The 144179-nt window shown below is 37.7% G+C and overlaps 1 protein-coding gene across 1 annotated transcript; it reads left to right on the top strand.

Annotated features, from left to right (window-relative positions):
- Window positions 1–41494: 41494 nt before the first annotated feature.
- Window positions 41495–140431, top strand: GAP43 (growth associated protein 43). Its single transcript, XM_054572298.1, has 3 exons — window positions 41495–41624; window positions 95905–96514; window positions 139774–140431. Exons 1-3 carry the CDS (start codon window positions 41595–41597, stop codon window positions 139857–139859), a joined length of 726 nt encoding a protein of 241 aa, XP_054428273.1. The 5' UTR covers window positions 41495–41594; the 3' UTR covers window positions 139860–140431.
- Window positions 140432–144179: the final 3748 nt, after the last annotated feature.

Raw genomic sequence — 144179 nt, 5'->3', positions numbered from 1 at the left:
TATGGGCTCTGGAACCAGATGGCTTGGACTCAAATACCAGCTCTGCCATTTAACAGCTGCATGATCTTTGACAAATTACTTAAGAACTTTGTACCTCAATTACCTCATTTATAAAATGGGAAAAATAATTGTACATATCTCATAAGAGTGTCTTCAGTTTTGGATGAGTTTATAACATAACTACTTAGAACAGTACCTGACACCTAGCACAATATAATCAGTTGTTATTATTATCATTGTCACCCCTACTGAAGTGTTGCTGCATTGAGACCTGAAAGCAGGATTTTACTTTGGTAGGTAGGAAGTCACATTTCCTTTATAGCAAGTAACTCTTCACACTGGCAATCATGCTGGTAAGTCACTGACCTTTGAATAAGTAATAGATTTTAGAAAGTAGAATTTAACATCTCACTAATATCCAGCTTCTTCTTCCCACTGCGCCTATGGCTGTTGGCATCAGAATTCTAGGACTGCAGATTTGAGCGAGTTCCTGGTGATGGAGTTATGTCAATCCCTGCCTCAAAGAATGGCTTGGAAGGAATCAGGAAGCCATACAGCTAGTCAGGGAACAATGTAAGGAACTTGTGACAGTGCACCTGACCCTTGAGCTCTGAGAGCAGCCTCATCTGGAAGCAGTCACAGGTAACTTCACTGACTGTGATTTACTTTTGCCAGCTAGGAATTTCAGCAAAGTCCTATCAGAAGATACAACCTGGACTCAACTAGGTTGTGGGGATTGAAGAAAAGGGTGCACTCCATATTTCCAATAGAGGAGGACAGCCTCTGACTCCATCTCCATTGGAGTTGGTCTCAAGGCTAGTGGAATGATTACAAATTCAGTGGAGAGACCAGAAGTCTCAGAATCAGAGGAGGAAATCAGCAGAGGTGCAATCAGCGGTCATTAGGTGCAGTGGAGATCAGTAAATCCAGAACAGAAATATCACAGAAAAAGGCAAAAGCCCAGACTGATACAGGAGCCCTGACAGTCCATCGAGAGGGCCAGATGAGGTAGGTGATGGACTGATGTCTTACTACAATGGCAGGTGTGGTTTAGAACCATTAAATTGGGGTGCTTGGGTTATTGTAATTTCACACATCCATGCTTATGAAGTCTAATATTTATGACATGTGAGATAGTCAAATTCTAAAACTCAGGAGTTGGATCAAGGCAAAGGCTTCCAAAATTAGCCCCACATCATTTTCCATGAGAAGAAAAATTCTTGTACCTCTCAGGGTTCTGTCTACCCACCCAACTTTCTGTATTTACCTTCACCGCTGTTTTATTTACACTATTTTATGACTGTTTACTTGTCGTTCTCAAACATGAGGTTATAGCCTTTTGAGGACAAAGAGTGGGATTTAATTATTTTTTTTCCATCTTGTTTAGTACTCTCTGGGTCACCATTGCTTAGCTGAGTTCCTTGTTTACTTTAAGCACTTAGGAACTGCTTTCTGAGAGAATGAATCACCGGTTGAGGACAATTTATATGTGAGAATTTTATTAGTCAGATTGCAATCAGCCTTTGGTGGTGAGATGGCATCCAGACACATTTCTTCTGTTCCTTTTCTTCCCAAGAAATCTGCCGAGCTGCACACTTTGATGCTTTCGTGCAGGTCAGCCCCTTCCTTTTCTGATCCATTTTATCTCCCCATTCTCTGCTCCTTTGTGCCCCCAAAAACTCCTGCTATGCTACCAAGAACTTTTCAGCTATGCTCAGAACTCATCAAAAAAACTCCCTCCACATCTTTGCTTAACTAATTATGGACTTTTTACCTCTGAGGTTGCTCTGACTAAACCCATTGCTTGGCTACTCTTTTTTTCAACTGACATTAAAATGTTGATGGTTCTAGAACTGGATCACTTTTTTTCTTTTTGATTTTATATCTGCTCTTCTTAGGTGACCTGGGGCCATTAAGAGTAGAGTGAATGTCAGGGAGCCAAAGTGGTTAAGCTGGGAAAGAGATTGGGAAAGAATATTAATGCCATACTACAGAGCCTGAATTTATTTATTTTTTCCAAGAGATGGTGATGGATTTAAGTTTTTTAAGCAAAGAAGCCACACAATAAATGCTCAAATTTTGAAAAATAATTTGTGGTGTGTTTTAAATGGGCTGGTGCTGACAGAATTTATCAAGGAGATCAGATGATGCAAACTGACCGTGGGAAATGGCAGTGGGTGTAGGGTGGGAGGGAAACATTTAAGACATTTCCAAGGAAGAATATATAAGATTTAGCGAGCTATTAGATATGGGAGAGAAGAGAAAAGAAGTCAAAAATGACTGGAGTTTCTGATTTTGGTAATGAACAAATGGTGATAATGTACTAGCAAGTGGGTAATAGAAGAGGACAGAATAATTAGCCATGATCTGGCTAGGTGGCATTACAGAAATAAATAATGTCTCTAGGTCTCTTGTGGTCAGTGTCTCACATGGATGGGTGGCAGCTAATCAGTTTAATTGGCACAGGTGTAGGCAGGGCCTCAGGTGACAGATGACAGAAATATACCAACTGACAACATTTTCACCAAGGCTTCATAGCTTTTTCCATATTAATCAGGATTACCACAAAGACATAGCATAATAGAAGTAACATAAAAATCAAAATCTTTTAGTGTATGTTCAAGTTACACCACTTATCATCTCTGGAATATTGAGTATTTCATTTTATTTAGCTGTATTTTTCTAATCTAATCCATAAAATGAAAAAATAATACCACAGAAGGTGGTAATAATGACTACATAAAAACATATGAGACATTGTTGAATGAACAAATTTATTCAAAATCTGGTGGTATACTTTTAGGCAAGAATATTTATTATACCCCCTACTACTTCCCCCACAAACACACACCGATCTTCATCCCTTTGCGTGCTGCTCTTCCTAATAAGGAGTTTTATTTCTTTTTCTAAAAGTTCTAATGCCTATGAAACTATGGATGTTCCAAAGACTAATAATAATAATTAACAATAATTTTTAAACTTTAATGAATGCTTATTATGGACCCAGGCTGTGCTAAGCATTTTGTATGCCTTCCTTAATTACTCATTCAGGGAAACACTATTATTAACTCCATTATATAGCTGAGGAACCTGAGGCTCAGAGAGGTCATACAAGTTGTCCAAGATTGAATAGCTCATAAGAGGAAGAGCAGGATTCAAATGAAGACCTATAGATCCCAAAACCTCACTTGTTACACCACATCAAGAACTTCCCAGTTCTCTTCAAAGTGGTCATATATACTTTAGAAAAAAAATTTAAAAATTATTTAGAGGGTGAAGAAAACTTACTTCTTCAGAGTTGAGGATACTGATGTTCAATTCAGACCAAAGAAGCAATTAGCAAGAAAGTATTTGCAGAGCTGAAAGAAAAAGGAGAAACTGGAGCCCAGTCAAATACCGATGTTCTTCACAGTTTTACTGTGAACCAGTCTTGTAGGTTGAGATTATGTAGACTAGGATTCTTAAGGATTTTTTTTTTTACTGCCTCTCTCCAGAGATTTAGGATACCTGACATGACTTTGATATGGCCATCATTAAAGTATTTCTCTCATCAGAGAGAGCAAACAAAACCCTTAGAGTTTCCTTTAGAAATTTTTTTTAATCCTCACCTGAGGACATTTTTTCATTGCTTTCATAGAGACAAGGAAGCAGGGAGTGGGGAGCGGGGAGAGAAACATCAATTTGTTGCCTCCCATAATCTCTGGAACGGGGGTCGAACCCACCAAATATGTGCCCTGACTGGAAATCAAACCTGCAACCTTTCAATTATCGGATGACGTTCCAACCAACTGAGCCACACTGGCCAGGGCTAGAAATGGTTTTCACATAAGCATCATGTAATATTGGAAGTTGAATGTAATAGATGGAATTAAAAGAAATAAAGGCAAATTTTTGAAATGTGCACTTATTTAAGTATGTATATCTTATATATGTAATTTTATATAATTATACATAATATATAATATCTATTTAATAGGTACTTATATTACCTGTAATTTCCAGTACTCCCAGGTAGGCCCCTTAGCAACAGAATAATTTGAACACACCAAAGAATCCATAGGCTTGACTCTGGAGATGAATAAACTTACACAACCACATATGGAAAGAAAGCAATTATTGCTACAAGTAGGGAGATGAAATTGTACCCTGAGTATTTTTGCTAAAGGAAGTGTGAACAAGAGAACAAAAGATTTGGAGATAGGAGCCAGAAGTGAATAAGCATAGACAGGAGCACAAGGAGCACAAGGTTCAGTGGCTCAAATTGAACAGGGTGATGGGATAGGCAGGCGAGAAGATTCACCTCACCCTTGTCTGTACCTTCTGCACATTCCTTCCTCATTACAGTGGTTCTGAGCAGCATCATTAACTGGAGACCTTTTGAAAATTTCAGATTCTTGGGCCATACCCATGGCTTGGTGAAACTGAAGAGGTCATGTTGTTTCTTATTTGTGTATCACTGAGTACTCAGAACATATAGAAGTTGAGAAGGCCATTGCAGTTTCTGAATATGAAAAAAATGCTCTTATTATATTGTGCAGGTGGCGAGTTTACTTGGTAGAGACCTGAAACTGCTATCAACTTGGTATGAAATGTGTGGTAGATTTCAGTTATAGTTTTTAATTTCTTCTCTATCTCTAAAATCAAGACACATAATGCTCATTCCTATGACCAAGGAAAGGAAAGTAAAAGTTATTTGGCCATTTTGGTAGGAATAAACAATACAGATACAACATATTATTTAGGTAAATCAAACATATAGGCCATGTTTTGCCTACTCTTATTGGTTTCCAGACTGTGTGTCTGAGAGGGCATCATATAGACTTAGGTGTGATACCTTTTTCATAGTGTTTCTTAAAGTATCCACAGGGTTCATGCATCAGTCAGACAACAGATTATGGTCAATAAACTGGTAGCTAGAAAGGACAAGGCAGCCATACATCAAGGGTCGCTGATTTGATTCTCTGAAAGGGGTAGGGATGCTTATTAAAAATGCAGGCTCTCAGGCCCCATTCTACAACTATTAAATCATATTTTCTGAGTTATGGGGCTTGGGTATCTGGTTGTTCACAAGCTCCCCAGGAGATTGTTATGCCCAATGAAGTTTAAGAACTATTTCTCTAGACTGTAAGTTCTCTGAGACAGTCATCGTTGTAGCCTTTTTGTGTAGTGAATAGGTGGTCAGATAATATCTGTTGAATAAATGAAGGCATAAAGAAAATTATTTGATCCTTCTAGTAGCATTCTTCATAATTAGAGGGCTTGATAGGCTATACATAGGATGGGTAAGGCAAGATTTAAACTATTCCTCCTGATGAGGAGGGAGCTTTATATGCAGAAAATGCTCTTTATAAAATGATCCACAAAGACATCCTGGCTGGTGTGGCTCAGTGGATTGAATGCCAGCTTGTGAAGGGGTTGCCAGTTTGATTCCAGTCAAGACACATGCCTGGGTTGCAGGCCAGGTGCTTGGTTGGGGGTGTGTGAGAGGCAATCACACATTGATGTTTCTCTCCTTCTCTTTCTCCCTCCATTCCCCTCTGTCTAAAAATAAATAAATAAAATCTTTTTAAAAAATGATCCAGAAGACTTTTAAGAAAAGCCTCTAGGGAGCTAAATAAAGAGCCAGAGGCAGATGTGCAGCTGAATTAGGTCATTGGTAAGTCTCTGAACTCAAGGATAAAAATGGTAGACCAGGAATAGCCATGATAAACCCCAGGACTGGGGAGATATTACTGATAGCAAATGGTTAGACAACAGAGTATGGTCAATAAACTGGTAGCTAGAAAGGACAAGGCAGCCATACATCAGGCTACTAGAAAGCATTAAGTTTCTCTCCAGAGCAAGAGAGAAAACTTGAGACACTTCTGAGCCTACCTTTAGGTAGAGGAATGGCGGAGGGTGTTAATGGGGGTTAATAACAAGCCAGCTCAAGATGTGTCTCTGGTATGCAGATTGTTTTGAGCTAAAGGCAACTTTACCAGCAGGCTCAAGAGAAACTTCTACTCCTCCCCTAGCTAACTAGAATTAGGGGCCTTGCCCATTATAAGAGATTGTCAGATATAACTTCTTTTGACATTAACAGGGCAGAACAAACCTCCATTCAATAAGCATCTGCTCCTCTTATCATCCTGCAATGACCTTTTGAAGCCCTCAAGGTACCTTACCTCATCTCTAGCTCAGAATGTCTTATAAAGTGGTGGCGGAAAAATGGAGACAAATGTATTTGAACAATAACAAAAAATTAAAAACCAAAACAAAACAAAAACAAACAAACAAAAAGAATGTCTTATATACCCATTTCTCTTCCTATCTCTGAACCTCTCCTACATGTGGAGTCTCTGACTCTCCCAAGTATGTGGGGTTGCCATACATATGCATGTATTAAATTTAGTTATATTCTTTTATTAATCTTTCTCATGTCTACTTGATTGTTAGACAAGTCAGAAGAATCTTGAGGAAAGAAAAAGTTTGTTCCTCCCCCACAATGTTAATGGAATGGAAAAACTGTAAAATTCAACACTGTTGGCTTCCTAGCTTTTAAAAAAGGACTTTCACAGTTTGTGGGTTTGTTCCCTTTGCACAAACACCAGAGGCTTCTACAGGGAAAGGTGAAAACAGGCCTTCTTGAAAAGTTAATTGTTGCAAATTACTTCTTATAATGATCATATAATTACATTTTCTGTTCAAATCTTATTTGTTTAAGCCACATTGTAGTGTAACTCCTAGTCAGCTATGTTCCATGCTGTTATCCCACATGCCCCCACATGCTTTCATATGCATATTTGCCAAATAAAGAATTACTTTCTTTTCCAGCTTTAAGTTGGGTAGAGCCTTCAGACAAACCAATTTAGCAAGAATTTAGGAGATTTTCCCAAGAGTTAGCAGTATAGATGCTAAAACTTCACAGGGCAAGAATGGTGCAAATGGCAGGGGACCTGTGACAGTTTCATGGGGCATATTGCTTCATCCATGGCTTCACACAACATCACAGGAACCTAGCCAGGGGGAGTGATATAATTACTCTTAAATAGGCACTGGAGTCCCAGCTTCCTTCCTCTGTGAGCTAATGGACCATCCTTGACCTCAGTTCTCTAAATACCCTCAAATAGTAGGAAAGAAACCCTAGAAAAGGGTAGGGCTTCCCCAGAATTCCTTTAAGCTGCAAACAGTCTGCCCTGATCCTGCAGACACCACACAGATCACAGCCATTCACTGCCAAATAAAGCAGCTAATCCCTCTAATTAGAAAGACCAATTAAAGAATTCAAAGGGAAATGGTGAGTCCCTTATTTATGGAAGATAAAGGGTGCCTTCTTTCTTTAAAACATTAATCATCTGTGTGGTATTGTTCCAGGATGAGTACTCTCAGGACCACTTGTGACCAGCACTGTGACAGAACGTGAACCATAGAGGGGCTGACACAACCTGAGTCAGAGGGCTAGCCGGATCTGCTAGGGGTGGGCTCTTTTCTCCTCTTCTCTGCTTATTTAGGGCTCAGACATTTTTGCTGGGTCTTTTGAACCAATAGCTCACACGACTCATGGTTTTCCTATAGAAGGAAGGATAGTAGATGTGAAAAAGGAGAATGAGTTAAGCAAACTATTACCTCTGGCAGTGAGTCATATAAAGAGCTGGATAACTAAGGCAACATAGGTAAGTGGATGTATCAACTCATGGTGGAGCTTCTTAATTAACATTCCTGAATTAGAACTTAAGAAAGCCCTTCTTATCAAATGCATTTAGGTTCTTAAGTAGGGAAAAAAATACTAAATTATCTTATAAGGGATATCAAAGCAAATATATTTGAGATACTAAAATGATGCTGACCTCTGTCTTTGATTTAATAATATTTTTTATTAGCTAACATTGATTGAGCAGTTTACTGGGTACCAAGCATTGGTCTATGCACTTTCCCTGAATTCTCTCATTTTATCCTCACAATTACTTCTTTGAGGTAGGTACTACTCTTATCCCCCTTTGAAAAATTAGAAAACTGAGGCATAGAGAGGTTAAGTAATTTTCCAAAGGGTACAAATCCAGTAAGGAACAGAGATAAGACATGTACCCTGGCAGTCAGATCCCCAGCAGTCCTCCCACTTAGTTAAAACACTATGCTATCCTTGATGAGATTGCCTTTGCAAAGTGGTTATTAACTGTAAAGGCATCCATACATAAAATACTCTTGTTATTATTAAATTCCATTCAGTCCTTTGATTCATTGAGATGATGTAATGGGCCTATTAAAATTAAATCTGTGGCCCTGGCTGATGTGGCTCAGTGGATTGAATACTGGCCTACAAACCAAAGGGTTGCAGGTTTATTCCCAATCAGGGCACATTACTGGGTTGTAGACCAGGTCCTCAGTGGGGGGTGTGAGAGTGGCAACCACACATTCATGTTTCTCTCCCTCTCTTTCTCCTTCCCTTCCCCTCTCTCTAAAAATAAAATCTTTAAAAAAATAAAAATTAAATTAAACATGTGAGAAAATGTGGAACAGAATTGATGAGCTTCTGGCCAAGAGGGAGGCAGAGGTAAATATGCTTCACTTCTTTGCACGAAATAAAAGGATAACAACAAATTTCAATACAAAAACCAACCAAAACTGTCAGAAAATCAATCTGTGTGGAAATCCAACAAAGAGTTAAAAAAATCCTTCATTCAGACTAGAAGGAAGGTTGGAGGCAGGAAGCTGGGGCAGTGAGGACATGTGTCAAGGTAAAAGCTGGCAGAGGGGCAGCCAAGGTGTGGCTGGCAGACCAGAGCAGGTGAGGTGGCAGCTGGCAGACTGGGAGATCCCACATTTATGTGTGGATCATCCAGGAGGAACAACTGGGAAGTAAGATAGACCGCACAACCCAGGATTCCAGCGTGGAAAACTAAAGCCTCAAAACCTCTGGATGTAAAAATCTGTGGGGGTTGCAGCAGTGGGAGAAACTGCCAGTCTCACAGAAGAGTCTGTTGGAGGAGCCCACATGATCCTAGAACATACACAAGCCCACTCACCTGGGAATCAGCCCCAGAAGGGCACACTCTACTTGTGGGAAGCCAAGGAAGTGACTAAAAGCAGGGCGAGAGCCCAGCAAGCAGCATTGTTCCCCTGACCCTTACCCCACATACAGCACCACAACACAGAGAAGTGGGTTGCTCCGTCCTGGAGAATACCTAAAGCTCCAACCCTTACAATGTAACAAGTGTGCCAAGACAAAGAAATATGGTCCAAATAAAAGAACAGATCAAAACTTCAGAAAAAGAACTAAGCAACAGGAAATAGCCAATCTATCAGATGCGCAGTTCAAAACTCTGGTAATAATCAGGATGCTCACAGAAATTATTGAGTATGGTGGCAAAATAGAGGAAGAAATGAAGGCCATGCAAAGTGATATAAAGAAAAATATACAGGGAACCAGCAGTGAAAGTAAGGAAATGGGGACTCAAATCAAAGATTTGAAACAAAAGGAAGAAATAAACATCCAACTGGAACAGAATGAAGAAACAAGAATTCACAAAAATGAGGAGAGGCCTAGGAATCTCTTGGACAACTTTAAACATTCCAATATCTTAATAATAGGGGTGCCAGAAGGAGAAGAGGAAGAGCAAGAAATTGAAAACTTCTTTGAAAAAATAATGAAGGAAAATTTCCCTAATCTGGTGAAGGAATTAGACACACAAGTCCAGGAAGCTCAGAGGATCCCAAAGAAGTTGGATCCAAGGAGAAACACACCAAGACACATCATAATTAAATTACCAAAGATTAAAGATAAGGAGATAATCCTAAAAGCAGCAAGAGAAAAGGAGACGGTTACCTACAAAGGAGTGGCCATAAGAGTATCAGCTGATTTCTCAAAAGAAACCTTGCAGGCAAGAAGAAGGTGGGAAGAAGTATTCGAAGTCATGAAAAGCAAGGACCTACAACCCAGATTATCCTGTCCAGCAAAGCTATCATTTAGAATGGAAGGGCAGAGAAAGTGCTTCCCAGATAAGGTCAAGTTAAATGAGTTCATCATCACCAAGCCCTTATTATATGAAATGTTAAAGGGATTTATCTAAGACAAAAAGAAGATCAAAACTATGAACAATAAAATGACAAGAAACTCACAACTATCAACAGTGAACCTAAAAAAAAAAAAAAAAAAAGCAAACCAAAAAACAAAAAAAAACCTAGGCAAAAACTAGAATAGAAACAGAATCACAGAATGGAGATCACATGGAGGGTTATCAGAGAGGAGGAGGTAGGGGGTAGAATGGGGGTAATGGTACAGAGAATAGGAAGCATAATTGGTAGGCACAAAATAGACAAGGGGAGGTTAAGAATAGTATAGGAAATTGAGAAACCGAAGAACTTATATGTATTGCCCATGGACATGAACTAAGGGGGGAATGCTGGAGAGAGGTGTGGTGCAGGGCAGAGAGGGGTAAAGGGGAGACAAAAAATGGGACACCTGTAATAGTATAATCAATAAAATACACTTAAAAAAGAAAAAGTGGAACAAATCAACATATTTCTAGGGATAATATATCTTTTTAAAGCTCAATCTTTGAAGAATAGAAGATCTGGCTATGACTTTTTTTCTCAATTTTCATGTATCTATAAGAAACAAAATACACTAACTTGACCTTATCCACTATACTTTGATTGCAAACTAGTAAAAATAAAAGGATGTATAGTTAGGGATAGCGAGAGAGAAGAAACAAAGCAATTAATAACATTATTTAATATTTCTCTAAATCATTTGAATGATTCTACATGAAGCCATAATGATAGGCTCTTTTTTTGAAACAAATTGCTTGTTTTCCTAATTTAAGATGCACATTTTTCACATCTGAATGTTTTTACAATTAGTAGATGTCTTATAATCAATGTGAACATTTAATGCAGAATTCTTTACCCACCTTCCAGCCTCCAAAAAGCCAGTATTAACGCAATGGTTCATCTTGAAACCTTAAAATAGAAGAAATATATAGTACTTTCCATTCTTGTTTAGATTTATAACAATAAGTCAGCCAATATAGATTGTCCACTATTTTGCTTTATGAATGAAGGTAGCTTTGCATAAACTGTCACTTTAGATATGACAGAACAAACACTAAATGTCTTTTAAAATCTAATTGTATGCCCATGTTTGGGATTCTAAGTACTATTCTTCCACTAAAAGGAATACTGTTGGTTCCAGTACTGGAAGAGAGAAAATCCAAGATGAGTTTAGAACATCTTGCTTTGCTACAAAATAAAGAAATTATCAAAAATCATGAGGACATTTGACCAAATCTGTGACAACTTGTACTTTGAAATGGATAATTACGGTAATTTATTATAACCCATTGACTAAAATAAGAACCCATGAGTCCATATTGATAATAAATAAATAATAAAGGGAAGGAGAAGCTCTTCTTCTTTCAAAAGAACAGAATAGAATACAATTTATTCAATGATAAATGTAAAGAAAAGGATAGAATTTCAAAATCACCATTTTGCAGTCATCTGTAGTAATCAGATAAGAATCATCTTGGGATGCTATAAAAATTGGTGAAAGCTTAATAAGAAAAAGTACATTTATATAATCTCAAAGTATCTCTCCACAGATTTCAATACAAAGGGGAAAATGATAACCTTATAATGGAGAAACCTGACACAGAGCACCTCAACCAATCGATCAAAATTAATATCATCAACAACTGGACAGCTTGACATCAGTTACCTCCTGATGGGATGCACATGGAAGGACACAGCACTTCTTACATACCAAACCTGCTTCAAATGGGGAACCTGCATCGAAACATAAGGAACATCAAACTCTAAACAGTTGAGATATAGTCTTTTTTTATTATAAAAATATAGTTGGCATACAATGTATTATTAGTTTCAGGTGTACAATATGGTGTTTTGACATTTATATATCTTACAATGTGATCACCACACTAAGTCTAGTAATCATCTGTCACCTTGTAAAGCCATCACAATATTATTGACTATATTCCTCTTCATCTTTCTCACCCATCCCCTCACTCCCCTCATTCTGGTAATCATCAGTTTGTTCTTTGTTTCTATGAGCCTGCTTTTATTTTATTTTTTATTTTTATTTTTTAAATTACACATATGAGTGAAATGCAGTATTTCTCTTTCTCTGTCTCGCTTATTACACTTAGCACAATACCCTTTAAGTCCTACCATGTTGTTGCAAATGGCTAGATTTTATATTTTTTATTGCTGAGTAATATTCCATTGTGTGTATATATACCACATCTTCTTTACCTATTCATCTATCAATGGACACCTAGGTTGCTTTTATATCTTAGCTATTATATTTGATGCTACAGTGAACAGAGAGTGCATATAAGATCTGTACTCTTCTTAAAATGTCAATGTCATAAAAAACTAATGAAAGCTTAAAAAACTGTTCCAGATTAAAGAAAACTAAAGGAAGATGAAAACTAAATAAAATGTGTTATCTAGATTTCAAAATACATTTTTATGTAAAGGAAAGTTGTTAGATGAAAGTTGTTAAAAATAAGTAATAACCATTTTGAAATGTAAAGTATTTTTAAAGTGAACAGAACAACTGAAATAGTAGATCATATAATTGCTAAGCAAATGGGGTAAAGTTCCTTGTGAAGGCATTTGATGACAAGCCAATACACTGAAAAGAGGAATGTGAATCCTGGAATGTATGTGTCTCTGGTAAAGAGTTGTGGATGAATTGTTTTACAGTCTTTTCGAGCAAGAACAAGAATTAAATTAAGCATGTATCTTGAACAATTAAGAGTTATAAATTGGTATCTTATTATATCATGAATTTATATTTCTTTAACATAGATGCACTTGTATTCCTCCAAGTAGTCAATCATTTTTTTAATGTTATTATCTTCTGGTTAACTTTTTGTACACTGTCATTTTGTTGTATAGTTTCTCTTGGTTAGTTTATTGTTCAGTTCTGCTCTTATGATAAAGTTTAATTTTAAAGGAGAGGAAAAGTTGGCTTAGCATGTACTAGACCCTCAATTATTCATGATCATAGTCCACGCAGCCATATAAAAATAACATCATTATCTAAGAGAAAGTTACCTGATTTGTAATAAAGTTGGAGAATGGTTTGCTTTGGAATCAAACTCTCCAAATGGGGGTGGGAAGGGAAGATTGGGGGATGATGCCATTGATGTCTAGTATATGTCTAGTCTATATGTTTAGTACATGTCTTTCCCTTTAGAGTACATATCTCAGGGTCACATCTACTTTTAACTAAGATCTTGAAAGACCAATACTGATATATAAGGAAGACTTTCCTTTTGGCTCTTCTTGATAGCTAATGATTATGATCTCTGGGAACTTTAAAGCAACTGGCTTTATTTAAAATAAAAATATGTAGGATTATAGAAATGTGTTCCCCTCCTACCCTCTTGAGAAAAACCATTTAAAGCTGCAGTTTTCTTATTGAATTTCTAGATGCATAAGAATATTAAAATACTTGATAGGATATTGAGACTGACCTTGACACAGACATTAATTAAGCCTGAATTAGAGAATCCAAAATTACAAAATCATCAATTCACAAATAGTTATTGAGTACTGAGTATGTAGGAAGTATTGTGCTAGCTGTACTATGGAAAATACAATTTTAATAGTTCCTCACCATTTCTGGAGCTCAGTTCAACTTGGAGGATAGTGTGTTTACAAAAGCAGCTATGATGCAGGAAATATTCTAAGGATCATGGGAGAGGTAGAGGGTGAGGACCAGCGAGCAGTGGGGCCATCTCTCCTTGCTGCATTTCTCTGAATCCAGCCCATTGTTAAGGGAAAGCCAGAGATCACAGATCAGTAGCCTTGGCAGGAGCCCTCTAATACCACAGGTGCAATAAACAGACTCAGAAAAGTTGTTATTTGATAGGAAGCATATGTTATAATTCAAGTCTTCTGCTTTTTCTGATGCAAATAGAAAAATTTTTTAGTCTGGTTTCTTAAAGCAGCTGGGGATGTTGGAAAGGGGACAAGCTGCCAGTATGGGTTCTCATTAATTATAACTATGACACTTAATCATTTACAAACTCAGTTTTCTAATTGTAAAAATGAGGATAATAGCGCAAGCTTTGCATCTTATACCTGTTGGGTTAGTTAGGAGAATCAAGTGAAACTATGTAAAAATACTTTTAAAATAATTAAGTTCTATAAAAATGCAAAGAATTATTAATAGCATCTGACATTTATTAAGTACTCATTATGTGCTAGGCATTGTGCTGGCACTTTACATTCATTACCTCAATTAACCCTTCCCCAACACTCTGAGACAGACAGACCATCAACATTTCACTGAGGAAGAAACTGCAGTTTACAGTCATTAACTGCATGAGTAAGTGCTCCAGAAAGATTTCAGGCTCAGGTGACCTGATTCAAGAGATCCCCCCGTAATCGCTCTTCTTATGGGCTCTCAGATAAGGGAGAGGCCAAAATGAACGCATGATCATGGTCTACAGCTGGGCAGGAGCAAATCCTGCTCACTCTCCTAATAAAGCCCAGATTTAGGCTCGGGGTCAGCATAGGGGTAAGTTGTGCATCTTCTTGGGGGAACACCAGGAGAGTGTGAGAAGGCCCAAGTCTTGGGGAAAGGAGCATTTCTCAGGAGACTCACAAAATCCTTTTGTCTCACTTATGCACAGACATGCACACTCCAGCCCTGGGTATTTGACTAAGCTAATTTCAAACTAATATGCAAGGCTTGCAACAAAGACACTGATTAATCTATTAGCTGCTCTTGGTAATAAGCTGAGGAATTATTGCTTCAACTGCTCTCTTTCTGCTCAGAAGCCTAACGAGGCTGACACAACAGTCTCTTCATAGCTCTGGCTTTAATGGTAGACCTCAAGTCAGTGAACAAGGCCACTCCGGGACACAGTTGAGACCCACGCAAGGAAATACGGGAAGATGGCAGCTGATTCTAAGGGCCTTAGCTTCTATTTATAAAGATGAATTTGAAGGCTGCTTTTGTTCTCCACTACTTCTTGGCAAAATCCTGCAGCTGAGAGCAAAAAATGAGATGAGAATTGCAAATAGAACCCCAGAGGAAATGTGCGTGTGCCTATGTATTGTGTTGAGGTTGGAAGGCCAGAATAGACCGCCAGGGTGGGGGCTTTCTATCTGTTTCTGGCTCTGATGGAGCCTGGCTGGCACCAGGAAAGCTTCTCCTACACAATGCTCCCTCATCCTCATCTGTAACATCCCCTCCTATTCCCAAGAGAAACTGACAATCATGTGGAATTGAATGCTGGTTGGAGAAGCAGTAACTCGAGATGAAAGTCACTGTGCAATGAGATAAATACCATAATGCCACCCATTCTGGAAGAGAAATCTCTGCAGTTTCTGGCCAGGCTAGCATGACCAGCATCACTTATGATACCCTGTCTTACCGATACCCCACTCCTTAATCCCCTCCAGAAGAATAAGACAGTGGAGTGATTAAAGTGACTTTGGATTCTCTGACTTCCCTTGTAAACGTTGGAAGTACTTCCAAATCTATCATGAAGCTCACTGTCTTTTGATTTGTTACATGTCAGGTACTGTGTTAATCACTCAACACACATCATCTTATATAATCCTCACAACACTCTTAACAAATAGGTATTATTATTCACCCCCTTCCTTTTTTTACATATAAGAAAGTTAAGGCTCAGAGAGATTTACTAACTTGCAGGGAGTCAAAAAGATACACAGAAATGAAGCTGGGGTTAGAAACCATTTTGATCAACTCCAGGGCTTGAACACTTACCCTTTAACTCACCACTGAATGCCATACCCTGAGGATGTCCCAAGCAAGAGAGGGAATGAGAAGTTTAGCTTTGATGATCCCAGGTTATGTGTAAGTACATGTGCATGTGCATGCCTCTGTGTCTGGTAGGGGTAGGCGCGCATGCTCACTTTTATTCCCTTTTTCTTTCTCTTTCTTCCAGTCCCCACCCCTAAACCCCATATACACCTTTTACCTACTTGGCAGTTTTCTTATTCTTAGTTTTCTTGCCACTTACCTGAGAAATTAATTCATACATATATGTCAGGAGCTAAGTAATTTAATGCCCCCTTGAATATTTGCATTTAAGGGGAAATAAAGAGTGAGACAGACACTGATAAAAATGTACTGGTCTTTCCATAAGAGTGGATCCAGATGTTTTCTGGAAGGAAGGAAAATGTATTTCAGAGGCCATAAATCCCATTCCTGGCTAGTGTTAGTAGTGTTAGCAGGGTAAGTAAGAAGCCCAGAATATCTTTAACTGTATAGTATGGATGGAAGGGGATTATGTCTATTCTGATGGAATTCCTTGCGAGTTATTAGATCCTGTCTCATGGAGAAATAATAAATACTATTATTATGACTGAGATAATAAACAGAAGGAGAAAGTGAAAGGTGAAGTGTTGGTGTAAGAGTGGCTTTGTTGACTGAGGAGCCCCTTCAGATCCATTTTGTGTGGTTGGTTCCAATATAAGGAATAGCTGAGAGTAGATTGGTAATGACTGTTGCCCTTCAGAAAGATATCTGTCCTCCTGGTAATACATAGCCTATATATGGTGCTGCTGTTATGGCAAATAATAAAATTATATCAATACTTTAGTGCAGAATGGGAAAACACTAAAACTCACAAACCCTTAGACTAACATCAGAGGCACATGTATTGGAGGAGGAAGGAGAGTCTAGCCTGACACTGTTTGAGGTTGCCCAAATAAGCACACTTAGGGTCTCAGAAATGGGAATCCTCCTAGGCCCTATGGAACAAGAATCTCCCTGTGTCATTGTGGCCCAGGCCAGTCAGGGCTGGGCCAGGAGAATGAGCAGGATGAATCACAGGGTCCTCTCTGGCAATGCCACTGCATACTGACCACCAACCCAAGGTAGGCAGGAGCAGCCTCTCTCTCTGCCTATCTCACTCATTCTGTGGCAGCCCCAATGGAAGCTCAGGATCCCTGTGGCATCCAAAGCAGCAGAACCTGCACTAGAAGCATCATAGTGAACCAGAAACATCCTTTCTGCTCTCCCATTTTTAATGTTGGAATGCAGGCTCCAAAAACGTAAGGAGATGGGCAGAAAGAAGGAGGTCGTGATGGTGGTGGGGAACCAGAGTATCACTATGGCAACATCCTTCCTGCCATCACTTCCCTTCCCCCATTCTTAATGCAGCTCTTCTTAAAGATATAGCCCTGTGCAGAGAAGACCATGTACAGTGCAACTTTCTCATGTTGGACTCATTTGGTCTCTCTTCCCTCCTCCAATTCATATGCCTTTGATATTGGTCTGAGTGTTTTTTGCATGTTCTATTCTGTTAAATTGATCTAGTCATGGTCTTTGTTTCCTTTTCACCAATAATCCTTCCTCTTAAACAGAATATTGTGAACTGTATAAGGACTAGAACATTTGCTGATTTTTGTCAACAGCTGTATCCCCATTGCCTAGAACTGTATCTGTACATAGTAGCTGCTCAAATAAATATTTGTTTAATGAGATAAAGAATTCATATATAGGCTTATTGGAAAGTACATAGCTTTGCTTTAATATCAACAGACACCCATCAGCTTTTGGCCAAATATTCCTAGTGAAACACTTGAAACTCCCATTTCTGGGACACTGCTATAGCTGTGTTGCTTTCTCAGGGGAAGGTATAGGACAGGGGTTGACCTATCTAGAAGATCAACTTTCCCTTCTGGAAATTATAACCCAGATCTTAGCTTTCCCCACTTATGAGTTTCTAATGAAAGCCATAACATTAAAATGCAGTTGGTTCATTCATTTATTCAGTGAACATTTAGGGACTACTGGTATACCAGGCACTCTTCTAGGTGTTGGAGCCCAAACAGTAACAAAAACTTAGACATGGAGCATATACTCTAGTGGAATTATTTATGAAGAAGAAAGAGCTTCTGCAGTAAGACCTCTGCTACTCATTTTTTTTTTCTGGGAAGTAACGGCTAGTTGTATAATCACAAGGGCTTTATTTCATCTAATAACAAACATTCATTCCAGAGGTGGCTAAGGTAGAAAGGTCATTCACCGGCCATCAGCCTTTTATTCTTTAGTGGAAAGAATTGGTAGAAATAGCCTCAAAAAGGAAAGTGGAGAGTTAATTAAACAGGAAAGAGAAAGGTACTTCTGGAAGGTGCTGGCATTGAAGGTTCTGAAAAGAGGGGATAGGCAGAGGCAGGTGCAGAGACTCAAGTATCTGAAACCCAACATTCCCAGCACCCATAATGTGAATTAGTTTCTCTGAAAAGTGGCTAGAGATGTGAGCTCAAATTCTAACTACTTTTTCTTAGCTTCTGGTATGGACAAATTCCATAACCTCAATAAATCTCAGTATCCTTATTTACAAAATGAGAGGACAATGCTGTTACTTACACAATAAGAATTTTTTTGTGAGGCTCAATGCCTGGCTCATAGTGTCACCTGAAAAAATGACAATTAATGTTGAATTATTGAAGAATGCTAGGAAGCAGAGATGAAAAGGAGATGAGCAGGTCTCCAAAGACAAACATCAGTTCTGAATTTTGCCTAAACCAGATCTTGTCCCTTCTCTTGGAGACCAGACATAAATATTACCTAACTCAAGCTGGGTCTCACTTTCTGGTTTTATCTACCCTTTTACAGCAGTGATTCTTGAACTTTAGAGTCCATGAAGCAAACATGGACACTTGTCAAAAATATGGATTCCTGAATTCAAACCTGAGAAATTCTTAATAAATATCTAAATGAATCCAGGACACAGAAGCAACAGCACATCTAAATAGAATGTGTAAGCAGTGGTTCATGTACAGAGTGTTGTAGTAATTATATTCAAGAGAGGCCTGATTCAGGATGACATCTGGAATGAGTGGTCTGATGGGCGGAAGTCCTGCTATTTTTCAACCACCTAATAAAACAATTACCAGCTTGGCTTTCTTTATTTCAGTTAAAAGCCCACAGATATTTCCTAATATAGACATATTTGGTAGTTATATAGTAGCCTGAATATTCTCCTTTATCTTAATGATTCAGACGTGTATATGACCTTAATTGTCTAAGTTTTTACAGCAATTCTAGCCTTAAGTTATTTCTGTAATCAAGTAACTATTCACAAATAACTAATTTCATAAAATAGCCAAACAGAAAACAAGCAAGAACAGACTATTTCCATGTGAATAATTGCTGAGGATTATCTCTTCCCAGAATGCCAATGTAACCAAAGAAATCTATGTAGAAAAAAGGAACAGAAACAATGACAGCAATAAAAAAATTTTTTTTAAGTAGAAAGAAAATCTCATAGTCCCAAAAAGAATTAGCCACAGTAGCCCTCTTCAATAATGGCATTACTGGCAGTGTAATGCCATTTAATCCTAAATTAAGACATGTTCTAAGAAAATGAAAGTTTGTGTCTCTAGAATACCAACATGGCTAGTTAGGTAGTGAAAAATCAAATCCATCAAGGTTGTGTTGTCTGTATCTGTGTTTCGTAGACCTTTGTCTCCAGCACATCACAACATGCATACATTTTCTGCTATACTCCATGGGCTCTGCCCCAAAGTATAAAGAAACTTGCACTGGCATTATCATAATGATGTGGAAGACTGTTACACTGGTGGCCCAGAGAGCCCTTTCCTCTTGGTATTCAGCTCTTGGCTAATACCCTCCTGAACTGAGTATGGTTTGGCCACTGAGAGATCAGCAAGCATGACTCAAACAGAGGCTTGATAAATATTTGCACACTGGAGATTGTCTTTTGGAATGTTCACTTTTAGAAGCCAGCTGCTATGTTCTAAAGAAGTTCAGTCTTGACTACTGAACAATGAGAAGACAAGTAGAGAGAGGCCCTGGAGGAAATTATTAAACATTCCCCCCGCAGCTGAGCCCCCAGTTAATGCAGCTACTTGAGTGATCTCAGCTCCACCACATTAAGCAGAATAATGTTCTGTTGAGCCAGTCAACCCCCATGATTATAAAAAGTGAAGATTATTGATGTTTTAAGCCACTAGGTTTAGGGGTAACTGTTATGTAGCAACAAATAATTAACATAGAAATTGATACTTAGAAGTAGGGTGCTGCTGTAACAAAAACCTAAAGCATGTGACAATGGATTCCTTTATAATACATGTAGGATTTTGTTTTTATTCAGGTCTGGTGAGGCCTACAGGTCAGAAGATGATTGCCATTGAAAAGGTAGTTTTTTTCCTCACAACCTCTAGAAGAAGAGGCATGCTACAGTATGTAGGACCACATGGGAAAGCACCAGGGGCTGTCAAGAAACAAGAGTGAGGGAAAAACATGGACAAGAGCCTTTATTGTGGTTTTGATGGGAAGGAAGGGGGCAGGACAGGTAATCAGGACAATCAGGTTTAGGATTGCTTAATAATTTCAGCAGGCTTTGGAATATAGAGACTGTCTTGAGTTGTGTGATACCTGGGGTGATTAAGGCAGTGAGTGATATGTAAGAGCTTGTTAAACATAATTGGGGGTATGAGTTCTGGATTGGTTGTTTTGGATATGAAAGGTGCATGGCTATTTCTAGGAATTAGCTAACCCTAGGAAGGGCAATCTCTCTTGAGTCAGGGAGGTCCTAAGGTATCAAATCATCATAAAATTCAGAAAAGAGAAAACATGACTAGTGCAGAATCTGCCTTGAGGAACACTAAAATTTCCATTAAAGGCTGGGAAAAAGGGGGTGTGTGTTATGTATTGGTAGAAGAACGAAGGAAATCATCACTTGTGGCAGCTTAGAAGACAGAGCAATTAGATACCCGAGGAATCACACCCAAGGAACCTCATCTATACCAGAAACTGATTTATATGACAAGATGTTAGACACCAAGCCTAAACCTGATGCTGAAATAGCATATTACTGCATGGGTCTTGGGAAGGAGGTATATTTTGAATGTAGGAGAGAAATGAATCACTGAGGGCCAGAAGACAGGCCTCGGTGTTTTCTTACATTAGTGGGAACACTCTCCTATGATCCATACCTCTGAGTATTCACATCCCTGTGTAGCCCTCTCCCACATTGACTCTGGGATTGGCCATGTGACTTGTGTTGGCCAATGAGATTTTAGCAAAATGGTGCAAGCAAAGGCTTGATAAGCACTTGCATTCTGGAGCTTGACCTCTTGGTACACGTTCTCTTGGGAGCCATATTCCAAGCTGTAAAAGAACTTAGACTAGACTACTGAATAATGAGAAGCTATGTGGAGAGCGGCCCTAGAGTATGAGAAGGCATTTTGGATGTTTCATCTTCAGTTGAACTAGCAGCTAAATACAGCCACAAGAATGATGTCACCTACACTGTGAGGAACAGCAAAACTGCCCTGGTGAGTCAATCAACTCATAGAATTATGAGAAATGATAAATCATTGCTGTATAAAGCCAAAGAATGACAAATACGGCCTGTAGACAAAATTTGGCCCATAACTTACTTGTAAATAAAGTTTACTGAGACAGTCATGCCCAGTTGCTTACATATCATGTATGGCTGCTTTAGCATCACAATGGCAGAGCCGATGTGGCCCATAGAGCTAAAATGTTTACCATACAACCTTTATGGAAAATGTTTGTTGTCTTCTGTTTTAAGCCACTAACTCCATCAGTGATCTGTTATGCAGAAGTAGATTAATGAAATGGTGTTTTGCCTAATGAAACTAGAGAAAAGTGTAAATTTGTACTAAAAATAAATATTGTTACAATAAGAGAAGAGAATGGAGAGGACAGGAGAGAAAACAAGTCAAAAATGCCTAGAAAGTGTGAGGTGATATAGGGAGGAGATTCAATTTAGAAAAAGAAAGAAGAATAGAGAAAAGGAATAGGTTTTCTGAGGAGTGGATATTCCTCAGAGTAATGTTTGAACCTTGATATTTTTTTGGTTAATAGCTACAAAGTCATGTTTTTGTTTTGTAGGTAGTCACTATCTATATTACAATTAGTGAAAGCATCGGTGCTAGTTGTCAACACAGCATTCATTTTTCCCTTAATCTGTGCCTGAAAACTATGATTTCTATTAAGTGTACAATATGCTCAGCTAAACTACTTATGGCTACAGACCTTCAGCAAGAAGTGGTCAGGTCACAGTCAGTCTCTCAGGCTGCTATACCAAAATACCATAAGGGTGGCTTATAAATAACAAGAATTTATTTCTCACAGTTCTGGGGGCTGGGAAGCCCCAAATCCAGGCTCCAGCAGATTCAGTGTCTGGTGGAATCCTGTTTTCTGCTTCGTATGGGAGTCTTCCGCTAGCTGTAACCTCACATGGAAGAAGGGCAAAGGACCTTTCTCTGGCCTCTTTTATAAGGACACTAATTCCATTTATGAGAGCTCCATCATCATGACCTAATAATCACCACCCAAAGGCTCCATCCACCTTCTCATACCATCACGCTGCCATTAGCTTTTCAATATGCAAATTTTGAGGGGACATATTCAAACTATACCATCATATGATTCAGTCTGACCAATGAAATGTAATTATAAATCGTTGGTAGGGTCTTCATGAAAAGACATCTAACTTTTTGCTTCTTTTTGCCCTTTTCTTTTGTCATTTTACTCATTCTCCTTACTGGAACATAGGTGTGATTTGTGTAATTGTAACTATCATCTTATAACCAGAAAGATAGAAGCCCTGAGTAAGAGATGATAAGGCAGGAAGAGAGAATGAGCCTAGGTCTTGAAGAGCACCTCTGAATGGCCAAATCAGCCTTGCACTACTACTTGCATACTTTTGGTGATGTGAGAAAAATGAATCCCTTCTCTGTTTATGCCATTATTTGGGAGGTGTCTGTTACTTATGGTATCACTAAACCATAACTAATACCGATTGTGTCCTTGTCTTTTCATAGGAATCCAGCCCTATCTTTAAAAAGCTGGCAGATTAAAAGATAAAGAGTTGGGCTATTATATAAGAGCTTCTCTCTCTTTCTCTCTCTCTTTTACTTTGAGTGATAATTTAGGATCAGTCAAGCAGCCCAAACTTTTTTTCATTTTGTAAATGATAAAGAACAATTATTTTGGTGTTTTGGCTTGTTGGAAATAATAAAGAGAAATTAAAATTAATTACTGGCAAAATTCTATTAGACTATTTAAACTAAAGTGTCATAAATGTCCCTGAAATTACACATTTCCTTTAATTTACTAGAAAGGTAGATATAAGATTTTTAAAGTTTTAGTATGAAAAGATCCATGATGCCATTAGAAAAAAACTCTGTACCTGCTTTACTTGTTTTTCTTTTTTAACTTATGACATGATTGATTGAATTCTACAGTAATCTTCAAAGTAACCTTCCCCTCTGAGGTGTTTTTTTTCTGACACCATCCAATTGTCCATTTTTCTGACACCAACTTGGTATCCAACAATTCAATTCAATAGGACTAGCTATCAGGAGTTGGCCCAGACTTTAGAGGTTAAAGACTCACTCTCACTTCAGACACCAGTCCTGGACCACTGGTACTACTGACTAGCCAGCAATAAATGGGGTTCCCATGACTCCCTCCTTGGGTTCAATAATTTGTTAGAAGGACTGACAGAACTCAGGAAAACACTTCACTTATATTTACAAATTTATTATAAAGGACAATACTCAGAAGAGCCTATGGGAGAGATGCATAGAGAAAGGTGTGGGGAGCCACGGGCACAGGGTACCCCACCCCTCCAGCAAGAGGATGTGCTCACCAACTCAGAAGCTCTCCAAACCTTATTGCTCAAGAGTTTTTATAACCCAATCTCCAGTCCTACCTTTACTCCCTAAGTTTTGGGGGGTGGGACTAAGAGCTCCTACCCTTTCATCAAAGTTTCCTTTTCCTTGATGACCAGTCTCCATCCTGAGGCTGTGTAAGAGCTGCACCTAAGCCACCACTTTAGCATTAACTCAGGTGTGATGTGATCAAAAGGAGCTTCTTATGAATAATAAAATACACTCCTATCACTTGGGGAATCCCAAGGGTTTTATGAGTTCTGTGCCAGAAACTGGGTACAAAGACCAAATATATTTCTTATTATACTATACCCTCATTCCTTTTTCTTCTTTCAACTTTCCATAACAATGACATATACACAAATTCTATATTTTTCAAAGTGATTAATGAATATAAACTTCATAAAAGCTTCAACTCTTATACCTGTTAGAGGAAGCAATAGTAGCCAATTTTTAAACTGCAGATAATCCTTGAGTACCATTTGATCAAAGTCACATTGGTTCTGTCTGCTATTTCCACCACAGGGTCTCCATAAAGTAGATTTTCAAGGTAGATGAAAAACATTTTGTATGGAGAAAAGTGTAAAGGCCCTTAACCTGGGTCAATCTACTTGGAGAGATGGATTCCCCAAAAGATGGATCACCTCTTTATAAGGAATAAAATTTTCCCCTTCCTCAGCTTGTCAAACCTTTCAGAGACTTTGACATCTCTGAATAACCCTGTTCAGGGTAGAAAAAATGGTATTACATTTTCCCCCCCTGTTATAAAATGATTTTATTGAATTGATTTGGACATACTTTAGGTCAAATAATACTTTCCAAAGATAACAATTATGGATTTTATAGCTCAATATAAAATTAGTAGCTTTAAAAGTATTAGTCATATTCCCCTGCAACAGCATGATAAAAATTCAACTGTGTAGAAATATAGAACTCTAGGACTAGCTGGAAACTCAGAAATCGTTTCGCCTAATATCATTTTGTGAGAAACTAGACTCAAGGTTATGTGATTTTCTGCAGCTTACATACCTAATAGTAGTAAAGCTAGAAATCAAACCATTTTTCCCTAACACTAAAATTTTATTAATGATAAAATCAAGTGGCTCTCTATCAACTAAAAATCTAGGCTTTTCTAATGCTTTACACTACTGCAACATGAGCGAAAGGACCCAACAGTACAAACTGAACTAACAAAGAAAATGGGGACAGACTCATGGATGGATAGCAGGATGACAGCTAGCTGGGCGGAGGTTAGTGGGTGGAGGGATTGAGAAAAAAATAAAAAGGGCTCATGCACATGGACAACAGTATGATGATTGCTAGGGGGAGGGGATATAAGGGGACTAAATAGTAATAGGAAAAATATACAATAAAGATTTTTTAAAAAGACACAACAGTAAATTGCAGTTGAGGAATTCAGGCCTGGAAGGGGCTTTGTCCTGTAACTGAGCTAGCCCTCTCATCAAGAAGGAGAGAGAACGTGTGATAAGTGACTCCCCAAAGGCTTGTTCATGATGTCTGGAGTAAAATCCAGACAGTGACCAATTAACCCCCAGTCCCATCTCATTTCATGGGACTCGCCCACGAAATTATGTGCTCTGTTTAAATCTCTTATGCATTGTGGTTTTAGTTATTCAAAACCCCCTTCCAGTCAAAGAGGAAAATTCAAAATAAGAGAAAAATCAAGCTTTGTTTTAGTATTTCAATGACAGCTGACAGACACCATGAACATGATGACCCATTTCAGAGCTTCAGAGATCCCTAATTCCCCCTAAAGACTTCCTGAGCAAAAGGACTGTGTGGGAAATCAATGAAAACAGGAAAGAGAGGAGAAACAAAGTTAAAAATTAGTCACTTTTTCTTCTTGTCATTGGGGACTTTTGGTTTTCTAAACATTCCTTGAGTTCCTCCACATGGGTTTTCAATATCAATGTAGCAAGAAAAAAAAAGCCCATATAGTTCAGATACTGAGCAGCTCAGTATCTCCCTGCTTGCTGCTCACTGCACTGCAGTGCCCACTGCCTGATGTTTCTGTATGACCTGGAGATAGACAGCTCTTTTGATTATGGAGTTGTTTATTTGGATTCATATACACTAAAGATGAGACAAAATCTATAAATGGAACAAAGATTTGAGTCAGCTATGCTCACTAACGTTCTCCTGTCTAAAAGAGACAACCTTCGGAGTCTGAGATCTCGAATATAAAAGACCTTTCTGGACTGTTAAGTTTGTTAAGCCATGTCAGGGGAGGTGCCCAAACCATGGATAGTTTCCATATGAAGTACTGTCTTCCTCACATATCCAGAGCCCACTCATCTACCTGAATGCCTTGCCTGGAACTTTGTCTCTCTGACTTCAAGTACTCCCAACAGTCGCTGCCTACCTGACCCCTGTCACGCCCTCACCTGCCCACCATTAATCCTTATAATCAATTCCCTGCTTCAATTGGTTGGACCTGACCTTACCTGACCTCAACTACCATCTGTTCCTATAGTGGAGTCTGAGGCACAAGCACACTGCCTCTCTAATCTAGTTATTGCAGTGAGTCCCCAACCACTACCATTTAACTTGATAATTGTCAAGAAAAAGTAACACATCCACAAACCTGGGCTCAGGTGCACATGCACACAAAACATACACACATGCATAAATACGCTCAACATTTATTGACTGTTGAAAAGAGAAATCCTGGAAAACTAAGATGATTCTTATTCTTCCCCTTCCCTCACCTCCCGCCTTTTAAAGCTGTATTTTCAATGTAAAACTTTCTCTTCAGTAAAAATGTTTTTTTTTTCCAGGAAATAAGGTTTTACAAATTTATTTGCAGTTCCTGATGTACTAAGACATTTGGTCGATTCTGATAATTTTATTAAAGAGATCAATAAAGAAAAAAATTAGTCTGTTTTTTCCCAAATGCACACACATACACACATAAAACAACTATTAGGTTACCAAATATTTAAATTCTGTTTGATGAAGTGTTGAGTAAACCCAGTCTACAAAAGCTAAGGATTATAAAACATTGCTAAAATTTAGTAGAATCTGATGAGTATAGAAAGATAGGAAAATTAAAGCTGGATATACAGTTAAGTATAATTATAGTGGAAAAAATAGATCAATCCACTTGCAAGATATGAACATGATGTGTCTAGAATGCATCATCTAAGTATTTGAATATGGATTATAGCTAATCTCAAAATACACAGGCAGTGATATATATAAGCTAAATATGTATATAGTTAAATGTTAAAAATACATGTATCTATTATATTTTTGTTTATGTAAAATGTAATTTATACTAGTGTTCTGTTTGAGTTAATGTTTTCAAAGAAAAGTAAGACAAATTGGAAGACTAATATCAATACAGCAGAAAAAGTAAAATAGAGAAAAATAGGTTTTCTAATAAGGCATAATAAATAAGTAGGAGTATAAAATAAATGAAAACTAAAAACAATAAAATACCAATTGCTGTAAAAATCTGTCACTAACAAGACAAATTGAAGAAAGTAAAACAGACAATGCAATGATGAGGAGTAAGCTAGAGCTAATCACTTGGGGAGTTGAGTATTCCTAAGTAATGAGAGTGAAGGAAATGCATTTGGACTACAAAAGGCACATAAACTAGGGGCCAGAATGTGCCTGGCAATCTTCTCTGGGTAGCTTTACTGAACTGACCAAAATACTGCCAATTTGTTTTTGTTTTGTGCCATTGTAATGGATAGTTACTGAGCAGTTGATTGTATCATTGTGCAGTTGGTTAGATTTGGTCATTAAGATGGATGAATGATTGGACCAAGTGTTTCATGGTCTGGTGATCTTGGTCACCTTAATGACCCAGTTGTATTGACTGTGCAGAAACCTGACTGCCATGCATTCTCTACATCTCCAGTTGGTATGTTCTTTTAATCCATATACTGTCCTTAAAGCTGTTTCCATGCTTTCTTTTTCTTAAGTCTCAAAGAACTAAGGTGCTGCTAAAGATCTAAAATTAACACAAGCCAACAACATAACTATATTAAGACATACAAATGTGTAAACATATTGTAGATAATGAATTCATGAATACCACCTACTACTGATGTGCTTTTATAAAAAAAAGTAAGATAAGTTTTTTCCTATGAAATTTATCAAATTAAGGTTTTTAGATCCTGAGATGCCTTCCATCCCCATCCCGATGTATTTTTAGGTCAAACATTAAGTGTAAATTGGATTCTAGCAACTGCAGGATGTGATGCCCTGAGCTCCTGCCTGCATTCACTAAGGCGGCAGACACTAGAGGCAAAGCCTCTCCCATCCTGAGCCAGTGCTGACTGAGGCTGGTAAGACCTTGAATTAAATCCTGACTCCTAGAACTGAGGCCCCAAAATTGAACTGCGGTTGTTGGGATTCGTTCATGCCTGAAAAAGTATCATTTGCTGCCCCTCAGATTCAAGCACTGGAATTCCAGAGTGAGCCCCGGCTTCCTGGGAAGCTTATGCCATAGAACTACCCCTAATATTGCTTGTGGCCACATTATCTCACATCTGCCTAACTTCCTCCTTCTTGGTTTGCAAACAGTCATACAGAGGCAGTCATCCCCTCCTGGTAACCAGGGCCCCACTCTGAACTGAAATACATCTGGCCAGGGCCTGGATGCCCCTGGAAACTGTCAGCCCTCCACTCCAGGAACTGGAGTCTTGCCCAAAGACAGCCTTCTGGCAGGGATTCTGCAACATATGGGTACAACTCCCAGAATCATGAGTGCCACCTGCCTGGCTCCCAAGGGCTTACCCACTGCTGTGCCCTGTCCTACCAGATTGGACCTTGTGCCCAAGATTGCTTGAACCATGCCTGAGCTTCCTCCATGGTTCTCAGCTAGGCTTTTTCTTTGCCCTTTCTGGGACTAACGCTGTAGCCTACCTCCTTGACTCTTGCTCTACTAGCCTAATGTTTCTGATATCTAACATGTTTCTCATGTAAACTCCACTCAAACCTCAACCTAGTGAAGGAAACATCAAACTGGAGGCCAGACAACCAGAGTTTCTAACATTGTCACAAATATTAGTCATTTTGGCTTTCTCGGTCTCGGTTAAATGCACCAATGAAGGATATTTAAGGCACTTAATGCTGGAAAATCATTTAAGTTCTGATCTTCTTTAACTCTATGAAAAGGCTTAGGATTTGGTTTAGAAATGTAAGAAATTATGATATAAGCATGTATACAGTTGGTGACGACTCAAAGGTCAATATACATTCTGATTTGGTTCTGTTTAGTATTATATTCATGATCTAGAAAAGGGAGTTAGCAGAACACAGGTATAATTTGCAAGTTATATTAAATTATATTAACTATTTTTTAGCATTGGTAAAGACAAAATAATATAAATGAGCCTAAAGAGGTTAGAAGATAATTAGAAAATATAAGATTTTTACCTACAAAAATGCCAACAAATATATCAGGGGAGAAAAATAACTCAAATCAGATGCTCTGCAGGTGGGAAAGGCAGCACAAACGTAGTCCAAATTATCCAAACACATGGCTGGTAAAATTTTTGAGCTAAGAGAGCAATAGACTAATGCAAGATAAAAATCAGTGTGGATTAGGAAACAGAACAGCAATCAGAAATCTAATCTTATTCCCTAAGGCAGACAGGAGATTGTGTTCAACCCCTTTCTCTCTTACTTTTTTTCTCACTATGGAGCTATTCCTTTGTTAAAGCAAGATACTTACTTTTTCCGATCTCTCTACTGTCCAGGTATGATCATTCAACTCAGTTCTGTCCAATATGACATAGGACAAAATCTGCCCAGATGATTTTGGTAAAGTTATGTTGTTGTAAACGGGACAGATATCAGTGCTGCTTCTTCCGCCTCAAAACTGCCTACAAATATCTATAATATCAGGAGCTGCAGCACCTCTTTTACCACCAGAGGCAACACGCATAGGATTAAATACACACACACACACATACACACACACAGTTAAAGATAGCAGAGAAAAGTGAAAAACCTGAGTCTCTTTTAATTTTCTCCATGAGATGAATTAATGCCATGATCTACCACCATTTCTTGTTATAGAATACAAAATGATTTGTTTTGTAATTCCTCATTAAATGAGTTTAGTTAATTACTTACAGGCTCTAAAACCATCTTGATACATCCCTTTTTGCCCCTGGTTTTGTATCAGCACACATATATATACACTCCAAAAGCTTTTACCCAACGGTGATAACTCTATATAAGTGACCGAATTGTATCTGTAGTAACATCTCAGGGACAGGAGAGTTGGACTTGAAAAAAATGGCTTATGTTTCAAAATTAAAATTATGAGAAAAAAGTTTATCCAAAAATTAATGAATTTAATATTGATATATTTGTCTAGAGTTGAATGTTGAAATTCCGGTTTGAGAATCTAGATGAAAAAGTACTGATGCCAAGAAGCCAGCATCAATTCACTGAAGATAAATAATGCTAATTTATACATTTCTTTCTTTGATTAAAGTATAAAATATTAAATAAGGGAAAGTTACTCAGTCAGTGAAGGTATACTGATTAACTAAGTTGTGCTAGGTCATGTGCTAAGAACTGCAGAGGCAAAGATAAATAAAATTCAATTCCTTCCTTTAAAAAATTTGTAAGTTTCTTAGTTTCCATATAATGATGGAAATAGGTATGTGACTGGAGCTGGTAAGAAAAGAATGTTAACATAAGAAATTGCATGAAGAGTATGATCATGATTACAGAAGGGAGCGTACGTGCATTTTAGCTGTTAGACCAATGAGAATTTCATCACTAAACACTGGGGGAAAATATTCTATGTATTGAAGTCAGTATGTGTACAGAAATAGAGATAATTAAGGCATAGATCTCTTTGGAGAATGCAGTGAATTCAGTGTTTAGTGATGTCATTGGAGAAAAAGGTAGGCCGACTGCGTGATGGCAAGGCATTTGGACTTTCCCTACAGTTAACTGGGAGTTACTGTATGTTAAGTAGAGGAGGTCTATGTTCTGAGAGAAACATGTTAGAAAGATGACTCTGGCTGTGAGTAAAAGATAGATTAAGGAAATAAGAGACTACAGAAAGGGAAGTAATTAGAAACTTATCACAAAAATAAATCAGAGAAGAAATGAAAACCTAAAGTATTGACATCTAAAGGGTTTCATGACTTACTGACAGTGAGTAAAGAGGAAGAAAGGTTTCCAGCACATTTCTGACCAGTACAAGTGAATGCGTGGCATTCCTCTAAAGCAAAATAGAGATTACAGGAAGAGGTACATATTTTGGTGAGAAGATGCAGGGGGAAGATAAGAGTTCATTTTGGGAGACTGAATCAAGCATATGGAGATCTGTGCATATGGAGATTTGAAACAAGATTCCAACAAGCTATGGGTTAAAAAATACAGAATTGAGAGTCATATAGATTGATGTGGTGGTGGTAGAAGCTGTGGGCAGTGCTGAGATTGCCCAGACAAGTGGTGCCTGAGGAAGAGAAATCTGACAGTAAGAAAGAGAAGGCATCCAGAGACAGAGAAGGAAAATTAGGAGAATAAAGTACCACTGAAACAAAGATAAATGGAAATTAAAAAAAAAAACAACAATCTAGAAGTGGTTAGTCATGAAGCTGCACAGAAGTCTTCTAAGGTAAAAATTAAAAAGGTGTGTGTGTGGGGGTGTGTGTGTGTGTGTATGTGTTTCAGAAAGAGAAGAGATAATGAGAGAGGGTGTTCATGCTGACAACTATGAGGTTTCTGGTGATCTAATTAAAGCCAATGGATTGGTGAACACAGAAGGCAAATTACCAATAACTAAGAATTAAAGAGGAGGTGAAGACAGTGGGCAGAGAGACACAATAAGATGCAGAGCTAGGGTTGAAGAATATTTTATTTATGAAGAACTGAAAGAAGCTAGAGACTTTTAAAAGATGAGGCTGAAGATTCAGTTGAGAGGAAGGTAGTGATGATAAAAGAGAAGGAATAGGAAGAACAAGGCCTCTGAGGAATTACAAAAATACATTATTCCAAATATGCAGGGGAAATTTCCACCTCTGCTTTGCCAGGTTCAAGTGCAGGTAAGTTTTAAGGTAGCAAAGTGGCAAATTAGTGAAACCTCTGCCTGAATGCATCTACTTTCTAAGGGAGAACAAGGTCATGGTACTGGCCACACTGAGAATAAGAGAAAAGATAGAATGGGTAAACCCAAAGAAAGTGGAAAAATTCAAATATGCAATATTTCAAATGGGAAAAATGAAGAGTGGAGAAACAAATCTTTTAAAGCACTGTTTTAATGCAGTGTATATTCTAGGAGGGTGGAGGTAGTAGAAGAAGAGGTGGATTAAAAAGACAAAAGAGAGGAATTATAATTGATGAATCCTGGAGGAAGGGATCAGCTTTGCATAGGGGAAATGTAATCTTTTTTTCTGACGTTAGAAGGAAGAAAGTGGGGGTTTCCAGACTTCAGTCATGCACTTCATAAATAATCTCGCAAGAGTCTTATGGACAAGGTGGAGAAATTAGGACTGGAAGCAAAGGCAGTTCAGTAGACAGATATCTCATTGAATCAAGGCTGATTAATGGTTTGATGCTTGAGTGCAGGAAGGATTCTATTTGCATGGCTAAAGAGTATGTCCTTGGACCTGTCCTGTCAGGCATGTTTTAAAAATTTGATGCCTTAGATAGAGATATATAAGGCTTGCTCATCAAATGTGTGGATGACATGAAGCTAGAAAGGATAAAGATGACAGAAATGTGGGGTGACAGAATTAGGATCTATAGAGTTATTGACAGAGTGAAATGAATGGTTGAATTTAACAAGGTGAAACTAAATAAGAACACATGTACAATATTTTATCCAGATGAGAAAATAAAACAAAAGTTAATAATAGAATTAGATGACTTTAGAGGTGTGGAACGTACTTAGTTTAGCAGGATCACACATAAACAAATGTTTCAAAATTTTAGTTGGGGTAAATAAGTGGTGTGCTAGACATGGCTACATGAGCTTTTGCAAAATAATTGTTAAATTTTCAGGAATTTTGCAAGCCATTTGCTAAAAAGAGCCATTATTTAAAAACTATGTAAATTTAAAATTAAATAAATTACATTTAAAAAAGCTAATAAATACTCAAAATGAATCTTCTTACTTGTTAATCTGCTGTTATTATCTATACTCTTGGAAAGAATATCTTAACAGTGGTCAAAAGTTAAAAATTGAAAGCTTTAGAAGTAAATACACGTTCCCTCAAGCACAAGATAATTTAACACTTGGTAACATCAAGTGTGGAGTTGGGCCAGATGACCTAATAGATATCATCCAGCCTCCTGTTTTCTTTGAAGTTCAAGAGTATGCAATGCTAATGACTGAACGCATGCAAGCCAAATTTCTGTGAGGCTGATTATTTGAAGACTTATTAAGAAGAAACTCATATCCCATTGTCCTTCAGACCGTAAACACATCCACTCTGATGAAGACCCAGAAGATGATAATCTGCTAATGTGAGAGACTCCTAATATATCAGATATTAGAAATGAGGATGACAAAACCTTAATGAGTGTTTCACCCAACTTAAAAAAAGTAAACAAAACTTTAGAGTCATTAGTCAGTATGGGGAGATAGGCAAGATGGTATTTTCAATAATTCTGTATAGTCTAAAGTAATAGATTAAAAATATATAAACTAATATAATATCATCTTCTAGTACTCAACATTTACATATGGATTAGAGAGACTACTGTATGAACTGATGTATAGTAGAATTATTGCACTCTAATTTTGTCTGGGAAATTCAGAGAGTGGTATTTTATTCAACAAAGAATCTTGAGAAGTCTGAATGGTGGACTTTGTCATTGAATTTTAAAGAAGTTTTACATTTTAAAATGAATAAAAGAAAAGAGAGCTTGGAAATAGATAATTAAATAACCAGAAAAGGAATTCAGAAGGATCTTACAGGTACCTGAGGGATTTAAAGGAAGATTTGGTGTTTATTGGGAATATGGGTATATATCCCAGAGCCTTAAGGACAGAGAATGGGAAAGTCTGTTGAAGAAAATTCTGTAGACAGAGTACATTGGACACCTGATGTGTGTTTTGATGGCTACACTGTGAAGAATTTTAACGTACTTGAATTTCAGACATTAAAAGGCCATGGCTGTTAAGCACAAAAGCTCAATTCTAGTCTTAACAAAATCATAGTGGAGTGGGAAAAGGGAACAAGGAGAAAATAACCTAAAGGACTGAATGACAGTATGAGCTGACCTATTAAAATGAGGGCTGAAATCAATAATGTTTAAATAAAATCTATCAATGCTTCAAGCCAATGTGAGCAAATTAAATAATATGAAACCATATATCTAAAATTTCTTTTATTACCCAACTACAAATTATATAGTATATAAAACCTCCCAACACTGTTTGGTTTACAGAAAATAGTAAAAGCATTTTCATAAGACATGGGAAAAGATAAAATATTATGAGTTTAGGGAAATCGTCCTTGGAGAAAGACATCTCTCTAATTCTCCCACATGATGACAGTTAGCCTTTAATGGAACCCAAAGGAGAGCCTCATGTTTGAAGCCTACCAGGAGGCTATGTTTTATCAGTTCAAACCATGTGCATTCCAGAAAGAAGGTTACAATGGGACAAATTGAGTATATGAATGGGAATGGTGAGAAACAGCAATGTCTATGTAGAAGAAAATAACAATTACACATTGAAACAATTGTTGAATGGCTGTAGGCAGCTTGAGGAACCAGGTAAGAGAGTTTGTATTGGTGTTATATTTAGACTGGTTTTATGAGATATATCTATGTTGTTTCTAGGGGCTTTAATGTAGAGGTAAGTTATTGCTAGCCATCCATGACTTCAAGGAATACAATGGGCCAACTCACTAGGCTTGGCAACCTGAAGTACAGGACCAAAAGTTAAATTACAATATAAACATCACCTGGTCTACATAATGTGACACCTATGTCATGTGGTGAGAGTCAAAAGCAAGGCTTGAAATGTATGAAGCCAGAAGCTAGCCTGAAATTTTTCTAATCATCAGCTGTGTAAAATTTTAAGTGGGAGATTCAGTTCTCATCAATGCCTGACCCAAACCAAAGTTCTTTCCTGTCAGGAACAAATTTTTAAAATGCCACATATTTCAATTATAAACATATAATACATATTTTCTCTTTCCAAAACAATTGTTTGAAGTAGAATTTCTCAGAATTCCTGTGCTTTGTATTACTGAAGGTCCTACACCAAAAATATATCAGTACATAAAGTCTCATATTTTAAGCCTCCCAACTACAAATACTAAAACCAAATCCATTCACTTGTGTTAGAGGAAATCCTAGATTATTTTTCCATTCTCCTTCAGCATATTATGTTACACAGGTATTGCCATATGAAAAGAGGATCAAAGAACATGTAGCCAAAAAAATATTTAGAAATTATAGAGATGTGTTAGAGAGTTATTTTAAAATATTACATTTATTTTTCTGAATTTTGTAATATATATTAATTTGTGATATATATCATTTAAAAATATATGACATGACTTCTTATTTCAAATAAATATTCACATTCATACTTCACTTGTATTCTTTTTCTTAAAGAGTCTCCCCAAAATCATATAAGCTTTAGCTTCCATGAAACCCATACATGCCTCTTATATTTTACCAGGAACTGTAAAACATAAGATATGGTGCTTGCCATTTAGATATATGTGTTCTGGGTGGAGATAGGCCGGTAAACATACTGTTACAATACTTCCAGATGAATAGAAAAAAGGGGAGTGGAAAGTTCTGTGGTTCCTTCAGTGACCAAATTTTAAAAAGCTCTAATTTCAGGCTCTGATTGTATGTTGATGGTGGTTTGTATAATATGATGGAATTTTTCACATCAGCTGCTTTGACGTGAGCCACTGAGATCTCTTCACTCAGGCAATCACAACTTTCTTGAGTGCTGGTGGCAAGCTGAGTCTTAGTTTGTAAGGTGCATGCTTTTCATCTTCTCTTCCTGTGCCACCAGCATCTGCTTACCTTCCTGAGATTTCCTTGTTCTGACATATTGGCTACACAGAGTTTCTTATTTTTTAATTTATTTTTTATTTTTATTTTTAAATTTTCGTTCAAGTATAGTTATCTCTCTTTTCCTGTCACCTCTTTCCACCTCCCCACCCACCTCTACTGCCCACCCTCAGTCCTACCCGTCTTTGGCTTTGTCCTTGGTTCTTTATACTAGTTCCTTGCCATCCCTTTCCCTTTCTTTCCCCATTATCCTCCTCCTCCCTCTCCTCTGATTACTGTCAGTTTGTTCTTTATTTCAATGTCTTTAGGTATATTTTCCTCATTTGTTTGTTTGTTTGTTTTGTTGATTATGTTCCACTTATAGGTGAGACCATATAGCATTTGTCTTTCACTGCCTACCTTATTTCACTTAGCATAATGCTCTCCAGTTCCATCCATGCTGTCGTAAAGGGTAGGAGCTCCCTTTTTTTTTTTTTTGCTGCATAGTATTCCATTGTATAAATGTACCATTGTTTTTTGATTCAGATGGCCTCCAGGGTGTGCTGGAGGGAGAAATTCTAAGAGGATTTGAGGCAAGTCTGGAAAGATGGACGGAGATTTAGAGAGTCCTAATAATCATCCAGGTCTTGGCTTTAGATTCCTGTCTGCCTGTGAGAAGCAGTATAAATTCTGGCAGGAAGGCCGTACTGAAATGCTATCAGCCTACTTAATATGGTGACATCACTCCAGAGAGGCTCCCATTTCCCTGGAACCCGAGGCAGCCATGTCTGCCTGGAAGACTTTGGCAGGCTCAGACAGCTTCTGAGTCTTCTCTCATAAATCTGATATTGTGTTGCACTCGAACATTTCAACGCTTCCATAAAATGAAAACTATCAAAACTGACTCATCACATTTCTCACAACACCAGGTCCCTTTCTGGACCTCCTCACATCTGAATTTTGTAATCTCATTCTCCAATCTTCCCAAGTGCAATTTTCAATGTTTTTTCTCTCTCCCCCTGAATATTCTTCTGTGAGGTAAATGAGAAGGAATATAGAAAGCATGAAATATGTCATATCTCAAACATGCTAGGCACTCAGCAAGTGACAGTTCACTTTCTCTTCCACTTTCTCTTCCTGATCTAGGCATTACAATGTCCTTGTTCCTCTTACTGGACCCCATTATGCCTTTCTCTCCATTCCATACTATACAACTTCACACAGGCATTCTCTGAAATGTCTATCTTCACAAACCTATGTCTAATCCCCTGTAGAGGGTTGACCTGTGTGCTTCAAAAAGCTGTATCCAAGTCCTAACGCTCAGAGCCTGTATATGTAATCTTTCCTGGGGGAAGGGTCATTGAAGATACAATTAAATTAAGGATCTGGAGATAAGATCATCCTCATCCTGGATTTAGACTGGGCCCTAGATTCGATGACAGGTGTCCTTATAAAAAGAGGTGAATACCATCTGAGAGGAGACAGATTAAAGAAATGCATCTTCAGACCAAGTAATGGCAACAGTCACTAGAAGCTACAAGAAAGGCATGGAGTGAATTCTCCTTCAGAGCCTCCAAAAGGAACTAATCCTACCTACACTCTGAATTTGGACTTAGAGAAGTATGAAAAAATAAATTCCTGCTGTTCTAAGCCCTTGAGTTTGTGGAAATTTCTTAGGGCAGGCCTAGGATATTAATATACCCCATTATCCTGACCCTTCTGGTTCTTCTTAATCTGAGTGTATCGCCTACCCTTCTGAGGTTCTCTCTTAATTGCTCTCCTTTACATCTTCCCTTCTTCTGAATATTAACAGTCCCTTAATCATGCAGTGATTATTTGTGCATTTTGCCTTTTCTAATGTGAAACCTTTCCCTTCTCTAAAACTCAGTGAGCTTTCTCCACTTGTTCAAATCCTAATCATGAAATGAAAGACCTACCCTGGTCCACAGTGATTTCCTTCCTGTTCTGAATTCTTGTAACACACATTTGGCATTGAATCCTGTTTAATTAAAACAGGATTTGTTTTGCTTTCCATATATGTGTATCTCCTTGAGAGCAGGTTGTTTTTACAACATAGAAGATGTTGAATATATGAATAAAGTCAGAAAAAACTGATAGAAAATGCAGGTTTTATGGGCTGAATTGTGTTTCTCCCTCCCCCCCAAAAGTCATATGTTGAAGAACTAAATCTACTACCTTAGAATGTGACTGACTACATTTAGAGATAGGGCCTTTTAAGAGATAATCAAGGTTAAATGAGGTCAAATGAGTGGGTTATAATCCAGTCAGACTGATGTCCTTTAATAAGAGGCAATTTGGACAGAGAGACCCCAGGAGTGCCCATGCACAGAGGGACTACCATGTGACGAGGTAGTGACAACCCTCACTGAGCCAAGAAGAGCCATCTATAATAAGTTTCTCCCTCATGGCCCTCAGGGGAAACCAACCCTGCCAGCACCTTAACCTCAGTCTTCCAACCTCCAGAACTGTGGGGAAAAAAGTTTCTGCTGTTTAAGCCCCACAGTCTGTGGTATTTTGCTATGGCAGACCTAGCAAAGTAATACAGCAGGAAAAGGTTAAGGCTCAAAGTTAAAAAAACAAACTCCTGGAAGGGGGAATAAAAAGACAAATATAACCCTTAGTAAAGCCCAATGCCTTTTGGGTTTATTAGGAAAACAGTATCAATTTGGTGTGAACTTCAAAGAGATATGAGAGTAGAACTGTGACCTGGCCTCTACTACTCTTCACCTTCTTTTAGGATCATGTTATTGCCTAACCTATAGGCAGGAAATTACCTGATAGTCTCATGAGTTAATCTAAAATTACATAAGGTCCAATCATGGAGTTGAAGCCTAAACATTTTCTAAGATTGGCTATAAGGTTATACAGATTAATAGATTTATTGGTGGGGATCAAAACAACACTGATTATTTTATTTATGTATTTATTCTTTTGCCAAGATCACATCAGAGTATGCTTTTCTCTTCCTCATTCCTTTACTATCCCATAACTTCTATTGCTTAAAAGAAAAAAAGTATTGAAATTGATTCCATATTATTCTAATTAAATTTGGAATCTTGAGTTCCTTTCTAGGAAGTGATTTTCAGAGGCTTATGATAGAATGTAGTACATCCAGAGGGAGGCATCCAAAATGGGTGGGGCTCTAAAGACTGAGGATCCTGAGGGTGGTTGAAATAGCTGATGTTTGGTCAGAAATATATGGAGGGCTCGCTACTGGGTGAAGGTATCATCTTGCTCTCCATGGCCCTTGAGATAAGGGCTGGGCCTAAAAGGTGAACCTTTCAGAATGCTAATTTCATCTCAACACAAAAATTTTCACTGCATTATCTAATTTTTTAAATACGAGAAGTGATGAGGTACAGAGGCCCATTGAATGGCAATGTATTTTAGTAGATAACAGGGTATTGGAGTTGTACCTTTACCTCTTATTATCTGTGTGATCTAGTCTAGACACTGAATTTACTTAGTTTTAGTATCTCCATCAAAGTAGGATTAATGATTGCAATGACCTCATTTAAAGTATTAGATAAAATAATGCATGTGAACTGCTGAAAAAACTGATGCAAAGAAGGGTGGCTTAACATATTTTAGTCATAAAGTTCATCCAGGTTCATACCTAGTTTTGAGCTCTTGACTCTGTTTTACTTCATTATGCCACATTGGGTCCAAGTTCTTTTCCAATAAATAAAAAAGAAAAGAAGTTATAAATGAGACGGCTCAGGGGAGTGCATTGAAAGGGAAAGGAGTTGGCTTCTTTTTATGGCCTACTATGTGGGCTTATGTTAGCTGCCTATGTTGGACCACTTAGCTGACAAAGTGATTGTAGCTATAAGTCTGTTTAAACACCAGAAAAAGCAATTCTTCTCGTTTGCCTTTGATTCTCACCTCCTCTGCTTCTTTCCTTTATCACTCTCCAGCTCCTCGCAGGCTCGCAGGCTCGGTAGGGTGATCCTAATCCACAACCAGAATGTTTCTGGTGAAGCTATTTCTTCTTATTCTTTACCCTCTTCTATCACCTAAGTCCACAGAATGCTGATTTTGGAAGATTGGCTCTGATTAGGCTTATTACCACATTAAAAAATACTAAACTCAGAACCTACCTCCATATTTTAATCATAATATATGAAAACTAAGAAGCAAATTGAGAGAAATGGAAGACCAAATAAAGCTAGATCTGAAGCAGATCAGGCCCAGGAAGACCTCTGGGGGTAATTTATAGCTATCATTCCCTGGGGATCTATCTCTCTGAGATAGTCCATTCTGATATGAGCGTGCCTTGAATTTTGTTAAAATGTATTTAGCACATATTCAGCTCAGTGATACTGATAATATATATGATAATAAGCTGTCTGGTTGACACCTATTAACTAGGTTCATGTCTAGGAGGTACTAGAAAAAATATGAGCTATTTAATTGGGAATGCTTAGTATCACTAATAAACAAAAAGAAATCATTTGAAAAGTTTTTTGAGATGGTCATTTGAAAATGTCACCAGAATTTCAGAAAAGTACAGCCTCTGAGGTAAACCTACTATGTATTGAGAACAGCTTTGTTGTGCTCTGCATACATTTTATCATTTGGTTTCCACCAATAATAAGTTGGCATTGTTACCCCTATTTTAGAAATTAGAAAATTAAGTGCAGAGAGGTTTGGTAACATTTCCAAGATCACACAGTACTATATATCTAAAAATTGTACTATTTACTCTTTTTTAAAAGTCAGCTTTTTCTTTACCTGAATTGCAAGACCATAGAAGGAGTTGAAGAACTAGTCTTCATGATACATCTTTTTTTTTTTTTCTTATAACAGATGAGTTTACTATTCTTCTTGCCTAAACTGTAACATATCATTTGGGTTACCATTAATATTGCACAGACTTGGTGTTCAAATGTGTTCAGTTTTTTTTCAGTAAAATTCAAAGAAATCCCAATTTTCAAACAGGTGCATGTGCATTAAGAAAAAAACTAAACATGAGATTTTAGATGGCTGCTAATTTCTAAACATTAGTTATTATTTCTGAACTCACATGCTTAGAATGTTAAAAATGCAATATAATTATGTAGATTTTTTGAGGATATTAGAGCATATATGAGATACATTTGTGCAATCTCACCTTATACGTATTATTTGTTTTAGGTTATATGATCACTGAGTACAGTATATATACAATGTATCGTACGTGTGATGAACAATTTACATGTTATTTCATTTTTTTGAGAGAATTTAACCATCACAATTATTAACTGTGCATAAAACCTAAATAGCAGATATAATATGTTGTATAGGTCTGACTACTCATTCAGTGTAGCTGTTCTTTGCGTTTATGGTATTAGGAAAAGAAAAGAGTAAAGAAATACAAGCATTCCCAGGCCCCTCTTCCATAAAACACATTCCACTCAGTCTCCTGAACAGGCTGGAAAATCCTTCTCTGCCCCCACCCCAACACCCTCTCAATACAGCCTAAAAGTCGGTGGGTAATTGGGTCCAGATTGGAGATGTTTAAATATTCATGAGGCTGGCAGGGGACTGGAAGGGGGCGACTGTCTAGAATGGGGGTGGGGGCTGGGGAAGTGATTAGTCATTGAAAGCTAGCGAACAATTCTGAGAAAGAGACGGAGAGACAGGGAAGAAAAAGAAAGAGAGTAGGTGGGGAGAAGAAGAGAGAAAAGACCAAAGAGGGGGGAGGAGAGAGAGAGAGAGAGAGAGAAAAGAGAGCATGTGCGATGAGCAATAGCTGTGGACCTTACAGTTGCAGCTAACTGCCCTGGTGTGTGTGAGGGAGAGAGAGAGAGGGAGGGAGGGAGGGAGGGAGGGAGCGCGCAGCGCGAGAGAGCGAGTGAGCAAGCGAGCAGAAAAGAGGTGGAGAGGGGGGGAAATAAGAAAGAGAGGAGGAAAAGAGAGAAGGCAGGAAGAAGGCAAGGGAGGATACAACCATGCTGTGCTGTATGAGAAGAACCAAACAGGTAGAGCTAAAGATTTTTACTTCTTGCTGTTGTGAAATTACCGGAGTACAGTGTTTCCCTGTACAGGCATAAAAAAAATATTTTAACTGCTTCTGCTCTGGCCATGGTGCTCGCTTTTCCTTAGCATATGGTAACTGACGGTTGCATCCCAGCTTTTATTCTATTCTGTCTCTTATGCTCTGTTTTTGGATTGCTGCGACTAATTAAGACGGGGTTAGAAAAAATATGCCTGTTTGGCTAGAAATAAGATTTTTTTTTCCTGCTATTAGTAAATGTTTAACAGCTCAGGTCTGGTTTTGCGGGTGTGGATGCAGAAATGGGTGTGGGGGGAAAGATGTGGATTCTACCTACAAGAGGAGGAAGCAACCCTTTATATTATTTGCAAAAAGCAGGTTGAAAGAATGACATTCAGTAATGAGTATTGCTTGTTGTGTCGTACAATTTTCTCACATGTGCTGCGGGAGAATCCGTATTTCCCACACGCCTGAGCCTCAAATGGGCGCAGGTATTAATGGAAGAACATGTGAACGCTCATTTATTTATTTATTTATTTATTTATTATTTTTTCATTGAGTGAAACTGTGATTTAGGAGGTGCCTTCCCCCCCGCCCCCCCCCCCGCAAAAAGAATCTGAAGGCAACCGGGACTGGGGGACAAATTGGCCGCGTGGAAGGGGAAAATCCCCTTAGTGATTGTGCACCAGCTGGTCGGAGGAGATGGTGGACCACGCCCCTAGGAGCTTTGAGCTCAGATGGGATGGGAAAGACGAGCCGAGTATTACCTGTTGGAAATCAGGTCTTTCCTCTCCTCTTGTTTCTTTCCGGGGATTGTCAGTGACCAGAGTCAGGCTAACACTCTAGATAAGCATGGTGACTCATTTTCATCCGGAAGAGGGGCACATACAAGATGAGCAAGAATTCCAGTCCCCGCCCTCCTCCCCCACTGCCCAGGTTTTTCTTCCATTTCAAATTGCTCACTTATTTCTTGAAAGACATTTTAGAAACTTGATTGGAGTAGGGTGGGGAGGAACGAGGAGTGTGGTATTCCGCAGGAACCGACAGTGCCCTGGCATTCGTCGAAAGAGGCTTTCAAACATTTATTGGAACACGTTTGAGTGATTTTGGCGAAGGTTAAGGGAAAAAATGGGTGAGCGTGTGCTTGCGCGTGTGCGTGTGTGTGTGCGTGTGTGTGTGTGTGTGTGTGTGCGCGCGCGCGCGCGTGCGCGCGCGCCCTTGGGAGGGGATGGCAGCCTTGGTCAAAGAAGCGCTTTGCAGATTGATTGCCTTAAGGGTGGGGTGCAAGAGATAGGAATTGGGCATTATTCTTGTGCAGGTATTGGATACTGGGCAATTTGTAATACACTTGCTGAATCCTAAGGGGGTGAAGGAGGCGAGTGGAGAAGAAACAGCTTGCCAGATTTGAACATTTAGCCAGCGCCCTGAAAAGAGGAAGGGTGGGGTGTGAGGATGCAAGAGAAGGAAGAGGAAGGGGAAAGGATACAGAAGCAGAATATTAGAGCAGTGGGTGGAGAGGCAGAAAGAGAAAAAGAAAAAAAAGAAAAGAAAGAGAGAAAGAAAAAGAAAGAAAAGAAAGAAAGAAAAGAAAAGAAAAGAAAAGAAAAGAAAAGAAAAGAAAAGAAAAGAAAAGAAAAGAAAAGAAAAGAAAAGAAAGAAGAAAAAGCAGGCACCTGGGGTTTTGTGAGTGTGGTTTGTGTAGAGGTGTGTGGGGAAGAGCAGGAAAGTCTTACATGCCGCGCTTCCCTAAACTGGTCTATGGCTCTAGAGATTGGTGCTTCCTTTGGCTCATTTTTTCAAACCAGGACACTTCCTCTTCTTGTGTTCATTCTAATACATAAATTCAATAGATACAGGTGGCTGGGTTAAGCACACTGCTAAGGAAATGTATTGAGATTGCCCCATTTTTGAGCTGGGGAAATAAAATTTAGGAAGGCAAAGCCCTAAGGAAGCCAGTGGTATTCATTTAAAAATGTTTTAATTTTTGGAAATAAAAATATGCAGCATTTCAACATTTTACCACTTTATGTATACACCTACAGGTATATGCACACCCCTCTTTGACAAAGGAAACCAAGCATGATTTTTAGAAAGGGAATTGGGGCTAAAGGAATTCCCTTCTCCCAAAGGGGGAAGCTGCATTCACTAGGGTTCTATCTCAGTGGCAGCCCAAGTGTTCACTGAGATGTGCAAAGTGATGAAGCTGAAATTTTGTGTTTGGGAGTCATAAAAATTTGCACTAAATGTGTATAGCATCTGCACACTTTATATAAAATAGTCATGCGTGTACTCTGTATGGCTTCCACATGCCTGCTTGTGTTTTAGCGTAGTTTATATTCCAAACAGAAAATGAAAGGTATAGAAATTGTCCTGTTTTGCCCATGCATATTATAAACGTGTGCTTCTGTGTGAAATGGCCTTGTTCCCTCTTTACCACTGTTGTGTATCATGCACATAAGTCAATATGTAGGATAGTATTAAATCAAACCGAAGGAAATGATGTATTCAGGGCGTGGGCTCCATGCTATAGTGACTGGCATTTATATAGTAGGAGTACATAAGTCTCACACAGGTTTCCTGTTTGTGGGTGAAATGATCCTATATTATTCATGGCAGAATCTGATTGTGTTTATCTTTCTTCTGACATCTGTTCATCATCCTAGTCCCTAAATGGAAATAAAACAAGGGCAAAAATCTGCAAAGGTCTAAACTCTGCCACACCCATAAAATCCAGCAGAAACGTGGGAGGGGGCTGGAGAGATTGCACTTCCTTCCTCTTCCACTTGAGCGGCATAAAGAAGCAATCTTGGATTTCTGAGTTGGAATACATTGTCAGTGAGTGAGAAGAAAGCATAAATGATCTCCATCGACCACTAATTACCTACCAATATAGATTATTACAGTAAGAAGAAGAGAATGGCAGTGGGGTAGAGATGAGAAGATGATAAAGGAGTGGGCAAGAGAAGAATAAAATAAAAGAATCCCTGAGATTTTATTGGCTTAAGATATTCAAATATCTTGGGGCTAACTTTAAATAGCTTAATTACCATGCAGATGATGAAAAACTTGCAAGATAGGATCTGAGTCCACAAAGCAAGAAAACTATGAGGTATGTCTTTTGTTTAAAACTAAGGATTTTAACTGAAGTGTAAAGACTACCAATACAAGCAAGTAGCCCCTCTACCCCCACCCTTCAATCATAACAACATCTGCCTTTTTCTTCATACAACAAATAATCCTTATCTTAGAGAGTGTGATCTATGGTTTAGAATTCCAACCTTGCCTTTTCCTTGCAGTGCTGGAAAGGTGTGGAAGGATGCCGCCTTGCTGCTGCTCAATGCAGACAATTCCTCCCAGTTATAAATTGGATTCCTCCTAAATCTCTCCGAGCCACACCCAGTGTCACCCAGGGACTAAGTGAATTAATTAAATGGAGACATTCTTTTGAATATAACTGAAACTGTTCATTTTTTAAAATGCTGATTTCTACCACACATTTCCAAATTTAAACAGAAGAAGAAATCATTTAAAAGGTTCTTTTTTTTTCTGTCAGATTATCTGGACTTTTAGCGAGCCTTAGAAAATTGATGGTGAATCTAGAAATGTGTTCATATATGGTGTGTCTCTAATTCCTTCTAACCTATACACAATGAGCCCTGCTCTACCCTGCTGACAGTCTGTAACTCTAGTCCCTCCCTCCCCACCCATGCTGAGGCAACTCAGGGTTAATTTTTTCTCTTGCTGAGCTGGCACAACTATAGAAACCTCCTTTCATATTTTATGCTAAAGGGCAGTCAGCGGCTCCTGTTCAATGAGAGGGAGATTGGCAAGGGGTCTCTTTTGCCTCTTTCCTAGTGAAATTGTCAGTGATATGCCTGGGGATGTTAATTCCACATCCTTCAGTTCTACCTGGCCCCGTTAAAAAAGGGGTTGGGGCGGGGATTCTTTCAAGCAATAGTAAAGCACATATATTAACCAAATGTTCTCCTTTTTCATACTGGTAAAGTAAGAAAAATCTAAAATCTTCCTCTAATGTTAAAGGAACATTTCAAAGGATACACATACCCATGTCATCTCAAGAGAAGATACAGCATTTACTTCCCTATTAGCTGTCAGAGACATTCAGGCAACCAAGCGTGTCTGTTGTCAATCAAAGAAGTGACTGTGGGCAGGGATTCTCCCGTCTGAATTTCAAAAGTGTCAGGTTGCCTCTGCACCACTGCACTGAGTTGTTCAGAACATTCTCTGAGGTGTTGGGAAAAGCACTGTGCTGAGTCCTTAGTTTATGTCATATACTAATTCTATAATCTTGAATGAATCACATAACCTTGAGCTTTAGTTTCCCCCTATAAAATGGAGACTAAAAAACCAAATCCAAAAACAAGCAAAAATCCCACTCTACTTGCCTTAAAGGGTTTTTGCAGGGATTATACAAAATGAATGTGAAAACAAAGATTAATACAAATGTAAAAAATTTTTCTGTCCAAGTTTTGCAATGTGAGTTTTGGCTTAAAACTGCCACTTGTTCAAGATTGTCCAGTGTGTACTATACTGCCTTTTTCTGGTAGGGAGTAGCTGCTTCTGGTCACAGTTGATTCCTCTGCTTATGCTCTTGCTCCTCCTATTTTTTTCCTCCAGAATCTCATTTCATCCTGTCCTTCTCTCTCTTGAGATTTCATCTTCTCCTTTCCCCATTGCCTATGAATATGCTCTTCTTGTTTTTTCTCTCTAAAAGGACTGTCTCCTGATTTTCCTGTTCCCATCTCTACAGTGTCTGGCTCACCACCCTGTTAGAACAAAGTCCCTAAAGGCTCTCTCAACACTCACTTTCTCCTCTTCATCACTTCCCAGTCACTATTCCATCTATTTTAATAAGGCTTCTGTTCCCATAAGTCAATTGAAACATATTCTGAAAAAGACACCACATCCACTGACTCTTCAGTTTGTGTCTTTTCTGATATCCCTTTGACATTTTATATTGTTGTCTTCATTTCTTCCTGAGACTCTCTCCTCATTCTCCCTCTCAGATAGTTCCACCTCAGTCTTCTTTGCTGGCTTTTTTTATTTTCTTCTCCCTAAAATATCATTTATCTTCTGGTTCATGGTCTTGATCCATTTCTCCTCTCACTTTACACACCAGTTCTAGGTGATTTCATTCATGTTGGGAGTTTTAACCACCTGTGTGATTTCCAAATCTGTATACTGGATATCTCTCATGAGTTCTTGATCCATTAGGTATCTCTAAGTATTTCAGAGATAAAAACATGTTTATTGTATAAAAAAACATACTCAGCCTTCAATTTAGTCTTCCCCCAAATCCCCACGGTATAGCCAGCTTCCAAGCTCTAGAGACCTGGGAGAAATCATGAACATAGTACTTTTTTTAAAAATCCCCACATCCAGCTACTAAATCCTTTGATCCTAGTTTAGAAGATTTTGAATCCATCCTCTGCTTTCCAACTCTACCACAAATAACCTGGTTCAGGCTTTCATTACCTCTTATCTGGACAAAGGCAGTAGCTTCTTCCATGGACTTCTTAACTTCCATCTTACTCTTCTTCAATTCTCCTTACAAATAACATTGTACTTATCTTTACCTAACACAAATCTTGTTGTATGTTTTTCCTCCTTAAAATCCTCTAATGTACCCTTTTAACTGGAAGCAAAAAATACAAACTGCTCAGCATGGATGACATGACCTTGTCTTGCTTACCTTTCCAGTGCCATCTTGAAACATCCTCTCCTCCCACCTTATGACAAAACATAAATTTTTCAAGCCTTGATGCCTTTGGTCATACTATACTCTCTGCCCACATTACACTCCCTCTCAACTTGGAGAATTCCCATTTCCCTTCCAAGAGTTAGCTCTTTGAAGCCATTCTCAACCTCCCTAAGTTAAGTTTCTTTCCTTGTGACTATGCTGTATTGTGTAATATCACTATTACATCACTTGCTGCTCTATATAGTACTTTTTTAAAACATATTGGTGTTTATACTGTGAGCTCCTTAAGGGAAATGTGAAATCTTAAATCTTTTTCCCATCTCCAATGCCTACTAGAGTACAGTACCTGGTTTTAACTGTGGATGATCTTCTTGCTAAATGGATATGGAATTTGGTTTATAGATTTCTCATGAGTTGTAGCATATCTAAATGGATGAAATCACTAGTATTTTTTTTAATCAATTGACATCAAATTTTGAGGTGAAGCAGATCATCATTAATTTTTGTTATCGACCTACAGGATGATAACCATCACTTTTTAATGAAAGCGGGTAAAACATGAGACCATTAATACTGTGTTTCTTCAAACTACCATAACTGGTACTACCTGGAAACCTCCCTTTAATATTCTCCTCCTCAGCAACCAGCAACACATAGCTCCACTCTCTGAGATTAGCAGAGTCTCAGGAAAGATGCATGGTTGCTATAGTCTTGCGTATTTTCATGTCCTTTCTATTGGCCAAGTGCTTACTCTTATTGCATTGTTCCACAACTTTTCCAAATAAACCTTGACTCAATCTCTTGGTATTCTTAGTTGATTTATTTCATTGATCACATAAAGGTCAAAATATGCTGGTTTGTGCTCAGGGACCTATGTTCAAGAATTAAGTTTATTTTTATTTTGGGTTTCTTTCTTTCTCACTGAAATATCCACTAATAATATTCCTCAAAGAGAAATCTTGCATGGAGGTAAAGGGAGGTTGAATGGTAAGTAGTTCTTCAAAAGTCATGTAAAATGGAGAATCATATCAATTTTATCTTTCTTAGGTTTGAATAAACTGAAGGGATTTGGATTCTGAAGTAGGCATGTTGTGGCCAATATGAGGCAAATTACAACCACAGCGTTCCATGAAAATACTTCCTACCAGACTCCATGTAGTATATTTTTCTCTGACTGAATTGGCATGGCCTTGAGATGAGAAATAAAACAAAATGAAATTTGTCTTCAACTGCTCAAGTTGAGCAGTGTTTCCCAATGTCCACACTCTTACTCTATATCTGACACATTGTTCTCAATCTCTTTTTTTGGAGTTATTTTATTTTATTTTTTCTTCTTCTCTCAGGTCCAAGTGTAGTTTTCCTGTTGTTTACCACTACCTCAGGCCAGTGTTTAGTGGGTGAAGCTGTGGAAGAAGAGCTTTTAGAAAAATATGTGTCTCTTCCAACATTCCAAATGGGTATATTAGACAAAACAGGCATTTTAAGTGGTATCTGGCACATAGTAACTTCTCAGTAAAAATATTACTGAGGGAATAAAAGTAGGAAGGGAAGAATAATCATGATAGGCCATTAAGGGAGATGATTGGGACAGAAGAGCATTCTCATGTACCTATTCAGAGCTGACTTTGTGTAAATCCACATTTAAATCTACTGGTCCTCCTCACAAGATGGTTGTGGTCAAAGTTATACTTCCCTTTTCTGCCTGCTTAGATCAGAGTAACACACTTGCTGTGGGTTTACATTGTAGTATGGGAGTTTGACCCTCTAGATTCCCTATCTTTAATTATTTGCAGGTATTATTTTCTTAGATTTTGTTTGTTTAATGCCCTGTTTCATGTCTTTGTAGTGGAATAAACCCTTCCCCTGGGTTCTAGAGCTGGCTCTGCCAATTGCTTATAACATGTGACCTTGGGTAAGTAACTCAATCTTTCTGAACCTCAATTTATTCATCTACACAGTGGACATAAAAAATGCTCCAAATCCTGACAATATCTTTTCTACTAGGTTGGTTTGAGGTTCAAATGAAGTTATAAAAATAAAAGTATTTTGCAAACAATATGCTTTTCAAGTATAAAATATTATTAATTGAGAAATTCCACATAGTGAAACCTAAAGTATTTATGGTTCTATACAAAGAAGTGCCCTTGCTCTCTGTATAGAAGATATGGATAGATAGACACACAGACAGACAAATAGAGAGATAAATATAGATATATATCTTCCATTCTCATACCTTCTCTCCTATTCTCTACAGAGTAAATATTAACCACACTAATGGATGAGAACATAGCATATCTTTGTTGTGATACCCCAAGGAACAGTTAACATGCATTAGAAAAATTCACTATGTAGCTTTTAACTTTTTCTGTTTTAGTCATTTTCCTTCATCTTTGTATTTCTCTTCTTCATTTGCTAAGTTAGCTGCTTTTTCTTCATGTCCATCCCCACCCCCACCTCACTTCTAAATTGGGTTCTCAGCACTAATATTACCAGGCATGCTGTGCTCACATCCATCACAGGAGGGCCCAGTCAAGCAGAAGAGGAGAGGGGGAGTGTGGAGCTGGTAGAGTGAAAATGGGATGCAGCCTGGCTGAGGGAAGCTCAAAGATTATCACCCAATCACCATTTTCATACAACTTTAGGATTTCTCAGTGCATCAGGAAGTGATACACAGTTCTGAACCTTTTCCAACTTAACTTTAAATTCCATAAATAATTTTCCAAGCTCTTAGGATCTCTACAAAGGACATTTCAGTTCTCCTGTGCCCCTCGTTGATTGGGATAAGGTACCAATTTAATAAAACAAAATTCATCAAATTTTCAAATAAGCAATGGAGTTTTTATTTCTTAATATATGGATAACATTTGAAAATATAGAATTTTCAATAAATAAAGAATTTTATTTCTTAATATATGGATAACATTTGAAAATATTTTTAAGTATAATAATTGTATGAGATTTGTCTAAGCAATTTTGTTTTTTCCTAGAAACAAGAAGTCTAAAATAAAACAATTAATGTCATGCATATTTTGAAAAAAACACTTTTTTATAGAGACTTTAAATAGAATTTCATAGAAAGATATGTTAACTAGAGATTTGGAAATAAACTGGTGTTCAGAGGGAAACAGTTATTTCTTTGATTATATTTATGGTTGGTTAATGATTATTATCCCCTTTAATCATTCATTCTAGCCATCTCTCTCTCTGCCTCTGTTTCTTGCTCTCTCTGTCTCTTATGTTTTCTCTCTCTGTCTCTGTCTTTACACACACACACACACACTTCTATTATTTATGTCTTTTGATGGAGTACAAGTAACATAAACTAACTTTAAGGGTCTATAGAAGGGACCTATTCAGAAAATTAGATATCACAGAAATTAAGAAGTTGAAGAGCCAAACTTAGGGGAACTAGAGTAGACCTGGGAACCTCAACAACAGGAATTCATAGATTTTCTTTCTGGAGCCCAGGATTTTAAAGGATTCAGTTACTAATAACACCAGCCTCTGTGTCTCTCATTTCAAATTATTCAAAATTCTAATTGCAGACAGAGGGAGGGAGGAAGAGAGGGAAGGAGGGAGGGAGAGAGGGGGAGAGAGAGAGAGAATGAAAATGAATCAATCTGATTGGTCTTTCTTGCATCAGAGTTTGATGGAAATATCTAAGAGGAGCCAGGTCATATGGTTTAGACAAAATTTCTGAAAGGCTACACCTATGAATCTAGTGAGAGAGTACTTTGGCTGAGAAAGTGTCTCCTGAATATGTACCTGTATATCCATAATAAGGTAGCTGCCCAGATCAGGAGGGACTTATCTCCAATGTGGAGGACCACTAATTTTTCCCTTTCATTTTGCCTTGTTTTGCATATTATTATTGGTAAGCTTAGTTAGCATCACTGATAACTTCTGAAAAGAAGTAGTAGCCACACAGATGACTGATCTCATGGACTTTTATATCTATAAAGGAAAGGCTAGGACAAGTCTCCACATGTGGAGTTGACAGGTATAGGTTTTTCACTGCTGTCTTTCCAAAACTGAACTCTGGCCGGAAGGCAGGTAACACCTGTCTAAGATGAATTCTAGCTACCGCATATTCTTGCTAATTTGGCATAGAGGAGCTTTGCTCTCTTTTCCTTTTTTTAGTGTGTAGGATCTGTTTCTGTGAAAGAATTGGACAATAATGGATATAAAACATTTTCCTTGGATTTATATCAGAAAAATGTTACTCTTTGATATTAGTCATCTATTCTGAATGTCATTGAATTAATTCCATCAATAATCATAATATTTATCTATTTTTAGTAAACTGGCACTTTTAAAAATATTGAGCTATTGTCTCTGTATGCATCTGTTTGCTCTAAATGTAGAATTTTGGTAATTAGCCTTTCATCCATTACTTGTAATCCTAGTTTCAATAACTATTCAAAAATGTTATTTTTAAATGAAAACTTGAAAGACCTTAATATCTTCCCATTATAGACTATATAAAGGAACTAGATGAAGCAAAGAAAAAAAAGATAAATGAAATTATCTCCAAAGGTTAAGCAAACTCAGGAACTGGCTGCCTTTCTAAATGGCTTCAGAACCTCTTAGTCAGCACAATTAGTTTAGGAATTAGCCTAGACTGGAAGCTGTTAGAATGCAAATCCTCTTCCCCCTCCTCCTTTATTTTGGTCCAGAAACCAATTTACCTTCTTGGACCATAAGCTTAAAAGTAAAATTAATCTCCACATTAGATCCTTAACAATTATTCGAAAGGATGCATTCCACAGTTGTACTCAACTCCAGCAGAAGTGATCTTCTCCATTATTTACACACATATACACACATACACACACAAAATCAAGGCAGAATTTCTTTAAAGAGAAAGTTCTCAGTTTCTAGGAAATTAACTTCCAGTTAGATTTCTAGGTATGCGTTGTACTGAGGAAATCCCACTTTGGTTATCCACTCTTTTACAGGGTTTTAATGGGGAGGGGAAATAGACATTGAATATATTTGCGGTGGAAATTGCATTTCAAAATCTTTTTTCTTTAAATCAATGAACAAAAACCAGTATTTTATTTGAGAGATGTAAGGGAATAGTGAGGTTTCATAAGTGACCCATCATTAACTTTCCTCACTTCATCTTACTGAGACATTTAGAGAATATTTCTTTTAAAGTTTTATTAGATTAATATTTCTTAAAATTTCTGAGATTTTCTAAAGGAAGGGAGCATGGTATTATCTCATTTAAAAAATAATGCACCTTTCTTTTGTTGAATCTCACTTGAGGGTTTGGTTTACTCCAAATATATACATTTTTTTTGAAGAGTAAGATCTTCAGAATTTTACCCTTAATCCTCAAGCATTTGTTTACTCCAATGAAAGAGAAGGCAATTTTGTTTTTCTCTATCACCTGGGAAAGGTACTCTGGAGAAATTATGTTGGTATTTAGTATTCATTTGAACATCTTTCATGCTAATCTAAATTCAGTGTTCCCATGGCTTTGACTGCCTTTCATTGAAAAACAGAGTAATAAATTTTGATAACTCAGCCGTATTTGTACTCTATACTGGTGGACAGTTTACTGAAGAGCTGTATTGAAAACATCAACAAGACCTAGTTTCTTGCATATTCTTTCTTCCATTTTCAACTTTGTACATTACATCCTTGGGGTAAAACTAGTATAGAGGAAAAAAAGATTATAATCGAAAAGAGAGGAGGAATTATAAAATAGAATTACTCAGTTTGGAATTGGGCCATAACTCTCTAGTGAAAACTGTCATGGGAATATTAATGACCACAGATGGCTCAGACTTCACTTCTAAACGTCATCTGGAAGATACATTAAGCCCAAGAACAAGAGTATTCAAGGGAAGAATCCAAGAAGTTTGGGCACTAGTGTACTGAAGTATACGTAAGCATAATTAGGACCAGTTTTTATCCTCACTTAAGTGGGAAAAACTATTGATTTTTGGTGGTTAAAAAAAGAAATGCCAATTTTGTCATCATAGACATTGTCTTATCTTATGCTAAACTGTATTTCAGTGTTTAAGGGTTTGCATGAAGACCTCTGGAATTCTCCTATGTTATCATTCCAGTATCATAGAAACTGATTGGCTTGTGTAGAAACCAAAGTTTATTTTATTAAGTATATCTTATGAAAATTGTTACTTTTACTGAACTTGGATATACTGTAAAAATCCAATAAAGAACTAAATTATAGGAATCATAGGAAAACCAATAAAAATTTAACTTTCTCATAATTTGAGATTAACAGATATTAAAAATATCAGTTTTTCTTCTATTCTTTGTTGTCACCTCAGAAATTGTCATTTTAAACTAATTATTTTTCCCTAGATTAAACTAATTATTTTCTTCCTAGGTTAGACCTCTGACTCTCCTCCTTTTGACAATATCTTTTTCAGATACCAGCACATTCCTAGTTACCCACCTCATTGCTTAGAATAACTGATTTCCTATATGAAAGCCATACATGCTGTCTTATCAGTTACCAAATTCTATTTGCAGTTTTGTTCACATCTCTTCTTTCCTTCTCCCACCAGCCTTTCTCAACCAGCATTCTAAAAGAGAACCAAGACCTTATACCCTAAGGCCCTAAAGCCCATGAATGGACCTCTTTCCTATGCATCTAGACAACAGTGGTACTAGTTACATACCACCCTTGTAAAAATGGAGAAAACAGTCACTCAGATTTGTTGTTTTGTTGTTGTTCTGTGGTTCAGATGAGAAACCACAGGTGAAAAAGGCTGGAGAGTCACCAAAATTCCCAGTTTTTAGGCATCACCTTTGTACACTGCCTGTTTGTTAATCTTACATTACCCTTCCCTTTTCCTTGAAATTTCAATGGTTTTTCTTTGTTTACAGAGTTAATTGTATTTATTTATGATCACTTTCAAGGCTCCTCTGAATTTGATAACAATTTTCCAGTCTTGCCCTAGCTCCAACTGGCTATGCCTTTGACAAGGCTTGTGAATGTAATATCTCTGGCTTGCCATTTGTATATAAACAAAAGTATTGAATTAAGTTGTCTCTAAGCTTTTCCAAACTTTTAGAATAGCACGTTCTAAAGCAAAGCTCCTCCACTTTGTCTTTCTGTCCCAGACAGACTTAGCATGAATTTAAATATTATTTTCCTTGTATTTTTCGTCATTGTCATTTCCACTACTTGGAAAGTCTGCTTTCCGTCTAACTGAATCTCATCTGACCCCTGTGGCCTGAGTTAAGTTATATCCTTTGTGAAGGTTTTCCTGACTTCCATATTTTTCTGTCTCTTCTTCCCCTCTTAGTTCTTCAGTAGCATATATTACCAGTTTGTTCCTTCGGCGTTCATTAAACAAAACCTCACTTGATTACCCATTCATATTTGAAGATACCTAATTTCTCCCAACTAGTTTGCAAGCCCTTTGAAGGTAAGGTATTGAGTTCAGTGCCTGACTCAAGAAACACATATTGATTGATATATTGATATCTACTCTGTGTTAGCTCTACAGTAGACTCTGTTGAGGTATAGAAGACAAAGAGAAGACTGTAAAGTCTCAAAGACAAGTAAAGCTATGAAGATTCTGGGACATTTGAAACGATGAAACTTACCTTCTTTCTTGAATCCCTTTACCTTCTTGGCATCCATAAACATCTAATTTTGCTGGTTTTTCTTTCCTACATCTTTGGTTGTACAAGTTGTTTTTTTTGTTGTTGTTTTTTCTTGACTTCCCTTCCTTTACCAATCTCTGGAAAGTCGTTGTTACCCAGGCTTTTGTTCTTATCCTTGTATGCTCTTACTCAGCAGAAGCTCCATGGATAATCTAATCCATGCCTGTAACACATACATGGACTCGTGGGTCTCCAGTTCTCCAGGCTTTTTAATTACTGGGTTCTAGAGCTTTATATCTAACTGTCTACTGGAAATCTTTTTCTGATAACTCTTAGGAGCCCCAACTTCAACATATCCTAAATATAAGTCACCATTTCTTTTTGCCAAATCTCTTCCCCTTTCTCATCCAGTCATCTAAATGGAAATGGAACCCTGATCCATCCACTAGTATCTTCCTTTTATCATTAGATTCTATTACTTTTTAGAGTTTCTATATGGAAAAAAAATGCTTTCATTTCTCCTTCTCCCTCACTCTCTACCTCAATTATGTCTTGCCTCTGTTCACTTTTCTCTATTTCTACTGTCATCTTCAACTCAGTTGTTTTTCATGGAGACTAATGTAATAGACTTCCATTCTAATCTCCCTTCTTTTATCTTCACCATTTAAGCTGTTCTCCCCTCAGTAGCCAGAATGGTTTTTAAGTGTCTATCAGGTTATGTATCTTCTCCACTTAAAAACATTAAATAGTTTCACTTCACTTAGAACCAAAACCAAACTCATTATAACAGGGACTATAAAGTCCTACATGATCCAAGCTTTGGTTCTTTCTAAGACTTTTTAAAACTATACCCCTTTAGATCACCAAGTCTGCTGACTTCCTTTTTATTTTTAAAACATACCATGCACATTTCTTCTTCAAATATTTTGTATGCGTTGCTCCCTTTACCCAGAATACTCTTTCTCTGACTCTTTGAGAGACATTCAGTAATAAATCCATCTGTGTGGCGTCCAGATTACTTTCTCACACATCACCCCACTTCTTTTATTTTTTTTTTAGGATTACTCTCAATCTGACTTTTTAAAATGAATATTTACTTATTAATTTTCTGGTCCCTGTCTATCTCTTAAAACTTCAGAATCTACCCCTTTTCACACCGCATACTCCATTGAAATTGCATAATTTCATGGAATAACCCATATTTTAAGAAATCTTTTCTCCCTTTCTAAACACCATGCCTTTTGTTTGAAATGTGTCCCTTTCTCTCTTTTTTCAAGTAACACATTTCTAATATATTTCCACAATATGGCTGGAGTTGTATTATTCTTTGTGGAGACTCCCTGACTCTCCAGGTAGATATGATCATCCTCTCCTTTGTGCCATCTTTGTGTCTAGTACTCACTTCTACATTCAACAGACTGTATTATAAATATTCATTTACATGTCTGTCTGTTTGACTATACTAGGAACTCTTCTAGGGAAGAAGTCATGTTTCATTTATTGTCTATATGTAGCTCAGTTCAATGCTTTTCATATAATAGGCTCCCATTAAATAGGAGCTGGGTTAATGGAGCTGAAACAAGTGAACAAATATCAGTGTCCAGTGAGTAGTATGTGATGGCAAAATTTGTGTAGGTCTAAGGCAAAGCTCTCTCAATTCCCAGTGATCATTCATGGAACCTTTCCACCCTGGTGCAGCTTATAATTGGACACCTAATAGAGGGCTCACACAGAGTTAAGGCCACACAGACTTGGATTTCACCCAAGTTATACCAGCTGGTTTCTTCAACAAATAATAGTCACCATTTTGTCGAAAGGTACTTTAACATGAAAAAAACCTCATAGCCATACTTAACAAAATTAACTTTTTATTATCTGGGCTAAGGCTGAGTAGCAGTTTAGAATATATAGCTATAGTCTTCTTAAATCACTAGTTTGCCTCCTAAGCATGGGGCAAAACATTTAGCCATTTCCTAACACCTAAAATTGTGTCTTCTGGTACTAGTCCCACAGAAATCCTGGTGATGCTTCATATTCTTCCTCTTTGTTGATGATATAATTTGTAGCTTCATGTACACACACTCTCCTTAATTTCAAGTTAGAAAAATTATACACTATGATGTTTAATTGTTGTTGGTTTTTCTGGTCCTGTATACATGCTATGAAATCACCCAGCTGTGATGTTGTTATACCTATTTTCAAACAATAAACAAAAAGAAAAATACTAGTAGTTTTCCCTCCAGGGGAGTGAAGAAACAAATGGCCAGGTAATCATTATCTTAACATCTACCTTATGTCCCTTACTCACAAAAATATAATTCCTTCTGGGAAGTGTAGCTGACAAGGAACCTGAAGACGTAAAAGTATTATTCAATGTAGTCTGTTTCCTTTTTTAAAAAATATGTATGAGAATCAAGAAGGAAGAAGAATGGTTCGTGGTCATTAAGTAGCTAGGTCCTGTTGAACTTAAGCTAGATAACATAGAAATTAAATATAATTTTTTTGTTTGGGTGGGAAATTTAAACACTTCTTTAGATTTATTTCTTCAGGAAATGACATTCTCAGTTTCAAAGTGCTAACTTGCAAAGCAAACTTTGGAAATGCTTCTCATTTATAGGTGGGAGTAATGTTCACTCCAAAATCAAATTTAGGAGGAACCTAAAGAATGTAATTTTCCTGTTTAGGGAAAGGATGAGCATAAGAAAGGCAAGATAAAGCAGACTTCAGCTGGAAAAAAATGAGTCATTTTTCTCAGTTGTACGTTTTTTTATTTTAGTAATAAGGTGGGAGGTGGAGAAGATGCATGAGTAGTTTGGGTTGCTGGAAAATACAGGAGAGAAGCTAGTATTCAACTTTGGAGAGGGTGGTTTGGTGGGATTATAATGGAACTTTGAATGGCCCTAAGACACGAGTGGAACCTTTAGATTCATTTCTAGAGAAGAATTCATTTTCCATTCCACTGATCTAGCCATACATTCCTTTGCTTCCAGTCTCCACAGACCTTTCTGTAGGCTGTTTTCTCAACAGAACCTTTTAAAGAGTTGAAAACTGTTTCATATCAAGGCTCTGGACTTCCCAGTTGAGGTATACCCAGAGACACTGCAGTCTCAGCGGCTTATCTTATCATATTCCAAGAATAGCCAACAAATCTGGGTTGTTCTGATTAAACCAAATTTCAGCCAAATTCTCTGGAACTAAGAAAGGAGTTTTCTTTGGATTCTAATAAAGGGTTAACAGGCCATACCTATATTGATACAGGAAGATTAGAGAATAGACTGGACTAGGAGATAACAAAACCTTCTAGGCATTCTCTATACATACAAACTTTTATTACCTCCTAATATTACATGGCACTTATCTCTACCTAAACTTCTTCTTTTCCTCCATTCTGCCAAATCATGTGCTGTCTTCAAAAATTCTATTGATATAACATTATTTACAATAGCCAAGACTTGCAAGCAGCCAAAGAGCCCATCAGTAGATAACTATATAAAGAAGCTGTGGTACTTTACATAATGGAGTACTACTTGGCCATAAAAATCAAAGAAATCTTACCTTTTGCCACAGCATGGATGGACCTGGAGAGTATTATGCTAAGTGAAATAAGTCAATCAGAGAAAGACAAATACCATATGATCTCACTTATGTGTGAAATCTAATGAACAAAATAAATGAACAAACAAAATATAAACAGACTCATAGATAAAGAGAATAGACTGACAGCTGTCAGAAAGGAGAGGATTGGAGAACTGAGTTCAAAAGGTGAAGGCATTAAGAAAAAAAAAGACAAAACACCCTCATAGACACAGATAACATATGTTGATTTCCAGAGGGAAGGGGGTGTTGGGGAGTAGAGGAAATAGAATTCTGTTGAAAAATTGCCTACTTTATACAATCATTCCAGACATTTTTTTTATTCCCCATTTGGATTTATAGTGTGATCACTGTAGTAACCTCCTTAGTAATTCCTTCTCCCTCATATTGTTTGTGTGTGTATGCATGTGTATTGCATATATATGTTTTATATTTGTATGTATTGTCCGTTCCTATTTCTTAGTCACTGCTTAATTCTCATCCTTGAGTTCTCCTGTTTTTAGATTTCACAAGGCATTAAACAATGCTTGCACATACTGAATATACAGTTTAAGCTACTACCTTTTATTTCATCTCCCAGGGAAAAGTTGTCATCCTCTTTTTCCCTATGCTTGTTGGTGATAATTATCATTGATTAGTAGAGCTAAGATGATCATAGAGATCACCTAGTTTTTTAAAACTTTTCTTAAGCCACAAAAACTTTTGTCCCAGAAATTTCTCAAAATCCAAATGCATGAAACAGATATAATTTGCTTCTGGGGTGAAAGCCGAGTTTCTTATCCCAGAGCTCTGTATGGTCAGCTCAGTCTTCCCCTCAAAGCCCTTCTGACGAAGCCTAGGCACCAGAGTTTTGGAAACACTGATCTACATCCAGTCCAGGATGGTGTAGATGTTGGGAAGTTTGTGCCCAAGAACATGCCCCTCAGAAATGGTTGAACTGGGTCCTCCTCTATCAATGCTATGTCTTTCAGAGGGGTGACAGAGGATTATGTCCTCAGTTTCCAGATGTACTTATCCCTAAATATTCGAAATTTGTGAAGTCAGCATTTAAGTGGTTCACTAGTGGAGGGGTCTTTTACAAACAAAGAGTAGAAATTAGTTTTCTGTTTGTCACCTTTTGACTAATTTTTCAATTAGTCTTTTTTATCTGGAGACAGTATTTTCCTTAAATGTGATATAAAGGTCATTTATTCATTCAACAAATGTTCATTCATCATTTACTGAGCCAGAAACTATGCCAAGTACTGAAATTACAGAAAAAAAAATTTAATGGAACACTCTCTACCTTTAAGTAGCTCACAGTAGAGTATGGTAGACCTGTATGTGTCTATTTAAAACTTTATTCTAGAATGTGCTCCTAGAAAATTTTATCAATCTCAGGTATATTTTTCTAATTCTTCGGGGATGTTTTCCATTATAGAGATTTGCTAGCTTTTTTTAAAAAAAACTTCATGTAGATGTGACTATCCAACCTGCCTTGGAAGCCTGGAGGGTAAGTTTTGTGAATAAGAGAATACTCACAGGTATTAAGACTTAAATGCCACAACTCCCAAGAAGCTGTTGCTTATTGTTATTGATGTTGTTGATGATGTACATGTGTTAAATGAATTATACTTCTACATATCTTTTAGTAAGAATCCTTCAAGGATTAGTTTCTAGACTTTGGGTAGTATGTGTGCTCACGCACATGTCTGAGGTTTATAACATTAAATGCTCCTTAGAGATAATATATATCAGTTCTTGAAGTCTGGAACTGGAAATATAATTAGCCTATTATATAGATGTGATGAATAAAATTGGAATAGAAATTTGCACCTGCCTCACATTTAGAAGGCAGATAGCCTATCACTTCCAGGCAACTGAAATGTAAGCCTCTTAAGATCTACACCCAGCCACTATGATTCTTCAAGGAATGATGCAAAAATGTTTTAAATTATCTGCAGTGCTAACAGCATCCAGGGTCTGGTGGCTGTGGTGTCCAAAGACTGTTGTCCTAATAAATTTGTGGTCTTATCGTGGCTGTGTTTCCTGAGTCTAGCTTGCTTTCCTTGGTTCCAGCCTATTTTTTGAGCCTAATTTTCTGATCTTCCTGTTGATAATGTGAGTTCTAATATTATCCAGTTTCTATTGCTTACATCTAAGAATCCTACTGATACAACCCCATACTCAAGAAATCAGGCCCAAGCTACTAAGATTTTTCACCTGGATTATTGCAACAGCCTCGGGGCTTTTTGCACTTACTGTCACTTGTGCTTGAAATACTTTGTTCACACCTATTCTCATGACTCGCTTCCTTACTTCCTCTGGTTTCTGCTCCAATCTCACTTTTGTAGATCTCAACAAGGACACTTTCTCCCATCACCCTGCATAAAGCAGCACCATCCCCCGACACACTCCATTTCTGTCCCCTTTTATTTTCTTTATAGTCCTTATTGATCTCCATCCAAGATAGTTACTACCTGCTCACACCAGTGGCATGCAAACTTTCTGAGGGCTTCTTGACTCTTTTAGTTACTGATATTGTCTGGCACCTAGTAAAGTGCCTGCATATGTTAGATGCTCAATAAATATTCCTTGAATGATCAAATTTAAATTCTGTTCAGATGCAGTAAGAGCAGTAAGCTAAAAATGTGCTATAGCTAATATTGACACATCCATTCTACCTTTCTCCCTGCTTTCTTGCTCTCTGTCCCTTAATCTTGACCAGTAACCTCCCATGTGTTTCCATCTCAGTCAGTCTAAAATATGTGAGACAGTGGATTTCCTAAGATTAATAAGAGAGAAATTTGATCCTGCCTACCACTCCAAAATCCTTATTTATTCCTCCTTTTACACTGTAATTGTTTAAATATTTGGGGAGGAATTTCCTGCTGTGGTAAATTTATACTCATTAAATTGTCAAATACAACTGTATTATTTATTTATTTATTGTAGGCATTGTGAGGGGAAAGGTTTGTTTTTTCCATTGGCACCATATGGCTTTGACTGATTATTGTATTTTACCTGATAGTCTTTGGACAGCACTATCAGGGTGATGAATGGGTGAGGAGGGGGAGGAGTTCAAACACTGGTTGAGAAAGCATAACAAACCTGTAGCAATAAGTCACACATCATGAGGTATTCCAAACACTGAATAAGATAGAACATTCATCGTACATCCTATTTGCATTCCAGTGTAACCTTCAAAAAGTCAACATGGCAAAAACATTCCAAGATAAAAATAGCAAGCTCTTTTAGAATAGATTTAACTTACAACAGAAAAAAAAATCCTATATGGTTAATGAGCATGTCATGATTCCACATGGTTGTGACTGCAGCTCAAAATCTGGGTATACTTTTTCTAAGCATCAGTGTCTTATAAATGGAGATTTTTTTAAAAATAAAACTTTTAAAGACATTCTAAGAGAAAATTTGATTTGTGGGAATTGGAGGTTAAAATGTATAATGGCACAATATCAGACACTGCCTTCTGTGGCTACAACCTGATCTCAAGCCAAAACCTAATCCCCCTGGCATTCTTGAAGTCCGGTCTTCATTAGAGGCTTCATTCCAGGCTGAAGTGCAGTGATAGCTCTGCTAACATAGGGCACTTTCAGTATGTTTGGATCCATCTGACAGTCTTGTTGAAGTAGGGATCCTAAAGAAGGAAGCTATTATTTAATCTTTTATCTTTCCCTAGAGAAAGGCATCTTTAAGGTAATATAGGCTGGCCCCTATATTGCAGTCATGCTCCACTTAATGATGTAGATACATTCTAAGAAATGTGCTGCTAGGCAATACTGACCTTGTGGGAACTTCCTAGAGTGCACTTACACAAACTTAGGTGGTAGAACCTACTATGCACCTAAGCTATGTAGTACAGATTACTACTCCTAGGTTATAAGCCTGTACAGTAGGTTACTGCACAAAACAACAACATGAGATTAAATCAAGCACAAAGGAAAATGATGCAATCAAAAGACAAGATAGAAACAAGATGTATGAGGCTACTGCCAGAATAACACCACATACCTTTTGTATAAAACTTTATTTTTGTATGTAGAAAGAATACACTCTAAAATAAGATTGTGGAAGTATAGTATACTAACTAAATAAAACAATAACATAGTTGTTTATTATTATTATCAAGTATTATGAATTGTACACAATTGTATGTGCTGTGCTGTGATGTTACAACAGCTATCGTGTTCCAAACGATAGGAATTTTTCAGCTACCTAGTCTTATGGGGTCGCTATCATGTGTGTGGTCAGCCTTTGACTGAAACATTATTATGTGGTACCTGACTGAATTTTGGTTTATTTACAGATCACCTATCACTTTTATAATGTCTCTAAGTTAGAACAGATGTTAACTCTTGATGAGAATGACTCATCTTGTCTACGAGTCATTCACTTATTCATCAGAAAATATTTATTGAGTACCTACTATAAACCAAAGGACATAGGCCAACTCTGTGAATCAGATAGGGTTGTCCTCTCTGCAGGATTCATTAGTTCTTCTTTATGACATTCTTGTTAGAGTGGAGTTCAGTTTTTGCTGGAGTATCTCCAATGCTTTATATGCTGTTGCTATTTAGTCACACATGCTTCAAATGAGAAAAAGAAGGTTAGTCTCACTTAAAAGGAAAGAGAGGCCAAAAAAATCTTTGCTTATCACTCATCATTGAAAAAGTCAGATACAGAGATCAAAGTAGAATCCTTTAAACTTTGAACAGTTAACTTACTGAACTCTTTCACTGTTGTCTTCTTGTCTTGGCCTTTTCAAATTTCTCTGTACCTGACAATTCTCCATGGTCATCCAGAGATGGGAGCTAAATACTAAATTTGGATATTTGTAACTGGATGAATGTTAGTCTCTTGTTGCCATAAAAAATATCCCCAAACCTCTTAACATATTTAAGAAAATTTTTCCTTCTTACTAAATGAAGCTTTACCAATTCTGTTTAGTTTTATTTGCATAGAAAAATCGAGCTTTGGAATAAATCTAATGTTAAAATGAAATTCCTATATTTGTAAAATGTTAAGAAATATCCCAAGAAAAACATTTCTTGAAGCTTTTCAGCATTGGTTTTGGCCAAAATTAAGGCATCAAGCTCCCACAAAATAAAAAAATAATTTGGCATGCAAATACACACACACACATATAGAATCAAAACTATTGAATTTTAGGGAGTTTTGAGATTTCAAGTTTGGGTCTAAGGTAGTGGTCAATCATCATGTATCAGAACATAGACTTAATAATAACTTTTTAAAATTAAACATTAGACTAACTTTTAAAATTTTAAAACTAAAACCAAAACATTAGATTATGCCTCTTAATAAGATTATTCTTAAATCATGATCTCAGAGTCACAGTCAGGGTCCAGAAACTCAGAGCCAAGGGTAAGTCAGCCTTAGATAAACAGATTGTCTGGCCTAGGCCACCAATCTGTCCAACATTTGTGACCTATAAAGATTTTTCCTGCAAGCATCTCTGCTTATGCCAACTGTTTATATATGCAGAGTGGAAACTTCCAAAGCTGTCATTTCCCAGGTTTGCTTTGATTATACAACCAATTACTACTGTGCCAAGCCTTCCTTCCTTCCTTCCTTCCTTCCTTCCTTCCTTCCTTCCTTCCTTCCTTCCTTCCTTCCTTCCTTCCTTCCTCTCTCTCTTTTTCCTATTTTTTGGAGCCAGGAGAGACTTAGTTAACTCTTAGCTTTTGGTCAAATATAGAAGTTGAAAGAGAACATTTCAAGATTATAGTGCTCAGACTTGGTGATGTAGCAAGGATGCAGATTGCCATAGGTGGAGATTAAGAAGGGTCTAATGAAAGGGAGAGAAAGAATGAGACACACACACACACACACACACACACACACACACACACACACAGACTTTCAAATGATTCTGAAGAGATAGAAAAATGTAGAAATAATCCAAGATAAGGGAGGGGAAGCTCAACAGGTACCTTGAATTAAATATAAGACTTTAGAAATACTTGCAGTGCCCTACATTAGTAGATTGCCATTTCTTACAGAGAAGATGTAATTGGGAAAGACGCATGCCTTCTCACCCTGTTTTATATATTTGTTAAGTATCTCTTTCCAGGAAACTAAACAACCAACTTGTATGTCCCGGACCCCTATATGGACTTGTGTTAGGTACTATGAGACGTATTGTGATGGGATAAGGAATATAAACCCTACTATCCAGGAGGCAAAAGAAGACTGATATGTAAGAAATATGTACACACTGAGAGAAGACACTTATGAAAATAACAAAACAACGTAGTCTGTAATTAAAAGATATAGGTGCTATGAAAGATCAGGTAGGGCAAGTGCACATGAAGTCTTTAGAGGTGGAAAAATGAGAGAGTGCTCTGAGTGAGGGAGGAGAGACAGTATTCCAGCTAAGTGAGATACTTGTGGAACCTTGAAAAAAGAGAAGAGTGTTTGATGGTAAAAATTAAACGGGGGTGCAATATGTGTGTAGATGAAGCCCAGCCAAATAATTTGTCCTGTGTTGGTAAGAAATTTGTACTATTATCAGCTTTTGGCTGAAAGTATAATATGATGTATATTTAGTGTGCATATACCTGTATGATTGCATGGGGAAGACTGGAGGGCAAGTTAAGGGGTTATTATTTTTTAAAGGGATGAATGAGGAAGTAAAACCTTGAACTACAGTGTTTACAACTGGAATTGAAATGTAAAGTTAATTGCAGACCTTTTGAGAAAAATGAACCATTTTCAGTGCCTATGGTCCATGGCACTGAAATCCTATGGGCCATGGATAAAAGTCTCTGTCAATACATGTAATCTGTGACCTTTTCTATTTGTCTGCCCAAGAAGCATGAGGTACAGGCAGTAGGACAAGGCAAGTCATAGAAGCAGTCCTTGCTTTAGGGAGATACTCTGGCCCTTCTGCAGACCTACTTGCTTTCATTTTCCTATTTCTTGGATTGCTAGCTCTATATCCCACCCTTGTTTCTTCTGACCTGTTCAAGCATTTCTTCTTGGGCTTTGAAGTTTGGATCCTTGCCCATTGGTTTATAAGTCCTGCTCTCTTTCTTACCTTTTGGCATCAGTTATGGCACTGAACTCCATCACCCCATTTCAAACCTCCTGAACCCTGCAAGGTATGCTAATTCCCCTAAGTTTCCCTGTGATGAGTAGAGAAATGAAATATGTAATTATAAAATTTCCAGCTTAGATAATGGAGTGGAAATACTATTGGCAGAGTTGATAAACTTGAAATGAAGAGCTGGTTTTTTTTTAGGACTTTCACCATTATTTTATTGCAGTTCTAGTACACACCCTAAGACCCCAAATGGCCCCAAAACTGTCTGCCAGATACATACATCTCCATTGCTGATCTTTTTTAGTGATTCATAGTTTATAATTACTTGTGCAAGATCTCTGATCTTCTTCTTCCACTTTTAGCCATTTTAGTATACCCTGATGTACTTCTGCTTCTTACTTTTTTCTTTTTTTTAATTTACAAATCATGTTTATTCTATTACAGTTGTCTCAATTTTTCCCCCTTTACTCCCCTTCACCCACCCCACCCCACCCCCAATCCCACAGTCAATTCCCACCCTGTTGAAGAGCTGGTTTTATAAGAAAGACAATGGTTTTGGCTTATAGTATGGTCAGTATGAGTGAGGCATATAGACACAAATGCCTAACTGAAAATTCAGAAGTGAAGGGAGAGGAGACAGTTGCAAGTGACTCAAAGGTGTTATTCAAAGTTTATTCGTCTTCAAGGGTTTCAGCTGAGGGGGCCTTAGAAAGAGAAGAGCTGAGGGAAGGGCTTACTCTCCCTTCAGTGGAGGAAGATAGTTCATTAAAAAAACAGAAATATCAGTAAGCAAAAGAACCAGCACACAGAATAAGAGAAATCCATAAGAAGAAAGCTCTAAAATAGAATAGAGAAGACTATTTATCAGAGTGATCAAGAAGGATGACAATGTAGGATAGACTATTGAATATCATAGGACCATTGACAGTTTCCAAGTGGGCAACTTAATAGAGTGGTGATAATGAAAGCCAGATTGCAGGGGCTTAGAAGGTGATTGAAGTGGAAATGCAATTGGCAGAGACCACACATTCAAGAAATTTGGCCTGAACAGAGGAAGAGAAATGAAATTCTAGTATAAGGGTGTTATTTTTCAAGCTAGGTAGAGACCTGTGTCAAAGCAAAGGGAAGAATATGGAAGGGGAGACTGATAGGCTGAAGGAGGAAATAAATGTGACATCAATGAAGAGATGGGTTAAAATTCTTAGATTTCAAAAGGGTTCCTTATGAAGAAATGATATCACTTTGAAATCATTCAAAAGAACTTATGCACCTCTATAGTCATAGCAGTGCTATTTATAATAGCCAAGTGCTGGATACAGCCTAAGTGCCCATCAGTAAATGAGTGGATCAAAAAACATTTACACTCAGGAGAAAGAAAGAAGGAACCCTTACTTTTTGTGCAGCATGGATGGAACCAGAGAGTATTATGCTAAGTGAAATAAGCCAGGCAGTGAAAGAAAAATACCATATTATCTCACCTATAAAAGGAATCTAATGAACAAAATAAACTAACAAACAAAATAGAACCACAGGCATGGAAACATGGAACAGACTGAAAGGGACCAGAGGGGAGGAGGAGGAGGCTGATGGTGGAAAGAAGGGGAAGGGACCAGACAAAGAATATGTATGACCTATGGACATGAACAACAGTGTGGGAATTGACTGTGGGAGCAGGGAGCGGGATGGGTGGAGGAGGGCAAAGGGGAACAACTGTAATAGAATAAAAAAAATGATTTTAAAAAAGAAGTAAATAATTGGCCACTGGTAAAAGAAGAAGGAGAAGAAGAAGAGGAAGAAAAAGAAGAAGGAGAAGAAGGAAGGAAGGAAGGAAGGAAGGAAGGAAGGAAGGAAGGAAGGAAGGAAGGAAGGAAGGAAGGAAGGAAGGAAGGAAGGGAAAGAAGAAGATGTGAGATTTATTAGATTGGGTTGAGGATCCTCTCAAAATTCTGACCCCTCTACCTCCTTTTTTTTTTCCTCAGTGAATCACTATTATCAGCTTCTCAGAAAAGAAGAAACAAAGGCCCTGGCTAGGTATCTCAGTTCCTTAGAGCCTTGTCCTGATACACCAAAGTTGTAGGCTCGATTCCTGTTCAGGGCACATACAGGAATCAACCAATGAATGTATAAAAAGGTGGAACAACATATCTCTCTCTTCTTTTCTCTAAAAAATAAATTTAAAATATAGAAAAAAGGAAACAAAAATCTTCAGGAGAGTTTACTAAGCATGAAGAATGAGTTAAGGAACATGTTCCCAAGTGGTTTATGGGCCACTTAAAAATGAAGGTTTCTGGGATTACAGACTTCATTTACAAGCTCCTCAGATCATTCTTATGCATTCAAATTCAGAAGCCATGTGTTATTGGAAAGTGAAGCAATTTTGGAAACACTAATTTAGAAGCCTAGTAGAAGGTACAATGTCTCTCATCCTGCGTTCATTTAAATCTTCACACCCCTCACAATGTTCCCTTTCCTAAGTATATTTGCATGGGAAAGAGAAACTCATCCTGCCTACACTGGGGTGAGCTCTTGGTTGAGCCCCGTATACCAGGAAAGCATTAAGTTCTGAAAACCTCAATACTGATCACATACATACATGAAGTTTAGAGGATGATATAAACCACTTATTTTTTCCCTTGAATTTCTTTTCACTCCACTAAGAGTTTACTTCAGTCAGAGGCATCTGGGAATCCCCTTCTTTCTCGGGCTCCCTTTATTTTTCTCTTTCCCCATATTCCATTTTCTATCCCTTTTTCTCTTTTCTTTTTCCACCCCAGTTCCATCCAAGACTTGAGGTGGGACATTAGATCTTTATGGTCCTGTGCATTGCCCTATCCTGTGCAACCATCTATCCTAGATGGTTGCCATTAGCAGCTTCAGACATTTGGTCCCTAAAGCTTACAAAGCTGCACATGTAGAAGGTGAAAATATATACCTGTTAATCTTGACCCCTTGTCTACCATAACTTTGAAATATTGCTGTATATTAAAAAGTCCTGTTTCTTAATCTAGTCTTACCTCTCATAAGTGTAAAAGGGAAAGAAAGCATATGAAAAAATGTCAAGTCCAGTTTATCCACATGAGTATACCTTTTATTATTTGGAACCTATTTGCCAGGAGGCTCACAATAGGGAAGCAGGGGCACTGGTGGTGGAGTTCTGTTCATTGTACACTGTGAGTTTCCTACTAAGGGAAGCCTCTCTCTCTCTCTCTCTCTCTTTCTTTCTCTCTCTCTCTCTCTCTCTTTCACACACACACACACACACACACACACACGCACACACACACATATAGAGAGCCACACACAAGACACAAGAACTGTTATTTTATTTTGTTTGAAAAGTTTGACTTGGTGTTTGAAAAGTATCTCATTAGTTTTAAGTTTGTCCAGTTGGTTGATTGGGATATTTCATTGGAAAAAACAATTCACTAACAGTTATCTAGGGCAATGATTTTCAACTGGTGTGCTGCAAGAATTTTTAAAACATGTAATACCTGAGAGGTAGTCAGGGACATTGACCTCTTTCCCCTCAGATTGTCAAATAAAAAAAAATAACAGCCAACACAATAGCTGTCTGGCATGAATGAATCAAAATTATACCTATTGGATTTATTTTTTATTTTTTTGGTCAGAATGGCAAAAAATATAATGTATTTTTTGGTGTGCTACAGAATTTTAATAATTAGCTTACGTGTGTCATGAGATGATAAAGGTTGAAAACCACTGATCTATGTATGGTGAGAAAGAGTCGATATTGAATGCCACAACATTGAATTGGACCCTGTCATCAAGAGTAAATATATCCTAAACTGATTTCATATGTAAATTCTATACTTTTCTTTCCTCTCTCTCCATTCCATTTTATTTACCAATGCAGAAATGAGAGGTTTTAGTTTCTCAATTTCCTTCTGCCAATTTACCAATATGCTCAAAATAGTATAGTAATTTCCTCCCTTTTTACTTGGCCCATGCTTTTCTTAAGCACATATAATCTGTCCTTCCCTCCCTCCCCCATTGCCCTAAAAGTTTTCCTTCTCGGGTTCCCAGTGGCCTCTTCATTTTCATTTCCAAAGACCTTTTCTGTTTTCACTTAACATTTTCACTGCATTGGACTCTGCTGGACACCCCTTCTTGGAACTGATTCATTCTTCTCTTGGATCCTGGTTTGGCCCTTTTCAATTTTTGCTCTCTTGTCTAGGATGGATTTCACTGGATCAACTTTCTCCTTTTATCTTCTAAATACAGATATCCCCTAGGACAAGACCTTTTAGCTCTAATTTTCTTCATCCAAAATCTCATCTACCTTCATAGCTTCAAGCGTCACCTAAATGACTCTCCAGAATTACCTGTACTAACATGCTTCCCATTAGATCTCTCTCATTGGAGTCCCCCTTCCAAACATTTATAATTAAAACTTAGTCCATAAGTTTTCTCTAAAAACTCATCTTCCCCTTTGAATTCCCTCCTTTCTGTTGATTCTTCTAGTTTTGAGATTATTTTCTCATCTGAATTTTTAAAGCACATATTAACTGTACTGTCCATTTAATTCCAAATGTATGGTACTATATTTTATTTATTTATTTATTTTATTCTATTTTTGTTACCGTATCTAAATAAGTATTTTGAGGGCAAGAATTGCATTTTTTACATCTCTACACTCCTGATTCTTATTCAGTTTCAATAAGTGATTTTTATTGTTAAGATGTTTCGATTAAGTTGCTAATATTTTTCATATATTGCTCTCTTTTTGGTCATTTTTGAAAGTTACCAGTTGTGATGAAAATAAATACATATGAAGATTTAATTGAGGTTTAGACCATCATCTTGAGATAAACTGGCAGCTAATAAATTTACTGATAGAATGTCTATAATATTATTAACAGTATATTCTGTACAATTTTATACAAGTTTGCACTGAATGTGTACTGCTTTTCAGAACCTCTGATGGAACAAGCTGCCAGTCAAAAAATATAGGAGGAAAGTGGAAGGATATAAAGTTAGATTAAGTTAAACAAACACCCCAATGAGAAGAGAGGTTGAGCTAAAAATTGGAGACTGGACTTCTGTACCTTATTTGGGAGAATATCAGGGCATATACATTTTCTTTTCTTTTTCTTGACCAAAATACATTGCAGACTTTCCAGTGTCAAAAGAGGGTAGGAAAAGTTTTGAGGAATGGTTTCTGCTTACTTTGTGTTTACCAAAAGTTTAGATAAAACTAAACTTTAGTAACTACCTCTTAAATTCTTATTTCTTTTAGGATTAGGTTTATAGATTCTTAGAATTAATGAGTTGGAAGGAACTTAGCCATTTGGTTCAAACCTCTTGCTTTGAGATATGTGACCTGCTTCTTCTGGGCCTCATCTGTGAAGCCCCAAATTTACACTGACCCTAGAGATTGGATACTTCCATCCAAATGAAAATATTGTTGTTTTATTAAAAATAACATATTTGTCCTGTTCCTATTTAATAGATTTTCTTGAAAAAGTAGATTCTCTTCTTATTTTCCAGATATATAAAATTAGTCCCAAAGAATATTTTCTAAAATATATGGAACAATAATAGGAAGAAAGTCTCCATCTCTCTCTTCTGTTCATGCATTCCCTTACCCCAACCAAATCAACTGCATATATAAGCACTGACTTTGCAATAAGATAATTCTACCATTCTTGACCCTGGAAAAGTCAGCTCAATTGACTCTCATCATTTTCAAGTTTTCTGTGCTGATGTAAAATAGTCTATATTTCAAGTATTCCATTGTTTTCCATTTAATTTATCAGTTGGTCACTGTATGTGTGAAAGAGAACAAAGTACTGATTCAAATGTTGACTATTATATTTGTGTTTAGTATGACCCTAAGTTAGTCACATTCTTGTCCAGTTATCTACCTACAGTGGATCCAACAGCAAATTAAAAGATTTTATCTGAGAGTCCTTCTCTGGAGAAAGAGACTTAGGAAATACAAACTCTCTTTCCTGAAGGACCCAGCTCTTCCCACGGAGATCTGAGGAAATGTGAGCAAATCCAGTACTGCTTCAGCACAGCTCTCTCTCTCACAGTCTTTTTTTAAAAGCCCTATTTTATCTAAACACTACTTTCCTGAGTTGAAAGAGTACTTCAGTAAAACCTACCTTCCTAGGGACAAAGCAATCTCACACAGTTCCAGTCTTAAACAGGCAGATAGTACTGAGCTGGATGAAAGATGTTTTTTGTTTTTTTTCTCCAGTAAAAAATGTTCAAATTGCTCAAGAAAGAGATGCAATGCAATGTTTATCTCTGTTTACAGATGTTTAACCAGTGCCCCTTTAGAGGGTCATGGGCCTACAAACAGCATTGTGGTAATTACATCCATTGCTGCAAAGAACAGATGTGTAAATTGGTAGTTTCTTGGGGGAAAATAATACCAAGTCCACTTTCCAGAAATGTACACAGTGCAGTGCAGCTGTAACATTCTGTACTAAGATCTCTTATGTGTCTATAGCTGTGTGCGCTCGCATTTAAAAAACATGGAAGTTCAGTAGGGCACCTAGCAGGGAAGTCCAGGAGACATAGAAAATGATTCAGTTTTGGGTGTTTGAAAATTCCTAGTGATACTGGAAAAATCTTCATATCCATAAAAGGAATAACAAATCTTTTATTTTAAAGTTTTCCAGGCAAGAAATATGTATTGAGTAGAGAATTGAATTAGGAACCCTCTGGCGCTTCATAAACCTCTGAGGTCAGTACATGTTAGATATAAACAAGACTTCAGAGAGGCCAGAATGTATCAAAGTAATCGTGACTTTTGACATGTGAACACCAGAATATTCCTAAACTGATTACTATGTGGTCTGGTGAGGATCAGTCTCCAGGTCCTTTTCTGAAAAATAGAAGTCAATGGTTCCTTACCTTAAAAGCCTATGTTATCTTGGATAAAACAAAAAATGTTAGGTGAAATCATTTCTACTAATGCATTTATTATATTAAATATACATACTTTCTCTCAGGGTATATACTTATGTGAATATATGGAAATCAGTGTTATCCCTGAAAATTAAAACAAAAACACTATTAACCAAACAAGGTAAGCATTTTGTTTTCAAACAGCTTATTGACAGGTCTGTTATCAGAAATATGTATATCATTATAAGCTTCACTACCTCCTCTTTGTGTGAACTCTCATTTTCTCTTAAACTATGTCAAGTATTGCATGCGAATGTTGTACAGTGATCCAGTGCACCTTGAAGATGAGATTTCTCCTGGACCGGGGGTATCTGTATTTTCATACATGCACTGACCAAACTTTGCAGAAGACCACTATGTCTCCTACAACTTAGTAGATGCGTAAAACATTGGAAGTTAATTCGCATTTACATTACATACTGTAACATGCAGTGACATTATGCCTAACTTGGGAGTTTTGCTTCTGGGACTGAAAAGCATAATCTTTTTTCTGCTTTCATGATTCCATACAAACCATCCAACAGCACCAAACCAGGTGTTTATGATTGAAATGTAACAGAGGGACAATCTTGCCTGCTAATCTGGATCTTTCAGGCCCAGAATGGAAGGATGATAAAGAAACCTTCCAAATGCTTTAGGACAAAGCGTGCCTTTTGACACTAATAATCCAATTCAGCTATCTGCTTTGTCCCAAATTCAGCATCTCATTCTCTGTGGCCAGAGGACTCAAACAAAAGCCCAGGAAGAGATGAAGTCTAGCCCCGGCTCTATCACTGATCGCCTCACTTTCCAGGCATCAGTTTCCATGGCTATGAATGACAAGGTTTAATGATCTCCTCTAAGGCTCATGACCATGTTCAGCGTGTTTATGCATGTTAAAATCTAAAATTTAGGTCATATTTGTTGGATAGCTCCAGATGTCTCTAAACTCAGGAGGCAATGGGATAGGGATAGAAATGTCACTCTAATGGGTATGGATATTTTCAATAAAGGCAAGGAAGATATTTCCAAAGAGGAGGATGGCTCAGGACTCCTTGTGGTCTAAACCCTCCTAAAGTACTTACTGAAATGCATTTCAGGTGCTCTAGAGCTCTGAATATACCAAACTCCGTCAGTCAGCATCATAAGAGGTGGGGCCATGGGTCTGATTTACACAAACACACTTGGTGGTAAATATATACGCAGTGTATGGAAAGCTCTAACCTAGATGAGAGAGTACTTTTTCTGCTAAACCAAAATTTTGTTGGGAAAAAAAAAAACATTTAATCTACTCTAAACCACAGTTTTGTAATAATGGAAACATTATGTTTCCTTCCTGATTTCCCAGAAAGGAAAAGTGTTAGTGGAACAGCCTTTTAGAAAATAGCTTCTTAGAAAAGCAAGCAATTTCCTAGTTATAAAGGGATTGTATTTCAAAAATAAATTGTTAAATTTGAAACTTAAAATGCTTTCCCCCTAGAAATAATGTAAAATAGTTTTAAGATTTCTAGACCTATCTATACAATTTAGATTGATCCAAAATATAGCTGAAATTCTGTACATTTGTAATGAAAATGTAGAAGCAATAATGTTATTGGGTTTTGGAGAGTAATAGAACCAGTCCTTTAACTTTATTTGAAAAAAATATATTCATATGCAGGAGCATGCACACACACATACACACAGCTTCTGTTTTCTCATCAGGTGTTATTCCATCCCCATTCCATAGTAGTGAGAAAGAAAATTACAGAAAAACTTTTGTTTACTAGGTAACTTTGGGTCATAGTGAAATGAAAGAAAAAAAAAAAGAAATTTCCAATGATGTGTGGGCAAAATTTAAAACAGAGGAATGGGGAGGGAGGTTTGGGATCAAGGCAGGGAGAAAACAGAGAGAGAGAGAAAGAGGGTAAAAGATGGAATGGTTTATGTGGGCAGGTGATGAGCTGAAGTGGAAGTGTAAGAGAGCTGAGTTGTTTGCGCTTACATATAGGGAGAAAACGTATTGGGTGTTTCTAGGTTCACCTCCAGGCAGAAGAAAAGAACACTGGTTAAAAGATTTTATCAGTTACGCATAATTACCACCAGATGGCAAAATTAACCAAAGGCCTCTTGGGAACTGATCAGGTTATAGGAAAGAGGGGGAAAATGTATCTTTGACAATTCATTCATTTATGCCTCAAATACTGAGTCCCCGCTATGTCCCCACAACTATGCTAGGAAGCGATGTTGAAATGGTCAATGAATAGGACAAAGTCCCTGCCCTCAGAGAACTTACAGTTAGTTGGGTGGACAGCTAACCAGACACAAGTGTAGCCCTAGAACACGAGCAATCATTCTTCTTATGTAGTGAGGTACAGGTTTGCTCCTTTGGTGGTTTGCCTCTATGTCAGTTGCTACAAAACCAAAACCAAAAGAGAGGCTCAATAGTTCTTTTTCTCCACTGACCTGCCCACACCCCCTTGGCTGTGCCTCCCACACCTCTGTGCCTCACTCCTGGTCTTTCAGGATCCTGGCTTCAGGATTCTCTCAAGTAAAAATGTACTAGTCGTTGACCTCTTGCATTCAAAGTGTTTATCTTGTGATTGGTATTAATCTGGTTAACCAAAGAGAGGAGGTTTTTACATCCTCACTTCTAGTATCATATGCATTTTAGGTGTTTTTGTTTTTGTTTTCCCCAGGATATCAGAGCCTTGTAACATTTAACCTTTTTGGGATAATGGACGCCTCTGATATATATACTATATATATATATACACATATATATACAATATATATAAATTGTATAATTCAAAGTACTCACTCAAATGGTGAGAGTTTGTGGAGTATAATGGAGAGAAGGTGTAAGCAAACTTTTCCTAAGCGGGGCTGGTTGTGACTGTCTCCCCTGACTGTTTTCTCTCCTCTCCAACTCCTACAACTGTTTGGCCTCCCTTCCCCAACTCTGGTCCTTCCTCAGCCTTTGTCTGCCGGCCCCTCCCCTGCATTTGCGTTTCGGTTTTGGTCCCACAGTTCCTCGAGAAGCAGCTCTCGCTCTGCCTCCTTTAGACGCTCCCTCCTGCTTCTCTCGAGGTGACCTCATCCCTTTGTTTATCCACAGCTGCCACCAGCCCGCGACTCATTTCGTTCCCTTTCTGAGTTCAGGCAGGGCTGCAGAAGTGCTGGGCTGAGGCTTGGCCTCAGGGACCAGAGGGACTACAGGACCGCAGGGCGTGGTCGGGACCCTGCGCTGGGCGTGGCCTCTGCCAGTCAGCCTGGCCTGCCGAGCTGCTCCTCAAAGAACCCCAAACCTCGGGGGTGGGGACTCTGCTTCCCTAAAAAGCATGGAGTTTTATGTTATTTCAAGGGACTGCCGCAGACTCTTGTTTGGGAGATAATTACTTCTTTCAGTGGCTGGAACAACAAAAGCCTCAGCCCACGCGCCAATCCTGGCCATGGTGTGGGAGCAGCGAGGGGGCGATGCAGGCTCCCTCCTTTGCCTCGTTGTTAGTCTGTTGGCCTTCACCTCCCGCCCGCAGAAGCAGCAGCAGTCTGTTTCCCGGGATGCAGTCCTCTCTCACATCAAGGTTACAAAGCGGGTGGGGAAGGAAGAGGAGGGAAAGCTGGGTCAATCGGAAGTCCCCCCCCTCCTTGTCCCACCCAGTTTTTCCTTGTTAGGGGCTGCCAGGAGCGTATTAACATTCCTCGGGCTGTTGGCGCCTGTTTCTGCTGCGCAGGAAGGGTAGAAGCAAAGCTGCCGGTAGGAAGGTTTCTTCATATCTGCTGGTTTTTTCACCTTTGTAAACTAAACAGGAATGCCTTGTTATTAAAATATAGCGGAGGCGAGAAAACCAGCTAAGGTCGGATCCCAGAGACAATGATCCTTCATTATTTAAACAAAAAAACGTTCTAGTCTTCTTCAAGTGAGCTTTCCATTTCCCACGATAAAATGCAGGCTCCAGAAACCATTGCAAATGAGTTTCTTTGGGGTTGGGAGGGCAGGTAAATGAAGCAGGTGGGAAGAAGTGAGATGACTTCTGTAGGCATGGCCAAATTTAGGTTTTGTGTGAGATTTTCTCTTAGCCTGGAAGCACATGGTACAAGGAGGTAGTCATTCATTCAATAATACTGTGAAAACATGATTGAGGAAGACAATCGTAGGTGATACAAGCAAACTTTACTTAACATTTCATGAAGTGGCAGTCTCCCTTCCCAAGGGTCCAGGGAACTGCAAAATGGGTGGAAAGCAGGAAACGGTTGTAAGATAGAGAACAAAAAGTGTCAAGGTGAGAAACAGTCAAACCTTTAGAGATTTTTTTATGAGTTTATTTGAGCCAAAATGACAACAATTGCCAGGAAGCAAAATCTTAATGGGTTGAGAAAATGCTCCAGATGGTGGCAGATTTGCAGCTTATTTTATACATTAAAATAAAAGAAAGACATGTAAGGACAGTTACATGAAATCTATTGGTGGTAGATTAAGGGGGCAGGAGAAAGCAAAACGGACTGGATAAAACGCAAAATGAAGAGACACATACCACTTTTACATTTGCAGGTGCAGACTAGTTAATATTTACTTCACATAGAGATGGTATTCAAGAGACAAGATAACAATGAGGGGTTCTGTGGTCTCTTGCTTTGGTGCGGAGATTGTGCCTTGAGGAGTCTGGAAAAGATTACTTGGACATTCCAAGAGTATGTTATCTTAGATGCAAAAAGAAAATAGGCAGACTTATGCAAGGTAAAGAATGACCTTTGTCAAGAAAGCTATAGTCCTAAGACATGACTACCACTGAGACCTGTTTTTAGTTAGGAATTTTTATGTTCAGACCATCTTATGTGGTTGGTTTTGGCCTCTGAGTTTGTAAGGCTCACCATGCAGGCCTTCCCTGAGCTCCTCAGGTTCAGTATGCGGCCCCTTTTTTGTTCACAGAAACAAAGAATTAAGTATAGAGCCCAGAGTTGGCTTGGCATTTGGGGATTGGCTAAGCGGATTTCTGCATTTCTGGTCAAGCGGAGCACTTACAGGGGCATAAAAATTATTTAAGTTTTGGTTTGCTGACATGGCACCCCTGGGATGGAGTGGCCTAGAAATTTATTTCAACAGTATTTATTGATACTTACACTGTGATAGACTTTGTTTCTGGCTGTAAAATAACCTTAGGTCCACGTGAGAGGGAAGCTAAAAGGAAGAAAAGGAGAGAGCCCAGGCACTGAACTACTGTGGGCCTGAGTGGGCCCCTAGCCCTGGAGTGGGATGACTGTGAAGAGACCTGGGAGAACGGAGGAGGTGCACAGGGGGACCAGCCACACTTGCAAGTGCTGAGGGTAGAAAGCTGATGGAAGTCAGAGCTTCCACTCACTCCCTGTGTTCTGACCTCTTTTTCTTGCTTAAATAGGTTGAAACCAACTGTGGCAGAGGATGAATGATTTGCATATCTTATTTATTTATTTTTAGCAGTCTTGGGTTTTTCCTCTAACTAGGACAGTAGGCTTCATTCAGATTTTCCACACAGACTGACAGTTTGGCTTTAAAAATTGTCAAGCAAAGCGTTCATTTAGAATGCTTCACTCTCTTTGCTTTTGGGAAGGTGGAGAAAGTGCAGCTTTTTGTTGACTGATGGATAATGTGTCCCCGCATTCTGAGATGTTGGAATTAGTGCTTAAAGGAAGGTGGTGTCTCCTTTCCTGATATGGTGGGTCATTTACTAGTTTACAGAAACATGTAAATGAAGTCATTCTGAACTGTGCAGAGTCAAGAGTCTATGCTTGTGGGAGGCTGACCGATGGCCAAATTCTGTTCTAGATCATTTTGGTGATATTTTCTGGGGAGTGGCACATTGTAGGAAAACCTTAATCTCATGATATGTTTAATGTATATAATTAATTTTAGAAGGTAAGTGACAGTAGAGGCCAAAGTGTAGGGGGGACCCTGTCCAAGCCAGAGTAGGATTAATGAGCTTCTCTGATGCCATCTTTTTTAGGGAAATTGGAAATAAGAACATATATAATTGAAATTTACATACAATTAGGACACTGATACTTTGAATGTTTGCCTCATAAATCTTCTAGTGAACTCCCTCAATGCATAGGTATAGTAACTGAGGTTTAGAGAAGTGAAGAGGCCTCCAAGAGGGTGTAGTCAGGTTGAAACTTGTCAGATTTACAGTCCTGGTGTCCTGGTTTCTAATCCAGGGCTTTGGCTGCTTTACATGCTGCCTCTTCTTTCCCTGAATTTCATAAAGACACCTCTGAAATTGTATTTCCATGTGAAGAGACATTCAAGAGAACTGTGTATTTACCAGGACAGGTATGTTTAGACTGAGTGTTATAGGCCAGCACATTTCACACTGCTATGTGCAAAAGGAGCAATGCAGATCCTGATGAGTGGATCTGGGCGAGGTTAGCGTACATCACCCCCCAGCTCTTGGCGCTACAGATGCTGCTGCTCTGTATGCTGAGCAGCAAAATTGTGCACAGCACCTTTCCTCCTGGACCCTCCTTTCTCACTGATAAAACAGCTCTGGGGATTTAGAGCCCTCCCCTCCTTTTTTTTTTTTTTTCCTCCTGTTATCAGGTCATTGTGTACCCTCAGCTAGTATGGATGCCTTTCACTGTGTGTCCTCATCCAGACCTGAGGCTGTTAGAAATGGTCCCTAGTGACAGGTATCTTGAGCTGGAGAGTATGATCTCCTGTCTAGTGAGGTAGCACTGTCTAACTTGATTCCACAAAATCTTTTGTACATAAGCAACTGGCTTAAGTCTGATAGTAAAAATAAACAAACAAAAAGTCTTTTTCTCTCTCCCACAACCATGTCCTCACAGCTGCCCCTTCTCTCCTGGGAGTACAGCTGGCATGCTGCTAACTCCTAGGTATGGCCTTTCAGCTGGGGCTCAGCAGGCCTCTGAGCACTTCCGCCACTCCTGTCCTGTGCTGCTCAAGCTGCATGCAATACCCAGATTCAGGTCTGAGTGCCTTAATGCACTATCTCAGTTCAGCATTTAGCTAAGTGATAACAGGGCAGAGGCCCATCTTCACCACAGGAAGCTCCAGTGGTGACCATTTCTTAGTTCTCCAAAGCTTGCCTAACTCAGAGGTGCCTCTTTCTTATTGTAAGCTATTCTCAGGGAAGAAACAGAAGTCAATCCAAATTATAATACACATTCACCAGGCATTTATGAAGGCCTTACCATAGGAAACAGTGATAGAAAGGTCATAGTAAAGGGGTAGGGAGGGTGAATGCTACAATCAGACTATTTACATTGTCAAATCTAGCTAGCTCAATGCATTAAATATGGCATCTCTCCAAGTATTAGTTTACTCATCTGTAAAAATAGTGAAAATACCTGCCTCATGCATTTGTTATGAAATTTTCTATTGTGGGAGAGGAACGAACTTTTCCCTACCCTACCCAAATTTAATACATACATATGTATGGAAACTGCATACATGAGAGAGAGAGCCCACATGCAGGAGAGGTTCAGAACTAGAAAGGCAACATGGGTATAGAAGACATCCTGAGCTAGGGATGAGGTAAGGTGCCTCGGGGTCTTCAAAGGATCATTACAGGATGATAAGAGGAGCAGACATTTAGTAAACAAGTGTTTGCCCTGTCTTATAGGTGGGTCAAAAAATTATCACTGATAATCTTTTATTATGAGCAAGGCCTGTAAATTAAGTTCTTCTAAGTATTAAAGGAAGGAGCAGAAGTTTCTCTTGAGCCTGAAACTGAAATTGCCTTTATCTCAAAACAATCCATTTACCACAGAAGCACATCTTGAGGTGGCTCATTCTGGACTCCCATATCATGTAAAACACCTAGCCTAGTATCTGGTACAAAGTGACTATTAAATGTCACCCCCTAAAAAGGTCTTGGACTCACTTACAGTGTGGTGGAAGGGGGTTTTCCACACTATCAACAATTCTCTAGGCACTAGCTGTGTGTCCTACTCTTCAACTTAATGCTGACACTATCTACATGATGATAGCAACAGATTCCAGAGGTAAAGGGCTCAGTTCCACGAGACCACCCTCCACTTAAGATACCAGTTGCAACCCTAGGTTGTTAAACTTTGCGTCTGATGACCAATCACAAGTTAGAGGTTCCCATGACCCCCTCTAACTGAGGGTGCCAATTGTAAGTCCAGGTTGTTGCCTATACTTCTCACTGACTGGTTGTAAATCACAGGTTCCCGCAGCCCACTTTTTGGGTTCAGTTAATTTGCTAGAGCAGCTTACAGGTATGTCTGTCTATCTATCTATCTATCTATCTATCTATCTATCTATCTATCTATCTATGGAACAGCCAGATGAAAGAGCTGCTGTTGCACAGGAAAAGACAGGAGAAAGGAGCAGCATCCATGACCTCTTGGAGCCTTCCCCTCTGCCTGCATCCCTACGTGTTCACTAAGCCTGAAGCACTTCAAACTTGGTCCTTTTGGGATATTATAAGGGCTTCATCACATAAGAATGACTGATAAAATCATTAGCCAGTGGTATTCGATTCAACCTCCAGCTCCTCTTTCCTTCCAAGATGTCAAAAGTGAAAGTGAAAGTTCCAACCCCCTAAGCATGATTTGTTCTCCTGGCAAGAAGTCCATAGTTCCCTTATTAACATAATAAAGGATATCTTTATAGCTCTCATTGCAGGAAATTCCAAGGGTTTTAGGATCTCTATGCCAGAAATGGGGACAAAGACCAAATATGGTTTTCTTAATATAAGTTACAATAGCACAGACTCTATTATTAATAAGACAATACTCCTATCCTAAAAGAGTTTACAGGTAATGAAGAGTTTGGAGAATAAGTGCACTAATATCTACAATGCAAAACAAAACAGTAAAAACAAAAACAACCCCCCCAAAGATGCAGTGGGAGTTTAACATAAAAGCCCCTACCCTGGAAATTGGCAAACTACAGCCTGTGGGCTGAGTTTTTACATTATAAAGTGGTTGACAGAAGATCAAGAGTAATGATATTTTGTGATAATTTTAAAATGATATGAAATTCAAATTTAGTGTTCCTAAATAAAGTTTTATGGGACACAACCATGCTCATTCATTTATGTAGCATCTTTCATACTACAATGACAGAGTAGTTGTAACACTGACCATGGACAGAGGTGGGCACAAGGAGGTTTACAGTTGTGAGTACACAAAACAGTTTATTCTTCTATTATACATTTATAAATTATCATATTTATTATCATTATTAATCTACTTTTGCCCACCCTGTATATGGCTCAGAAAACCAAAATATTTACTATCTGGCCCTTTGCATAAAAAGTTTGCTGACCCCTGGACTGTTCATTTAGGAGAATATAAGAAAATGCCAACCAAGGAGGTGAGAATTGGGATGAGTTGTGGATGGTAGGAAAGAGGAATGTGTGAGGGGGCCCACATCATAAGTGAAGTCAGAGAGCTCAGGGAGTGAGGAGCATGTTCAGCGAGCAGCATGTGTATTTACTTGGCTACGGTAAAGAGTGTCTTCACAAGAGAAGTGGGAAGGGCAGCTGGGGCCCATTCCATGAATTTCTCCAATGCTAAAATAATGCGTAACTTCTTAGGCTGTGAAGCAGTGGGGATAGTTAAAGGTTTCTGGGGAAAGCAAGGTCAGGGTGTTTGGGAGTAAGCATGTTATAAAACCATAATTATATTTTAGCTTAGTATGATAAAAGGTATAGCATACAGTGGGAAACCAACCAATTAAGAGAGAATTTATAATGTTAGCTTTTAGTATGTTTTAAACTGTAAATTAAGGGAATAATGCTCCAAGGTAGAATTTGAGACTTCTGGTAAAAGGAAATTCTTTGCCTCGGTGTCCCTGCACACCCCTGCCACCACTGCTGGCCATCTCCATGGCTGCCTTGATGCTCAGCAGTGATTTACACCTTCTATGCTTGTTTCGGGTACTTCTGTTCCATGGCACAGCTGGACTGGTGTATAACCACAGAGGCTATACAGGTACCAGGCAGTTTTATTTTGTTAAGCTTACTGGGCTTTGATGTGACTTAAAACTAAGGAACTATTCTAACTGGAGCTGTTGAGTTGCCCCAACCACAAGGAAAAATGGTTGTTGGATAGCCCTGGGAATCTTTTATTCCCAGTCTTGGGTCTAGTCCTGATCTAACACAGGGACTGGGAAGTCATTGCCTTCTGGTGAGTAAGTCAGAATTGTGGGAAGAGTGGTTGCATCACCTTACCTTCCTGGAATACTTGTACTCGGGGCTCTATGTTATGACACATCTGTAAAGATCCCCATTTTATGCAGTTCAACAGTGCCAGGCACAGACTTGATGTTCTGTGTCTCCTCGGGTTGTGCAACACCACTTATGAGACAGCTGTGGCCCACCTCATAGGTGTGTGTGCATCAAGAAGAAAGTAATTTTCATTGAGCTCAAGGCCTCAGAATAAGACTTTTTATTTTTTTTAAATTTCTATTCAATTTCGCTTAATTTTTCTAGCTCAAAGATCAAATAATAAATTACTGGATGGCGGGTCATATGGACTAATTCAGAAGTTGCAGAATTTGGCTGCCTAGTTTTCAAAACAGATAAAATGTAATTTCCTCTCCTTGAGGGCTCCAGAGGGTGCAGTGTTTCTCCCCTGAGTACGACAAAGTGGGAACGTACTGGTTCTTTGTGCCATGATCAACACTGTAACTAAATTCCTCCACTGAGCTGTGTGGCAAGCAGAGCAAGGAGTATGATGTCCATGGAATAGCTCTAAATGGATCTCTCTATCTGCCTCTCTACAGTTGTCAGAAAAGTATCAGGAATAGTTGGTTCAAGGAAAAGCCAATGTTTAATTCAGTAACTCGGGCTGGATTTAAAATTTCAGACTTGGGGATAAATCACAGAACCTGCTGTTTACCACCTGCCCATTCCTTCCTTCTGATAAGAATGCACAAGAGTGAATGTAGTTTATTCATCTGCTTTTCTCATTTAATTAATCATAGTTCCTGACCTATTCCTTCCACTTTCCACAGTATTCCTTTCTCTGCTTGCTGTCTGATATTTTCTCTCGTCTACTTTCAGAATTAATAGGAAACCTGGTCTCTAGACCGTTCTCAACATCTCAAGCATGACTCTTCCCTGTCAAAATCTTCACCAGGAAAATGAGCCATGACATCATTTGGGCAATGAGGTCATTATACCACAGCCCTTCACTTATAAAGTGAAATTTTATTTGTACTTTTCTATTGTGAAGAAATTTTGAAAGGAGAAGCTAAAATTGCAGTGACACGTTTGAAGCCTGGTACTTTGGACACTCAGTCTAGCTCAGCATTGGCCATGACAAAGTCTGGTTCTGGGTTCCCCCACCCTCCACGCCACCCTTCACCTTGTCTGGGAGCCTTGAGAAAGAGCCTGAAGAGAGTAGATGAGATATCTTCCTGGAATGATTTTACCTCACACGCAGCTCATACAACTATTTTGAGTTCAAAGCTGGCTGTGTCACTAAATAGCTGTGTGATTTTTGAGCAAGTTACTTAATGCCCCTGTGCCTCAATCTTTCATCTGTAAAATGAGGTACGCATTGCACAGTCTTGTTGGAACTAAATTAGTTAATATATGTAATATACTTAATTAATATGTATTCGTACATATATAGAAAACATAATAGTGTGCTTAGAAGAGTACTTGCATATAGTGCTATATAATAATAATTTTTAAATTTATTATTAGTATTACTTTCTCCAAGGATCTGAATGTATTTTATAATCTTTACCTTTAAAGGATTTTTTTTTAAATTTGGAGAACATTTATTATTTTTATGAAATGTATACAATTCTGAAAAAATTCTTCCATGAGTATCAAAGAGAGAAAAATCATAAAATATTTATCAGATAATGCACGTAATCCCTAGTCTCTAGAACACAGCAATTTTTCCTTCATTTATATTGCCTTCTTCCAAGCAATTATTTATTGAGTTCTTACCTATGAAGCACTTTACCAATACTATTTTTCATCATCAAGCAAATTCTGCACTGTAGGTATTAGTATCCCAATATGAGGGATGAAGGAACTGAAGTCTAAAGTAATTAAAACTTACCCCGGGTCATACAGTTGAGCAGTAGTTGAGCCAGGATTTGAACTCAAATCTTTTGACCCCAAAGCCAGGCCAGGAACATGTAATTGTGTCAGTGTCGATGACTGATGACCCAGAGAAAACTGGAGGCCAAAAAACAAAGGGAGAGGCAAAAAAGGCAGAATGACAAGAACAATAACACGATGGGCAAATTTAGACTCAGTTATGATTTACAGAATTTTCCAGTGTCTTGTGTATTTGCCATTAAGTTGTTTGGCAGGTCTGGGATAAGAGCTCAGTTAAAGTAGATGTCTATTTGTCCTCAAACTGTATACATTTTCCTCAACACCCTTCCTCCCCTCAAACAAAAAATTTAATTACTTTACTCTATATGTGAAAAAATATAATGTGTCTTCTAGAATCAGGGAGAGAATATACTTGTAGTTTTTGTTTGTTTGTACTAAAGCCCTGTTGTAAATGGGCAGTCACTTGCCTGGTGATTGATATGGGACATTAAGGCATTTGCAAATTAATGTTGATGGATAGCAGCATCCCTGCAAAATAATCGCACCAGCTACCTTATATAAACAAGTGCCCTGTCAAAAGCAGTATGTTTGTTGTGCAAATGCAGCTTCAAGAGAAATCACCTAGCTCCCCCTCCAAGCATGTGCCTGGCCCTGGTCCCCGCTACATAGAGATTCTGGAGCTGCCTTTGTCTTAAGATTGGAAATGTAGACCAATTCTGTTAATTAAAAGTACTTCAGCCCTGGTCAGGTGGTTCACTTTATTGGAGCGTCATCCCAGTCACCAAAAAGGCTCGAGTTTCATTCCAGTCAGGGCACATACCTTGGTTGTGTGTTTGATCCCTGGTCGAGGCACATGTGGGAGGCAACCAATCGATGTTTCTTTCTCACACTGATGTTTCTCTCTCCCCCTTTCTCTCTCTAAAATCAATAAAAACATATCCTCAGGTGAGGATTATTTTTTTCAAGTACTTCAGATAGTCTTAGGGCTGATTGTTACTTTTTCCGTGACACCTTCTGACTGATAAGGGTTGGATTCTTAGAGTGAATTTTCTGTTTGGTTTTTTAAAATGTAGGAGGCTGGAGGCCTAGGTTAAAGACCCATTCTACCATTTGGGGGGCTTTCCACTTATCTGTTTTTTCTTTAAGTTTTACAATAGGGATAGCACATTTGCTTAGCCTATTTCATTATAATTCCTTGAGGAACCATCTTACAAAGTTGGAAATACTGTATAATCTGTAATATAAAGATTCAAGCTACTGTTGTGTTTTTTTTTCTTCTTTCAAATGGAGTTCTTTCCCACTCAACTAGGCTTTATGATGACATGCACTCTGATGGCACATATTATGTACTCTCACTAGATATTAGGTACAATGACATTCAGGGAAGCTTTATGGACTCTCCAGTGGGGCCACAATTGGATGGAGTTGGAAATCCCAAATCATGATGTTCCTCTCTTCTTAGAATCAGATGCTGCTCAGCTAATTCCCCACGAAATGGCTGGCAGCTGCATCCATAGCTTTTACCAACATGAGCAAATAGAGTAGAACTTAGAATCTGCACAGGTAATTGTTTTACTGGATGTGTAAGGGACACAGCTAGGTCAGTGGGATAGATAAATAGTAGCTAAATGAGATTTTTCTGTGAGATAAGGGGGTTGTCAGGTGAAGCGCATATATTTTGAGGAAGAAGAGACTTCTAGTTTTAAGTGGATTTCTATCAACAAGATGCTGGACCATATGGAGGTTTAGGGATGGATAAAAGATATAATTGGTGTGCATTATGTGGTAGAGGAGTAGGATTGTGATTTATCATGATAATGTAAACAGATCTGCCCCCTTCCTGAGGATAGGAAAGAACTGAATTGAGTATTGTGACACATTTTGGATTGTATTTTGCTCATTTCTTTGAGGATAAATAGCTCATTAGTACTGTAGAATTAAGGAACTGGACTCTATCCTTCCTAGGTGGGAATACCCGCAATCATGGAGATGAATACAGTCTTACAACCACGCCTCCTTTGGTATTTATATTAACATATCTTGACTTAATCTAATGGTAATGTAGAAATTTTTATGAAATGATATTGATGATGGCAATGATTATGATGAGAAAAATAGTAGCTGTTGCTCCTTTTTGAGCGTGTACTATACAATATGTCAGGATTGTGCTAAAAACTTTATATACATTAACTCATTTAACCCTTATAGTAACCCAGTGAGATAGCCCCTATATTTCCCCATCTTACACATAGAAAACTGAACCTGACATGCCCAATGTCAAGAGGTGATAATTAAGTGGCAGAGCCAAGATTCAACCTACAAACCTTTAACTCTACAGCCCATGCTCTTACATACCAGGGAATATTGGCTTCCCAAATTCTATTTTATTTATTTTTTTGTTTTTCACTTTTTTAAATGTATTTTTCCATTACTGTCTAGTTCCCTTATACCCCCCTACCCCAACTACAATCACCACACTATTGTCCATAAGTCTTTTTTCCTTTTTGATCAATCCCTCCAACCCCTAACCTCCCCTCCCCCCATTAGCTGTTAGCCTGCTCTCTATCTATGAGTCTGTCGCTGTATTGCTTGTTAGATCAGTTTGCTCATTAGATTCCACATATGAGTGAAATCATATGGTGTTTGTCTTTCTCTGACTGGCTTATTTCACTTAGCATAATGTTCTCCCGGTCCATCCATGCTGTCACAAAGGGTAAAACTTTCTTCTTTTTTATGGCTAAGTAGTATTCTATTGTGTAAATATCCCACAATTGTTTTACCTACTCATCTACTGATAGGCGCTTGGACTGCTTCCACATCTTGGTGATTGTAAATAACGGCACAATGATCTTATGGGTGCTTATGTTCTTTTGAATTGATGTTCTGGGTTCCTTCAGATATATTCCCAGAAGTGGGATTACTGGGTCAAAAAGCAGATCCATTTTTTAACTTTTTGAGTTATCTCCATACTGCTTTCCCCAGTGGTTGCACCAATCTGCCTTCCCACCAACAGTGCAAGAGGGTTTACTGTTCCCCATATCCTCACCAGCACGTGTTGATTTATTGTTGATAACCATTCTGACAGGTGTGAGATCATATCTCATTGTGCTTTTAATTTGAATTTCTCTGATGCGTAGTGACATTGAGCATCTTTTTGAATGTTTATTGGCCATCTTTATGTCCTCTTTGGGGAAGTGTCTATTCAGGTCCTTTGCCCATTTTTAAATTGGTTTTTTTTGGTATTGAGTTTGGTAAGTTATTTATAAATTTTGGATATTAACCCCTTATCAGATATATCAGTGAACATGTTTTCCAATTCTGTGGGCTTTTGATTTTAATGATGTTTTAAGCACTGGATGAGGATTGAGGTTAGGCTCTGTCACTTAGGAACTGGATAAAATGAACCCCTTTATGTTTTCTCCATGTCTCAATAGTGTTGTGTTCCTCATTTAGTGTGATGAAGATTGAATTAACATGCTAACTGTATATGTTGTACACTCATAAATGTAGAGGATAGAGGAATATGACTGCTGCAGAGTGGGTTGATGAAGACCACAGGCATTATTTCCCAGAGCAAAACGAGGACATGCAGCACGTTATCTGGGTGCTGTCCATTTACATGCTCTCTGATCACTAACATAGTGTGATGCATAGTCATTTAACTACAAATAAATATTTTTGGAGCATCAACCATGTGCCAGCGCTACTTTAGCTACCATGATTTTGAGAATCGTACAAAATTGAAGGTCCCGCTCTCAGAAAATTTATAGTCCAAGGGAAGATTTAGTTAATAATGAAATAAAAATAGGGTGTCAGGTGATTCTAAGCATGAAGGAAAAGTAAGGAAAGTAGACCAAGGGTGACAATATTTGAGGAAGGGTACAATATTTGGGAAAGGGGAAGGGATGAGGAAGGTCTTTCTCATTCATTTATTCACTAAGCAAACTTATCAAATACTACTGACTTAGAATGTAATTTTTGAAAGAGATTTAATTTAAAAATAATTTAATAATCATTATTTGGTGTAGTAGGAAGGATAAAATAATTTTTAAATAAATACTTATCATATCCTGTATTCCTGAGTGTCCAACATGAGTCATTTTGTGATGTCTTACCTGGAAGGAGGACAGTTTTCTGCTGGGTTCCTTAGGCTTGGGCTTCTCTTCCTGCTGTTTGGCTCTGAGTGCCTTATGCAGCAATTCAGGCTGTGGTTCACTCTTGGGAACTCTCAACTGAAAGGAATTCACCTGTAATACAAGGTGCTGTCCATTGGTAGGCTGCTTTTCTGTCTTTTCTCAGATGTATTGGCTGACTGCTGCTCTCTCTTTTTCTCCACTTGTTAGCAGAAGAAATCTCACGGTCCCCCTCATCAAGCCTCTTAAGCAGCTTGATGTGGAATCTCTCCTTTTTTGTTCCTTGCTCAGTGGTCACTATAAGCACAGAGACCTCTCCAAAAGTAGGGTTTAGTGTATCTCTTACTTTGCCTACCTTTCCTTTCTTTGAGAATGACACTTATAGTGGTTAGTGGACACTTGTAGAAGTAATGAACATTTGTAGAGGCAGTGAATACTTGTAGAGGTAACGAATATTTACAGAGGTTGTGAACAGTGGTAGAGTAGTAGTGAATACAACTAGAGGTAACAAACACTTATAGAAGTAGTGAACAGTGGAAGAGAAATAGCGAACACTTGTAGGCATATTAAACACTGGTAGAGGTAACACTTACAGAGGTAGGTAATGGACACTCGTAGAGGTAGCAAAAAGGCAATGTTTATCAAAGGATCTGCTCCTACTGCTCAAGAGTGGAGCTCCTTCCTCTGAGGGCCAACTCTCAGCAGGTATTTGCTTGGGCATCAGTAACTTTGACCTTGATTCAGTCAGATGATTTATACTTCTATGTGACATACCCAAAGGTTTTCTGAAAGAGTGTAGTCACATTATTCTGCCCAGCCCTGTGCCCTGATAGATCGACCAACATAAGTATATGCCTCATCTCAAAACTGGGCTCCTCCCAGCCCCAGTATAAGAAAGGGGACTTTGTTCCTTAAATGATTAACGAACGAGTCATCCTCCCCTACAACCTTAGGCCCTGGGGCTCATTATACAGATAAATATAAATAGAGGAAAGGGGAGAGTAACTAATAATCTCCCAAGAATATTTTCACATGTTTCACTGATGGAGAAGCAGGAACATTTATTTAAAAAATAATTTTATTGATATGACTATAATGATGATAGCCAATCCATACATAAGATGAATATAAGTCCATTGTTTTTATCTTAGATTTATTGACATTTCTGGGTGCTTTTTAAAATTACTATTATCATAATGTCATTTCTTTAGTTTTGTGACTTCTCTCTCTGTCTGATCCCTGATCATTCATTTTCATAATTGGTTTTTGTATTCAGTCTCACCACATGAAGTCAGTTATTCATTTAGGTATTGGAGAAACATTCTTGTTTTAGTCAGATGCTCTTGAAGTCCATCACTAGGAAATAAAGGATTTTAACAAAAATTGACAAAACAGAATCCATGGCTTCTTTGCCTATCATCATCTTTCTGGAATGGCAGTAATTGAGATGTTTAAATTTGGATTTATTCAAAAATTTTAATAAGCATCTACTATGTATCAGATGTCATTCTAGAAACTGGAGATTTAGCTTTAGGCAAAATAGAAAAAGCATTACTATGCTGACTTTTGTCTGTCAGAAGACATCAATTATAATATTCCCTTTGCTTCTCTATATCTGTCTTTGTGGGCCAAATAGAATTATAAATATACAAAATAAAAGATAACTCTTCTGAATGGGCACTGAATTTTCCAATACTACTTTATACTGTGTTGAGCTTTCTACCTCATATTCTTTTGGAATCATGTGGGCTGTACAAGTTAAATAAATAATATATGAAATTGAACTAAAGACCAATATCCCGGTCACTAGCTATTATCTGAAAAGCTAACATTATCATTCCAATGTTCAATATGGGATATTTGGCTTTCTCATATAGCAAGTCAATCAGTGAGCATTTATTGCCCACTTATAAAACTCTGGAGCTGGAGCAATATGCTGCACCCTTCCATTGAAGAGGAAAACCAAACTCCCTTACGACCATTCTGCCAGGATTGTCAAGATCACCCTTGGTGTCTCACATTCCCCTGGAGAATTGCCTTGTCATCATACATTTGTGCCCTCACCTGCCCAGAAACTAAAAAAGGACTTTTCACTGGACTCAAAACCAGAGTTTTAAAAAAGTGATGACATGTCTTGGCAAAATCACAACAGTTTCATTGCTTCTACCTGCATCCTGCTCGCCACTCCCTCAAACCATAGTTAGATCTTTAAACTGGATTGAGGATTGAGGGAGCCCTGTGTAATCTAGCTGAATGTATTCATCTTTTAAATAACACCTTCTTCCCTACAACTGGCCAGAAACTTGAAGATAATTCATCTACCAAACTGAAACAGTTGGCCTCTTCTCCTTTCTCTCCTCCATAAGGGGCATTTTACTGAATTTCTGATCTTTGGCTAAGTTCAGAGAAAGCACAGAAGCTCCACTGTGAACTCCTTTAATAGTTAGAATTTTTCCTAAAGTATGTGCTATCAACTATGCTTAAAATCAACTAAGCTTAAACATAGAGTAAAATTTTCTAATGTAAATTTCACCTCAGTAAATTATTAATTAAAAAAATAGAATGAGTCATAAGTAGATATATGCCGTATTTTATATATATCCTTCAACACTTTAGTCTTTTTTCCTTATGGGCTGCATAAGATTCTGATAGGCATGGGAACTATAATGTGCTAAAGAAAACTTTGCTTAGACTATTTCCAGCCCTTCAATTTTGCTTCCCAGAAATATCTTTTGCTCAATCAAGTTGAAAATATTTTGGTTTACTAAAGATGTTCTTAGAAGAATTGGTATACATCAATGATTTTTTAAAAACAGTTAATTTTCAATCCTGCTTAAGAGAACATTTGAGGTATTATAATAGTAGTATTTATAGCTGGCAGAAGTAGAGACAGGGCCAAGTTTTTCATCACTCTGAAGGTTGAGGCATTCCTATGATAATTGGAAAATGTTAAATGAATTGAGGTATCCCAGCTGAATGGATGATGTTATTTTAGTTCTAAAAGTCAGGCATTCATGGATCTCTGCTTAAAGCTCTTTTGTAACATAAAGAATAAAAATGTTTGGACATCTTAGAATGAATCTTAAATTGTCTACTTCTCCTTCCCCAAGCCAGAGTAACAATGTTGGCTATTAAACAACTAGCATGCACTTTTGGCTTTCTTATCTGCGATTCTTAAATTTTAATGAAAATCATTGCCCGTTCACCTAATGAATTTAGGAATTTGACTAGGTCCCAACAAGTTAGTGCAATGGTACCCTTCATCTTCTTCAGACCAACATTCATCCAAGATTCTAGCTGTGGTTGAAAAGTAAGGATTGCGTATACCTTGGTTTTCTCTAAGACTTCAGCCATTACAGAGCTCCCAAGTACATTGGTCATTAAAAACACTAAGATACAGCAATGAAAATTCCTGAAAAAGTTATTGCAACTCATAACTGTACTCTTCCTACATATAATACACTGCACTGGAATGTCCCCCTTAGTGAATTCACAGGCAGCAACAGTCCCATATAAAAAATGAAAGCACCTTTAAATTCCCTTGGAAGACACCAGAGCTTAGCACAAAGCTTATTTGTAGAAAGGCTGAGTATAAAAATAAATCTATTTTAATAAGACTTATGAACTGATTCTTTAGCCATTAAATACCAGATTTCTCTTTTTATGGACCTCTTCCATCTATAACTTACATGTTTAGTCTATATGCCTTACTCTACAAGATAAGTAAGTATAAGATCAGGTGTCTACTGTGAATACACTGTAAAATATTGATTGTTAAAGTACTATTAAGTTATTTTAACAAAAAAATATTTAAAAAAGAATCCTGTGTGTCCTGTGTGGGTAGATACACTATCTATCTGCTTATTAACATAGGCAGGCAGTATTGTTAAATGAATAGATAGATGAGAATGTTAAGAGGATACTTATGGATTATTTGCTACAAGGAAAACCGAGGTATTCCAGATCATTGAAGCAATAAAATTGGTCTTGGGTTTGGGTGGGAAAGGAGAGGACTTGGGTTCAAATACAAGTTGAGCCACTGACTGACTGACTCATTGTATGAATTTAGGCAGGATAACTTTTCAGGGCCATTGTGGCTTTTTTTTTCAGAAACTGAAAAAGTTGTGCTAAATGTACTGAGTGATCTCTGGTTTCCCTGGGTTCAAAAATTTTTTGTCTTAGGTAAGCTCTTCTATTTCTAGTTGAGGAAACATCTATTTGGCTTAACATGTTAAGGTTCTCCCCACAGCTACTCTTAGGAAAGGTTCTCTTCCTCCTTGTCATCTCTCTACAAAATATACATATACTCAGTTCAATTACTTCCAGTACTGTGAAAGGAATTATACCAGAAAACAACTTCTAATTTAGGCTAATTAATAGAATCAATTACAGGTACAAAACATACACTCACACAGACACACACAATCTGGAACTGTCTAAGCTACAATCCAGTTTTTACTTAAAATATGTTCCTTTCTATATGTCTCTGTTTAATCACTTAAGTTTAACTTCATTTTGGGCTGATTTCTTCCCTCCATTTCCATCCTATTGCCCTTTGCATCCCCACTGCTCCCTTCTCATCACTTGTTCTCTCTCCTTCCCTCCCCTGCCCTTGCTTCCCTTCTCCTATTTTCCTTTCCCCCGTTTTTTATGTCTCTGTCTCCCTCTATCTGAAAAATTTGTAATAATTGTCTTTTTGCAATCAATCTCTAAAATCCAGTTTTTCATATCTCTAATCATGTCAAATGGTGCAGCCTGTTTGTCCAGGATGAGCTACATGCCCATGGATTACTTTGAGCACCTCTTTGGGTGGACCAATCCACCTGGGCACCTAGCTTTTACAGAATAATCTTCACCTCTCACTCCTAACTCTGGTCTTTCATAATTCTTTCCTTCCTGCCCACCCCTTTCTCTCTTGTGTTTCTCACACTCCTGGACTGTTTAGGTGAGCCTGATCCCACAATCTTGGCACCCAAGTGCGGCCTGAGCCTTTCTATACAGTCATTTTTAACATAGAGGCTGTGTACAGAAGCTTAAGTCCTAATCATTTAGAAAGTTAAAGTGGCAGATGACCTGAGAAATTGAAGTGGGGACAGAAGCATTGAGAGGAGCTCTTCTGTTATCCATGTACAGTTTCTTTCTTTATATCATTCAGATTCTTGGCTTCCTCATCTTTATGCTTTCCAGCTTTGAGTTTCATCTCTTTTGCTTCATGCCCTTAAAACGGAGGGGGATTCTAAAATTGTAGTTTTTTTGAGTTACCAGAGGCTCTTTCCTGCACCCCTGCCCACTCTGAGATAGTTGGCTTGTCTGCTTTCCAAGGAGCAGGATTTGTATTAAAGAACCAGTTGGCATCAATGCCCAAGTGCAGATGTCCTGTCATGTATGATGGTGCCTCATTCAGAAAGCTCAAGATAGAGTAAAATAAATTAACAGCATCTTGGCTCTGTGCTCCATTTACAACTGTTAATTTAACAGGGTCAGGCTTCCATCTCTGAGCAGAGAGCTCCTGGCAGGTACAGCTGCTCCCGTGCCCCAGATTGTGCTGTGTGTGTCCCAGTAGGAGTCATCAAGAGCAGCAGGATAGGGAAGGTGGTAGTGCATCAGAAAAATGAACAGGGTGGCATCATGGTGCTGGGAAGAGGGAGCAGGCTGAGCCTCTGCAAAACACTTTTCATACACTCGTTTCTTTGTATGGACACACACACAGTTACCTGAGGAAGAAGAAAAACTTGTCCTGAATTTCACTGGAAAATTGTCAGCCCTGCTTTTGTTCCCACATGTAGCTTATTTTAAAAAATATATTTGCATATCCACTACATGTTGATGTGCCTACATAGCAGTAGGCTCATATGCTTGTCCAAATTATGTCAGGCAGGCCTACACCATGATTAGCTGGATCTAGGTCACTGGAGCAGAGCTGGTATGACAGGTGAAAAACATACCATTGTGTTGGCTTGTTGTGGCTTAGCACTTCAACTGGAGCAAAGGCCATGGTCAGGCCAAGGTAAAGATTGGGGGCAACCACAGGACTTGGTACATAATAAGCACTATTTTATTATTGGTCTTTTGAAAGAAAGTTCCTGCATTGTTCACTGTTGTATTTCCCTAGTGCTCAGAACAATGTTCACAAAAGTTATGTGCTTTAAAGTTGAAGGAAGGAATACATGGGGACTATAAGTAACCACATTGGGGCACCATGGTGAGCAATGGAGCTACATAGAATTTGGGTGCTTGCCTACATGTTTCTCTCCATGACTATACCTTCTATTCCTATCCTCTGATTTAATTTCCTTGTGGAAAAATATCATTTGCAGCATGTTACGTGATAAATGTTATCAAATGATAAAAATTTTGTATTCTAGTCTCTTGCTTTCAGTACTAGTATGACTCTATTGGTGATAATATAAAACTAATTTTAGGTTTAAATTGCTTTGGGAATAAGAGTTTGTGATTTGGTAAATATATGCTGCTTTTTCAAAGGTAGAAATGGTGTTTTCTATTCTTTTTTTAAAACTCAAAAATAATGGCTGTTTTCTGTCTTCAAATTGTGAAGATATAGTGTGTTGATTACTGATGTTGGACTACACACAAGGGAAAGTAGAAATCATTTTGTGACCAGCATTCTGAATTGTCATATTCTGAACAAAAAACTCTGGAACTGTTTTGCAGTTTATACAAAACCTTGATAGAATTTGTTGTCTAAACCTTTACCATACTTTTTGTCCTGAAGCTATTGATTTCTTGACTAGACTTGAAGTCTTAGGGAAAAAAAAAGACTTTGTCGAAGTATTTTTTAAATGTGAAGTTTTGCACAGAGCTCTCAGAAACCCTGAAAAAACAATATGTTTCAGAGCCCTTCAATTAAAACCTAGGGTGGGTGTGAATTGAATTGCCAAGGTACATCTATAGAGAGGCTGGTTGAAGTTTGGCAATGCAGAGACATTGAGCTATGGAAAGAGATACATATAAAATAATGCCAGCGGTTCTGCAAGGTCAAAAGGATATGAAGTTTTCCCACAAAATAATGTGTTCTCTACCCAATTCTCCACGATGGAGAGAGAGGAGGCTTAATTTGAATTTCCACAGAATTGTTGATGTCTGTGCTTGGCACAGTATAAATTATTCAATAAATATTTGTTAAATCCTGTGATCTGCAGGGGAAAAATAATATCATCCCATCTCTCCTTTTTTCCCCCCTTCTCTCCTTGAAGGTTGAAAAAAACGATGAGGACCAAAAGATCGAACAAGATGGCATCAAACCAGAAGATAAAGCTCATAAGGCCGCGACCAAAATTCAGGCTAGCTTCCGTGGACACATAACAAGGAAAAAGCTCAAAGGAGAGAAGAAGGGAGATGCCCAAGCTGCTGAGGCTGAGGTGAGTGAGAAGAAGGATGACACCCCTGCTGCTGGTGCCACGGAGAAGAAGGAGGGAGAAGGTCCCACTACCACTGAGGCAGCCCCAGCCACTGGCCCCAAGCCTGAGGAGCCCGGCAAAGCAGGAGAAACTCCTTCCGAGGAGAAGAAGGGGGAGGGTGCCTCAGCTGCTGCTGCAGAGCAGGCAACCCCCCAGGCCCCTGCCCCCTCAGAGGAGAAGGCCAGCTCTGCTGAGACAGAAAGTGCCACTAAAGCTTCCACTGACAACTCGCCGTCCTCCAAGGCAGAAGATGTCCCAGCCAAGGAGGAGCCTAAACAAGCCGATGTGCCTGCTGCTGTCACTGCTGCTGCTGCCGCCATCCCTGCTGCAGAAGATGCTGCCACCAAGGCAACAACCCAGCTTCCAACGGAAACTTCGGAGAGCAGCCAAGCTGAGGACAAGATAGGTGAGCAACGGTGAGGGTCAGAGGCCATGAGGGGGTTGGGGTTAGTGCACGGGAGCCTTCTGGAAGGCCAGGCCACCTGGGCCATCAAGGGAAAGGGGAAAAGTCTAGATTAGAAGGTGTTTTCAGGAAATTAAGGAAAGCTGTGTTTAATTCCCCAAAAGGGCAGGATAAGAACGAACTCTGGCCACATATATCCCAAATGACTCCAAGCCTCAGAGAGAACTCTGCCAGGACTAGGAAGAGCTGGCAATTATCTTATAAATAGGATTAGCATAACCAGGAAAACTAGATAATCCTAGTTTAAAAAACAATATTCTGTGTGCAGGATAGATTTAGGTTAATAAGTAATTACTGAGGCCACATATATTTTTTGAATGGGATTTAGCTAGTGAGAGTATTTGGCTCTAGGAAGTGCCTGTTACAAGTATAGCCAACTCTTTATTAATTCAGATGATCTAGTTTGTGAATTGCCAGCAGCAAGCACATAATCTCAGACCACCTTTCCCTTATCCTACAATATGTTACTGGGCATTCTCCCTATCATCAAATAGTGAGTAGTGTGCATATATATTTGTATGCTCAGAGAATGCTAATTGTATCATTAATTGGGGTCAAACTAATTAGAGAAATAAGTCTGTTGATGTTTTCAAAAACAAAAGAAAAACTCCAAATATAGAACATATTATGAAGTTAAACATAAATTATCATTTTATTATAGAAGCTACTTTCTACCATATGCATAAATAATTGTGTGTTGACTATGATTATCAAAATGTTCTGGATTTTCGTTGATTTGGAGCTCTTACTTGAAAATTGGAGTGTTTTCACTATTATTGCTAAAGAGCTTGTGCGGAGTTGAAATAGAGCATTACAAAAGCAAGAAAAATTTAACAGGCTTTTACCACTGGAGACTAGACACACCCCTCACCCCAGCTACCCACCCACAGTGCTGAAGGAGCCCAATAGTCTCCACGGTCTTTCTCTAGCCTAGCATGACTCATGAACACCTTTCAGCCACAAAGACCTTGAAGGGAAATTTGCTTCTGTGACAGTTAAAAGAATTGGGTTTACTCCTTTAGAACTTCATGGACTTAACCCATGTGTCCAAGGACCCGAATTTAGACTGGACCACATTGTGTCTTGGGAAAGGACTTACTCCATGAGGATGCTTTGAGAAGTGTTTTAACATCTGACCATTATATTGAGAAAGTAATTATTGTACATTTCCTTTTACTTCTGTTTTCCCAAATTAGATGGTGGAGATGGGAGATGGTTATTCTAAATATTTTCAGTTAAACCTCTTTCTTACCTCAACTTTCTGTAAGAAGCCAGGTTATATTATCATTAGCATTCTCTAGCTTGAGATAAATCACATGCCTCTTTTTATCAGTGACTCATTGTCAATCTTTATTCTAACTACATACTTGCCTCAGGGGCCAGACTTTGGGGTTAAGAAGATGAGAATTTTTTTTTCCTGGACAAGATAAAGCATGTGGAAAAGAATAGGCTATGCATTTTAATTCACTCAGCAAAACAAACTTTGTTAATTACTTTTCTTTAGGTTGAGGACTTTAGACTCAGATATGATGGCTAGAAATCATTTTGAGTATGACAGACTACCTTCTGCATGTTTTCACAAATCTTAGAAATTAATCATACTTTTAAAATAATAGAAAACATTTGACATTGCTCAGACCATACTTTTAAACAGGGATTTCTAAAGTTGTGAGCAAAGACAGAAAGACATGATGTGATTTTAGATATATAACAATGATGTGGATTAATAGAAAGAAGGACTTTTTAAATCAACGAAAAGTCTAAAATATAATATATTTGGAGAACATTTAGTTTTATTATTCTTCAGGTTATGATAATCTAAATTAATTGAGTATGTAGTATATGCTGAATAAATGTCAAATATTGAATGAATAAAAATTTACTAGATTTAATGTATAGATAATTTGTTCACTGGCTCATATAATCCTCCTGTAACCATGCTTATTCTACTTGTTTATTTGATTAAAAATGTGTCTGGTAAGGAAAAACAAATAGAGATCGTGCTCCGTCCTAAATTTTACAAGTTCTGGCTGAAAAATATCTCATTAGCTTGATCTTATTATGTGCATTTACAGATAATTGAAGGTGTAGGTAAAGTTCAACTTGAACATAATCATAAAGACCAATTTATTTTACATTGTTTCTTACATTGTTTCTGAGCTTTGGCTAAGCAATGTCCTCTGGGTTTGATCCTGAAATGCTGCCTATAGTTTCTCTCTGGACTGATGTATCTATTAGCCTTCCCTGCTGTGTGTAATGAGCACAAATTACCCAGATATAGTGAGTTTCATGGAATCACAGAAAGTAGAGGTGACAAGGAGAGCTATCACAGCATCTCTGGCCCAAATTGCCAGAGGCCCTGAATAGCATTTTCTTCTATCTCCCGTTGGATTTATTTCCAGTCCAGGTTAAAATAATATTTCTAGTTAGGTTCTACTGTTTGGAAATGGATGCTAATTTTGGGTTTCCTGGTAGGGTACAGAGAGATAATCTGAGAAGGTGGAGTGGGGTTGGCGCAAAACAAGTCGAAAGAGAGAATTCGAGACAATAATTTAGTCAAAAGTTTTAGACCAAATCTGATCCCTGCTTTAATATATATGGAAATGCTTTATAAAGTATAAAATACTGCTTATTTTACCTTGCTCTCTCTTCCTTTTTTTCTTTCCATTTATATTAACTTTCTACTGTGGCAGGCCTTGGGGTCACAAAGATGAGTAAGATGTGCTTGCTGATCTTAAAGAGTTCTCATTTGGTAGTGGGGATAGGATGAAATTCAGGGAGTGGTGTTGGAAACATTCACAGTAATAATCTCAACTCAATTAAATTCTGCAAACAGGTATAGAGTGTTCTCTGTGCCAAGGCACTGTGGGAAATAATATGAATGAACTGGTGTTTCTTGCAGTTTGATACATGCTATAAAAACATTTTTACAGAGTGTGTGTCTCTATAGCTGAATTACTAGCCAAAAGAATAGATGCAAAATATACAGTTTCTGGAATGATAATTATGTGTAAGAAAGTGACCTACTCAGTGCCTATCTCTGTATTTGGGGAAATTCTTTTTGTTCCCCAGAACAATGTTTTGCTAAGACTCAAAGTAACCAGTTATACCACTTTTCTCTCTCCAAAATCTAGACCCCCTTTCACTGAGCTCTGTGTTAGATGTGAGATTTCCCGAGGATATTTATGCTTATTTGGCAGAATGCCTCATAGACCATTTTGATTTGAAATGTGGTTTCAACCACTTCCTAAATTTACACACCACTCATAAAGAGTGAAATCTGGATTTTGAAAGTCCATAAATGGTGTCTATAAAACATGGGTGCCTGTCAGGTACTCAGTGGCATGGTGCTTAAATACTGCTGATTATTAAGCTTTTATGGTGCACTTTTATATTACTAGAGCAATAATTTTTATTTACTTTTCTTGACAACAATCCCGTAGCATTTGACAATATTTTTCTTTGTACTTTTACATTCTGAAATTGGGGGCAAATGAAATAGGTTTTGTGCCCACAAGCACAGTCAAACAAAACAGGGGTCAAATTGGTAGACATCTAAATCTTCTTAACTTCAGCCCTGCAGTTCTTTATCTCTCTTTTAAGGCGCTATGTTTTATCTCAATTCTTGCATTTTTTTCTTTATCTTATCAGTTGTGACACTTTTTAATTATTGTTGAAAATGTCATCCAAGACTTGCCTTGGGCATTCTCTGTCCTGCATGCCCCGGAAGATAATGCAGAGGAAAGAACCTTGGACCCAGGGTTCTAGTCCTTAATATTCCTACCGCCCAGCTGTGGGATCTTAGGCAAGCCACTGCTTCTCTCTGGTCCTCAGTTGTTTCATCTTCAAGAACAAGGTCTAGAATAGTTGGTTTTTAAGGATTTTTTTCAAGGTTTAAAATAAAAAGTTTCTATAATTGGTGGTACTTCGTAGACATTTATTAACTGGCAAGCCCTGTGCTAAGAGCTATGTGGAGATTATCACATTTAACCATCAGAACCACTCTATGATATAAGTACTGTAATTTCCCCTTTTCCTTTTACAGGTGAGGGATCTGAGGTTTAGAGAGATGGTGGTTCCTAATCACTGTCAACAGCTAGCAAAATAGCAGAACCAGGAGCTGAATCTTGACAGCCTAAATACGGAGACCACATATTAAACCTTGACACCATGAGTACTACTCTGGAAGAAACAAAGACAAGAGAGATGCCTAAGAACTCCAACTTTCTGTCCTAATCTAAGAACACCCCCCTCATTTGTATAATTGGGCATTAAAGACTCACATTTACAGATGGGTATCTAGTAAATAACCATAATTCCTGGTTATAGTGCCCTCAAAGCCCCATTCCCCCAAAGTGATTGGGAATATTTAAAAGTTCTGAGTCAAGAGTTCTTAGTTTGAAAATCCTTTAAGTACTGTTTTACTAGGCCTAAGAGCTGTAAAGATCATCTGAAATAGGTGGTTCTTAATAAGAGTACTACTGACTCCATTAAATATGCTGGGAGAACTAAAAATTAGAAACTGAAATTTTCAGATCTCAACCAGGTGAAAGTAATTTCATGTATTCCAGGTGATTCCTACCCTAAATTTGGATTTTAAAAATTAATATCTTAAAATTCACGTTGACATCCCTCCCCTCTTTTGGCAAGTGCATTTTCGAAAGACCCTGATATCTTTATATTTATAACTAAAACGATATGAAGAACTTAATAGGACAGATTAGAGAGCACTCTCTATCTCTTCAATTAAAAAATTGTAAGTATAGAGAAGATAAGATGTGTTTTAGAATCAAGAAATTCATATTGTGAGGCTTTTGGTCTGTTTCTTTCACAACTCATATTAAATAACTACTATCTTCTTATAAAGAAGCAAGGAAACAGAATGACATGTAAGTAACTCCTACAATTACAAAGCATTAGAACTGTATTTGGAACTGAAAATCAAACAACAATTTCTTAAAAACATAGAGTATGTTTCAGATGTAATGCATATTTACCAAATATTTTTTCTCTTTCCTCCCTCCACGCACATGTGCACACACACAAGCCCAGAAGGAGGAGGAGAAAGAACCAAAAGAAGGAAGTGTTACACAGTCAGTCCATTTGGCTAAACATGGAGAGAGAGCAGAGCACTTAAATTAATGGACTAAAAGCATTGTATGGCCATCACTTTCATTTTGTTTTTATAATGATAGATAGCTTCACTACATAAAGAATGAAAAGTTTTCTGTAACTATGCATAAAAGAAAGGGAAGAAGGAAGCCAGTGGTGCTGGTTAAACCACAAGATCTGAGCCCTTGAAGATCTCCCAAGATTCTTAGCATGCATAAAGAAGAAGGGAATGTTTGAAAAGATATGTAAGTTTTGCCAGCTCTCTTAGTCATGTTTAAATTTTGTGCCATAAAAAAATGACTGAATTAGATGCTGAACCTCAGATAATCAAGAATATTTGAATCACTTCTTTCTTTGAAAAAGCTTTAGTCAGTTTTTGATCTCAGAGCAATAACACTTGGCTCTCTAAGCCAAAATAATTTATTTCTGGGCTTCTTAAAAAGAATTGCCCACAAATTGTTTTCATAAGGATAATGAATAGTATTATGTTTTTAATTGATCCAGTATCTTATAGGATGTATATAATGCACATGCTCTGTATTTTCAGCATAGAAGACTAAATACCACCTAAAATCAAAGGTACCTTGGTTCTCATTCATATTCTGCAAATTATTTTAGGCCAGCTCTGTTTGTAAATCTACAATGAACTGGGGAGAGTTCAAAGTTGAGACTAAGGCTATCTATGGTGAAATATCTGAAAAGTAAAGTTCTGCTTAGGCTAATTAGTGGAAAATAGTCCAGGAAGACTTATTGGTGTAGAGGTTACCATCACTGAGTCTTGAAGGACAAGAAGTACTTAATGAAAATGGGTACTTTTTACAAAAAACAAAACACACAGAGACACGCACAAAAAACCTCATTCAAAAAAAAAATTAATCACAATTCAGCAGTAGCTATTGAAGATTAACCATTGGTCAAAAAATGTAGCTCCATGCTATGTTTTGTTTATTGTTGAATCCCTGGCACTTATAACAATGATGGGAAAAAAGGAGATAGTAAATATTTGATGAATGAGTTAAGAATGAATGAACCATGTTATTATAGTGGAGAAAGTCTAACAGACTATACAGCCTTTAACCCCCGGGCAGGCAAATTCCTTGAGCTCTTTGAGTATGAGTTTTTCCTTTTATAAAACAAAAATGTTGGACAGAGAATCTCAAAATCACCACCATTTCAATAATGCCCATGTAATGACACATTCTAAATTTATATGCAGATTCTAAGTGACAAGAAGCGGCAGACACTTGCTCACACAGAAAGCTGTGCTGCTATCAACCTTTCTGCTGTTTCAGAACTGGAAGGTTGTGTTGTTACTCAGGGGTATTCATCATGCTTGAGGTAGCCAGATTTCAAACCATTTAGAGCTTCATAGACCAATGTGAGCATTTTGCATTATGCTTAGAAACATATTGAGAACTAGAGGAAACCAAGGCTGCCGCCTTCTGAAAGCAGGTGATTAATTTCATTCCAGCTCCATGAATGACCTGTGTATGTGGCTCTTGCCAGTGTGTGACAGGTACACCCAGGGAAGGAATGATCTGCCAGGTTTCTTGGCTCCTTTTCCTCATTTGACATGTTTAAGTAATCTTTACAAGGTGTTAAGAGTCTCCTGAACCTGCTGTGCCCCACTATAGGATGAATTGTTAATACATTTCCAAACCAACAGTGTTAGGACAGACACCAGAAAATAGGCTTTCCCATTTCTGTTGCTTTTTTCCCACAAGAGTATAAACATAATTTGTGTACAGCTTGTGAGCCATTCAGTCTACAGACCATAGAGGACATTGGCATAGGAAGTTGAACAGGTTTTCTCCCACGTAGAAACTGTAACTGAAGCAACTTATCATGTATTTGACAAAAAAGACAGACAGGACCCCACTTTGTAAAACTGTCTCCAGGCCAATATAAGGGCTAACAAAGCCAGAGTTTAGCAATGTGGTTGCAGCATTCTCCCCATTGAAATAGTTAGATCCTTTTAGAAAGAGTAGCAACAATGGAAGATTTCTGTTTCCCTTTTTTCTTCTTTAACATGGATGGCTTAACTACAGTAGGTTGATAGGAGAACCTGGCTTTCATTTGAAAGTACAAGTCAGCATCCTTTCCTTGCTAGTTAAAAATAAAAGAGAGAGAGTAAAAAAATAAAGCAAAACCCTGCCACTTTCTAATTAATTCTTTATTTGTGCTTTCTACCCTAACCAAAAATCAGCCATTTAAGATGTACCACTGTATTTGTAGGACATTAATAGTGGTCTTGATACAAAATTGGTACAGTTGTTAAACTACATTGCTTTTGAACTGCTATGAGGAGAAACCCATCTCTATTTTCCTACTATGCTGATAAAACAGGTTTTTGCAGGAATGCCAATCAACAAATGAAGAAATTGTTTTTCATATTCAAGATTAGGCTGTGACTCTTGTATATCATGTATACAAGATCATGTATCTTGTATACTCATGTATACAAGAGTCTTGTTTATCACATCAGGAGCCTCTTTCACAGAGGTAAATTGAAATATCTGTTAGATTGAGCATTAGCACATTTCTATGTAGTACAGAATAATATTTCTCTTCCCCAGTCTCTCCCTATAGTATTCATTTTAGTCATTGTCTGGCCATTTGTCCTGAGGTGCATCATGATTGAACATGGGTATATGTTACAATATAAAAAAAATACCAAACAAACATAAATCATTATGATCAACAGCTTTATCAGATATCTGCAGTTGTGTGTCAGTAAACTGGCTCTCCAAAAAAGTAAAAAAATAAAGAAAAAGAAAAAAATACCCAAAGCTCAAAGAGCCCTGATTAATAGTGTTTGACAATCTCTATACTATAAATATCCCCATGGCTGATTTCAAGCTACCTATGAGTTATCACTGAACACACAGTTGGGAAGTAATGCTCTCAAGTAGCCAATATGAGTCAGCTCTATCATACCCCATATCAATATGTTTTAATGATTTAATAAACTTTATTTTTTGTAACTCTAAAATACTGGAGCACTAATTATCAGCTCCTAAACAATGTATCAGTACAGAAGCACATAAATATCTATTTATAGCACTCACCTACATATACGCATATGCATGTGAAGCCTTGAGATTAGTTTTAACATTTGCAGTGGTTTCTGTTATGCATTGGACATTTATTAAAAGTTAAGGAAATGGGTAAAATCTGGAATTGTACTTGCTATTCAATTGGGAAAATAATTGTTACTGAAAGGATTAATCTATTGTACTCACAAGTATGATTTGAGCTGCACCTTTTCAATGAGGTTTCCTTTTTTTAATTTTTTTTATCTTTTCAGAGATGAAATCTGAGTGGATTGAACTGCGACATTGCAGACTTTTTATTTTTATTTTTTAATTTAATCTTTATTGTATTTTTTCCATTACCATTTAGTCTCATTACCATTACCCCCAGCAATCACCACATTGTTGTCCATGTCCATGAATCTTTTTTCCTTTTTGATCAATTCCTCCACTCCCTAACCTCTCCCTGCCTCTAGCTGTCATCCAGCTCTCTATGAGTCTGTCCCCGTTTTCCTTGTTAGTTCAAGGGGAGTGAAACGATATGGTATTTGTCTTTCTCTGACTGGCTTATTTCACTTAGCATGTTCTCCAGGTCCATCCATGTTGTCACAAAGGGTAAAACTTTCTTCTTTTTTATGGCCAACTAGTATTCATGGTGTAAAGGTCCCATAGTTGTTTAACCCACTCATCTACTGATGGACACTTGGTCTGCTCCTATGACTTGGCAATTTTAAATAATGCTGAAATGGACATAGGGGTGCTTATGTTCTTTCAAATTAGTGTTCTGAGTTCCTTTGGATATATCCCCAGAAGTGGGTTTGCCAGGTCAAAAGACAAATCCATTTTTAATTTTTTGAGTATTTCCATACTGCTTTCCATAGTGACTGCACCAACCTGCATTCCCATCAACAGTGCAAGAGGGTTCCCCTTTTTCCACATCCTCGCCAGTGCTTGTTGTTTGTTGATTTATAGATGATAGCCATTCTGACAGGTGTGTGGTGATATCTCGTTGTGGTTTTAATTTGTGTTTCTCTGATAATTAGTGACGTCGAGCATCTTTTCATATGTCTACTGGCCCTCCCTATGTCCTCTTTGGAGAAGTGTTTATTCAGGTCCCTTTCCCATTTTTAAATGAATTATTTATTTTTTTGGTTTTGAGTATTTTAAGTTCTTTATAAATTTTGGATATTAACTCCTTATCAGATGTATTGGCAAATATGTTTTCCCATTCTGTGGGTAGTCTTTTTATTTTGTTGATGACTTTTTTTTCTGTGCAAACCTTTTTGGTTTGATATAGTCCCATTTGTTTATTGTTTCTTTTGTTTCCATGCTGGGAGAGATATATCCGATAAAACGCTGCTACAAACAATGTCTGAGATTTTAGTACCTATGTTTTCTTCTAAGATTTTTATGGTTTTGGGTCTAAAATTTAAGTCTTTAATCCATTTTGAATTTATTCTTGTGTGTGGTATAAGAAGATGGTCTAATTTAATTTCATTTTTCTCCATATATCTGTCCAATTTTCCCAGCACCATTTATTGAATAGACTACCTTGAGCCCATTGTATGTGTTTGCTTCCTCTATTGAACATTAATTGACTATAAAGGCGTAGGTTTATTTCTGTACTCTTTATTCTGTTCCATTGATCTGTGTCTGTGTTTATACGAGTACCATGCTGGTTTGATTGTGATGGCCTTATAGTATAGTTTGATGTTAGGTAGCATGATTCCTCCAACTTTGTTCTTTCTCAGGATTGTTTTTGTTACATGGGGCCATTTGTGGTTCCATATAAGTTTTTGAAATATTTGTTCTAGTTCTATAAAATATATCATTGGAATCTTGATAAGAATTGTGTCAAATCTATAGATTTCTTTGAGCAGTATGGACCTTTTAATAATGTTAACTCGTCCTACCCATGAACATGGTATGTGCTTCCAACTAATTATATCTTCTTCAATTTCTTCAGTGTCATAATTTTCCAAGTACAGGTCTTCTACATGTTGGTTAGGTTATTCCTAGGTATTTTATTCTTTTTGAAGCAATTATGAATGGGATTGTTTTCTTAATTTTCCTTTCTGTTATTTTGTTATTGGCATATAAAAATGCAACTGATTTCTGCATATTCATTTTTTATCCTTCTACTTTACTGAATTCATTTATCAGTTCTAGTAATTTCTTGGTGGAATTTTTGGGGTCCTCTATGTACAGTATCAAGTCATCTGCAAATAAAGATAATTTTACTTCTTTCTTTCCAATTTGGATGTCTTTTATTTCTTCTTCTTGTCTGATTGCTCTGGCTAAGATTTCCAGTACTATGTTGAAAAAGAGAGGTGAAAGTGGACATCCTGTTTTGTTTCCAATCTTTAGGGGAATTCTTGTAGCTCTTGCTTGTTGAATATGATGCTGGCAGTGGGTTTGTCATATATGGCCTTTGTTATGTATAAGTATGTTCCCTCTATTCCAACTTTGTTGAGAGTTTTTATCAAAAATGCATGCTAGGTTTTATCAAATGCTTTTTCTGCATCTATTGATATGATCATGTGGTTTTTATCCTTCATTTTGTTTATGTAGTATATTACATTTACTCACTTGCAAATGTACCAAACTTGCATTTCTGGAATAAATCCCACTTGATCATGGTTTTTGATCTTTTTGATGCACTGCTGTTATTTTGTTTACTAATATTTTTTGATGATTTTTAGTGTCCATGTTCATCAGGGATATTGGCCTATAATTTTCTTCTTTTGTAGTGTCTATCTGATTTTAGAATTAGGATAATTCTTCCCTTATAAAATGAGTTTGGGAGACTTCCCTCCTCTTGAAATTTATGAAATAGTTTGAGAAGGAGAGGTGCTAGTTCTCAGAATGTGTGGTATAATCCACCTGTGAAGCCTTCTAGTCCAGGACTTTTGTTTGTTGGGAGTCTTTTGATAACTGCATCAATTTTATTAGGTGTATTTTTTCAACTGTCTTTTCAGATTGTGATTCTTCTTGATTTAGTTTTGGAAGATTTTATGTATATAGGAGTTTATCCATTTCATTCAGGTTGTCCCATTTGTTGGCATATAGTTGTTCATAATATTTTCTTACATTCCTTTGTATTTCTTTGGTGTCAGTTGTTATTTCTCCTCTTTTATTTCTGATTTTATTTATTTGGGTCCTTTCCTTTTATTCTTGATGAGCCTGGTTAAAGATTTGTCAACCTTGTTTATCTTTTCAAAGAACCACCTCTTGGATTCATTGATCTTTTGCATCATTATTTTAGATTCTATTTCATTTATTTCTGCTCTAATCTTTATTATTTCCTTCCCTCTAGTCACTTTGGGGTTTGTTAGTTGTTCATTTTCAAATTCCTTTAAGTGTGAAGATAGATAGTTTATTTGAGCCTCTTCTTTTCTTTCCCTTCCCTTCCCTTCCCTTCCCTTCCCTTCCCTTTCCTTTCCTTTTGTGACAGGCCTGTAATGCTATGAATTTCCCTCTTCAGGTTGCTTTCCCCATATCCCACAGATTCTGAATGTGTCATTTTTATTCACGGTACCTTTTGTTTTCTTCCTTGATCTAATTATTGACCCCTTCATTAATAGCATGTTATTTAGCTTCCATGTCTTTGCGTGTTTTTCAGTGTTCTTGTGACTGATTTCTAGTTTCATAGCATTGTAGTCACAGAAGATGCTGGATATGATATCAGTCTTCTTAAATGTATTAAGACTTGTTTTGTGTCTTAACACATGGTTTATCTTAGAAAACATTCCATATGCACTTGAAAAGTATGTATATGCTGTTGCTTTGGGGTGAAATTCTCTGAAGATATCAATTAAATCAAGTGTGTCTAGTGTGTCATTTAAGGCTACTGTCTCCTTGTTGATATTCTGTCTGGAAGATCTATCCAATAAAGTCAATGGCATGTTAAAATTCCAAACTATGGCTGTATTTCTATCAATGTCTCCCTTTATGTTCATCAAAATTTGCTTCATATACTTAGGTGATCCAGTGTTCGGTGTGTAAACGTTTACTAGGTTTATATCTCTTGATGGATTGCTCCCTTTATCATTATGTAGTGCCCTTCAACATCTCTTACAATCGCCTTGGTTTTAAAGTCTACTATGTTGGATATAAGTACTGCTACCCCATCATTTTTTCCTTTCCATTTGCATGAAGTATCTTTTTCCATCCCTTTCCTGTTAGTCTGTGTGTGTCTTTAAATCTGAGATGGGTCTCTTGGAGGAAATATATATATATATATATATATATATATATATATATATATATAGCTTGTTTTCTTATCCATTCAGCTACCCTAAGTCTTTTGATTGGAGTATTTAAGCCATTTACATTTAAGGTGATTATTGATAGAAACGTATTTAGTGCCATTTTATTTTTAGACTATTTTCCTAGGTTTCTTTTTCCTTTCTCTTCTTTTCCTTCTTCTATTAACAAGCCCTTTAACATTTGTCGCAGTACTGATCTGGTGTTAACAAACTTCTTTAGTTTTTTGTTTTTTGGGTTTTTTTTGGTCTGGGAAGCTATTTTTCCTTCAATTTTAAATGATAGCTTTACTGAGTAAAGTAACCTTGGTTGTAGGTCTTTGCTTTTCATTACCTTAAATATTTCACACCACTCTTTCCTGGCCTGAAATGTTTTTGTTGAGAAATCAGATGACAGTCTAATTGGTGCTCCCTGTATGTAACTACCTGCTTTTCTTTTGTAGCTTTTAGAAGTCTCTCCTTGTCTTTAAGCCTTGTCATTTTAATTATGATGTGTCTGGATGTAGGCCTATTTGGATCCAACTTGTTTGGGACTCTCTAAGTTTCCTGGACTTGTGTGATTTTTTCCTTCATCAGATTAGGGAAGTTTTTGGTCATGATGTCTTCAAATCAGTTCTCAATCACTTGTTTGCTCTCTTCTCCTTCTGGTATTCCCATGGTATGGATGGTGTTACCCTCCATGTTGTCCAAAGTGTTTCTTAAGCTCTACTCATTTTTAAAAAATTCTGTTTTGTTTTTGCTGCTCTGCCTGGGTTTTTTTTTTCCTACCTTGTCTTCCAAATCACTGATTCAATCCTCTTCTTCATCTAACCTACTGTTTATTCCTTCTTGTATATTATTTATTTCAGATAGTGCATTCTTTATTTCTGACTGGTCATTTTTTAAGGTTCATATCTTTTTTTGTCATGCTGTTGAGTATCCTTATAATCATTACTCTGGACTCTCTCCTGATAGATTTCTTCCTTCCATTTCATCTAGTTCTGGAGAATTCTCTTGTTCTTTCATTTGGGGTCTGTTTCTTTTTCTTCCCATTTTGGCTGCTTCTTTGTATTTTTCATCTTAGTTGTTACAATGCTCAGTGTGGTATAGGCTCAGGTTGTAATCAGCAGCCTGGCTTAAGCTCCACAGGGTGGGGCAGTATCATTCCTGCAGGGGCGGGGCTATTGCATCTCCTCAGGTTGATGCACTTGGAGAGGAGTGCTCTGCCTGAGAAAGATGGCTTCTGCAGTATGGGGAATGACTCAGCACAGGGATCCTGGCAGTTGTTTCTTCAGTTCTCTCTCCAGAGCCACCAATCTCAGAGTCTCCTCAAGTGTCTAGTCCACACTGCCCTCCCTGTGCCAGAGCCCAGAGTAAGTGGCTGCAAATGAAATTTTGTGCATTGGCCTTATAAGAGGTTCTCTGTGTCTCCAGTCATCTCTCCCTGGCAGACAGAAACCCCACTGCTTTTCACAGTTGCCTGTTAACTACATTTCTTTCCAGCTCTGGTGCTGTAGGCTGAGAAGCCCAGCTTAGGGTTTACACCCCACACTTCTTAGGAGGAACCCCCCGCTGCTGAAATATTCCTCTGGAACTTCAGCCGCCACCTCTGGGAGCCCAGCAAGCCCTCTCACGCCTCCTCCACACTCTCTACCAGTCTCGTTGTAATGAAGTGATTTCTTCTCTCTGCCCGTGGTTATAAGGCGCCTTTCCAGCTAATTTTCAGTTGATTATTCAGGATGATTTCTCTGCATTGCTAACGTTTTAAACCTCTAATGCAGAGGAAGTGTTGATTCTTTTGTCCTAATAATTTTTACCAAGAATGATGCTTTTAATTCTAGGAGAAACATTGTGAAATAGTGAATTCAGAGAGGGTAGAATAAAAAGTTATAATTCTCAGCATGAGTACCATTTGTTAAAAAATAATGTGTGTGTGTGTGTGTGTGTGTGTGTGTGTGTGTGTAATACATATTGTATACTAATCTTCCAAAGAGAGTTGATCTAGTTGAGAATGGAACGATAGGGGGAAATGGAGTTGACTAGAGAGGACCAGAACTCCTTTTACTCTGTTTATATCCTTCCCCTCTAAATAAACTTTCTCTGGGCTGTGAAATATAGTTTGAAAATTACAAATTTAAGGAAATTTTCTGTGAATGACTTTCTACATGTGGCCAACAAATAGTCAACATCAGGTCCAAATCAGTCTCTCTCACTTACTGCAGCTGCTCTTCACAACGAGTACGGTTAAATGCTACCACACTGAGTAAAGTAGGTGATGTGTATCATTTCAAAGGTCAAAAGACCCCCTCTCCTCATATTATAGTCTGGTTGTTTAGTCACAGATGGAATTGGCCTGAGTAACCTCTAACTGTGGTGTTAGGTCCTCTAAACAATGTTCTGGTTTACTTTGGTTCTGTGTAATATTAAAACTATGCAGAAATAATTTATAAAAATGTTTTATAAAGATAAGCCCAAGGAAATTTTATTTTCTAAAGCCTTGTTTGAAACCCCTGAATCAGAGGATTTTGGACTATGTCTTGGAGCCCTGGAATTCCAAAGGCTTCAGGAGTGGCTTGTGGGTTTGGGTTGTTTTGCAGAGGCCAGTGGGGCTGAGACCCAGTGCTCCACCATCACGCAACCCTCTGTCCTCCAGTGACTGTTTCTGGATCTTGGTAAAACATTGACATTTTAACACATAATTATTGAAAATTACTCTTCTTAAGTAATTTTCTTAAGTAACTGAAGGCCATTTTCAAAAGTCCTTGAATTTTGGCATGATTAAAACTTAATGGAAGATAATTTAGAAATCATATTTTCATTCAGGTATCCACTCTATACTTCACTCCAATTGTTTATTTTTATAAACAGATAACCTTCCCAGATATATTATAGGAATCATCCAAATTCAAAGAATTTTTTATAGTACAAATTATAAACAAATGAAAGTTAAGTTATTTATTTGGGAGTACTAATCAAAGCTAAGTAAAATTACCACATTCATGGCTTCTGAGTCTTTAGGAAAAATAAACATTAATAATGCAATAACATTGTTTAGATCAAGTCCAGTTTGCAACATAATTTTATAAGCAAAACATTCTCTTTGATAAAATACCACTTAAGGAATTCCATATATGAAATTTTGAAATGTCCGCAAAAGTTAAGATTTCTAGGAAGTTAAAGCCCAAAATCTGTCTCAAGAACTCTAAAAAAATCTGTCGCCTTTCTCTCTCTCATTACTCAGCCCCAGTGGATGATAGCTGTTTGTGCCTATCTAAAAGGATGCCTAGGAGGAAAACACTCATGGGTAATGGGGCTAGCTTTTATTTAACTCTGAATATCAACATTATAATGTCACTTGAATGATTAACATCATGTGAAACAAGTCATTGGGGTAAAAGCAGTAGATCCAATAATGCCATGATAATCTTAGGCTTAGGGTTTGAGAGGCTGCTGCTAATTCTTTTAATTTCTATTAGACTACCCTGAAGATCACTCATGCAAAGCTACATACTTATATCTCTCCATATAGATACCCTACCTAAAACCTTCTGATGCTTACTTTTTACAACCTAAAAGAAATCTAAATAATTACCACAGCCAAAAGGTTGCATGTGATCTAACTTCTGCTTGATCTCTCTGACCTAGCCATACTTCTTCTTAAAGTCTCTGAACACAATCAGCTTTGGGCCTTTGCCTTTGCTTCCTCCTTTGATTTCCCCATAGCCACCTCTTACCACTTAGCTCTCCATTGGATGTCACTTGCTCAGAGAATCCACTCACTATTTACCAAAACGGCACCACCCCTGACAACCCTATCAATTCTACATGGATTTTTCATATCACTCTTTGTACCTAAAATGACAGTATATCTACTTAAAGTGACTTACTTATTTCTCACTAGACTTTCCATTCCTTGAAGGCAAAGGCTTGGCATTCTTTCGCATGGTATTAGCAGTGCTCAGAACAGAGCCTGTCACACAGGCCTCTGTGGATGCCCACTAAGTGACTAATAATATGAATTTCACCGATGGAGAGGGTTCTTTTCATAAGCAGTTTGAGGAAAGGAAAGAATCATTTCATTTTTCCAATTTAAAACCCACGAAAGGAGCTAAAATTTTTTCAGGCAACTGACCATATTTATTCCTTGCAACCCAGCTCTTTCAGACTTAATAAATTAGCAGTCTCTTTTCCAGGACCTACTTCTGGATCTCACCCAGGCATGTAGGCACTCTGAGTCTGGATGAGGACAGTTAGCTTAAAAGGAAAATTAGGTAGAGTGTGAAAAGAAGTTTGGGCTCCTACAAAGAACCAAGTGGGGTGTGGGCGGGGACTTTGCCATGAAAGAAGAGGAAAGGGGAAATAGAAAGAAGAATGGGGTAGAAAATGGGAGAAAAGAGAAGGAGAACAAAAGTAGTAGAGGATCAGAAATGGAAGTATTAGAGACAGAAAGAATACAGAAGGAAGTCAAGGAAGAAGAGAAGGTAGGAAAGAGACAGAGGAGAAAGCATGCAACAAGCAGGACTGTGAGGGGCAGAACAGAGGAAAGGTGCTGAGCTGGGCACCAAGTGGATTCCCTATAGCTCTGCAGCTAACACCCTGTCTGGCATGGGCAGGACAAATGTACTTTCCTCTCTGGTCAAAAGATGTAGTTCTTCAGGTGTTTTCCCACCTCTAGCACTCTTCTTGACTTCACAAAAAGCAGGCCCTAGAGGGCTCCCTGGCAAATGGATTTTCTGTCTTTGAGCAGGTCTAAGTGGCAGATGGGGTCCAGCTCCCCAAGGAGAGGCATCCCCCCACCACACACCCACTCCCTCTCTCATCCCCCAACACACACTCCCCAGGCTCACTGTTGTTAGAGTCCTTCCACAGCACCAGTCTCCAGTCACTGTTGCCTGAGCAAACCAAGCGACGAGATTCTGCCTCTGCTTGCTTCCAGGCATAAAAAGAAAAGTTGTCTCATTATCCCACAAGTTTAAATGTGGGTCTGTTTTCATACAAATATGTTATGATTCCAAAGCACAGTTTAGAAACATTTTTTTGTGTTTTTACTCAGAACACCCAAATGGAAGCAGTATTAGAACTGGACGGTCCTGGGTTCACTTCCAGGCTTCTCCTTGTGCGGCTTTTATGATTTGTTGAACCCCTAGTCTCTTCATTCATAATATAGAGATAATAATGCTACCCTCAAACAGTTGTAAGATTTTAATAATGTAACATATTTAAAGAACCTGGTACAGCATAAGTCCTCAATTAATCATTTTGTTGTACTTTTCTACTGATATTCTGAAGTAAATTTTGATACTCTTCCTATTTGGAGATCCCCTGGGAAGATCTTCAATTTGGAGATAGATAAAGCAAGGACAGCATGTCACCTTTCCATAGGTAATATAGTGGAGGAGAATCACCCATTAAATAAAAAGAATCTTTTTTTTAAAAAAAAAATCTTTCTGGGGCCTAGTCCAAAGTATTTCAAAGAATATAAAGAACTACAAAAGAAAAGTGTATTAGTTAGTGGATACTGCAACAGTAGCCAGAGAATTGCAACAGCCATGGATTTAGTCAACTTTCTTCCTTGGAGGCCTGTATGCAAGGGAAGGACCACAGGTGTTGGAATTAAACTTGTCATTTGTTGAATCAGAGGTCTGCTCCCTAACAAGCTCTATGCCATGCGTTTTTTCATAATATAATATCCTCATTACTGAACTTGGTGGTGGTTAGTATTAAATAGATCACATGTAAAGTGCCTGCTATTATGTTTCATTGAACACATAGGAAGTGCCTAGTAAATAGTAACCCTTGCTTCTGGTTCTTTTTAACTGAAGCATTTTTGTTTCTTGGCAGTACATTTCTGATTTTATAAAGGAAATTAATGTGCAAATAGGATGTGGTTTATGGCCAAACAAGAAAGACACAATGATTTGTAGTCTCTTCTGGGAGTTAGAAACTATTATATTTGGCTTACCTTGTAGCTCAGCAAGATTACCAAGTTCTTACATTATCAGTAATGACTGAGTCTGGAAGTCAGCCAGTGCCACCAGGTAGTGATGTTAGGCTCCATGTAATTGGTCCCTCAGAAACTGCAATCTAGGGATTCGATAGAAAGTGGTAGGGTCTCCTAAGGGAAATAGCTAATACATTCTTTCTAGGTAGATACCAGATATCAACTGTCATATCTTGGTTCAATCTTGCAGTCTCAAACCTAAAAGAAAACTTAAAAATCACCTAGACCTGGGAACTGGGTGGGCTTCAGAGGGATCCTTTAATACCTGAAATCATTTGTGATGTGTTATTCTGTATGTGTATATGGATGATATTCTCATGTCTTGTATTTCATCAGATACTCAGTTGGGACCATGACACAAGAAGAATAAGTTGCACTGTACTGAAACAATCACCAGGATAGGCTGTGTGGCTGTGTGTTTTAATGAAAGGCAGAACATACGCAGAGATTCAGGTTGCCTGGTCTGTCCATGGTCACATAATGAGTTAGTATGAGAGTAGAGGAGATAAACCCATAAGTCTCAACAACTGTATTTTCCTGCTATTCAATAATTTTATTTATTAGTAGATATGATTTTCAGGCTGCATTAGGCACTATCAAGCATACAGATGTATAAAAGTGAACATCCATTGTTATGGAAGTTACAGTTTGCTTGAGAAAAAAAAAATAAGCATCTTAAAGAAAAATCCAGGACCAGGTAGGAACAATGTAAGCGCATGTCTGCTTGCAAGCTGCTGTCTGTGGTTGCAGATAAGGAATTCAGATATCAGGATGGCAGGTAGGGTCCAAGAAAAGAAATGAACATGGCTATGGGGTATTGGTGAGGACACTGGCCCTATATGCAGGTGTTATTGGGGGGCACAGGAAGGTGGGTTATCCTGGATCCACTTCTTAAAAGCCTCAAAGTGGTAAGAGGATTTCACTCGTAGTGCAGTAGAGAATAGAGGGTGGTTGAAGTTTTTACATTGTTACATTATTGTTGTTCCAAGAATAACTCTGACTTCTCTACAAGGAGTACACGCAGTGCAATACACACTCACTAATTCAGTTAAAAGACAAGTTAATAGTTCTAGCTTTATTCATTAAGCAGGCTTTGATGAACAGTACTGAGGCTCAGTTTCTAGCCATTTGAAAGAACCGAAAAATAAGAATTAATTTCAGAACAGCTTAAAAGCAGGACCTAGTCACAGTAAGTTATTTCTTCTCTGTCACTTGGCCTGGAGTCATTTCTTCCTGACTTAGCCTTTCACCTGGGCTCCACAGCTGGGAATGGAATTACGCTGGTGCCCTCTGCTGGAGGAAGGTGGGAAGTTTTTCAGGAAACAATGGTGTTCTGGTCTTTGCTGCATAGGGGCTGAGCCCACGTTTGTGGGCCCACAGCAGCCTCTAGGCTGGACTCATTTAGGGCTATTTACAGGCCTCCCAGTCAGTTATGCTGTGGCATCATGCCTGGATTTTTTAACCAGGTGGAGTAATCGGATTTTTATTGTAAGGAGGTTGTCACTTAATTTTTTAAAGTATCGAAGAAAACTGCCCCCTTTTACTCTGCCAGTTTGAGAGCTGGACCCTCCTTTCATTGGACACAATATCTTGGCTCATCATGGGTGGTGGCCATGTTGCTCTAGAACAATACCTCTTGAGAGGCCAGTAAGAGACTCTGAGGCCATTTTTTAATCCTGTTATTTTATTGTAATTTTAATGGTGGGGAAAGCACATTGATATTCATTGCTAATTTCTTGGCTCAAATAATCGGAATTAATGCCACGGTGTTAAATTAGATTTAGAGTGTCTACTCTGGGGTTCCTGTAATACGCTGCTCAACTGATTTTTTTTTGCCAGAGGTGAAAAAAACAGTTGCAATTAAAAAGGGAGTAGAGGAGTGCTGAGAGGGAAAACTGAAAGAAGAGTTGTGAATTCTCACATGTGCAAATTGGAGGTGAGCTTCTAAAATAATATGATGGGGGAAGTGGAGAGAATGGATTGAAATGATCCTTTCCAACATCCCACTTTTATTTTCATTTTATTTTATTTTAGTTTCAGGATCAATTCTGTGGACATGGAGGGCTGCCTCTGGTTTCCATAACAACCTGGCTTATTGAAGACTACAGGCTCCACAAATCCCCAATTATCAGCCTTGCAGGGCTTATTAATGGAGCCCAGGATCCCAGTGGGGCAGGCAGCTCATTGCTGGCACGTGTCTGCTGGACTGGCGGGCGGGTGGAGCGATGAGAAGGGGAGAGGTGGGGGGAGACAGCAGCCATTTTTCCCCCTGTCACTTTGGCAGGGCCCAATCATTCAGGAAGCTATGCAAGCGGTTCTCTAAGCCTAAAGTGGCCGTGGCTGTTGTTGCAGGCAGCTCAGAGATTGAAGGGAAGATTGTTTTTTCCAGTCCCACCTCAAAAGCCATCATCTATCTGGAGTAAATCCATATCAATATATCACATGCCATGTGTGTTTATTGAGCTCCTACAATTAATTGAGACTTCCTCACAAAGACAATGGTGACTCTAAATTTCTAATATTAACTCAAGCCTTAATTACAAGTGAAGCCAACCTAATGCATATTTGATAGCTTTGAATTACTCAGTCTTTGGCCTGGTGTTCTCTTATTAGGTTCTAACCATAGAAGTGCAATAGCAACAGTGATACCAACGATAACAACAATATGTATAACAGTTACTTGTCTTCTTCCATTCTCTGTGCTAAATTCTCTGCATGGAGTTTCTTGTTTAAACCTCACAATGACCCTATGATGAGGGGCATCACTGTCCTTTTTTATAGATGAGGAGACAGAAGCAAGAGAACTTGAACAATTTATCTTAGGCCACATGGCTAGTGAGTATGACTATATCAGCATCTCATTTCTGCTTTCTCTGTATAATTACTTTGATTGTTCTCTTATTATTTAATTTGGATATCTTAAGATAAAAAAAGAAACAACACATTTACAGTAAAGTCTGTGTTCTCCACTGTGATTGGGAAGTACAATATCCTGGTTAATTTTAATGAAATGTTTTGATTAATAATTGCCATCTATGTTGTTAATGAATTTCCAATTGGGATATAATAAAATATATACAATGTTAGAAAGACAGTAGTCATAATCATAAAATGCTTCAAGACCATTACACAAATGTCAATTTTTATTGTCATGCAGAAATGTTAGTTGATAGAGATATCTGTTTGACGGAATGCGAGATGTATTGTTTTGTAGGGTAGAACTATCAATGCCTTAACACTGAATTTTATATATATTTCAAATTACTTCATGTGAGCTGCCACTGAAGCTCAATATGACCAGAAAAAAAAATTCTTTTGGGGTTAAAGAATATTAGTGCTTAGAAAACCTGAAATTCATTAACTACCCCAGATCACTAGACTGTTTTTATTAAACCAGAACCTCATATCATATGAAAAATGAAACATAACACCCCCTTGAGGTAGTTCAATCCAAATCTGCCATAAAGCGCCATGACAGTAGATCAAAGTTGGCAGCATTTTCATTATTGTTGCTCAAACAACAGTTTTTATTATTTTAGTCTCCAGAGCTGATAATAGAACTTGCTCACAAGGGCTCTATCTTTTTAAGGGTTAAGAGAAGTGGTATTAGGACTATTTTAGTTAATGCTTACTGAGCATATCACTTAAGCATACAACAACCCTGTGAGGTATATACTATGTCTCCATTTTATAGATAGAGAAATCAAGGCACAGGGATGTTACATAACTTGCCTGAAGTATCACATTTGGGAAGTGGTAGGTTCCAGATTCAAGCTCAAGCAGTCTAGCTACTGAGTCTGTATTCTTAACCAGAGTTGCCTGTATTCACTATCTCTGATTAATTTATTCCTGTTCTCTCTCTAGAATTCACAACAATCACACTTACCCTCCCGCCCCACACTGAAATAACTTTTACCAAAGTTATAAAGGACCTTCATGTTGCTTAAATCCAATGATCAACTCTAAGGCCTTTTTTTTTTTTAAATTTTTTTAATCTACCAATGGCTCTGGGTTCTTGATCACTCTCTACTCTTTGAAATACTTTTGTTACTGGTTATTGCTCATCAAGTATATTACCTATGTCTGATTTTTCTCGTAACACAGTGGCCATTCCCTTTCAGTTTCCTTTACTCTTTTTTCTCCTGGTTTCTAAATGTTGGAGTTTCTAAATGGCTTCATCTTATATCTCCTCTTCTCCTTTCACATTTACTTTCTTTGTGATCTCTTCCAGTTCATGGCTTAAAATATTGTCTACAACCTGATAAATCCCAGTTTTCAGGTTGCCCAGACCTTTCTCCCCATTTCAAACAGCTGCTTACTCTACGCCTCAAATTCTTTATCAGTAGACACCTCAAAGTAAACATTTTGAAAACAAAACTCCTGTCTTTGCTCCCTGAACCTGCTCCTTCTCAAGTCTTCCCCATCTCAAATGGCTAGTCTCTCTTTTCCTGAGCCTCAGGCTATATATCTTGGAATTACCCTGACTCTTTTTCCTTTAACTACATTAAATCTGTCAGCAAATCTTATTGCCTCCACATTCAAAATATATCTAGAATCTGAGCACATCTCACTTCGGTAATAGCCAAATCTTTAAAATAGCCTTGGATTCCTCTGTGATTAACATCCTCCCCACTAGATCAGCATTTGGCTGTCATCTTCCTTTATTGCCCCTTTCTAGTACCATGATTCCCTTGCTACAACTCTGAGAAATACATGTGCTCACAGCTAGTGCATTTGCATTTACTGTTTCCTCCACGTGGAAACCTCCATTCTCCAAGTGTTCATAAAGTTCACTCTCTAACCTTCTGTAGCTCTCTGTTCACATGTCCCCTCTCAAGGAGATTTTCTCTCTATTTGTTGTTGTTTACTCCCATCTCAGCTCTTACCACCATCTAATGTGCTATATACATTTTAATGTTTTAGTATAGTAAAATATAAGTTCCATGAGGACAGGGTATTTTTAATATTATTGCTTTGTACACTGCTGTATTACCTGCAGCTAGAAAAGATAATGAATACTCAATAGGTGTAGTTGATTCAATGAATGAGAAAGAAGATAGCTATTTAATCAGAATAGGTGAGTGAATCCTCATGGTCAATGCATAGGTGACAAAGGTGAGCCCAAATCACCCTCACACTCAATTGGTTTACTCCCTGTCCCCTCTGCCACGTGGGCAGATCTTTACCCACCCTCCTTTGCCCCTGCAAGTTCTTTGGTGGCTCATACAGTTTTCATGTTATCCTGTGCCTCCTAATGGCCAGAAGATGTTGGTGACTTGACAGTGACTATAAATGGGCTGTGTCAGTGGCACCTGAGGATCAGATTCTTGTCCTAATTTCAGTGCTTCTCAGGCACTCCCTACAGGGAGCACAGGTCATAGGAAGGAATTCGTTCCATCTCCCCATGTCTAAAAGCAGGGAACTATTTCAGTAATTCAAAACCACTGGGAAATTTTCACCAAATGGAAATAGATGTCAAAAACACCTTTGCTTAGGAAGAAGCTGCCTTTCTCTCTTGTTAAATCATCATATCAGAGTCATGCTTTAATCTCTAATAAAGTGTTCCTGGTGGATTAAAATGTTCTACTTATCATAAATTATAGTTAAATGAGCATTTACATGTTAGTAACCCTTTTTAGTACGTTGAACTTGTGTATATGTTGATTATAGTTCAATATGATTGGGACAGTTTTCACACAGGGGCATTTTTTCCCAGAAGAATTATTGCATAAAAATTCATATATAGTCAGGCATCTCTACTGGTTTTTATTAGTCAGAGTCCAAAGATTAACGCTCATATTTTTTGTTAGTTTTGCACAATTTGAAAACAGTTTTGTGACCCAGATAACTCCAATAAAACCAGCAGGCCTTCTAGTGGATTCTAAGTATGGTTGGTTAGGTTCCTTGAGTAAAGGTAAAATACTGTGAGAGAGACAATAAACCTAGTCTGTAGAGCTGTAGACAAGCTTAGGTGAGAAAGGGCTGCTCTCTGCCTTTCCAAAGAGCCTGGAGGTTCATGGGGATATGTCTGCATGTGATGGTACTTAGTTAAGTAAATGGGGTGGAGAGATATGGGTAGGGGGCAGAAATGGGCACAAAATTAGTGATGAGAGGGGTGGGATAAGGGTGCCAGTGCTCCCTATAAATTGCAATCAAAGGAATATGTGATGGCAAGGGAACAGGGTGACAACAAGCTACTGTAAAGCTTCAAAAGTCCATGGATTAGAAACCTGTGATGATAGAAATCTATATTTGAATAAGAGAACAAAATATGTTTGTATGATTGATGAGTTGGCCCTGAATTGGTAACTCTTCATTTCTTACTCATTCCCTCATCATTTCTGCCACCATCCTGCCTTATTTAACAGCAGCCCAACCCTTTCTTGACAAAGGAAAATGGGAGCAGCAATAAGGGAGGCCATGGTAGGTATAAAGAGCTGTGATTAATCTCCTTTGCTGAGTGCTTGTAAAAGCAGCAGCCATTCTTAGAGACAGGAATTTCCTACGCCCCAGACTTCAGACAATTGATTCTGTTTACTGTGGAAAGCTTTGGTTCACTGAGGAAGTTGTTTGGCACTGGCAGGAGGTTGATGGGAATATAATCGTTCCAGCTCAGCTATTCATCTTTAGCAACCTGTGTCCTGACACCTGCAGAGTATGACAGGTTTGTACCTTGTCACCACATGTGTAATGTGCATGAGAAAAAAATAGTAACAAGGTTAATGCCACCCTTTCACAAAGAGTTTTGTTTTCCCTTGCTCTCTCCCATAGTGCTCTAATCATCCTTGTGCCATCTCTCCCAACCTTCCGTCCTCTGCTCCCACCACCGTGCTCCCACCCAGATCTCCTGAGAGTCATCACTCCTCAGCCCATCAGCCAAAGTTAGTGGGTTCCCATGGTTACCAGGCAGCTGGTGTCTAGACACTGTGAGATGCCTTGCAATTGAGCTGCAAATCTAGCTTCTATCACACATACCCCTCTCTTCCCTCCTCCTCTTTTCTCCATTTCCTCTTTATTTACAGCAGGCATTAATGCCAACACAGGATGGAATTTCCTTTTGACAGGCCATTAAAGGGAGGAGGAGAAGAGAGAGAGGGAGAAAAACCCAAACTTGCTGTCTTGTCATATCTATGAAGTAAGAAAGCAACCGAGGTGACAGATCCCGATTTTTCTTCTTTCTGAAGGATTTTTTTTTAATTAAAATATTTTAAATTGGAAAACAGTGCCACTAGTCCACTGGGAGTCATAAGCATCTTTAGGAGCCAGCAAAAGCATTTCAGGAGAGGGCTATAGCTGATGGCACTGGGTTGAGGCAGAATCTTTTCAGTCTGTGCAGTCAATGCCATTTCTCTTTTACAATGCTCAAGGGAATCACACATTCATAAGTATTACTAGATGTAAAAATTTGGAGTGGAACACAGGTAGATACAATGGCTGGCCTTAAAAATGACACCTCAGATATGGAAAGTCAAGTTTAGTCTCCCTTCTTTCTTCTGAGAAAGGGAAAAGCAGCCCCTGACAGCCAGGAACAGGCCTAGCACTCATAGATAGGCCTTAGCTCTCCTGTTAACATAAACAATTTCATAGAACACCAACATCAGACTTTGTATGATGATTCAAGACAAAACAAACCACCATAATCATGTTTGAACACAGACTAAGTATGGGCATTTTCTAAATCATAAAATGTCCAACTATTTCCCCTACCTGCCTAATATGAAAACAAAGATGCTTGCCTCATTCTTTCTTCCTTCTAGACATTTGTTGATATTTGCAATCATAAAATGACCCCTGCTTTATTACAGCATCCAAGCCAGATCTAAGCTTTGCTTCCTCAAATCCAAATCTCTTAGCACAAGCCCAAATGAGTCTTTTCTAACCCCTGACACTGTGATGCCTTTGGTTCCCTGTGGCATATGTTCTCCCTAGCTGCAACATGCCAACAAACCCTGCTTTGTTCAACTATGGGTGATTTCCTGGTACTCCTGATTTCCTTGGCTACAAGGTGTTGACACTTTACAGAATTTCATTGCATGTTATAATTTATGCTCAAGTTAACTTCAGTTAAATATCTTTTTCTTATTTTCCCCTACAACTTCTGAAAATTTTCAATACCATCTTTATCCCCGAATTTATTACTATGTCTCCCTTAATTTACTAATTCTCCTTCCAAGATCTCATAAAAACCTAACTTAGAAAACTAAACTAACTCAATGTATTTTTCCTATACCTAGTATAGCCTTCCTTCCTTCCTTCCTTCCTTCCTTCCTTCCTTCCTTCCTTCCTTCCTTCCTTCCTTCCTTCCTTCCTTCCTTCCTTCCTTCCTTCTTGTCACAATTAGATAAGATGGCATAGGCCCTGGAAGAGTTTAAAAGACTCTGTACTACTCTTTGAGACTGAGAAGACCTGAGACATCCCAGTATGTCCAAGCAAAATTATAGTGAGACTATGATTAAAAAAAATTCATTAAGTACACATTCCTTTAAATGACAAGAAAGTCATGTTCCTTGTCTCTGATTCAGTGGTATCAAGCAATTTGTTGGGGCAGCAAACTTCTCCTCTCCTGTTTTACATTATCATCTGTTGGTTTTAAGTAACTATTTTAGTTACCACTATACATGACAGAGAAAATTGCAAGAAGGCTAACTTGGAAGCAGAAAGATGTGTTAAGATGTGACTGCACTGATTCAGACTTCAGTGTCTGCACCACCCTCCTTAAATGCCAGCTGGGTATACTGCCATCGATCCCTGTAGGCCCCACTGATGATGTCACCCACTATCCATTATTCAGACAGAATTCTGTGCCTAGTCCTGGAATTGATGTCATTCTCATTCCTAGGCCAGGAAAATAACTTAAAGGGCCCTAACAAATTGGCTCAGCATCAAGTCAAATTGTGCCTAAAACCTCCAGTAGAATGAGTGTTCAAATGGAGATATTATATGATGGGCAGACATAGTTGATACTCAAGTTTTATCCCAGATAAACTACAGACTCATCATGAGTTTTTATTCTTTAACTACCTATTGTCCCGATGTCTCCAAATAGCCAAAGCTATTACATTCTTTGCCACTAAATACAAGTAAAGAGCTTTGGCATCATTGACTAAAGAGAGAAAATCAGTACAAATAAAAATATTACTTTTTTGATAAAGCTCTGGTTGTATTCCAGTGAGTACTATTGATTCTTAAAGCAATTTTTCACTCACAAGCAGTGCCATAATTTCACAGGCCCCAGGAAGCCCAAACTCACAATGAGTACAAAATGAATTGTCGCAGTAAGAGACGAGGGTTGCGTTTAGTTACCTGTGTGTAAGCACAAACACCTTTATAGGGCTTTCTTGTTATAATAACGCTTTTTAAATTAATTTTAAAATTGAGTTAAACCTTCTCAGTTGGTTTTTTAGCACTCTGCTTTCCTTGGGAAGTGGAAGGAATAGTAAATGCGGAGATGGCATGCACTTTTATTTCCTCTTCCTCACAACATAGCCACAATCTCTTACAGATTTTTAGAAATGACAACATTTGTAGTAATTTTTGCTACTTCTGGACTCTTACTACCTAGTAACTCTTTAGTCATTTAGTTACTAAAACCTACTATAATTTATTATGACTATTCAGTCTAAGTCACATTTTTAGAGGTGCCCATTTTTTTCCATCTCTCTATACCATATCCACTATACCTTTCACAATTGGTATTTAATATGTTGAAGTTTGATACAACAGTAATCCTCAGCCCTGGTTTTGCAAGCCTCTACAGTATCTAAAATTACTTTTGGTAGCCCTTAAAGCAAAATTATACTGAGCTTACCTTCTTTTTCACAAAGGAGAAAATAAATGGAGGGAGGGAGGAATGAAGGTGAGGGAGAGAAGAAACAGGGGAGGGAGGGAGGGAGGACAGTAAAAAGGAAAGGGAGAGAGGGAAGGGAGAAAAAGAGAGAGGAGGGAGGAATAGATTTATATAATACTTTAGTACTATTGGAGAGAAAAGAGAGTTGAAATCAAGCAGTAGAATCCTCTCATCCCTTAAAATTATAAGAGAGATTATAATATTATGGGCAGATTCAGTGAATTCTAATTAGCCATGTGACTTTGGGCAAGTCACAGAAACTCTCCATTTATAGTTTTTCTCAGAGGAAATGAGCAGCTGAGATCAGATGATCTCCAAGATCTCCTTCACCTTCCATTATTCTGTAATTTTACAATTATAAGCCGATTCTATGACAATATATACAGATTTTTTTATTTTTTTGTCCTGAATTCTATGGTGTATCCATTTGTACTGATGAAATTAACAAGACAACTGCCAAGTGTTTAGTTTTCTTTGTGCTGTGTAGATACAGCCATAAGGGAAAATTAAACAACAAAGATAAATAATTGTCTGGCTTATTGCAAATATTCCCAAACACAACATGGCAAGTCATGGTAAGGCCTGAGCCGAATATGACTCATAAGCGTAGTGTTTTTATTTTAAAAATTTAAATGTTACTCAAGCAATAGATATTCATATGTAGGAAAACATTTTAGGCAGCTGCATCACTATTGGAGTGACTCTTACAGAGTTAGAATAATGCCTCATTTGGGTTTCTATATTTTAACTTTGGAATCAGAGAAATTATTAAATCACATATCACATTGGGGGTTTTAAAAACTAAGTCTGCTTTTGCTTTTAAAGATATATATTGAAAATACAACCTTTGTAAAAAAGGCATATTAACTCAACATATGTTAAAATACTATAGATAATTAGTTGAATTTTTAAATGAAAACGAGTGTCACCTAGACTGTTTATTAACTTTTCCAAGGTCTGACAGACACAAATCACTATACCTTTGTAACTGATCAACAGATAAGATCATCATTGTAAACAATGAGAATAATAGAAATACTTAAGGAAAACCAAACTTGAAATGGTTAGAACAATGCCTGAGAAAGCCTGTTTCAATAAATGTAAAAAAGCTGCTAGAAAGAAAAGCTAATAGAATAAATTGAATGAAAAATGACAAATAAACATGATTAGCCTGTTAGTTTGTGGTATCATTTTTAGTCTTCATGACTGAGAACTCAAGAGTCTCAAAGGAAAAGAATACATTTGCTTGCACTTAAATTCCACAAAGGCAGAGATTTTTAATTTTGTTTACTGACTGATCCCAAATGCCTAGAAAAGTGTCTGGAAAAAATATATATATAGTTTGATACCATAAATAAGTATAGACCTAAATAATTAATAGCAAATACCTGAGGTCTGATTTTTTTTTTGAAAATTGTTAATCTCCAAAATGCAGCAAGAGGAATTAAAGATAATCCTGGGAAGCAGAAATCATGTTTTTACAAGATTTCCCCAAAAGTATGGTATTTCTGTGCCTGGATTTTTTTTTCTTTTTTAATATTATACATATTTTATTTATTTATTTCTAGAGAGAGGGGAAGGGAGGGAGAAATAGAGGGAAAGAAAAATCAATGTGTGGTTGCCTTTCATGTGCCTCCAGTTGGGACCTGGCCTGCAACCCAGGAGGTATATGCCCTGATCTGGAGTTGAATCTGCAACTTTTGTTTGCAGGCCAGTACTGAATCCACTGAGCCATACCAGCCAGGGATGTGCTTGGAATTCTTTTAAGAGAATGATACTTTCCTACTTTTATCTTTTTTCTCTTTATTCTCTAAAATCTGCTGGAATTCCTTGCTCTAGAAAGCCCAAAAAAGAGCAAAAATTGTGCAAGGTAGAAAGAATTACCTGATCAGAACAGTCTACTACATAGCCCCACCAATTTCTCCCCAACATATGCCCTGTCCCCAGATGACTGCAGGCCTTCTTGGAAATGAAAAGATCTTTCTCATGAAGTTGAAATTTTTCACTGTCTCTGAACATTTTCCTTAAGGTTAAGCGACAAGTTTTAGGTCTTTTTTTAAGTTTTGAACTTGATAATTATTACCAACTAAGAAAAATTTTCTTAATCCTGGAGATTTATCATCCTCCTGTGTAACTTGCCTACTGGATACGAGATTTACCGCACATCCAGAGTCAGGAGGTGACTTGCTTCTTGCTCATTCAGTATGGTAAATTTTTGTTTCAAAATTTAGGGAGTCATATGGAGCTAAGGCTGATGATAGGATGTTTCCCTTGAAATCAACTGATTGCTATTCTATGTGATGAAATAGAGAAGATTGTTCTGCTCTGGAGAAGGAGCAATCAATCTCAGAGACGCTCTTGCCTCTTGAGACACTACTGTTTAGCAGCCTTGATTCTTGCATCACAAAGTTATGACTCTCAAGTTTGATCAATGGTCATCTTTGCCCTTGCAATCATTTCTAGACCTGGGCCTTTGATGTCAAAGACTTTTTTCAAAAAAAATTTTTCACTCTACAAGCAAAAACTTCATAAGTCACAGACTTTTCTTTCCCTTTCTTTGGATATTTGAAGAAAGTTTCTCTTTGGCTGTGGGCTAAGATTGGGTAAGCATGAAAGTGGAGAGAAGGAGAAGATAACTCTTGTGCATTAAGCACATAGGTGAGCAAGGTAGGGGCACTGTATTAGGTTCTTTATTCTCTCATTTAATGCTCATCACAAACTGTGAGGTAGGTATTATTATTCTCATTTTATTGATGAAGAAATGTGAAAGCAGGGAAGATGTATGTTGAATACTTATGTGCAAAATCCCTTACAACATAGTAAACATTAGAGTGGTGTTAGTTCCCTTTAAGTCACTTAATAATAGCCAACACTTACTGAACAGGTGCTGAAACACATCATTTATTATTAAGTACCTTAAGTAATTAACACATCTAAATTTCATAACAAGACCATGAGGAAGGTATCAATATTATCACCAGTTAGAGATAAGAAAAATGGGACAATAAGAGGCAAAATAACTTACTGAAAACTATGGTAAATGTCCCAGATAGAATTTAAATGATAGTCTGGCTCTAGAAGCAGCTCTGTTAACCACTACTCTGATTCATGTAAAAGTTGTTATGCTTATAGTAGCTATCTATTTTTTATGTTTGGGCTTTATATATCTGAATAATCTTTGTAAAATTAGAAGATGTAAAATTAAAATTAACAAAAAAAAAAGAAGATGATGGAATAATATTTTCCATGACAGTAAACCAGAAACCTATTAGGATTATTTTTTATAATTTAATATTTTGAAATTCATACCAACCTCTGCCTTTTAATCATGGTAACATCAGAGATCCACACTTTGTCTGCTTGAGGTAATAGAGGTTTTAGTAACATATCACAAAACATTCTTGGGACTGTCCCCTTTTTTCATTACTTTCTTTCTATAAATATTGAATGCCTATCTTGTTATAAGTATGACACTAGAAGTTGAGGGTAATATATGTGCATTGATTCATTAAAAATATATGTATATATTTGCCAGACAGTTTTCTAGGCATATGTGATTTATCAGTAAACAAAATTAAAAATCTCTGCCTTTGTAGAATTTAATTGCTAGCAAATGTATCCTTTTCCTTTGAGAAGTTAATTCTCAGTCAAGAAGGCTAGAAAGGATACCATAAATGTGTAATGTAAAGATGTACTTTCCATATAAATAAGGAAGTGATTGTGCCTAGGATAGGTGTGAAGGTGTGGAAAGAACCTTTGAGCTGGGTCATGAGGAGTGATTAAGCAACACTTGTTAGATACATTGATGAAGGTCAATTGACTGGCCTACCTTCCAACTCCAGTCCTTAATTTTTGGTTAAAAGAATACCGTTGGTTCCATTCTCTAGAATCAGACCCTAAGAAAGGAGTCTTGTGCCAATACTTCATTGATTGAAATCTGAGAGTGAGGAAAGACAAGAGGCCGGAAAGTAGATTCATAACAAGTAGATTCAGGAAAAGTGTAGTCTCAACCTGACCCCACAGAGAACTCGAAAGCACAAATTGTACCACAGAGATTGTTTTGCCCAAAAACAAAGGCTCTGGAGTCATGGGATGAAAAAGGGGCATGACCTCTCAGGCATCTGAGGTTGAGGTGTTTCACACAACCCCTATCCAAGGGACAGGTGTAAGCATGGACAACCAACACCTCCTGCAGCTGGGAGAAGAATGCATGGGCTGGTGAAAAAGACCTGAGGGGGTTACCAAGAGCGTCTGCAACAAAGAAGGCAGTACATCTGGAAGCCATAGGTAGGGATGAAAACATGTTGAGAATATTTGAAGGCAAGTAAGGGGAGATATGATAAGGAGAAATGATTTTTTGTTACCTCTTTTTGCTTTAGTAGCTTATTTATAAAATCTAAAAGTCATTATTTATTTTTTTACTTCATTCACTAAAAAAATCTTGAGCCCTGGCCAGTGTGGCTCAGTTGGTTTGGTGTCGTCCTACAAACTGAAACGTCACAGGTTTGATTCCCGGTCAGGGCACATGCCTGGGTTGCAGGTTTAGTCCTTAGATGGGCTCATGCAGGAGGCATGTTTCAATGTTTCAAGGATCAATGTTTCTCTTTCACATCAATTTTTCTCTACCTCTCTTTTTTCCCTCCGTTCCCCTCTCTCTGGAGTTATAAAAGAAAAACACTTTTAAAAAATATCTTGAAATGCGAATAATTTAAATTTAGCGAAATGGAAAAGGTGGCACTGTTAGTCAGGACTCCTGATTGAAGTTAGTTCTTGAACACAGATATGACTTTTTTATTCTGATTAAGGGGAACCTCTTCTATTTTGAATCAAAGTCCACATTGTAACTTCCTCATACAATTTCAGATCCTTACTCCAGATACCCCATACCTCTTTTATTTGTCCAATGAGTGTTTTACAATTTTTAAATATCATTAGGCAATGTATGCACTTTCCTGTTCCCTACAGACCACGCCACTGCTTTTACCTATGGCCAGGTTCTTACGTTAATGTTATTATCTGACTGGCTCCTTTGCAACTGAATTTGTAAAAACGAGAGAGATGCAACTAAGATTTTCTCCTGGATAGGATACTCCTCACCTGAGATTCTATAAAGTGAAAAGGGAAAATGCAGGGTTGAACTCCTGTCAGATCAAATTTTGAAATTTTAAAAATAGACATATCATTTTACAGAAAACATCAAAACAAACTTAATTTCTAGGCTGAACTGTTTCTGATCATCGTTCTTAGCTACTGTCAATATCACAGCATGGCTTCTCTATCTGGGCACAGCCCTTCCCAAACTCCCCCGTGTCAGGGGCGCAGGCATGGTTTATGCTGACACCCCATCGTTCTGTTCCTCCCAAAGAGGAACGTTAAGCAGAGCGTCACATTCTGCTGTGACCTCAGCATGTGATTTAGCTAGGGGGAGGAAAAACCGAGTCTATTTGACTATTATGCTAAAAATACGCCCCAATATTTGTTTTAATATTTAACCTTTAAAAGTTGACTTACTCATTGTGATAATGGTAAGAAATAACATGAACACCATTTAATCTTTTATATTTATCCCATCTGGTCCCCAAAATTATGTAAGGCAACTATGTGAGCCACGTAAATTATAACATGAATTATAATTTTTTGATCTTTATGGTCTAATGGGGAAATGAGGTCAAACACTAATTTTGTAGAGAGAATATTTAAGAAGTTTTCAAGGTCAAACTATACCTTATTTGAGGTTTTTTAAATTTTTTTATTTTTTTAATCTCAGGGTTTTTTTCTCCTTTCAGAAAATTCTAGCACTAACTTTTGTTCTATAGGTAAGAAATGCTGGATTCTTTTCCAATGTCTATAACGGAGTAGCTCTGTTGAATTAATCTATCACTAGTATTCTTATTTTCTGAACAGAGTTAGAGGCTTTACAGGAACATTCTAGGGGAGAAATTGTCTTAATCATTTATCTAAGAAAGAAGGTCCCCTCCCCCTTTTGGGAAATCTCTATTTTTCTTCCTTGGCTGAAAATGTTAAATTTGATGGATGCTTCTTTTTTTTACCCAAATCCCACAGATTGGATTAAAAATGTCAACATACTACATTGTGTGCTTTAAATTTCATAAAGTCTTTTCAAATACCTCCTTCCCACCTCCAAACAACCTGCAATAAGGTGCAATAAGGCCTTATAATCCATATTTTTTTTTTTGTTAATTAGAAAATCAAGGCAAAGAAAGGAAAAGTAACTTCTCTGAGGTCATATGACTAATTGGTTGCACAGTCAAGGCTAGAACATAAATCAGCTTGATCCTAAGCCTCAACTTCTAAGAGAAGAAGCAATATGTTTCAGATGTCACTGGGACCCTGCCACACTGCCTCTGAATTTTCTTCTTCATTAATTCTTAAAGTAAATAGTGTTGTAAGCATCTCTTTCAAAGGCTCAAAAAGGAAGGAGGGGAAATGGGTGATATTTGTACCATTCTGCTCACATCAAAATGGCATACACTTGCCTTGAAAGGAACTTGAAATGAACTTGAAATGTAAAATATGATCATGAAAAGCATAAAATGTGGATGCCAGTGACCACCAAAAGCCATGATCGGGCTCCAGATTGACATCTGGTACACGGCTCAAGAGGAAGACCACATAAGTGACAAGAGGGGCATATGTGAGTTAGCTGCAGAATTTTTTTTTTATTACTTTCCTTTGAGCCTTTCAGATGATGATACTTAATATTCAAGAAAGATGAAAATAAATAAAGAAAGGGAGCAAATGCCCCAGCTAGTAGTGACTGGTAGAGTAATTGTGGGCATGGCCCCAGGATGATAGCAGCTTCTATTTAATCAATGTTGACAAGGCTGGGGAGAGCTGGGCAGGTCCCAAGAGGTAATGTTTTACTCGGAAATCCACTCAACCTAATTTCAGTAATGTAGGGCTGTGGAGGAGCCTGGACCAGAGCCAGTAAACAGGGCCATTAGAGCTCAGTGTAGGCACTGGCAGCTGGGAACACCGCCATCCCCCCAGCAGCATTGCAGCCGGCTGCCTGGCTGACGCACAAGCAGCCGCTGCTGCATATGTTCCTGGTATTCGCTCACCAGCAGAATGTGCACATGTGTTATTCTCACCCTTTCGAGGAAATGAATGGAATGAATAAAGGCAAGAACTGCTTCCAGAATCTATTTCAGCACGGATCAGAGAGCCATTTTGGTGTACATTTTTCAAGGACCACTGTGGAAGCATCCCTGGGTCCCTTTAATCTTTTAGGGCTACCACCAAGTTGTTCCAAAGGGATACAGAAATGACTTCCACTTTTCTTGTTGCCTTAATGTGGTCTGATTTTTATTTATTAATTTATTTATTTAGGAATAGTGGTTGTGGATCCAGATTGTGAAAACTACTAGGGTTTTCCCTGTTTCAAAACTTACAAGATTCATTCAAGATACCCAATTTTGCAAATCTGGTCCAGGAGAAATTATGCCCCTTTGGACTGAGTTCTTACCTACTATGTTTTCTTTCACCACTCCTTCTCCAACAAGAAACACACATGACAGTAATTACTAGCATATAAAGTCCAAGAAGGTAGAGATCTTTGCTTGGTGTTTTTGTTGCTGCATCACCACTGCTGTGTGCATAGAACAGAGCATAGTAACTATGATCCAGGAACTTACACAGAATGAATAAATGAATAAATTTACACATTTTTCTTTGAAAGCATCCTCCAACTCTAAAACATTAAGGATATATGACTTTAGGATATGATTTTCACTCTCTCTTTTTAAGTTAACACAGAAAATTATCAAATACGTAGAGACTGCTAGAGAACATGGTTATTTCTAAGAGATCTTGGGCCTGGGAAAAGTAATGTTTTCTCAAGTTAAAATGTCAAGGCTGGAGAAGGTTATAGCTCTTTACCAGATTCTAACATCACCTATAAAAATTGACAGAATGTGATTTTTGAGAATTTAAATATTATTTAATATAATTATTATAAAAATTTGCCCAGTTTTATTTTTTTAAAAAACATCTTTTTCTTCCCTCATAGAGCAAACCATTAAATTACATAATCATTTTCCTCTTGGATATATTCTGTCTCATAATCAAACTGAATTTAGGGTTGATTTCCCCTGGTGAAGACTGATTTGGGGAGAGAAGCCTTCACCAGATAGAACATTAATGACTCTTAGTGAGTATAAGTTCACTGGTCACTTAAGATGATATACAGATTGATAGGTAGGTAGATAGATGATATTCTGTGATTAATTTGATCTTGCTCTTTTCTTGTAATATTTTAACCAAATTTACAGTGCTATTATTAGATGATTATCTAATTGAACTTAATTAGCATTAGGATTTCATGTTTAATATAAACAAAAGTATATTCAGAGCTAAACTGAAAATGGAAAAGCATTTTCTACTCTTTAACTTGCTGGATATCAGCTGTCATATCATCAACTTCAGGTTTTCCTCATTTGCCAGCTTTGGGCCCATTTACTTCCACTCACTTGTTCTATGTCACTTGGTATTGAAAATCTCATTTGATCTTTCGCTTCTACAGCGTCCTCGTAAGCAATAACTATCTCCGAGGGAGGTTGATCCTCTAGATGGGAAATGTGATTAATTATACTAATTGGATCATGATAATTGGAGTGACCAGCTGGCCTCAGCCATTCATCTATCTTTGCCACTCACTATGATGATGAAAGTTTTTGCACAAAATACTAAATGCATATTAACTCATCTCTAGCATTTACAAATTATGTAATTAGTGCCAGAAAGTACCAAGACAAGAGTCATATTATTCAAGACTAATCGAGATTCTTCTCTCCATTCTGAGCTGCTTTTATCAAGACCAGTTTTTAGATTTTGTAGTCCCCAGGCTACATATCTGCCGACTCCCTGCTGTAGCTCCTACTAAGGGAATATGCGCCCTTCTTGGGCAAAGATAAGGGCAGGGAGAGCAATAGAAAGCAGAAGCTGTCTAAATTGTCCTGTCCTAAGTTGGAACTCACTGCTGCCATTCACAAACAGCATGGTCTTAGGTAAACTACTCCATCTTACTGTGTCTCAGTTTCCCAGCTATAAAATAGGGTGATTAAGGTACCTGTGAGAATGAAATAAAATGATATAGAATAAAATACTTAGAACGGTCTTGAGCGTAGAGTAAGAGGTCAAATATGTTAGCTATAGCTAAATGCTTTATGCAAGGGGCCAGGAATGTAATAATGTATGTTTTTTTCCCAGGCAGAGAGGCCGCTGAATATAATGGGTAAGAAAATGTACATATACGACTGTATTCTACATGATTAATTAACTACACTGACTTGTCTAAAGTTAACATCAGTGAGAGAAAAAGCAAGTTAGCAATCTCCAGAAGTTCTTGCTGACATTCAGGCTCAAGTGTACCTATTTATATATAACTCAGATTGTGTTCTCCATAAATTTCCCTTTGTGTGAGGTTCAAACTTTTGCAAACTCTTGTGCAGTCTCCCATCAAAATGGCTCTAACTAGAGCAGTTGTGTGGTCCACATCTCATTGCTGTTTCCTTCATTTGCATGTAGGTTTATTTTTTAAAATATTGTTATGAGTTTTTAGCTTACCTCACCTTTGTGTTTATAAAAAATTGTTACTTTAGAATTTTTTACTCTCCATAATTTCCTGGTGGCCTATAAGAATTTTGTTGAATCCACCAATCTGACATGTTTTATTTTTACTAACTAGTTTTCCCGTCATCTAACACAAAGATAACCCCTTTGTTTAATATTTAGTAATATCAAGAAAGTATAAAATTACTCTCATCTTATATAAAATATAATGCATATACACTATAATTGTGTGTGTTCAGCTGACTTACATCCCAGCTGATTGACTTGTTCCTTTTGTAGTTTTCTAACTGAACTTTATCAGTTTTAATATTATTTTACATTTTGAAACAACAATTTGTTTTTAATCACAGACGTTTAATAGGCTTCTAAAAGCCTATGAACCCCAGATACTTAGTTTCCAATGCTGAATTGATAAAATGGATTTCACTTGACTCTACTCTGATTGAGTTTGGCCACCTAATATAATGGGAAAACCTGGGCAAGTAGAAGACCTAAGTTTTAGTCCTGGCTGGGCTTTGAGCAAATCTTATGATTTAGGGAAAATCTCATCCTGTGTTTGGACTTCAGTTGTCTCATCTGGGAAATGAGAATGTCCTTTTATTCTTGCTTTCAGAAAATATTAATTGAGGGCCTTCCCTGCACTAGATTCTGTGCTGGACATGGTGCGGGTAGAGGCTGGTTGCTCAAAGCTGAGCAAAAATAGATATTGTTATTACTTAGAGTTATGGTTTAATGTCTGGATGATGTTAAAGGTCCCTCTCACTGCTGACAATCTATGATTATAGATTTTATTGTTTGGTAAAAGTATATTATAGAAGGCTTAAACAAAAGCAAGAACATTTGTTGTGTTTTTTCACTGCTTCTTCTCAATACCTAGAAGAATGCTGAGCCCACTGCAAGTGATTCATAATAATTCATTGGATGGATGGATGGATGAATGAATGAATGAATGAATGAATGAATATCAAATACTTTGAAGCATTTGAGGAGAGAATATGTAGATACTGAAGCTCTTTTAATAGAAAATAGCAGTAATTTCCTGTTACAATCAACAGGTAAGTGTCAAATTTCACCTTTTCTCCTAGGCCCAGGCAAAGGATGGCAATTGAAAGTGGGGGAATTTGGGAAGATTTAACCTGTTACCACACCAATAGTAGACAGAAAGTATGGCTGCTCATCAGAGTTACCTAAATTTTTATTCTTTTGTTTTCCCCTTTTGAATTCTGTTCCCTTTATTCCACAAATAAATAATAATTCTCACCTTACCCAGACTACTTCCACCTTTTTTATTTTGAATGTTTTAATCTTCCTCAAATCATATATAATAGCTCCCAGGTTTTCAAGTTTTTATTTCAGGGAGAGAGTTTTGAAGTATTTTCTTGTTCCTACAGCTAATCCTTCTATGTAGTTTTAAACAGCTTAAATCAATATTCTGTTCTTTTGTAGTTTGAAGGGGGCATTAAATATGTTGTTTCTTAGAGCTGATCAGGGTAGTAAACCACCCTGGGCATACCTTTAGTATCCAAGGGTTTGGGCAAGTCTGGGAAACTAAGTAAATTCTCTAAAAAGATTTCAAATTGCTATAGACAGCCCTCACTAAAATAAATCTGGAAGCTTTCTTCTGTCAGAAAATGAAATGATTCATTAGCATACTAAATTTCTATAATGTATGAGGAACACTGCTGGTACATAACATACTATAATGTTAGAATTGAGTTAGTTTCATCCAAAAATTTTTCTGGAAAATATGATTGTTTTGCTGGTTCTTAAAGGGTTAATAATGATCATTGTAGAAGACTATGGCCTTAAAAAATCTTTAAGAGAAGCAGTAGGTAGTCTTACTGAAATGACTACAATTTGGAAATAACTTACAGTAAGTTACAAACCCCCCAAATAAATCAGACTTAAAAACTTTGGTAAAAAATGAGTCATAAAATAAAAATTTTCATCATAGCTGCAAACTTATTTACAAGATAAGCTTTGTTTGATTATAAGAATCTTACATATTTTCAAGGATTTTTAAAAAATATTATTAGATAATGTTCCCAAGAAGGGATTCCAAAAATATATTTAGCAGCATTGGTCTTATTTGGCTATAAATGCTCGGCTTTATGTGAATATAAATATGTATTTGACCAACCTGAAAGAGGCATACAGTTTTATGAGCTCTTCTAATGGTCTTCTAAAAAGACCTCATTTCTGGGACTACATCAAACTAAAGAGTTATTGCACAGCAAAGGAAACCATCAACAAAACAATAAGACAGCCCACTTGACAGAAGCTCATATTATCTAATGATACAGACAATAAATGTTAATATCCAAAATTTATAAAGAATTACAACTCAACACCAAAAAAGAAATCCTATTAGAAAGTGGGCAGAGGACCTGAATAAACATTTTTCCGAAAAGGACATACAGATGGCCAATAAACATATGAAAAGATGCTTAACTAGCCATCAGAGAAATGCAAATTAAAACCTCATGAGATATCACCTCACACCTGTCAGAATGGCTACTATCAATAAACCAACAAACAAGTGTTGTGGAGGTTGTAGAGATAAGAGAACCCTCAAGTGCTGTTGGTGCGAATGCAGATTGGTAAAGAGAATATGGAACACAGTATGAAGGTTCTTCAAAAAGTTAAAAATGGAACTGTCTGATTACTCATCAATTCCACTTCTGGGTATGTATACAAAGGAACCCAAAACACTAGTTTGAAAGAACATATGCACCCCTATATTCATTGCAGCATTATTTACAATAGCCAAAATATGGAAGCCACCCAAGTGCCCATCAATAGATAAGTGGATAAAAAGTTGTGGTACATATATGCAATGGAATATTACTTGGCTATAAAAAAGAACAAAATCATAGACCTGACTAGGTGGCCAAGTTGCTTGGAGTGTTGGTGCATGCACAAAAAGATTGCAAGTTCAAACCATCCTCAGGGCATATACCTAAGTTGCAGTTTTGCTCCCCAGGGGGAGTACAAACCAGAGGCAACTGATTGATGTTTCTCACATTGTTGTTTCTCTCTCCCTCTCTCTCTCAAATCAATAAACATATCCTTGGGTGAGGATTAAAGAAGAACAAAATCTTATCATTTGCAGCAGCATGGATGGACCTAGAGAGTATATATGATTTCAGTTACATGTGGACTCTAAAGAACAAAATACTGGGTTGGTCAAAAAGTGAGTGTAGTTTTTTTCTGTAAAATAAAAGACACATTTTTAAAATTTTCACCAATAATTTTATTGATTTGGATATTTTTAGTGTTAGCCATCTCCCACATGATATAACATTGATTGTTCTCAATTAATGTCTTGATTTGATTGCTATCATCTTCCACTTGCCTACCTGACCATGGAGCATTGTCCTGCAGGAAGTCTCCAGCATGAAACCTCTCAAACCACTTTTGACATGTTTGATCAGCTACAGCACCTTCTTCATACACTTCACAAATCTTTTTTTGTGTTTCAGTTGCATTTTTACTTTTCTTGAAATAATAAAGCATAATATGCCAAAAATTCTGCATATTTTCTTCCATAGATACAGAGAACAGACTGATGGTTGCCCAAGGGGAGAGGGGTTAGGGGGCTGGTCTAGTTGCAAAATAGTCATGGGGATATAAAGTACATCATAGGAAATATGGCCAATAATATTGTAATTATTGCCCAGGTGGTAGCAGAAATCTAGGGAGAATCACTTTGTAAAGTATATGATTTTCTAACCACTATGCTGTACACCTGAAACTAACACAAAATAATTTGAATGTAAACTATGATAAAAAATAAACAAATGCCCCCTCATTTCTCTAATCTCAACATCTCTCAATTCTTAGGAAGCCCTGCTTATAAAGTTGGCCCTTGGCTAACATCTGGGAAATTGGATTTTGAGAGGGTTCTCATTGTTCCCTAAGAGTGTTCACTGTGCCTAAACTGTGCAAGAGTATGGTTTGTGTTGGATGTCTGTTTTCCTTCTGCGTGTCTGGATTTGGTTACTGCTTGTAGTAGGTTCCTGCAGGACTAGCCCATAAAAACTCCAGATCTGTTAGCTTAGGTGAACTTCCCTAATAGATGACATCTCACACATGTTACAGTTCACTGCTAGAGGAATTACACACATCCTATCCTCTGCAACTGTGGGATGCTTGTGGGGAGAGGACTACTGGATGCTGTTCCTGGTTTCCTCTGCACTTCACCCATGCAACTATTCCCTTTGCTGATTTTCCTTTGTGTCCTTTCACTGTGATAAATCACATCCATAAATAGGACTGTCCATTGACTCTTGTGAATCCTCCTAGTAAATCATGGAACTTGTGGGTGGTCTTGGCGGACCCTTGAAACAGGAAGTTTATGTTAGTAATACAGGTGGTTTCAGGGAAAATGAATTCTCTTTCTACTAGCTGGCATATTAGTAAACTATCTTGAAGCATGAAATCAATTCACTGAGTTCTTTAGGGAAACCAGACAGAAGAGTTATTAGCAAAGTCACCTGCTTCCTGAGGGGAAAAAAAGAGATACATTATAAAGACACAAGGCACAGTTACCTTATGCTTTTGATTTCAAGAAATTAAAAACTACTACAATGGTTTAAGGAGGTTAGTTATTTTGTCCCACATAATAAAAAAAAATTCTGAGCAGAAAGTATCCGAGTGGTATGGTCACTCAGTAAGAGGTTTTTTCTTATCTTTCTTCTCCATCATCCTTAGTGTATAATTTTTGTCTCCATGACCACAAAATAGCTGCTACACTGCCAGGTATGTTTGATGCCTCAGTCATCAAGAATGGGAAAAGTAAAGGGCAAACACTTCCTCTGGATTCCTCTCCACAAAATTCTGCGTCTAATTGGCCATCATCCAATTAGAGTATCTGTGTTACATGGATACCCTTAGCTTTAAGGGGAGTAGGAAAATCAAGTATTTCACTTTCCAACATTTATAATACTAGAAATAAGGGATGAAAGAGTTGGGATGGCTGTTCAATGATCCATATATAATATCTTTCACAACTATTCTAACACTAATGGAAAAAGAGATAGAAGATTAATGTTGATTCCCTATATTAAGAGCCTATATATGGATACTTTGATTGTAAGGCTGAGAGATTAGAGACCATGGTAATTTCTATGTGGACTCCTTGCTCCTAATGTCATAGCTTTGTCCCGAGCTTTTTTTGTGTCACTGAACAACCTTCTGGAGGTAAACTCTTCTGAACTTGGAAAGTATATTCTAAGATAGCAATCTCTTTTCATCTTTAAGCTCATGTGAAATGGTATGAAAGGAAGAAATGCATTGCACTTATCATATGAACAGATGAGACAAAATACTAACTCTTCTCCCACTCCCCATCCCTGTCTTGTTTTTTACCTCAGAAGCTGTAGATGAAACCAAACCTAAGGAAAGTGCCCGGCAGGAGGAGGATAAAGAAGAACGCGAGGTGGACCAAGAACATGCCTGAACTCTAAGAAATGGCTTTCCATGTCCCCACCCTCCCCTCTCCAGGACCCTGTCTCTCCCTCTTCTCAGCTCCACTCTGAAGTTTCCCTTCCTGATCTGCTCACATCTGTGAGTCTGTCCTCTCCCACCCACTAGCCCTCTTTCTCTCTATGTGGCAAACATTTAAAAAAAAAAAAAGCAGGAAAGATCCCAAGTCAAACAGTGTGGCTTAAACATTTTTTGTTTCTTGGTGTTGTTATGGCGAGTTTTTGGTAATGATGATCCAATCATTTTGGGAAATCCTTGCACTGTATCCAAGTTTTTTGAATTGGTGCGTGTGGCCCTGTGGGAGTCCACTTTCCTCTCTTTCTCTCTCTGTTCCAAGTGTGTGTGCAATGTTCCGTTCACCTGAGGAGTCCAAAATATCGAGTGAATTCAAAACCATTTTTCTTTTCCTCCTTTTCAATGTGATGGAATGAACAAAAAGAAAAAAAATTCAAAAACCCAGTTTGTTTAGAAAATAAATAAAGCAAATGTGCCAATTAGCGTAACTTGCGGCTCTAAGGCTCCTTTTTCAATCTGAATATTAATAAATCATGATAATAATCAGACTCCAATGGCTCTGTGTTTCTCTTCCACATGGTCATTGGTTTGACACCTCTCCAACCGGGTCTTGTGTTTTATTTCCTTCTGATACCAACAACCCTGATAAAGAAAAGACAGATAAAGCCTAGGGCTCTGGTCAGAACTAATGTCTTTGATCATGGGTGGGATGATTGGGGCTTGCACTGGTTCACTATGCTGCTGTACCAAAGCCCCACAGACTGAGAGGCTTAAACAGCAGTAATTTATTTTCTCACTGTTCAGGAGGCTTGAAGTCTAATATCAAGGTGTTGGTAGTGTTGGCTCCTTCTTAGGGCCATGAGGGAAGGATCTTCTCTAGACCTCTCTCTTTGACATATGAATAATTACCTTCTGTCTACCTCTCTTCATTGTCTGTGGGTATTTTTATGTCTAAATTCACCGTTTTTGTAAAGATACCAATCATATTTAATTAGGACCCACCATAATGACCTCACCTTAACTTTATTAATTTCAAATAAAGCCAAACTTAGAGGTATTGGAAATTAGGATTTCAACATATGAACCTGAGGAAGAGTGGCACAATTCAAACCATAATAGGCACTAAGACTTACTTTTACTGAAGTCACCTCAGAGTATTTTCATCCCTCGGGAGAAGTATGCCATGGAAGGTTACTCTAGGTTTTGCTAAATTAAATATTATAGAGAAATGCATAAATCTTAGAAACTTTTGTTAAGTGATTTAGTTTAACCCAAGTATTGGCACAAAATCTATCTTTTTCTGCTTATTAACTTCTGTTGGACTTATTCCCACACAAGGCAGCTCTTAGATTCTTGATTATTTACTCTCATTGTTCCTGCTGATGGTGAGAGTGTATAAAATCGTGTTCATTTAACATATCCATACTTTTCAAATTTCCTTGTGGTTGCTGTTTTATAAGTACCCTTTATTACAAGGTAAACAGTTCCCATGAGAAACAGCAATATCCCTAAATCTTGAAGTATGTGATGCTCTTCTTTTTTTCCCCTAAATTTCCTAAATCAATCTGATATAAATTTATAACAACTCATACACTTCCTGACCCTGAGTTCTTGCCCATAGATGAGCAGGGACAATGGATCCCCTTCAATTTCCTACATTCATCTGCACATACAATTTCTTAGCAAGGAAGAGAAAATTTTTTCAAAACTTTCAAATAATAAAGACCATGGTATTCCATTGTATAGATGAACACAATAGAATACTACACAGCAGAAAGGGAGATGAAGGAATTCCTACCCTTTGCAACAGCATGGATGGAACTGGGGACTATGAGGCTAAGTGAAATAAGCTAGTTGGTGAAAGACAAATACCATATGATATCACTTAGAAGGGGAATCTGATGAACAAAATAATGAGCAAAACAGAACCGGAGACATGGAAACAGGGAACAGACTAACAGCTGTCAGAGGAAAGGGAGTGCAGAGGGAAGGGAGTAGTCAAAGAACATGTATGAATGACTTATGGACAAAGATGGACCAGGGGAGTAAGGGATGGGGCAGGACAGAGGAGGGCAAAGGGGGGAAATTGGGACAATTGCAATAGAATAAATAAGACTAAAATGAAATTTTAAGAAAGATCATGGAAATAAATGATCTTAGAAGGTACAGCCTACACCTCAGTAACTCTACTCAGCTCTGTTGAGTGGAGCTGGTGCCTCAACACTTTGAAGAAAGCATTTTTGTTGCATGAAGGATCAGTATTTACTAGATCAAGGGATCATTTCTTGGCACTGACATTAAGTGGAGTTTTCATTGAGAGAAGCAATCATAGAGAAAAAAGGTCAGAAATGATTAATTATATTAAAATAATTTAAGAGCTTTACATTTATTCTGGCTTGGTATGACTTCAAAGAATTTGAAGCAAGTATCTGGGACTCAATCTTCATTTGATTAAGGTCTCATCAGATTTGAGATGAGGTTTTAGAAAGATCTTCCATGGGATGGAGCCATATTGTCAGTATACCTTTTTAGGAATTCTATTTTACCCCTAAGTTTTTCTTTTTTCTTTTTCTTTTTGGTAGAATAAATGCTTGAGTTTCTTTCCTAAATTTATAATTGAAAGCAACATTCTTATGACTTGAAACAGTTCAGCTTCTTCAAAGTATAATTCTAAACTTCCTCCACTGAATCTATGATCACACCGAAAACAGTAGCATATGATTTTTAAGTCCATATTCATATACATTGTTTAGTAATCTTACCAATTTTTTGAGTTGAGATTTTGCTTTGTATTTATGAATGTCTAGTTTTATGTTTTATAAAGCTTTGGCCCCTTAGCAGAATTTTAAAGTTAGGGAAAGACACATCAGAGAGGCTCAAAATAATCTTAAAAGACCCACTAAGATTTGCAGCCTTCATACTGATACAAAGCGATGTGACGTAAACTTTTACACAACACACACGAATTTGAGTGATATTGGGAAACACAGTCATTCAAGGTACAAAAATAGATTCCAAATCTGTTGGGAAAGCAACACTATTTGTTGACTCTAAAATATTTAAATCTGGCTTATTTTTTTAAAGGTAAAAACTAGATAGAGAACAGATAGAAAGTTCTCAACGTTGGCAAGTGATTCTTTCAAATGGCAATAAGATCATATTCTGGGCACCAGCCCAATGGCACCAGCCCAATGTCCCTTCATTCTAAAACCATGGCCATGCATACATGAAGTAATCTCGTGACTGAGCTGTATTATTTGGGTCTAAAATGTTCAGTCCAGATGTAATACAATTTGAGTTTCTTTGAAGATGAAAGCATTTCTAAAATAGAACCCTCTATTCCCATTACTCTATACTTTGATCATCCTTCAATCTTTTTCACCATCGGCTACCCACTGGCCTAGTTCAGAAACCTAGGAAGCAGCGTGATTCCTCTTCCTTTTACCATAAGACATTTAATTCATGAGCAAATTTGTTGATGTGGATTGCATAAGAAAATAAGGATGCACTTGTGCCTGCTGCTTTGACCAAACATTCTCTTTCCTTGGTCAGTTTGAGGTGATCTGAGGGTCTTTGACAATTTTCCCTTCCCATATTCAGCTCCTAAGGGAAAGTGCAGGGGATTACCAAATCTTGGTTTCAATTCCCTAGGGAAAAGAAATTTTGGGGCTCTCAGAAATGCATTATTCCCCAAATTAGCCAGTCCAAGGAAAGCCCATCCTGCAGTTGGTATGGAAGCTTGAGCAATAGGAAAATCAAATTAATGAGCGATTTCCATAAAGCACTATTAAGATCACCACAAATTCCATTAGTTTTTTAACCTTTCATACGTTGGTTTGTTGTCATGGAAACAGCTTCTGCTAAGCTGGCTATAAAATTAATTTAATGATTGGTGACCCTTCTAGCTAAATGTTAGCTAATGAGTATAGAAATGTGGGCTTTCTTCATTTCAAAACAACAACAACAACAACAAAAACTCACTTGACTTTTTTCTCTAGGAGATTAAAATTCATGCTTGCCTATCATGTAGGCAAGGCCTTCACCCACACCCATCACCTCTTTTAGTCACATATTTACTCCTATATAATTGCAAATTTGTCTTTTTTCCCTGAAAGAAATTCAAGTCATTGGGAATGAAGACAAGATGATAGCTATGAGAATGATGAGTCACTAAATACTCTTGGAAAATTCTAGTAAAGAGGCAAGGGCATTTTGAATGTACATTTTCCAGCAGATTGGTTACATTCTTCTTTTAACAGCTATGTGCTATTGTTGGCAA

The sequence above is a fragment of the Pteronotus mesoamericanus genome, unplaced genomic scaffold, assembly GCF_021234165.1.
Source record: "Pteronotus mesoamericanus isolate MK-2021 breed Mesoamerican mustached bat unplaced genomic scaffold, CSHL_Meso_final contig_228, whole genome shotgun sequence".
In the NCBI taxonomy this organism is placed as follows: Eukaryota; Metazoa; Chordata; class Mammalia; order Chiroptera; family Mormoopidae; genus Pteronotus; species Pteronotus mesoamericanus.
This window is presented reverse-complemented; position numbering and strand designations above follow the sequence as displayed.

What these genes read in the sequence shown, in the direction of transcription:
- GAP43 (XM_054572298.1), top strand. Translation starts at nt 41,595, where the DNA reads ATGCTGTGCTGTATGAGAAGAACCAAACAG. An exon ending in GTATGAGAAGAACCAAACAG is followed by an intron (nt 41,625 to 95,904) that starts GTAGAGCTAAAG and finishes CTCTCCTTGAAG; the next exon opens with GTTGAAAAAAACGATGAGGA. An exon ending in CCAAGCTGAGGACAAGATAG is followed by an intron (nt 96,515 to 139,773) that starts GTGAGCAACGGT and finishes TTTTTACCTCAG; the next exon opens with AAGCTGTAGATGAAACCAAA.